Source organism: Schistocerca gregaria, chromosome 1, assembly GCF_023897955.1.
Source record: "Schistocerca gregaria isolate iqSchGreg1 chromosome 1, iqSchGreg1.2, whole genome shotgun sequence".
NCBI lineage: Eukaryota > Metazoa > Arthropoda > Insecta > Orthoptera > Acrididae > Schistocerca > Schistocerca gregaria.
The window spans coordinates 465,630,822-465,775,000 of NC_064920.1; the positions used below are offsets into that span (position 1 = coordinate 465,630,822).

General features: G+C 42.5%; 2 protein-coding genes across 3 annotated transcripts in view; both read right to left on the reverse strand.

The window, feature by feature from the left end:
- Positions 1-10,785: 10,785 nt before the first annotated feature.
- On the reverse strand, positions 10,786-73,008 carry LOC126352770 (CLIP domain-containing serine protease HP8-like). 2 transcript variants are annotated; one of them, XM_050002713.1, is made up of 8 exons: positions 72,881-73,008; positions 48,610-48,824; positions 48,185-48,492; positions 43,750-43,844; positions 31,360-31,465; positions 22,852-23,030; positions 21,336-21,437; positions 10,786-14,440 (listed from the first exon to the last, which is right to left on the reverse strand). In XM_050002713.1, the coding sequence occupies exons 1-8, from the start codon at positions 72,960-72,962 to the stop codon at positions 14,130-14,132; spliced, it is 1,398 nt and encodes a 465-aa protein (XP_049858670.1). In that variant the 5' UTR covers positions 72,963-73,008; the 3' UTR covers positions 10,786-14,129. The 2 variants fall into 2 exon arrangements, with proteins under 2 accessions (XP_049858670.1, XP_049858669.1); XM_050002712.1 differs by having other exon boundaries at positions 48,185-48,824.
- A 36,661-nt stretch (positions 73,009-109,669) lies between these two features.
- The window catches only part of LOC126352796 (CLIP domain-containing serine protease HP8-like), a 54,665-nt gene continuing 20,155 nt past the window's right edge, over positions 109,670-144,179 (reverse strand). The window contains exons 3-7 of the mRNA XM_050002714.1: positions 128,600-128,697; positions 124,766-124,868; positions 120,123-120,313; positions 115,743-115,844; positions 109,670-110,950 (exon numbers count right to left, since the gene is read on the reverse strand). Of these exons, the coding sequence (XP_049858671.1) occupies positions 110,640-110,950; positions 115,743-115,844; positions 120,123-120,313; positions 124,766-124,868; positions 128,600-128,697 (805 nt within the window). The 3' untranslated portion in view covers positions 109,670-110,639. The remainder of the gene's footprint in view (positions 110,951-115,742; positions 115,845-120,122; positions 120,314-124,765; positions 124,869-128,599; positions 128,698-144,179) is intronic.

The window sequence follows — 144,179 nt, forward strand, 5'->3', positions numbered from 1 at the left end:
ATGGAAATGTAATGCCTGTCATCGCCAATTGACCGAACTACGTCAGTTAGTGGCTACTTAGTCGGTAATTGGCATAGCGCTTCTGGAAACACGGTTTACAGCAGCACACCTCCCTACTGTACTAATCGCGTGTTCGAGAGAACGCGCAGTGGAATCTGTACCCTCATGCACTCTAATATTTTCAGTGAGCAGGTGCCCTTACCAACGTACTAGAAGCCGTGGTCGTTAGTGTCTACCTGTCAGTTTGGATGACAATACGTAATACGTCTACCAGACGGACCTTTCCTTTATCACGAGCTGTTCGATTTGTTCGCACAGCTCCCTGCCCCATTCCTCTTACTTGGGAGACTTCAATGTCCACAATCCTCTGTGAGGCGGCGACACCATGTCTCACAGAGGCCGAGTACAACACCTCCTTTCAGAACAGGACGTCTGCCCACTCAACACTGGAGCTGGAATCCATTTCATTGTGTCCCACACAACGTTTTCCGCTATTGATCTCGCAGTCTGCAGCCCTAGTGTCTTATCCCTGATTCAGTGGCGTATCCATGGCGATCTTTGTGATAGAGATCATTTTCCTATTTTTCTCTCCCTCTCTACTCGCAGACATCTAGAACATGCTCCACGTTGGTCTCTTCGGAAAGCTGATTGGCAGGCTTTATCTTCTGCAGTTACTTTTCCAGCCAGTTGTGGGACGGACATCGACAAACTGGTACAGAATACTATTGATGCTATTACTTATGCTGCAGCAGCAACGATACCCTATTCCTTCGGCTCATCCCGCCGACCGCCAGTACCATGATGGTCTCAATATATAGCCACAGCTATCGGGTAACGCCGCGGGGCACTTCAACGGCACAAGCGCCATCCCTATATGGATATTTTAATGGCATTCAAGATACACTGGGCGAAAGAAAAGGTAGCAGGACTGTTGGGAGCAATGTGTCTCAACAACAATCTTACACCCTACTACCCCAAGTATGTACTAAAGTGTGTTGTGCATTTGCGGCCAGCCACCACCCACGACGGTTTCTGGCATCCTTTGAAATGGTAACATCTGCACTGATCCCATGGTACTTGAGAATGTTTTTCGGCACACTTCGCTAAAGTGCAATAATTACCTTCATCGTTTCCTGCTCACTAACATATATTGTCCCTTTTATTGAATGGGAGCTTCGTAGCGCTTTGGCAGAGGACCGCGTTACGGCCCCTGGACCCAACAAAATCCACAACCAAATGTTAAAACATCTTCATATGCAACTGCGTGAAATATAAACTCTGGCTTTTAATCGCATTTGGCGGTGGGGAGTAATTCCCTCTCAGCAACGGGAAGGTATTATTATTCCTGTCCTGAAACTTCGAAACGACCCACAAATTTTAACTACCTACCAATCTCTCTTGCGAATAGGCTACGTAAACTATTCAAACGAATGGTCAACCGCCGTCTTTGCTGGTGCCTTGAAGCCAGAGAGCATATGTCATGATTCCAAAGCGGCTTTCTGGCTTTCCGTTTCACCACAGATCACCTGGTACACTTGGAATCGGCAGAGCGCAATGCCTTTGCGCATCAACATCATCTGATTGCTGTATTCTTTGACCTGCAGTAGGCATACGATACCACCTGCCGACATTACATCCTATCTACACATCATGAGTGGGGTTTCCAGGACAGTTTATTCTTTTTTTATCCAGAAATCCCTACTTTCAGATTTTGTCGGGTCCGAATTAGTTAATCTCTCAGTACCAAATGTGTACAGGGCATTGGAGTACCTGTGGGATCGGTTCTGAGTGTAATGCCGTTTGCTATCGCCGTCAATGGTATCATAACTGCAATGTACCCCACAATCTCTCAGTCTCTGTACATGGATTATCTTTGCCTATGCTATGCTTCTGTACCACTGAGGTAGTGAGATAGGTGCCTCTGCCAGGCACTTGAGTGTGATTTGCAGAGTATCCATGTAGATGTAAGGGTGAGAGCGTGTCGCAGGTCGGCCAGCAGGGCATACTCAACAAGAACATGCGCTATCGTCAATAGTCTACCGTAGCTGCAGTGAGGAGGATTCTCTTGACGCAGAAGGAGCTCGTCGGCGACTCTTGTGTGGCCGATGAGTAGTCGGCACAACACAGTGGTATCTTCCCGAGAAGCCTAGCGAGATGTATACCACACCTCAGTGGACCCTTTAAGCGCTCTCCACTTGTTTTGGGCCGTAGTAGCCTGCCATTCCAATTCTCAGAGTCACAAAATATTGCATCTAAGTTGTAATCTTAAGTCTATGCCCCGTATCCCGACGACAAGTTGATCTCCTGTAGTTGTATCTTTAGCTAAACGGTCGGGAAGTTAATTACCTTGAATGGCTATGTGGCTCAGTATCCAGATGAAGGCACTGTCTTTCCAGCCAGTAGGTCCTGGATGTTTATGTCCAAAGATTTTTGGGATAGGACAGTGTAATCTTACGCACCCACACATCACCAGTAGTTTTTCAGTATCTTCAAAATAATTGCTTTGTTTCACACACTTCCAGAGGAGTAAGATGTACAAATAACTTTTTCCACTTATCTTCATTTCTCGTTGTTGGCTGCAGTTCGTCAGATCTAGGGGTACAATCTTAAGGCTGACTATTTTTTATTATGTATCACACTGACTTTACACAGTCCGCTTCCATAAAACAGAAATTTACGTTGTTATTTCCAAACATTAAAGCACGTCCGATTCCATCAGATGCATGCCCAGTACCCTTACTCATTCTGCGGTACTAACAATATTCCTGAGAGTTTAGCCGGCCGCTGTGGCCGAGCGGTTCTAGGCGTTTCAGTTCGGAACCGCGCTGCCTCGGGAGCGTGGATGTGTATCATGTCTTAGGTTAGTTAGGTTTAAGTAGTTCTAAGTTCTAGGGGACTGATGACCTAAGATGTTAAGTCCCACAGTGCTTAGAGCCATTTGAACCATTTGAACCAGAGACTTTACACAACAAAAGTGTTTACAAACCTTCTTGAGAAAAGAAAAATGTTGACCAAGTTATATCATTATTTTGTAAATGACTCCAGAAATAAATTTAATAGTTAACACCAGATTGCGTAATTAATAATAGGAATTTTTAAGAGTGCCAGGTATTTCAAATATTTCTAAAAGAAGAATAACTTTAGTTACACATACGGAGTTAGTACATATCCATTATAAGAATTTAATTTTTTTATGCTTTTTAGCTTGTAATATAATACATCATATACAAAATCATATGAAATTCTTTTAGTGAAACAGCGGAGATAATGTACACCTATTTAAGATTCGAAAATATTCCTGGTATCGGATATTTCTATTGAAGAAAGGTAATGTTAGAGGAGGATGTCCCATTACAGCAGGGTTATGCCTTCTAAGTAACTCGTGGAAACGCTACAGATCAGGAAGTTGGTCGTCGCCTCGGATTTGAATTACTGTAGAGCCCGAGAGATGACAACCAATTCCGTAGTGGGTAGTCTGCGGGCACTTGTCACAGAGTGCTTCTCGTGTCTCCTTACAGGTGCAAAAGCGAAACAGACTCTGTTATTGACTTTCGGTTCACCTGTGAGTATGCTTACTACGTTAAAATAATCGTGAAGGACTCAATGAAGTAGGTGTCAGAGAAGGGTAGGATCAGCATCCTTCTTGGGGCCAGAAAAGTGGTCCTTCTGTGTCACAGGGCAGGTTAAAGCTCACGGGGAGTGTCCAGGGGGAACTATAGGAACGTAGAGTAACGGACGGTGTTGGAGGTCCTTCAGCAGAGTATCAGTCGGGATCCCAGCTAGTCTTCCCAGTTTTGGGCGATGCACAAACAATGTGAACCGCTCGTCGTGGAACAGAGTTGAGTGACATGAGTGGGTAGGCACCTGACAAATAGGCACTTTCGAGAAGGTGCTATCGCCTAACCCAAAGTGGTGGGATACTAGCTGTCAACACGGAAGGCCCCCATTGCCAATTGCACGCCATTGTGGTGAACAGGGTCCAGCAGGCTCAGTACGGGCGATACTGCCGACGCATAGGCAACTAATCCACAGTCCATGTGCGGTAAAATCATCACTTTGTGATCTCAGGAGAACTGTGCTGTTTGCGTCCCACGAAGGGTGGCTAAGAAAACTGAAAGCATTGAGCTTCTCTGTGCCACTTGCGTTGAGCCGGTGGACATGCGGCAGCCAGGTTAGCTTGTGATCAAATAAAATACCTAAGCATTCGAAAGTTTCAACGACTTGAAATCAGTTTTTAGTTAATAACTTAGACATACACAAATCCCCGAAACAGGAAAAAACTGATGCTGAAGCCATAAAAAGTGTACTATGGATCAATGGAAGAACGTGATTTGGTAGGATTGCTGTTGCACACTGTTTCCAACTTCTTGCCGAATTTACATCCCAAGAGTGAAACATGATGGGGATTTTGTGATGAATTGGGGAGCCATATCGTTGTATTCCATGGGCGCCATGGTTGCTCTGAAAGGTCGCATTACTGCCAAGAATCGTGTGACCCTTTTGGCTCATCGCGTCTATCCCACGGTAGTCCAATATTTGTTCCGCAATAGCGAAGCTGTGTTCCAAGGCAGTAGAGTCCTTATCCGCGCAGCTCGCATTGTCCAGGACTGGTTTAGTTAGCACGAGGATGAATTAACGTTTGTCTGCTGTCCATCAGTCACCAGATCCCAATATTATTCTGCATGTTTACTAAAGTTTCAGAGAAGGATTCGTGACTGCTAATAAGCTCTATCATAGTTACCTGAACTAGCATTATTTTTCAGGATGAAAGGTGTACGATTTCCTTGAAAACCATACCGCAGCTGTATTTATCCATTTCGAAACGGCTGAAAGTTGTCTTCAATGCCAACTGTTTTCCTTCACCAATCAAGCAAGGTAAAAATTTGTGTTTGTGGGGATTCCACATTTTTATCACCACCCCCTCCCGCCCCCATGTCTAGCGCTCCATTTCGTGCTGTCTAGATATAATGACGAAGCGCACAGTTTTGAAATATGGCCAAAGAGCTGGTTCAGATTCCGACACCATAATCCCAAGAAAGGAGCACGCTTAAAGTGACCTCGTGATGAAGCTGTTTCATTTAAAGAGTATACAGAAAAAAGTATCCAGTAGAAGCTCCACAGAAAAGCTAAGAGTCAGCCTCATCAGAGAGGATTTGTGCAACTGATACAAGTCCTAAAACGTAGTACATGGTTTTAGCCATAAATTAGACTTGTTAAACGAACCTTGAAACTTAACCGCCCCGTTTTATGACTTTTAAATTACCTTCTGCCTCATCCTTCTTGATAAATATTAGCTGCTTTAAACAGTTAATAATGATTCAACACAATACTAGGGACTGAACGTTTTCCATAATTCCCATTTATTGTTTTAGGCACACAAAGACCTGTTTTCTACTTAGTAACTTTGACATATGACGCAGGTCAACAGCTTACATAGGGTATAAGCAGGCCAGCAAAATTTGATTTATGGCTGTTCACAACTAAAGAGATGTTGAAATAACATACTTTTGACTATATTTATCTTCATGATTAAACATGTCGACCAATGAACTGAAATTCTGGCTGATAGAATCGCAGACACACTAAAATAGTAGTTTCGTCTCTCGAACGCTAGTTCCTGACTGACATAGAAGTTTGCGAATTGAATGACGGATAATAGCCCATTCCTTCTTTAATGCGTGAAGCGTGTTTAAGAATCACAAGGGCTAAATACTTGTATTACAAAAGGTTAAAATATGAAGTTTTTACGTTTTAGATACCAACATAGAAGACTGAAACACTATAGGCATGTATATTTACATTAGGCACAGACGTTGTGGTTAACAATTGTTATTTGTACTGTAAATTAGTACAAATAATAATTCTGTTTTTTGAAGGGAAAGTTTTTGCCTGCCAAGAATTTTCTGGAAACCTAAATTTAATTACTTAAATATTTCGCAAATTATTACATTATTCAAGGAAAATTATACTTTGAGATAGGAAAAATCAGGGCTACTAAATCATACACTGACTAAGGGAAGAATTACGCTTTAAGGTTCGAATACTGTAGAATAGTATTATTGTGAATGTGAATAATTTTTTAAACATACAATTTTCAGAAAAGGTAAAACGTCCTTTGGAAAGATGGGAATAACGGATTTTAAACAAATTAGGTACATCCTAAAATAAACTGTTATTAGCTCTTGTGAATATTGTTGTGCGCGATAGTTACCTGACTGTAACATTGTGAATATTTATTAGACTGAAATATTCCAATATAAAATAATTGTAACTTTATCATCGGTAGTCTAAAACGTATATTGTATACTATCACGCCTCGCAAAAGATGGAGTAATAAGAATTTAACATTGTTATGTAGTCATGATATTATGCCTTACGTGTGGACAATTGTGACAAAAAAATGTCAATTTAAGGAGTGATATTATATCTACATACTTATGAACTATCACTTATAATACTTTCTATGTTTCGGTGCAACTTATTTATGTCTGGAAGAAGCTGCCGTATATTATCTTCCCTCATCAGTCAATAGCGGCACAAGGCGTTTCGATGTAGTTATGGTACATGTGAACTACGAATCTGTACATTGACGGGTCGCTAAATTCCATTTGCAGGAAACGAACTGTCAGTAGTCATATTACTGGCATATAACCGCGTCGTTTTAGCCCACTTACGAAAGGAAATAGAACAATTCTCTGAAACTACTGCCCGTACGACTACATGTAACACGTTTTGCTCATCTCTAACGTCGACGGGTCCCTGGCGCGAAAATAGTTGTTAGGATGAAACGTTAAGAGAGATTCCGTACAAGCTGTAACAGGATGTAAGGACATCCTGAATTCCATCACAGAAGTCACCCACAGTAAAACAGAAAGTCTGTTAAAAGCACCGACTGAAATGCCTGTTGCACGCCGGAAAAAAAGGTTCTGAAAAGTACAGTTCACACCCAAAGCAAAATGGAACTTCCACGCTGCCTTAGTGCAGCCTTGACCTCAGAAATTCGAGAAGTGTAATAAATGAGGTTTGTTCCACACACTAACGTTCTATGTATCTCCTGGTGTAAATTAACGTGGTAGGAGCTTTTCTCTAATTGCTGAGATGTCAGATGTGCAGCGAACAGTCACGTCGTGTTTCCTTCATGGTAGACAGGAGTCACATCTGAGATACGTTGCACGCATCTGCCTCATGCGGGGAGTCTGCGAAGCCAGCTGTCTGGTACTCCATTTCTCAATACTGTTACCGCAGATTGTCGTGAATGTGTCACCTATCCATAAGTTGCTTTACAAGAGAAATATTACACAACCTGTAGTGCCAGAGAGTCTCTGCAGTAAGTAATCCATTTATTCTGTATCGTAGTATTGTGTAGAATGCAAGGAAATCGATCCTCCAGTTTTCGTATTTCTGAGTAATATACGTGTGTCTTCCTCAGTGAGTGTGCTATAGCTATGAACGTTACACAGGACGATAACACGGAGTACTTAAAAGATCATTAGTTGGACCTTCCCCGTACCCGCCGAAAATACGACGACTGTTTCCTGAGTTTGTCTTACGAGAGTGCAAGCTGGTACATCAGATAATCGGAACGAAAGCTGCAGTTATTACTGGAAAACGGAACGTGCATGAATCTCGAATCTGTTACCTAACTTGTATTGATACGTACACCAAGGCTTACTGCAAAACGGTTACACAACAATGCGGCAGCTATGACCATTTTAATGTACTGTGTGTTGATATTGGTGTGAATGTAATGGCGTGTTACTGGCAGAAAAAGTTAACAAAGAGTGAATATGAAGAATAGTCCAATAATCCTTCATCAATTCCGAGCGAGATAGAGCAGTAGTTAGCACACTGCTATCGCATTTGCAAGGACGACGGTTCAAACCAGCGTCCGGCCATCCAGAAGTAGGTTCCCCATGATTTTCCTAAATCACTCCAGGCAAATGCTGGGATGGTTTCTTTGAAAAGGTACTGCCGATTTCCTTCCCCATTCTTGACACAGTCCGGGCTTTTGCTCTGTGCTACGGTCGCAGGTTCGAATCCTGCCTCGGACATGGAAGTGTGTGATGTCCTTAGGTTAGCTAAGTTTAAGTAGTTCTACGTTATAGGGGACTGATGACCACAGATGTTTAGCCCCATAGTGCTCAGAGCCATTTGAACCATCTTTTGCTCCGTCTTTAATGACTTCGATGTCGATAGGACGTGAAACCCAATCTTTCTTCCTTCTTCCTTCGTCAATGAATTCCCTGTAAAGAACGCTGATTCTACAACCCACCACAAACGTGCATTTTTATCTATAGTCTTCTTTACAGATGGTCTTGGCATTTGTTTTAATTTGAATTGTCTTTCGTTCAGGATCAATGTTTGGGTTGCAAATCTTTCATGATCATTTTATTGCTCCTGATTTCTTCCGACAATTAGAATAAGATACCAACGCTTGGTCAGAAATGAAGTGCTTCATTTACTTGTAATTTACCTCCGGACATCAACTAACGAATATGGTTCACGCACAATAATGGCCCATCAAATTTTAAACGTTTGGTGATTTTTGATAACCAGTTTCCTAATCGATATTTATCGAGGAGAATTCCTGCATAGCCTGCCCTAACTATTTCAGATTTTAATACATTGGATTTTTACTAGTGAGGTCATTAAAATCATTGGTGTATTAGCTTGTTTACCAAATATCGATGTTCTAAAAGAGTGTATCTAAAACTCATTTCATCAAATAAGATGCACTCCAGGAATTTTCATTACCGGTCGGCAAAGCGTGTAATATAGACTCAGGGCGAGCCTCAAAGGAGGAGTAAGTCACTTCCAGCAATTTTTTTGAACGTATGTTGGTGAATTATCAGAAACCTTTACGACTCACTAAGGAACGATTTTCGAACCTAAGTTCATATGGACTTTTTATTCTGTTGTGGTTCAGAAACACATTCCATACATTTACGGACATCAATTTTTAAACACATTGTATAATTATCCTGATGAAGGTCACGTGAAGTATTGGTCACAATGCTGATTCAACATTTTACAATAAGACACAATCTACAAATCAGATGAAATTTGCTTAAACTGACTTCGATATATCCATGTATTAATATTTTTGTGAGTCGATCATATTGTGAGAACCGTCATCATAACACAAACTGAATGTTGAAACTTCCTGGCCGATTAAAACTGTGTGCCCGACCGAGACTCGAACTCGGGACCTTTGCCTTTCGCGGGCAAGTGCTGTACCATCTGAGCTACCGAAGCACGACTCACGCCCGGTACTCACAGCTTTACTTCTGCCAGTACCTCGTCTCCTACCTTCCAAACTTTACAGAAGCTCTCCTGCGAACCAGCGCACACTCCGCTGCGGAGTGAAAATCTCATTCTGGAAACATCCCCCACGCTGTGGCTAAGCCATGTCTCCGCAGTATCCTTTCTTGAAGGAGTGCTAGTTCTGCAAGGTTCGCAGGAGAGCTTCTGTAAAGTTTGGAAGGTAGGAGACGGATACTGGCAGAAGTAAAGCTGTGAGTACCGGGTGTGAGTCGTGCTTCGGTAGCTCAGATGGTCAGCCGGCACGGTAGCTCAGCGTGTTCGGTCAGAGGGTTACGTGCCTTCTGTAATAAAAAAAACTGAGTCAATCGATCAACAACGAACATAAATGGATGTCTTACGACGTCCGCCCCGAGCAGATGCAACGAACACATGCGAACAAAATGAGATTTAATAAAAAAACAAAAAAAAATGGTAGAGCACTTGCCCGCGTAAGGCAAAGGTCCCGAGTTCGAGTCTCGGTCGGGCACATAGTTTTAATCTGCCAGGAAGTTTCATATCAGCGCACACTCCGCTGCAGAGTGAAAATCTCATTCTGGAAACTGAATGTTGTACATCAAAAGTATCCATTGTAGGCGTCCATTTGATAGAGCTGCAAAAATCATACATACATGGGAAGATGATACTGACAGACTACCTCTGCTAAAATATTGCCAACACCTCTTTGACGGAGTCCAGGATTGTTTACACATATCAAGTAGTATAGTATTGACAATGAACAGAGGTGTACTTAGGGTTAACTACGAAAGTCACCAAGTCCACTGTATGTTCAGTTTATATTTTCGTTCTCCGTTAGTGTTTCCTTCGCCGTAACTTCTCTTCGGACTGTAGTGAGCGTTCATACTATCGGCAGGGAAAATCGTGTTCTAGTCGCAAACCCCCACATTGTAATCCAGACGGAAGACCGTGATGCAACGATCATGCGGTATCACAGGCTTCCCCAGCCTGTCCACCGATTATACCTCACGGTCCATCGCTTGCACTTTTTCCTTTCCCATCTCTCAGCCGAAAGTCAAGGATACTGCCGACGTTGGAGCTGTCGTCGATGCTGACGCTGAAGGTCTCTATGTCGTAGTAGTAACCATAGTTGCTGCCGAAGCCTGCACCGCCGTTTGAGAGTCCTCTGTTGAAGCTGTCGTTACGTACCCAGCTCACCTTTGTGTTGGCATCCTCTCTCTCGAACACTGCTCTAAGTCTAATTTCTGTCACATTCATGTATTTTCCACTGCTGACGATTTTTAAAATCGGTGCCCCCACTCAACCACGAATTGCTACTTGTAACTTTAAGATGAATAGAATTTATACGACACTGCAGTGTCGATGTTGTTAAGAAGGACATTGCGATGTTCCTTCAGACGTGCATGCATGTTACTTGTCACGATAATGGCTATTGTGCAATGGCATTATCGGACAGATGGTTTATTGGGTATCCTATACTAATTTATCACTCAGTAAATGTAAATATTTGTGGCAGAATGAAGGGCTTTATTGCTAATATGTTTATGAATGCAGTTTGTAAAAATTACCAACATATGAATCTGAAAACATGAACTGTAAACCAGTATGAATAAAACATTAATAGAAAAACTTACAGGCTGCTGAGTACTTCAATATTATATCAGAATAGTCACATATTTCAAAATCCGTATTTACTGCAAGTATGTTTGACAACTTGAGAAGTTTTATTTTCACCTCACATGTGCTGATAATTTCTCTAGAATCAGAAGACCCATCAGGCAGTAATAAATGTTAACTGCGACTATGTACATACATTAGTTGTCGAAGCCTGCAGTGTCTACGTGGCACTGGCTTTCAGGCGACTGAGTTCCTTGTCCTTTAAGAACAATGGTGATACTTGGCAAAAAAATCCTTGACCCCAGAACAATAAAGATGGAAAAAATGTTACACTGCTACTACACTAGAATCTAGTTAACTGCTCCACCTTTTATTCACAGGCAGTCATAATTTATAGGTTACACACTAGTTGGAGCTCCAGTGGTACTTTACATAAGAGATTAACTACGTTACATAAGAAATTAACTAGAAAACATCCTTTTTATACACTACTACAATCGTAAATTTTACGTGGATTGGGATATAAAGTCAAAATCAGCCGTTACCAGGCATTCCTTCGACTATGAGGTTTTATATGAACTTGAGCAGTGAAAGAAGATATATTTACAAATGACTACTTATGAATTATGAGTAACAAAAATACAGTATACAGGGTGTTACAAAAAGGTACGGCCAAACTTCCAGGAAACATTCCTCACACACAAATAAAGAAAATATATTCTTTGGACATGTGTCCGGAAACGCTTAATTTCCATGTTAGAGCTCATTTTAGTTTTGTCAGTCTGTACTGTACTTCCTCGATTCACCGCCAGTTGGCCCAATTGAAGGAAGGTAATGTTGACTTCGGTGCTTGTGTTGTCATGTGACTCATTGCTCTACAGTACTAGCATCAAGCACATCAGTACGTAGCATCAACAGGTTAGTGTTCATCACGAACGTGGTTTTGCAGTCAGTGCAATGTTTACAAATGCGGAGTTGGTAGATGCCCATTTGATGTGTGGATTAGCACGGGGAAATAGCCGTGGCGCGGTACGTTTGCATCGAGACAGATGTCCAGAACGAAGGTGTCCCGACAGGAAGACGTTCGAAGCAATTGATTGGCGTCTTAGGGAGCACGGAACATTTCAGCCTATGACTCGCGACTGAGGAAGACCTAGAACGACGAGGACACCTGCAATGGACGAGGCATTTCTTCTTGCAGTTGACCATAACCCTAATGTCAGCGTCAGAGAAGTTGCTGCTGTACAAGGTAACGTTGACCACGTCTCTGTATGGAGAGTGCTACGGGAGAACCAGTTGTTTCCGTACCATGCACAGCGTGTGCAGGTACTATCAGCAGAAGATTGGCCTCCACGGGTACACTTCTGCGAATGGTTCATCCAACAATGTGTCAATCCTCATTTCAGTGCAAATGTTCTCTTTACGGATGAGGCTTCATTCCAACGTGATCAAATTGTAACTTTTCACAATCAACATGTGTGGGCTGACGAGAATCCGCGCGCAATTGTGCAATCACGTCATCAACACAGATTTTCTGTGAACGTTTGGGCAGGCATTGTTGGTGATGTCTTGATTGGGCCGCATGTTCTTCCACCTACGCTCAATGGAGCAAGTTTTCATGATTTCATACGGGATTCTCTACCTGTGCTGCTAGAATATGTGCCTTTACAAGTACGGCACAACATGTGGTTCATGCACGATGGATCTCCTGCACATTTCAGTCGAAGTGTTCGTACGCCTCCCAACAACAGATTCGGTGACCGATTGATTGGTAGAGGCGGACCAATTCCATGGGCTCCGCGCTCTCCTGACCTCTACCCTCTTGACTTTTATTTATAGGGGCATTTGAAAACTCTTGTCTACGCAACCCCGGTACCAAATGTAGAGACTCTTCTTGCTCGTATTGTGGACGGCTGTGATTCGATACGCCATTCTCCAGGACTGCATCAGCACATCAGGGATTCCATGCGACGGAGGGTGGATGCATGTATCCTCGCTAACGGAGGACATTTTGAACATTTCCTGTAACAAAGTGTTTGAAGTCACGCTGGTACGTTCTGTTGCTGTGTGTTTCCATTCCATGATTAATGTGATTTGAAGAGAAGTAATAAAATGAGCTCTAACATGGAAAGTAAGCGTTTTTGGACACATGTCCACATAACATATTTTCTTTATTTGTGTGTGAGGAATGTTTCCTCAAAGTTTGGTCGCACCTTTTTGTAACACCCTGTATAAATTACGATAGGGATTAGTGCCGCGATGTACAAGGGCAACGAAGTAGATTACAGTTGGTAAAGTTCTTTGAAAGCACAGCATGGTTTTAACGTTCAAAATTACTTTGCCTCATTGAGAACGCATCCACACATGCCACCACCAAACAGTATCACAGGAAATAAGAGAATGTATATTCTGGCAAGGACCCAAAAAGTGGTGTAGCCTAAATTATTAATAAAGTATCGCAAATAAACACCTTTTCTGAGGTCATGAGCTACAAAAATATGATAAAAGCAATCCAGTCTTTGGTGATGTCAAACCTGAGTCTGAACAACTAGATCAAATTAAATTCTTGAAACTGGAAACTGGAGGCAGAAGAAACAAGGACAACTTAGCTGTATTACTGAATAGAATAGTGTGTTGTGCCAGGTGATACAGGAATAATTTCGGCAGTACAGTATTCATTTACATTGAAGCACTTGTTCCTCTAGATTACTGCTTTCAAGCTCTGGCGTCTGAGTTGGCACTAAAACACCTGTTTTGGAGTTATCAGAAATTTAACAAATTTTACTTTTCACACAATGGATTTCATAAAAAGTTACAGATAAACCTCTCTGTCATAATCATCATCTCAGCCCACCCAACACATGTAGATCACATAGCAAATGTATTTCATTTTTCTTCCTTTAGTGGTAATTTGTTGTAAATGTTGTGTATTGTAGGCAAAAATCTACAGAAAAGAAAAGTTTAAGAATGAAATTAGATATAACGATACCAATGAGAGGAAATTTAATAATGGAGCTACGAATTTCTTAAAGGAAATGGTGAGAAACAGCACGACAGCAGATCATACTTTGAGTTAACATCTCTTCATTTGCAATATCGCTGAGGCGAACATTAGTATCTTATGAGTTGATATACTCTTCTGTACGCATCCACTCAAACGATGCACATGACGGCAGGCCAGCAAGATGTGTTGTATGGTATGATGTGGTGTGGTGTGTGACGTGTGTGTGACGTTAAGGTCTAATGTTGTCAAGTATCCAGGTGAGGAAGGACGAGACACGGGTGTAGACAGTGGGAGTGTCCACTTTGTTGCACACTATGGGGCCAAACGAGACAACGCCGATGAGGAAACCCCTGGCCGGTTGGCCCTCGAAGGCCATGAGTGGGCTGCCACTTCTGCCGTAGCAGGAGTTGTTGCCTTCCTTGCTGCCGGCGCATATGTGAGATGGCATGATGTGCCTGTTCCAGCGTGAGTACCTCTGTTGGCAAGTCTGCTCGTCCACCACCGGTTGCTGTATATACAGCTTCACTGGGGTGTTGTAACCTGTAAACCAACATGTACTTTTTAACCAAAACATGGACATATAAGAGATTTCCTTGAGACACTGAAACGTCTTTTGATAAATCAACACGAATTTAAATAATCACTTATGCGAAACTCAGCTGGCCCTGTTCCCACACAATATCCTGTGAACCGTAGCTGAAGGGCAACAGGGATATACCATATTCCCGGAATTCCTGAAAGCATTTGATTCAGTGCACAACCTCACACCATTAAAGAACGTCCAAGCAAACAGAATTGGTTCCTAGATACGTGAGTGGCTCAGATACTTACATAATATAACCTAGCACAGGGTCCTGGCTGTGAATGTTCGTTAGAGACAAGGTTACTGTCAAGAGAGCCCAATGGAAATTGCGACAGGACCAGACTGAATAACACAATGAGCAGGTGTCTGGGGCTGTTCGCAGATAATGCTGTAGCATAAGGGAAAGTGTCGAGTGTCTGTCGGATGATTCAGGAAAAGTGAGACAGAATGTCTATTTGGTATCTCGAATTGTACCTGGTTCTAATTGTAGGAAGGATGTGAGTTAATGTGGATAAGTAAGAAAAACAAACCTGTAGTATCAGTGGTGTGCTGCTTAAAGCAGTTACGTCGATTAAATGTCTTGGCGTTGCAAAACGGTATGAAATAGAATAGGGACCTCACGTCAGTAGCAGGGATGGTGAATGGCCCTCTTTGCTTTACTGGGAAAATTAGATGAAAGCGTAACTGATCTACAAAGGAGACCGAGAATACAATATTTGTGTGACCTATTCTTGAGTATTGCTTGGGTGTTTGGTATCTTCATCAGGTCAAATTAAAGGAAACACATTCAAGCAATTCAGCGTTCTGCTAGATTTGTTACCAGGAGGTTCGATAAAGATGAGTTCCAGACATGCTCTGTGAACTCATATACCAATCCCTGGTGGGCAGACGATGTTCCTTTCACGAAGCACCATTGAGACAGTTTGGAGACCCGGCATTTGCGGCTGACTTCTGTTCTAGTCTACTGAAGTCCGTTTAGATTTCGAATATGGACCGCGAAGAGAAGATGAGAAATCATGGCTCATATGAAGGCACAGACAGTCGTTTCTCCATTGCTCCATTTGTGAAAGGAACAGGAAAGCTATCGACTACTAACGGTACAATATAACCTACGCCATGCACTTAACAATTACAGGCAACTGCCTAGTAACAGTACTGTGTAGTTTCCACTAAATAATCAGATGTGCTGTCACACAACCTTTCAAACATCCTTGCAAATTCTTAATAAGATTTCAGTTTGGTGTAAGGATTAGCAATTTGCTTTAAATGTACAGATAAATTAAATTGTGCGACTGAGGAAGCATGAAATGTATATCACTTCACAGTAATATCATTAGGTCACAACAACAACCAGTCATCTTAAAACTGGGTGTAACAGTTTGTGGGGACATGAAATGGAATGCAGAGGTTCAGTCAAAGGTAAAACATAGCCAACATCGGTTCACTGATAGGACACTGGAAAAATAAAATCGGTCTACAAAAGAAACTAGTTATAAATAACTAGCTCGACCCTTCTTCGATTACTGTTCAACAAAACTGGATCCACAGAAAATAGAACAGAGGATACTGGACGTATACAAAGAAGGGTAGCACGTAACGGGACAGGTCTGTTTGGCCTAGGCAGTGAGTATTGAGAATACCGAAAAACCTCAACTGGCAGGCGCTTGAAAATAAACAACTCTCTCGCTAAAGTTTGCTAACGTAGTTTCAAGAATCCGTATTAACTGAGAAACATGAGAATACGCTACAGACTCCTACGTACCGTTACCGTTGCACAGGAAAGGCAAGTTTAGCTCAACTACAGACCACACAGAGTTACGTAGCCAGTCATCCTTCCTGAGCTCCAACACAGATGGAGAGAGAGGAAACGTTAATTGGAGGTACAATGCAAAATACCTTTGTTATATGCTTTACAGTGGTTTCCGGAGTATAGATGCAGAGGCACACTTTAACGCTCCGTTCAGACGTCACTTAGTGTTCCGGCAACTCTCTGTTATACTACGCCTGAGAAATTAGTTGTCATTACACTCTTCTACTATCAACATTAATCTGCATTCGAAGGACGTGTTACAGTTTGAGTTGTGTCATTGGAAAGCTTGATTTAACATAGGACCGTGAATCAAAAACTGTAATATCCTTCTAAAAGTTGCTGTGGTCATGTGAGGAGCGAATATACAGACAGGGTGTAACGAAACGACACCAACCAACTTCGGCAGGTTGTAAAGGGTGTCTTGAGGAGTGCTTCGGGGATAAGAAACCATGCCTGGAGCGTCTAATGTCGCTAACAGGGATGAACACCTCGCGCTGTCCCACCTATTCTGCAGCTATTGTATGTTTGTGCCCTAACAGACCTAAACGGAACTTAAGATTTTGCCTTTGTGGGGATCCACAGCTTCCACAAGCTTACTAATCGTAAACATGGCCCGTAGCAGGCTGTAGTGCGATGTTTATTTAATCGTGCGGTTAGCTAATTTCGATTAAACGTCATTGTCAAGCACATTTGTAACATCTGTGTTTCAAGTCTTTTCAAATCACACTTAATTACAAGTAAGAAATAGTCATATTCCGTCATTTTACGAAAGGATCCGTACTACAGGGACAGCTTCTAACATCGTATTCAGAAGTTCTCTCTACGTACAACAACATGTTGTTGCACATAGAGCAAACTTCTGAATACGATGTTAAAATAAAGGGAAAATGGCTACTTCGTACTTGTAATTAAGACTGATTTGAAAATGACATGAAATATAAATATTACAATTGTGCTTGACAGTGACGCTTAGTCGAAATTAGCTTATCCCACGATTAAATGAACATCTCATTGCAGCCTACTATGGACCAAGTTTACGTTTACTTAATGGAATTCCTCACGATGAGACTGTCAGCATTGAAGTCGTCAGATTGGAACAACCGCGCCTACGCCCGCCACAGTACTGTAGAGCATAAGAATTCTCCTTCGTCGTCGAAAGGGACGTTTAGAAGTAGCCGTTGTCCCGTATGGTTTGGATGCTCTATGGCATCGTTAGATGACTTTCCGGACATGGGTCCCTGTCCTCAGTTTGTTCTCCAAGACAGCAGGAATCAGTCTTTAGGGAAATTTATATATCTTGCTGATTTTAATAATACAATAATAAAACGGAAGAAACTGGTTAGTAGTTCATTTTCTTTTATTTAGTCCTGAACTAATCAAATGTTCTTGCGACCCTTTGCATGCATGAAGAATACTTTCTCTTGAACAGCAGTAACGACATTGCATAAAACATACAGGGCGATGTTTAGCAAAAAGCTTAAGCTACGAACTACTTAGATTAATGTGTGTTACTTATAGCTATGTCACAAACGAGGTTTACCAGAAGCACAAGTGTTGGTCAATGGACCACAGTTCACTTCGCGCGATTTCTCACAGTTTTGTGAACAGAAAGTGCTCCAGCTCTTCCTCTCCTTTTAACGCCCCCACCCACGAGGCGGACTCTCACCGGCGGAACTTCAGTATGGGCGCCACCAGCGGACGCTGTTCCGCTCGCTACTCTCGCCGCAGCATCTGGCGACGCCAGTGGCCCACAACTATCGCTTTGCGCCGCGCGATCTTGTTTTTCTCAGGGCTTATGGCACCTGTGGGCGCTGCGAAGGAGGCGTGATCCAGGTACACATTGACTCTGTTATATACTTGATTGCAGGTCCCGCCACCACAACCAAAGTCGTCGGTGTCATTTGCCCCGTGATTCTGCTGCTTTTCTTCCCCCAGATTCATGGCCTTATGGGCCCATACGGCCTCCGTATGCATTTGTGTTATAGAAAGAGGATACCAGCCACCCATAGTAACATCCAGTCCCTTGCTTCCTATGGTACAAGACTCTCGACAAGGATACTTACATTCAATATCTCCTGTGATAGCCAAGCATTTCAACTAGGTCACGTCTTTTACCTATCTGAAACTCTACTGCCTTCACTACCTCCATCGCCTTTTACTATATTTTTTTCCCTGTTTCAGTCAATCGTTGCCTAATGCCCCGTCTCAAACCCTCAACAACCTTTGGTTATTTCAACTTATCCAGGTCCCATCACCTTAATTGTCTACCTTTTATCAATTTCTTTAGTTTTAATCTCCAATTCGTAAACAATAGATATTGTTCAGATACCACATCAGTCACTGCAAATGATGAACAGTTTAAAATGTGACTGCAAAATCTCTCTCTAATTAATCCGAAAACTTCCAGGTCTCCAGGTCCCTTCCACATATACAATCTTCATTCAGGATTCTTAAACCAAGTGTTAGTAACGACTAATTTATGCTCTGAGCTAAATCCTACCAGGTTGCTTACTCTTTCAACATATACCCCAGCCAGTTTCACCCACTCTTTTTCTTACTCTATTGTCGTAATTTTTGTATGACCCAGTTCTCACCTGACCTTAAGTCCTGTCCAATCTGTCACTGAACTTATGTAACTTCTGCTTACCTGTTTTCTTTTTCATATTTTCTAACTTACTTTCCTATTAGCTTACGGGATCTATAATTCCAAGCTCCGATCCTCAGAATTCCAGTTCTGTTTTTCCTGATGACTACATCCTCCTGAGTAGTCCGCACCTGGGGATCCAATAGGAGACTTTTTTTTCTCCTGAATATATTACCCAAGTGGATGCCATTATCATTCAATCATGTAGAGGAACTGAATGCTTCCAAAAAAAAATCTTTAGGCTGCAGTTTCTGCTTGCTTTCAGCCATTCACTGTACCAGCACAGAAAGACCATGTTGGCTGATTTTACGAAGAAACATCAATATAACATCAAGAGTGATGTCCGTGCAACTATTGGAAATGCTGCAGCTCCATTTTCAGCATCTATACATTTGTCTGGTCCCTCAGCGGGCAACTCTTAATTGTGGTTGCACTTTTGTTATCGCTGTTTGCTAGGCTGAGGTACACAAGACACCCACCACAGCAAGGTTCTTAGTTCATGCGGGTGCCCAATAATATGAAACAAGAAATAATGTATTAATGGAAGTTGAAATAGATTTATTACACTAACGCGGAAATTACTAAACAGTGTACGTAAGTTAGCTGAGTAGTACTGCAAAGGATTTTTTCCTGATAGGAAGGCAACAGAGTGCACTCAGCCTTGTAAAATGTAGTGGTTCTGGTTCAGAATTACTTGCTTTGGAGAGGTGTGTCAACCAAAACAATTTTCTCGACAGCCAGATAATGCTGATGGATAACAAAACAGTGTCACGAAATGTAAGAATTAAATTTCATCACTTGCACAGTCAGTCAACCTGCATGTGAGGTCATGAAATGCTTGAACTGCAATGTCCACAAATTGGTTAACGCGCACTCGGCCTGACAATTTAGGTTCGAATTATCTAATTGGATTTAGGCATTTCAGGATTTTATTGCAAAACAGTGTAAGTAGGAGCCATTCAAATCATATGGAGAGTACGTGTATAGCACCAAATTTAGTGCCTGACTAACGAAACACATGTAAATTGTGAACTAACCTAAACTCTCACTTCGCTTTGTACCTTTCATGTTATGGAAGGGAAGTTAAATCTAACAGCAGCCGGGAAAATGGTTTTCACTGCCTTCTACATATTCAGAATTCAGCTCTGGCCCTCATCCTCTGAAAATACACCACATAAATTTCTTTAAGGGCAGTTAATTCTTCTTGGTAACTCTTTTTACAGCATATAATCTCTTAAATAGATGTAATACTATCTATTAGAAAAGTTATTCTATCTGTGAAGAGCTATGATGTAATCATGCACAACGTTCAAAGAATGTATTAAAATTCTGAGCAAATAACCTTTCATATTATAACATGTATTGTTAATATCTGTGGAACACTTAACAAGAAAAATCAAAGATTAGATGTCCCTGTGTCACCACCAAGAAGTCTTTTTTGTCAAACACAGTGATGGTCATTATATAAGATTTCATTTCAAGATGGTTGCACACTTGCATTTGTCAAAATAAGATCAATAAAATCAATCATGAACTAAGTTGAATGGAGTACATTAAAAAGGAACATCACTGAATAACCAGAAGCTTTAAAAATACCATCACCATTGGAGTTCAAAATCTCATGAATTCTGATGATCCAGTTTTACTTCCCTGACCAGAAATCTCATACAAATAATTTTCTATTTACCCTATGCTGACAACAATGACTTATCAATATACTCATATTATATTGTCCAATTTACCCATAAAGATGGTGTGTGTATGAAACAGAGAGAAAGATGTTCTGAGCGGTTGAGAACCGTTTTAAAATTTGGAGCATTTGTTGCCAGTCTTCAGATTGGCGCCATACCGTACGTTTTGTTTTGTTATTATTTAAGTCAGTAAATAATGTCTGATCCAGATGAGTACCTAACCCAAAATAAGAGTGTCGAGGTTCACCAAGATGACGCTACACAATAATATTGTTTCGAGAATTAGATTTTCACTCTGCAGCGGAGTTTGCTTTGTTATGAAACTTCCTGGCAGATTAAAACTGCGTACCGGGCCGTGACCCAAACTCGGGACCTTTGCCTTTCGCGGGGAAGTGCTCTACCATCTGAGCTACCCAAGCACGACTCGCGCCCCGTCCTCATCACTTTACTACTGCCAGTACCTCGTCTCCTACCATCCAAACTTTACAGAAGCTCTCCTGGAGCACTGGCATAAGTAAAGCTGTGAGGACGGGGCGTGAATCGTGCTTGGGTACCTCAGATGGTGGAGTATTTGCCCGCGAAAGGCAAAGGTCCCGAGTTCGAGTCTCATTCCGGCACACAGTTTTAATCTGCCAGGAAGTTTCAATAATATTGTGCCTTTATTGAGAATACATTTTCCACAGCAATTGACAAATGGAGGCGCTTACCGTCTCTGGTGTCACCCCATCCAGCCACAACAAGATTCTTCCCAACGAATGTCGCCTGCCTCATCTCAGGAGCCACAGGCAAACAGATTGGTGTGATGAAAGCTGGAATTTTAAGAAATGTGTCTCTAAGAATATTAAATTAACAAAATTATTAGCAACTATTCCAGCTACAGACATTCTTATTGTATACAACAATTCTAAATTTTATCGATACTGTTTAATAACAACAGTTTTCAGGATACAAAAAATAACTGGCAATTTTTATACATTAGAAAATCAAAAAGAGGGAATACATAAGGTGAAAACGAAAGCTGCTGACACCTGGTGAATTATGGGCTTCCCAACCCGAGTTTGCCACTATAAGCAAAGATAATTGAATTCATAGGCAGCTTTGAGCAGAGGACATCAACGGCAAAGTTTTAAAAGTGTAAAAGAAAGAAAATTATTTACAATACTTCACCTCCATTGACTGATTTGGATTGGCAATAAAGTGCCTAGAAAGCATTTTAGGATGGTACAGCATACCTACTTACCCATTTGATGGAAACGCACAAAAAACCAAACTTAAACAACTCCATAAATTTGCAAGGCTGGGACAGATATATGGAAATACCGGGATAAATGCGTGTTCGACGGGTCCCATGATTACTCTGCAAGGTTGCGTTAACACGAAGGATTATCTGATTATTCTGACTGATTAGGTCCTCCCCATGGAGCACGTTTCTTCCCCGAAAATTATGCTGTGTTCCACGACGAAAGGGCTCCTGTTCACACAGCTCACATCGTCAAGGACTGGTTTTGTGAAACGTCACATGTGTCCTGGCCGCCTGAGTCATCAGCTCTCGGTATTATGGAGCCTTTGTGATACAGTTTAGACAGAGGGTTGCGTGATCTATATCCAGCTCTGGCTTCGTTGATATTGTTTTGCAGGAAGAACAGTGTAAGAGTCCTCGAAAACCACACAGGACCTGTATGTATCCATTCCAAGTAAACTGGAAGGTATTTCGAATGCCACCTGTTTTCCTACATCGAATGGGCGTGGCAATGTGGGGTATTTTTGGTATTTCTATATTTCTGTTCCATCCTCTGTATTTCGCAATACATACTGACATGTCAAAAAGCAAAATTTTATTCGTGTAACTGCTTGACATTTCTCTGGACAAAGTTTCATGCAGACTTCCTTACACTTCTAAGTCCATCTACAGTGTTAACAGTGGTTCATCGTCAATAGTTTGCTCAAATTATCAAAACACATTGTTTTGGTTACTATTGTACACAATGAGTTGCCTCAGACGTGCGTTTATGGGGTCAGTGAATGGAGCCGTCTCAATTTCAACTGGTGTGATAGTCATTTCAGGGTGTATCTCTTTCTGCAGCTAGTACTGGCAATGGGCTTGTGGGAAGCGTTTATGTCTGACACACTGTACCAGTCTGACACGGTACATTACACTCCTCTGTTCGGCAGTGCTACTACAGAGGCGTTGCGAGGACGAGCAGCCAGCAGCAAATCACTCACGCGAATAGGGAGCGTCGCGGTCGAGTCTGAGCAGCGCGATGTCGTTGGAGAGCTTAGGGGTGTACTCCGGGTGCGGAATGGACTGCTCGATTCCGAAGTCCTGTGCCGGAGGCACGCAGAAGTCGCCGTCGCAGTCCACGTCTGTGCGCTGGTCCCACTCGCCCAGCCGTACACTCACCCTGACATGAAAAAAAAAAAAAAAAACATTGGCCACTGCCATCATTCAGAGATAAATACTTTTTACCAGACATAGCAGAAGATAGCAAAACTCAGGACACTAAGCATGGAATTCGTTTACTGTTACCGCTGGTGCTTATGTACTACTTCTCGTGTCAAACTTACTATCTTACAGTCCTATATTGGAACAAATAAGCCCTCGGTCACAAATATTAAGTCAAAATTGACCTGGTTTCGACGCTACTATGAGCGTCGTCTTCAGAATTAGACTAACTGTACTAAAACATATTAGGTATATAGTACATTAATAAAATTAAAATTTGTATTGACCCGAAGAGATGCAGTACTTACAAGTCACATATTATAAAAGACTGAGTCTTGTTGCAACCCTTGTTCACAGTACGAGCAGTACTTAGCGGCTCGCCATCTCACAACTGACAATGACGTAGCCTTTCCGGCTTCGATCTTTTTTAATATGTGACTTGTAAGTACTGCATCTCTTAGCAGCTATGTTCAAAGTTTTATCTTACAGTCCTTTTGAAAGTTCTCTTTTCCGTTATGTATAGTATTCTAGTTAAAAAAATTATCAGTCATGAGTAAACTGAACTACTCACAAGGCAATTTTACATAACCTACTATATCTTTAGAAATGTCGCGTAATACTCTTTGCTTAGTTTGGTAATATATACATAAATAGGCAAAGCTCGATGATTATACTGGTTTCCGTCCCCAAGATATTTTTAAACGAAGTTCTGTAAGAAATGGTAGACATCTCTTCAGGCGCGCGGAATGGCCTCGCGGTCTAGGCGCCATGTCACGGAATTCGCGGCCCGTCTCGCCGGAGGTTTGAGTCCTCCCTCGGGCATGTGAGTGTGTGTGTGTGTGTGTGTGTGTGTGTGTGTGTGTGTGTGTGTGTGTGTTGTTCTTAGTGTACGTTAGTTTAACCCTCCGTTGCTCGTACGGATGACACTCGCCAACGATGTGACTTTCCCACTCCATTTTGTCTGACAGGGCTGGATTCAGGTCGCGCTATTTCCAGTATCTTTCTGTTAACTCTGCGGCTGTTAACTACAATCATTGTTGTCTTTCAGTTACGAAAGATACATTGTTTATGAAACATTATTATAGTTTGGAAGACACTTGTCATCCGCGTGAGCCTTGCTGTCACAATCTGAAACAAAGCAAGTCTGTATTGCTTTCTTGCTTGCTGCTTAGTGTTCTCTTTATTTCTAAATTGCTGAAGAAATTTCAAAGGCAAAAAACCTCGGTCAGAGTTTAGCAGAGATCCTAATTTATGGGTGGAATGGTTCAATGAGCTGAGTGATGAAGATGCTCATAGTGATAGCGCTGACTCAGAGACTGAGGATTGTGTTCATGAAAACGGTCATGATTCAGGAACAGGACAAGAAGTGTCAGAAAATGATGAATATGAATCACAGGAAGAAGTAATTCAAGGGCCGGCCGGAGTGGCTGTGCGGTTCTAGGCACTACAGTCTGGAACCGCGTGACCTCTACGGTCACAGGTCCTGCCTCGGGCATGGATGTGTGTGATGTCCTTAGGTTAGTTAGGTTTAAGTAGTTCTAAGTTCTAGGGGACTGATGACCAGAGCAGTTAAGTCCCATAGTGCTCAGAGCCATTTTTGAAGTAATTCAAGAGGATGCATTTGTTTAGAAAAAGATGAAATAACTAAACGGAGGAAAAATAAATATCCACCAGTGTTAGAAGTAGATCGAGTCATTTGCCTGGACCAAAAAATCAAGCTCGTATAAAAAAGATAGAAATAGAAATTTTGAATTTGTTCTTGGATGATAAGATAAGAAGCATTATCGGCAACATGCACTAATATATACATCAATTAAGTTCGTGGTAAATACTCTAGGGAAAGGGACGCTAAAGAAACAGATGCGATAAAGATCAGAGCTTTCATTGGTTTGTTATATCTAAGTGGATCTTTGAGATTTTCTAGGAAGAGTATATCGAAATTGTGGGATAACTCAAAGGGAAACGGACTTGAATCATGTTATTTATGCATAAGTGAAAACCGATTCAAGTTTCTGTTCAGATGTCCGTGGTTAAATAATATCCGTGGTAGAGGTGTTCGCAGAGACACTGACACGTTGGCTGCTATCAGATAAGTACTATTCACGAACAATTGCCAAAAATATTTGTCACCTAGTGAATTTCTTACTGCTGACGAACAGCATTTGGCATTTGGAGGAAACTTTCTGTTGAGGCAATATATTCCTAGCAAACCAGGAAAGTATGGGTTAAAGGTGTTTTCTTTGGTTGATGTAAAAACAGCTTACACTTTGAATTTAGAACCGTATGTCGGTAAGCAACAAGAGGGACCATGTAATACCAGTAATTCAGCTGAAGATATTGTTCTTTGAATGGTCAAATTCTTTCAAGCGTTAGAATATACACTCCTGGAAATTGAAATAAGAACACCGTGAATTCATTGTCCCAGAAAGGGGAAACTTTATTGACACATTCCTGGGGTCAGATACATCACATGATTACACTGACAGAACCACAGGCACATAGACACAGGCAACAAAGCATGCACAATATTGGCACTAGTACAGTGTATATCCACCTTTCGCAGCAATGCAGGCTGCTATTCTCCCATGGAGACGATCGTAGAGATGCTGGATGTAGTCCTGTGGAACGGCTTGCCATGCCATTTCCACCTGGCGCCTCAGTTGGACCAGCGTTCGTGCTGGACGTGCAGACCGCCTGAGACGACGCTTCATCCAGTCCCAAACATGCTCAATGGGGGACAGATCCGGAGATCTTGCTGGCCAGGGTAGTTGACTACACCTTCTACAGCACGTTGGGTGGCACGGGATACATGCGGACGTGCATTGTCCTGTTGGAACAGCAAGTTCCTTTGCCGGTCTAGGAATGGTAGAACGATAGGTTCGATGACGGTTTGGAGGTACCGTGCACTATTCAGTGTCCCCTCGACGATCACCAGAGGTAGGAGATCGTTCCCCACACCATTATGGCGAGTGTTGACCCTGTGTGCCTCGGTCGTATGCAGTCCTGATTGTGGCGCTCACCTGCACGGCGCCAAACACGCATACGACCATCATTGGCACCAAAGCAGAAGCGACTCTCATCGCTGAAGACGACACGTCTCCATTCGTCCCTCCATTCACGCCTGTCGCGACACCACTGGAGGCGGGCTGCACGATGTTGGGGCGTGAGCGGAAGACGGCCTAACGGTGTGCGGGACCGTAGCCCAGCTTCATGGAGACGGTTGCGAATGGTCCTCGCCGATACCCCAGGAGCAACAGTGTCCCTAATTTGCTAGGAAGTGGCGGTGCGGTCCCCTATGGCACTGCGTAGGATCCTACGGTCTTGGCGTGCATCCGTGAGTCGCTGCGGTCCTGTCCCAGGTCGACGGGCACGTGCACCTTCCGCCGACCACTGGCGACAACATCGATGTACTGTGGAGACCTCACGCTCCACGTGTTGAGCAATTCGGCGGTACGTCCACCCGACCTCCCGCATGCCCACTATACGCCCTCGCTCAAAGTCCGTCAACTGCACATACGGTTCACGTCCACGCTGTCGCGGCATGCTACCAGTGTTAAAGACTGCGATGGAGCTCCGTATGCCACGGCAAACTGGCTGACACTGACGGCGGCGGTGCACAAATGCTGCGCAGCTAGCGCCATTCGACGGCCAACACCGCGGTTCCTGGTGTGTCCGCTGTGCCGTACGTGTGATCATTGCTTGTACAGCCCTCTCGCAGTGTCCGGAGCAAGTATGGTGGGTCTGACACACCGGTGTCAATGTGTTCTTTTTTCCATTTCCAGGAGTGTATTATACTGTGTACAAATATTAAATGTATTATATTTATATTTACTAAAAAATTATAAAACCAGTCATAAGAGCGCTCAAAGAGTACAAACTGACCGCTTGCTTTGCGGATGACACCAGACATCCGCGCGAGTGATGATGTCACGAATTTTCGCGCGAGTAACGGAGGGATACGTAGTGTGTAAGTCTAGGGACATATGACCTCAGTAGTTTGGTCCCTTAGGAATTCACACACATGTGAACATTTGACATCTCTTTACAAAACGATACAAACTACAAGCTACTACTAATGTGTGTCTAAAGGGTTGGAACACAAAAATTTCAGAATTCCTTAAAGTGTGTCTCGCACTGGAAACGAATTTCTTAAGCTTTCGTCTTATTTACATGTCAACCTGTTAGTGAAATGAAATAATTGTCCGCGTTGTTAGCCGGCAGTCCTCACATGGGGAAGTTCGGCAGCTAAGTTACAAATCTTCTCAGTTGGCACCACAATGGGCAACTTGTGTGTCATTGATGACGAAATGATGAGCCGAACTAAACAATATCTAATCCACTAGCGCAGAAAATCTCCTACCCGGCTGGGAATCGAGCTCTGGCCCATTGTATGGCAGTCAGATCCACTGGCCACTTAGCTAAGAGGGTGGTATCACTGAACAAGATCTTGGGGTATTCTGATGAAGCTGTTTCAAGAATATCTGTATAGCTACCTGTGTCACCACTGGTTCATAAAGTTGGTTTTTTTTTCTAATGATGTTGTTGTTGTGGTCTTCAGTCCCGAGACTGGTTTGATGCAGCTCTCCATGCTACTCTATCCTGTGCAAGCTTCTTCATCTCCCAGTACCTACTCCAACCTACATCCTTCTGAATCTGCTTAGTGTATTCATCTCTTGGTCTCCCTCTACGATTTTTACCCTACACGCTGCACTCCAATGCTAAATTTGTGATCCCTTGATGCCTCAAAACATGTCCTACCAACCGCTCCCTTCTTTTTGTCAAGTTGTGCCACAAACTTCTCTTCTCCCCAATTCTATTCAATACCTCCTCATTAGTTATGTGATCTACCCACCTAATCTTCAGCATTCTTCTGTAGCACCAAATTTCGAAAGCTTCTATTCTCTTCTTGTCCAAGCTATTTATCGTCCATGTTTCACTTCCATACAAGGCTACACTCCATACAAATACTTTAAGAAACGACTTCCTGACACTTCAATCTATACTCGATGTTAACAAATTTCTCTTCTTCAGAATTCTTCCTTGCCATTGCCAGTCTACATTTTATATCCTCTCTACTTCGACCATCATCAGTTATTTTACTCCCCAAATAGCAAAACTCCTTTACTACTTTAAGTGTCTCATTTCCTAATCTAACACTCTCAGCATCACCCGATTTAACTTGGCTGCATTCCATTATCCTCGTTTTGCTTTTGTTGATGTTCATCTTATATCCTCCTTTCAAGACATTGTCCATTCCGTTCAACTGCTCTTCCAAGTCCTTTGCTGTCTCTGACAGAATTACAATGTCATCGGCGAACCTCAAAGTTTTTATTTCTTATCCATGAATTTTAATACCTACCCCGAATTTTTATTTTGTTTCCTTTACTGCTTGTTCAATATACAGATTGAATAACATCGGGGAGAGGCTACAACCCTGTCTCACTCCCTTCCCAACCACTGCTTCCCTTTCATGCCCCTCGACTCTTATAACTGCCATCTGGTTTCTGTACAAATTGTAAATAGCCTTACGCTCCCTGTATTTTATCCCTGCCACTTTCAGAATTTGAAAGAGAGTATTCCAGTTAACATTGTCAAAAGCTTTCTCTATGTCCACAAATGCTAGAAACGTAGGTTTGCCTTTTCTTAATCTAGCTTCTAAGATAAGTCGTAAGGTTAGTATTGCCTCACGTGTTCCAACATTTCTACGGAATCCAAACTGATCTTCCCCGAAGTCCGCATCTACCAGTTTTTCCATTCGTTTGTAAAGAATTCGTGTTAGTATTTTGCCGCGGTGACTTATCAAACTGATAGTTCGGTAATTTTCACATCTGTCAACACCTGCTTTCTTTGGGATTGGAATTATTATATTCTTTCTGAAGTCTGAGGGTATTTCGCCTGTCTCATACATCTTACTCACCAAATGGTTCTGTCATGACTGGCTCTCCCAACGCTGTCAGTAGTTCTAATGGAATGTTGTCTACTCCGGGGGCCTTGTTTCGACTCAGGTCTTTCAGTGTCCGGTCAAACTCTTCACGCAGTATCTTATCTCCCATTTCGTCTTCATCTACATCCTCTTCCATTTCCATAATATTGTCCCCAAGTTCATCGCCAATGTATAAACCCTCTATATACTCCTTCCACCTTTCCGCCTTCCCTTCTTTGCTTAGAACTGGGTTTCCATCTGAGCTCTTGATATTCATACATGTGGTTCTCTTCTCGCCAAAGGTCTCTTTAATTTTCCTGTAGGCAGTATCTATCTTACCCCTAGTGAGATAAGCCTCGTACTTACTAATTTAGGTATAAAATACACTCAAGTTTCGGATTAATATATCAGCAAGTTCTTTGTAAAAGACAGAAGCTGCTCTTATGGATCTAGTTCGGAGAACTTAAATAACAACAAATAAGTTTACAATGCATTATGGGATAAGTATACATGTTTCCTACGTAGGTGTTTCCAGCTGTGTTTTTTGGGCCATATAACACTCAACTTGCGCCTGCACGATGCCATGGATGAAAAATTTGGGAATTTGTGGTAAGTTGCTATGGGACCACACTGCTGAGGTCCTCGGTCCCTGGGCTTACACGCTGTTTGATCCAGCTTAAACTAACTTACGCTAAGGACAACACACACACCGGTGCCTGAGGGAGGACTCGAACCTCCGACGGGAGGCCGCGAAGCAACAACGCTTAAATGGTTTGCACGCTGTTACTAGTCAGACGCCCAGGCGCGCCACAACACTGTCTCACTGTAGACTAAAACAGCTCAGAATTACACTTGGACTGGCCAGACAGGCTGTGATGGAGGCTCCAACAGCAATCACCAGCAGATCACAACGACTCTGAAAATCCGAGAAGAACCTCTCATAGAAGATAAACATATTTTAAGAGATCCTTGACGTTACAAATATTTAGTAGGCTTGACGCACAACTTTATTAAGAACTGTACATTTAGTCATCTTACAGAAAGGAACACCCAGCCTGGTTTCGAGTGTATCTTACCACTAATTGGCATTTAAAGCGTTTCCAATTGACCAGCCATTTATTAAACCTATTACCATAGGCACTTGCAGGTTGATGCACAAGACAAAGCATTGGAAAATTCGAGAATAAGGGGCTGCCACTGCAAAATTTTTGCATATACAGTTTTACCCTCTCTAGCGGCATGTAGGAGACTATACAGGGTGAACATTAATAAATCGACAAATTGAACGGACGGATTGCTCACTGTAAATGGAGGAAAATGAAACGTATAAACAGAAATGGGCGAGGTGAGTGCAATGACAACGAATCGTCTTAGAATGCAATACAGAGCTTCATCGTATCAATGTCAGAACAGATGTTCAAATTGGCCTCCATAGAATGCAATAGTAGGGGTTTTGATGGAGGACACATAATCGTACTCTGGCTTACACCATAATGGCTGACAACTTGTCTGGAGCTTGTACTACAGTTCGTCTCAATATACTGTACAGCCCGGTCCTCCAAATGTCGTGTAAGTACAATTCGCCGATCCCTGCACGTTCATCTCTCTGAAAGGATCAGAGATTACACATACGACCAAAAAGGACTTGAAACGATGTGTGATGCAGTTGGCGTCTGTGAGAGTACTCGTTCTGGTATAGCTGTACTACCTCTCTTCCATTTCCATTTGCTTCACCATCTCGGCTTGTTCCCGACATGAATACCAGACCATTCCATGCTGAATCAATCACACAGTCTACAACACACGACGAACACGCGGTATGTGGTCAGTTGAACTTTAATTCGTCAGCTTCGTCTACCACGGCAACGATGCATTTCTGGTCACATGTTCACATGACCTTTTTTCCTCCATTTCCTGTCAGAAATCCGTCCTCGCAGTTTGCCGGTTTTATTAATCTGAAGGGGCTTTCATCGCCCTTTTGAGGAAGTATGGCGGCTACTTGAACCTCAACTAACTAGTCGGTGACCCTACACCCGACTGGTTAGTGATTGTTGATGGATTTGATTTTCACATAGGAATGATAAATTTCCAGCAGCTTCACAAGAAAATCGCTTCATTGCATAACCGTCATGTCCAGCCCTAGCATTAAAAGAGCATATAGCGTTTCAAGCAGTCAGAGAATCCTTATGGCATTCAGCATATGCCCCGCCTCTAAAAGAACTTTCGTACGACACGTAGTCAACGGCATCGTCACATCTAATGTTGCGACCCCACCAAGACTTCAAATGTTTCTCTCTCTTTGGTAAGCTTACGGACTCCCAATGACGCCCCACAGCTGGGAGTGAGAATAGCGAGGAGTACTCACAGCTTGTAGCGGTTGAGGTTCTTGTGGATGATGCACTGCGCCACGGTGAGCACGTAGCGCCTGGTGACGAGCGCGCCGTCGCACAGCAACACGGGGGGGCCGCCGTCTGAAAGTGCTCAGCCTCACAGCCAGTGACAACACTAAACAAGCACAACTTTTAGAAACTACGTCATTAGGAGACTGAAATCAGGACATGGCAGTTTGCTGTTTATGATGCAACCATTAGAGATAGCTTAGGGAGACTTGACACTGTAATTAATATACATTAATGTATAGCAGAAAGTCTGAAATTTTTCATTATGGCTATACACCAAAACTTGCCTTCTAGCTTTAGTCCTAAGTGGCTCAGTGCCCAGTTCATAATTACGAATCCAAAAGTCTCTAATTAGATCCTTAATCAGTTCTAAAAGTTTTATCTGTCACTTATCCTTCCTTTAACCTCAAGCTATGTTTGTTAATGTGAAATAATGCCGAGTTTCAGCGTTTTTAGGAGTCCATGTGGAATTTTCGTTCCTCTGTACCTGGTCGGTCAAGTCTGTTCGAAGCTCTGGAGGAAGACAACAGGATACTGCGGTGGTGGTGGTAAGTCCCTACGGGACTGCTGAGGTCATCAGTCCCTAGGCTTAACCGCTACTTAATCTAACTTAAACTATCTTACCCTAAGGACAACACGCACACCCATCCCCGAAGGACGACTCGAACCTCCGAAGGGGAGGAGCCGCTCGAACCGTGGCAAGGCGCCTGAGACCTCGAGGCTACCCCGCGTGCCACAGGACACTGCCTCCAATAGGACTGTCCCTAGTAAAACACTGTGGTTCTCAAACCATCCTACAGACTGATGACATTTCTTTTTTTACTGTTGCATTGTTTCATTACTTGCTCGGTTACAGCTAGTACTATTGAGAACAAAAATACTCTGCTTGGGAAAGGCAGTTAGAGGTGCACAGAATTACTCACGATCTCTGTAAGCTCAACTAATCCCATCTGGGAGAACGTAGTAGCAAAATCGGATCAAGATTGTATCTCACACTCTCTCTCATTAAAATCATTGCATTGAATATGGCTCCATTCTCATGCGAAAAGCGTATCACTAAAAAAAAGTATGTTCATGAAGCAATAACACTGCTCTGCCTGAGATTGAACTACTTTTATTGGTTAGCTACTGGTCTACATCTACATCTACATCCATACTCCGCAAGCCACCTGACGGTGTGTGGCGGAGCGTACTCTGAGTACCTCCATCGGTTCTCCCTTTTATTCCAGTCTCGTATTGTTCGTGGAAAGAAGGATTGTCGGTATGCTTCTGTGTGGGCTCTAATCTCTCTGATTTTATCCTCATGGTCTCTTCGCGAGATATACGTAGGAGGGAGCAATTTACTGCTTGACTCTTCGCTGAAGGTATGTTGAAATTTTCACAAAAGGTTCAAATGGCTCTGAGCACTATGGGACTCAACAGCTGTGGTCATTAGTCCCCTAGAACTTAGAACTACTTAAACCTAACTAACCTAAGGACATCACACACATCCATGCCCGAGGCAGGATTCGAACCTGCGACCGTAGCAGTGTCACGGTTCCGGACTGCGCGCCTACAACCGCGAGACCACCGCGGCCGGCAAACTTTAACAAAAGCCCGTACCGAGCTACTGAGCGTCTCTCCTGCAGTCGTCCACTGGAGTTTATCATCTCCGTAACGCTTTCGCGATCACTAAATGATGCTGTAACGAAGAGCACTGCTCTCCGTTGGATCCGCTCTATCTCTTCTATCAACCCTATCTGGTACGGATCCCACACTGCTGAGCAGTATTCAAGCAGTGGGCGAACAAGTGTACTGTAACCTACTTCCTTTGTTTTCGGATTGCATTTCCTTAGGATTCTTCCAATGAATCTCAGTCTGGCATCTGCTTTACCGACGATGAACTTTATATGATCATTCCATTTTAAATCACTGCAAATGCGTACTCCCAAATAATTTATGGAATTAACTGCTTCTAGTTGCTGACCTGCTATTTTGTAGCTAAATGATAAGGGCTCTATCTTTCTATGTATTCGCAGCACATTACACTTGTCTACATTGGGATTCAATTGTCATTCCCTGCACCATGCGTCAATTCGCTGAAGATCCTCCTGCATTACAGTACAATTTTTCATTGTTACAACCTCTCGATACACCACAGCATCATCTGCAAAAAACCTCAGTGAACTTCCGGTGTCATCCACCAGGTCATTTATGTATATTGTGAATAGCAACGGTCTTATGACACTCCCCTGCGGCACACCTGAAATCACTCTTACTTCGGAATACTTCTCTCCATTGAGAATGACATGCTGCGTTTTTTTATCTAGGAACTCCTCAATCCAATCACACAATTGGTCTGATAGTCCATATGCTCTTACTTTGTTCATTAAACGACTGTGGGGAACTTTATCGAACGTCTTGCGGAAGTCAAGAAACACGGCATCTACCTGTGAACCCGTGTCTATGGCCCTCTTGAGTCTCGTGGACGAATAGCGTGGACTTCATCTGACCAAGCTGTACTGAAATAAAACGACTGGAGTTGCTCATAGGCCAGCTCCCTGAACTCACATTCAGAAGGATGCTGGTTGAAATACCCGTCCAGCCATCCAGATTTAGCAAATGCTGGTATTGTTCCTCTGAAACGAGCGCAGGCTATTTCCTAGCACGCCCCAACTTAATCCGAGCTTGTGTTTGTGTCTGCTTACCTCGTTGTTGGCACAACGCCATACACAAATTATCTTTTTGTAGTGCAACAGAAAATGTGATGAGTACTACCGTAGTTCATTATCTTAGTGGGAGGGAAAATGGAGACGACGCAATGATTATGAGAGTGACAGCAGCCAAAGTAACATCAGTGACATGAATATCAAAATCAACGGAAGCTTTGTTCACATGTTGAGTGGCGGGAGAAATTCGACTGCTGCAGCAATCTTATCATTCTAGGAAAGTAATTATTTGTGAATTGAGATGTAGACCGAATCGTTGCTTATAAGAACTTCATGTGCATTCTGGTTTCGTTCTGCCACATCTCAAAGATGTAAAAGCAGTTCTTTATTATGAAATTCCTACGCTGAAAGTTATTAAGTTACATTGGTCTTGACTGAAGATAGGAAGCACAATAACTGGTGATGTCGTCATGCATTAATCTTTTACGACAGACGTAGTATAAATGTGTAACTATTGCCATGAATCAGTGAGCTGTTGGGATTTTAAACCGAAATTCGTACTCAACAAAGAAAACAAATTCTTGACTGGATGACTTTTCATAAAGTTTTATTTGTATGTTTTGTTTATAACCCATCAACCGTTATAGGTTTTAAAAAAATGTTGTGTACTAGTGTAAACAACATTCTATAGTTGCTTTCTACTTTCCGCAGGTTTAAAGTAGGATAGCGTTGGAACTCTCACGTTTCCTTGTCACGTTAAGACTGAATGATAAATGATGCTACTGACCACTTCCTCAGTGGTTATAGTAGGAGTTGTCTATTTTCAACGATGTTCTTTTATTTAATGTGCATCAGTTGGCTGAATACGCCGTGATGACCTTATGAAAAAGGCAAAGAAATTTACATCTGCTACCAGCATCAATAAGTTCCTGATGACGCAAATAGAGGAAATCGTATGAAGCTTCAGATTCCCTGGCCGGGGAGGCATGCCAGCCCCAGATCGAATACACTCAGAGGATTAACGACGAGAGTCAGTGTGCTCACCTGTCTGGATAGAATGTTTAGGTGGTTTCTCACATTCCACTAAGCGAATTCCAGGGTGGCACCCAAGTTCCGCCTAAGTTACACAAAACACAGACATTTCTTAAGATTTGCTCACTTTCACATGTATAATAAATACTACATGTAGATACGTGGAGTGCAAATAAGTATTGGAGAAAGGGGGATTCTGGAACACAATGCATTGTTGCCAATTTCATCCAAGATGACGGCGATGACGTCATCCAAGATGGCGTCGTGTAGACTTGGCAACAGCACATGACAATATCCAAGATGGTGGCCATGACATCACTCAAGATGGCAGACTTTGGATGGAAGTTTGAATTTTTGTGGGAAAGTGCCATGACCCCCTCACCCAGAAAAATGGCAGTAAGTTCAAATTCCTACGGGATAATGCAACACACCACAGTTATTTCTACTAAGCAAAGAAAATCGTGGGAACATAGCTCAAACGGCCTACCTCCACTAATGTAAGTCACCCGACTGCCACTTCCTCCTATGAACTGGCGCTAAGTTTGAATTTTGGTGGGAGGATACACAACTTGTGGTTTCGCTGCTAATCTAAGAAAATGGCGTAAAAGAAAGGACATTTTACTAACCTTAGTCACTCGACCGCCACCTCCTCCTAAGGATTCGTGGGAAAAAATTGACTTGGAGATAAGTCTTTCTTTAAACAATTTCATGCAGGTGCGTTCGCCATGAGGTCCAGAGCCCAACTCACTTAGTACATATCACCACCAGCAGCGGGCGCTCTCATCTGTAATGCAATCCAAGATGGCAGCAAACAGAGTGTTCACCACGAGGTATGGAATCCAACTGACTTAGTACACAGTTCCACCACCAGAGGGTGCTACCATGACATCAGGTGATGACGCAATTACCGTTATTGAAGATGGCGTCAAACAGTGTGTTTACAACAAGGTCTGGACCAAGTACACAGTACCACCAGCAGAGTGCATAACGTAATCCAAAATGGTGGGTGTAAATGCCGGGAAAATGACTTTTTTTGTGCTGGACGTAAGTTTTTATTTTGCAGGCTGTGTCTCCTCCATGAGATCTAGACTCCAACTGGCCTAGTACACAATACTGCCACCGGAGGGTACTGTCACCCATCTCCTGATGTAATCCAAGATGGTGGGAGGAAATGGAGGGAAAACGCCTCTGGACACAAGTCTTCATTTTGCGGGCAGTCTATCCACCACGAGATCTAGACTCCAAATGACCTAGTACACAGTACTTCCACCAGTTGGTGCTGTCAGCCCTCCTGTGATGTAATCCAAGATGGTGGTCTGTAGGGGGAAAATAGAGCCAAAATGTCTCAGCCTGTGTTGGGCTGCTGTATAGTGTAGGGAAGGACTGCACGTTATTTATTCTGGAACATTTTATTTAGGGATGGAGTACATTTATCACGCTGATACAAAACATTAGACCTCAGCTAGATGCTGATGATGACGAGATCAGATGGGAGTGAAGACTTATATACAGAGCACAGACACTCCAAGTTGGGCTGTGTGCGCATCTGGTCGATGCAGCTGACGTGGTAGGGTGGGCGCCCAGATGCTCCAGGGGGCGTGCTCAGCAGCGAGTCGCTGCCAGACGCAGGGGATACTTCTCTCTATTTCCAAGTATAAAAACATGGTTCTACCGACGACGCAGAACTGCAAGGTGCATACACGTCTGCTTCATACTCGAGACACCTTAAGGCAGCACTTGTCTTTACTGCTAATGACAGAATAGCACAGGCTGCTACCCACTAGCGTTTGTGATGGTCCATGTGTTATGTACTCACTTATGCATACCTGCCCCAGCTGGTTCACACCTCACCTCGCCGTTAAATGTCTGCAAGGCAACTCGCCATCTAAAATGTTGTCAATATTATTCTTACATCACATGGCTTTGTAAAAAATAACAGCCAAGTCGACGTCTCCCTGAGAGTATAGTGTACCAGAAATAGTTAACACTCGCTTTCTTGAAGTCTCAGCTTGTATGCACGAAACTTCTTACCCTGACAGAACCTGTTTACGAAAATAACGCCGAATACAGACTTCCTCGAGGACCTAACAAGATAGCTTTTCTGCTCTCAACATACGCAAATGATCTCACCGCTATGTAGAGGCTCCTATATCCCAGAACAAAGGATGTGAGTGAATCGAGCTTTATGATTGGCTCTTATCGAATTTACGCACTGAATTACTGACGCCGCCGGTATTGAACCACAATCCACCTTTTCTTCAGAGATAAAATTATTTTGCACAGGTCGCTAAATTGCATCAACAGTTAAACCCGCAAACTTGTCTACAGATCATCAAATACATACAAGACGTACAAGAATATTGGAAGCTACGAAGATATTTACCAGTGTAACTACAATTAAATATTACTATTGCTGCTACACTGTGACACTGATCACTGTACAGGTAATGTTTCGTATTGACAACTGTACTTCTGGAACGAATTTCAGTATCTATGGCACATATAATTTTACACTTGAAATTATTTTTCATATCCTCACGGTCATCTATGTGCTGCATCTATACATCCCTCATGATCGGACACACAGTCATCCTCTCTAGTCATGCCATAACAAACGATAGTAACTTTACAATGCAATATATACACATTTTACACAATGTAAGCCACAGTAACTTTACCATTCAAATATATACACAAACAGTGCAGTTACCTTTTATATCTGTACAGCAACCAAAAAAATTATGGTATGCATACACTCACACCAGCTATATGTCATGATGGTCCCCAGTCCTAGAGAAGCATCGTCAGCCTTTCCTTTCTTTCTACAGACGAGACTTTCAGCTGCAATAAACTATTTTGCACAGATCAATATTTCACCGACAACTAAACCTCGCAAAGTGCCATGGATATCGTCAAATACAGGAAGACTCTTACTCATTTACACTGGTGTCCCACCAAGAACAGAAGGTTGAATATTAGAGTGTGAAACCGATCTCAAACCCGACAATATATCACCACCTACCATGTCGATGTAATAAACTTGCAATTCACATCCTCCACCACACAAAATCGTCTCTTTTACATCATTTGTACATATACCGTGAAGGCGGACAGTATCGTATATATACTCCTCTCAGCACTTGGGCATCTACACCCGACAGATACCCATGGCACTTCAGAACTGTTCTACAAATTCGGAATCGTTCCCCCTCGGCACAGACTCGTTAATGTTTCTGATTCCTTGCTTGCTCGCCTTTCTACACACATCTCCAGACTCGGGGATTACAAGAACACACGTGTTTTCGCATGGTTCGCGATAATATTATAACAGTTTCGCGGTACTTCTCGATATCAAGCACTAGGCAGCATCCTACCGATCGCTAGCACACATAATTCCCAAGATACAAACTGGAAATTATTTCTCTACAAACCCCCAAACTTTTGCGAGGTGCAGTGTGCTGTAAACCACTGAGTAACTACAAAGAAATAGTGGAAACTTATTTCCACTCTCGAATACCGTTGTCGGTGATGTAACAGATGCAAAATCATCCCTATAATTTAGAAGCCAACTAAGGTCTTTCCCATGTCTAGAGAACAGGCAAACGTGTCTTCGACATGCTAGATGTACACACCACATTCGATCTTCCCTCAACTAAATAAAAGCGCGAAATGTGCAGAAGCAGTCAACCAAACAATTTACATGGGAGGGAATAATAGTCCAGCGCAAACGCACCTCCATACACAATCTTCTCAACTTTCCACTTGATCACAAAAGCCGCCCAACACATGCTAAGTATTAGTTCGCTATTCGGTTGTCTGCAGGACGTCAGAGTTAACTCACACATTCCTACAGTCCAACAGGCCTCTGCATTCAGACGGATGCTGCCGTTAACGGGGAACGTAAATCATTCCCACCACACGATATGCATACATGGAATCATTGTAGAAAACCAGTCACATATATCCTTTATCATTATACTTACAATTAAATGTCACGATCGCTTTCTCAATTGAACGGCATTCGACAATGAGCGAATTATCGGAAATACTCTCTGCTGTCAGCAGTGGCTCTGGAAATAGAAATATCACTACCTTTCTACTGACTTGACATACTCTTCCCTTCCAAGTCAAACCCATACCCTCCGTACGACTGGACATAGTCATTTCCTTTCCACAAACACATATTTTATAAAGCCTGATGCTCAAATGCGAACATATCACATATTCCCTACTACTACTAAGTATAATACTTCGTCAATAACTGATTGCCTGCGATACGAAATAATACTGACTGAAAATCAACGATGGGTGTGCATGACTCTTAGGTTTTTCTTGCAAGTCCTGCCACCATGTCCTAGAAAGAGAGACGTAATCAGTGAGATGTTAAAGAACAAACCGATCGCAGCGACTACTGCATGTTACTGTCACAAGCGGTCTTGGTTCTATAGGGGCACACAAGTATCCATGTTAAAAGCTATACCCAATTCACGAATTGAGGTACGACATTACCTCTGAAAGAGGTGTTTTTTTTCTGGACGAATACCGTGACGGTGATCATAGAAATGCGTATTACCAGACCACGATGCAACCTTGTGATAAAAGTACCACATTTTGAAAGTTGTTCAGCTGAGGAACGTGGTATGTAAGTGGTATTTGCCACTCCCTCAAGCCGATAATTCTATAGTATTTGTAACGCATTCTGTCTCGATACCATATCAGAGGTTCTGCGATATATCCACTGAGTTATAGGCGATGACTGATTGAGAAGGAACACAAACAGTAGTAGTAGATTACGTGCCGATTGAGGTCATAAGAAGAAAAATGTACACTAGCTTCTCAGATCTCTAGTGTTACGCTATCCAATAGAAATGATGTCATTGATTTGGAATCATGTCTCTCCATTCAAGCACATACCTGCATCAGATCACGCCCACAAGTGAATCATGTTTCTGGCACTCCCATATCTCGAAACGAGTCACCTTTCCTGGACCTAGCTGCTACAGTAAAATTCCAACATGGTTTTAGTCATCCCGTATGCATCTTGCAACTTCTTCCATTTCTACAGCTTCGCGCATGTGATCGTTCCAATTTAAGTCTGAATTGAGCAGAAGTAGAAGAAAGACATATCCACCACCTTCTGCAACCCGTGCAGAAACAGGACGACCTGAGTTAGGGCAACAGGAGTATGTTTCGACCATTTGGCAGAAATACGAACAATGTGGTACGTCCCCAAACCAGATACAAGTACTACAGATCCGCGTACATTCAAATCAATCAGCCAAACATGCTATCATCTTTATTCTCTACCTCAAACATAGATAAATTACAAACTATAAAACCTCATCCTATTTAGAAGTCACCTAGGCACCGATGCCGACGCAGTGACGCAAATCTGCGATGGGCCTCCAGAGTGGAGATGGACATTCTGCAATGTTTCCCAAAATAGCGTAGTATGCAGCCATCCAAGGATTCCTAACCGTTTACCTCGACTCTCAGCGAATTTACACCTCAAACTGCTGCTGCTACTGCCGCCTATTAAATATACAGGCACTGCAGAGGCCACTTTAAAGTTTGATCACCTATAGTCGAGGCAAATGATCGTATCCCACAGACTATACTAAGTCACAAGAGGTGCCCACGCCAAGCCTGGTTCAAACACTGTTTTCTAATACACTTTGTACAATGCCAAACATTTTGTTTTTCTATCACAACTTGGAGGCCAGTGTCAGGTTCTAAACTGACGTTAAGAAGTTCTGAGCCACAAATTTTCGCAGGAAACTAGACGTTGCATGGCGTAAATCATATACTTATGGAGGGTAGCAAAACACGCCACACATTGGTTGATTTTAAATAAAAGACAATTACAATATAAGCAAACTGGAAGAGTTTTACCGCATTGGCGTAGGTCTCCAAACTACGGTCCGAAGATGATTCACGAGCTCTACATTTAGACTTGTTTCTCACGCTGACGGAATAGCTGATGACTCTGCATTCCCTTTCGACTGAGTCCTCATACTGCTCTCATGTACACGCTCAGTGTTCCGGTGCTCTCCACCCCAGAAATTGCTGTCCATCCACCAAAACTTTTCCCCAACTCAGTCAATATCAGTTAATCATTATGTAGTAACCAGTGTACAGATGGGATGGGAAAGACACCATCAATGTACTCCAATAATAAGCACCACAGTTGACAGTGTGAACAGTTTTACTGTAACTTCAACACTGGCCAGTGATGTGACAGCATGTTTCCCCCATTTCAGTATCACAGCTAAACCACCTCTTCTCCACTTCTTGAGTATCAGTGCGAACATGGATAGATGACTGTGCAGTACATCCATTCAGAGTTAATTCTCGAACACATAAATCATCAAAGTATACCAGAATATTTCTATCACCTCGAGCGTAGTGTTTAATTTACGATCTATCTCTCTGTGTATGGGAGTCACAGAGCATTCTCGCTCTCTTAGGGTCAAATCAGTGAGTGAAAGACCCTCCTCACACTGTCATTGACCAACCTGCCATGCAACACCGTTAGCGAATTAATCTGCAACCGACCATAAAAAGACCGCTACACTCCACCTTTCATGAATGAATGGAGCTATCCAAGTTCTCACACATCTCGAGATGCATCCATGTCGAGGAGCTTAGCACTCCTTATCGATGTATAGTAACACATTTCAAAGTGCCATGGTGTAATAGCAGACAGTTAATAAGAACAAGAAATAATGATTTTTATAGGCAATTGAACTCCAGATGGATGGAGTTCGACGCATTTTTATGTAAATCAACCAAGCTATCAACTCTGAAGTACTGTTCTAGAGTCTACGATCGGTACCTGGAAGATATTGCTAAGAGAGGACATAAACACATGCAGTCCTAAGACTACAACGTTCTGCACTTAAAATGGGCAAATAATGTTAGGTCAGCTGAGTTTCCGACCTATCAGACGAATGGCATGTAGCGTTGTTAGTATTCCTTTGCGAGAAATATATTTCAAGCGCATGACATACGTCCTCCTTCGGAGTGTGCTTGCGTGTGTTGATTGAATTATTATGCGAACTGGTCTGTAGGTTGTGTTATGCATAACTTGGACAGTTTACGAGTACTGAGCATGTTTACATGTTACTGTGATGCATTATTTAGGATGAGTTTGCCAGTGTGTACTGAAATTATTTGGTTAATTTAGGAGTTGTTTGAGTGTATTGAGAGCGTTATTTAGTTTACAGGTGTGTGGGCTGTGTGACATGGCACCGAGCCCTTGAGGCCTAGTGTTTTGTATCAGTATGATAAACATACTCCATCCCTAAATAAAATTTTCCAGAATAAATAGCATGCAGTCCTTCCTTCCGCAATACAGCAGCCCAGCGCAGGCTGAGTCAGTTTGGTGCCCTTTTCCCCCTACAGACCACCATCTTGGATTACATCACAGGAGAGATGACAGCACCATCTGGTGGAAGTACTGTGTACTAGGTCAGTTGGAGTCTAGATCTCATGGTGGATAGACAACCTGCAAAATAAAAACTTACACCCAGCACAGGAAGAATCGTTTTCCCGAAATTTACCCCCAACCATCTTGGATTATGTCACAAAATGGAGGACAGTGCACTCTGCTGATGGTACTGTGTACTCGGTCCAGACCTCGTTGTGAACACACTGTATAATGCCTTCTTGGATAACAGTAATTGCATCATCACCTGATGTCATGGTAGCACCCTCTGGTGGTGGCACTGTGCACTAAGTCAGTTGGAGTCCGCACCTTGTGGTAACCACGCTGTTTGCTGAAATCTTGGATTATGCCACAGATGAGAAAGCTCTCTGATGGTGGTGATGTGTACTAAGTCAGCTGCACTCTGGACTTCATAGCAAACACTCCTGCATGAAATTGTTTAAATTATGACTTATCTCCAAGATCGTTTTTTCCACAAATCCTTAGGAGTAGGTGGCGGTCGGGCGACTGAGGTTAGTACAAATGTCCTCAATTTCATACCATTTTCTTAGATTAGCGGCAAAATCCCAAGTGGCCTATTTTCCCACCAAAATTCAAACTTGGCGCCAGTTCATAGGAGGAAGTGGGGCTCAGCTGACAGGTCAGTGAAGGTAGGCCCAGTGAGCTATCCTCTCACCATTTTATTTGCTTAGTAGAGATAACCATGGTGTGATGCATTATCCCGTTGGAATTTCAACTTACCGTCATTTTTCTGGGGGAGGCGGTCGCAGCACTTTCCCGCCAAAATTCAAACCTCCCGCCAAATTCCGTATCTTGAATCATGTCGTTGTTGTCATGCACTGTTGCCAAGACTACGTGACGCGATCTTGGATGACGTCATAGCCGCCATCTTGGATACATCTGGCAACAATGCAGAGTTTACCAGAATTCCCCTTGCCCCAATACTCACACATTGCGTCTCAAGGATAACGTGGCAGCAGTAGGAAGGGCATCCAGGAGCCGCTTAAACTAACCATGCCATACCTGTCAATAAGTATGACGACACTGTGCCGATTTAGGTCAAAAACACAAGAAAAAGAAGGAGTGAGAGAATTATATCTATGCATGTCATCGAGCTAAAGTATGTTTCCAGAAGATAAGAAATCGTTCACATTGCTTATATTAAGTAGGAACACGATAGGTTAGCAACAGTGAATATGAGTTGTATTAGAGTAAGACTTAGAACTTACCTAGCGAGTATAAGAGCAGTGCCAACCACGGGTACCTGTTGATGGGAGTCACACCATCCGTGATGCGGTCAGAATAGTCCCGTCCACATGTGCCCCTGCAATACATGAGTACGTCAGCACAAGAATGGAAAAGTATCTTCCTGTCAAATGTAAGTAATGATGATTTTTGTGACAATACATGTTATTCCTTGTCGAATGCATGGGGTAAGTTTAAAAAGTACATTTTGGTAGCCTGCAGAGTGTACATCAAATTCACTGTCCTGTTACCTTCGAAGAAAATCGCTCTCTTGTAAGCTGCTCTGATTACGCAGGTTTACTTTAACCTGTGTTACACATGTGCCTATACATGGAGATTTACTAGGGTCAAAATCGTGTTGAGAAAATGGTTTCTGATGAACGAAGAACGTGTACAAGTTTTGACGGTGGCGATAAACGTTCTTCAGCTCTCCTCAGACAAAATTTCATATATTGTTCTGGTGTATTTTCTCAGTAATGTGACGTAACGGGTACGTACTCTTTGGTTGCTCGTTATAGAGCAATTGTATTTTGTTTGATTTCATACCCTCCCTCGTTCCTCTCATTTATCTTTGTATCTGCATTCCACTGCAAATAAATTGGAAGGTATGTGCAACATGTTTGTCTGCGAGTTTTTGCACAACAGTAAGGAGGGGTAGGCTACAGAGTGGTGCAGCAATACCATCGCAGGAAAGCTTGACAGAAGCAGAAAATAGTAGCAAACAAATTATCACAAGAAACAGAGGATTTGCTTAACTTGCATTTTTCGAAGTGTATAAAGACTCACTACGAATAATACAGCAAGAAACAGAGGCACAGTGCCAAATAGGAGGTGTCTCTTTGTACCAAAGCACGAATGATAGTGCTGGCACCGCGACTGGAAGGCGCGGGTGCAGCACCCGTCATAAAGTGGCTCCGAGTGTAAGTGGGCTGAGCAGCCACCGCCTACCCTTCTCTACCATGGCGGTGGAGTGCAATTGTAGTCCAGAACTGCTGAAGCCATGGCTCAGCTGACATGAAGTGTCAGGTCTGCCAGATCCCACACGGCCACAATTCGCCTCTGACAGAAACTTTGTCGGTATACGCGTGTTGGGTACGTCTACTCTCAGTATGCGCTTCTGATGGTGAGAATAGAGGAAATCATTCGAAGATTTAGATATTGTTTACTACTAATCAAAGAGCTGGATAGACATGCATGTAAAAGTGCTACTTGCAGGCTGGAAGATATGCCAGCCACACTCTGAAACCGCTCAGTGGATTAACGAGTAGGGTCAAAGCGGTCACCAGTCTGGTTGTAGTTTTTAGGTGGCTTCTCACATCCCAATAGGTGAATACTAGGCTGGTATCCATGTTCCGCTTTTGTTACGCAAATCGCAGACTTCTTTTAAACTTTTTTAAACGTGACTTATTTGGAAACAATTATTTTCCATTCACTCAAGGTGTTTCTTGCTGACACAGTAATAATCACATTACTGTGCCCTGAAACTTACGTTCAGCAATGTCTTGGGCCACTATTTCAGGCAGCGTTAGTTTTACGTAACTACAGTGCACAGCAGTATGAGCAGTTACAATCATAAAGAGTTGGCCGATATGCACGTCATGTATGCGTTCACTGAATGCAATTGAAGGTCCCCAAAGCGAAACTGTTCTGAGCTGCTTCCGCAAGTGTGTTAACTGGCAGCTCTGCGAACTCACCAGCAACATTCTTCGCCCAGAAAAGGGGGGCCACATGACCTGTTGTGTCAGGTTGCGAACTCTGTGTAGGCCGTTGTTGAGGTGTCTGGGACATCTAGCATCGTCATCTATGTACATATATTCCATTAACAGACTCTTTGTTGATAATAATGGCTTATTTAGAAGAACGTGCAGTCCATTCAGTGGACAGTAGACGGAGAAAACCATGCACTTGGATAACTGCTCCTAAACCATTGTTCTAGTTGGCTGCTTGCGTTCCCATAAGGTTTCCAGCTGAACTGCAGAAACTGATAGATAAACCTACGTACTGAAGCAAATGCTTAAAGGTTTCCTAGTGAGATACTCTTTCTGTAGCTATTCCTCACAGTAGTTGAGAGCTTTTCATTGTAATGCTTCATTTAATCGTGTATTCTCAATTTTTTCGCGTTTTCTTACTTCTTTATTATTTCTTTACTTCTCTTGTTTGTAAATTGTCAAATCAGCATTCGGCAAACTATGTACTGACTCATTCCATGATCAGGTAGGTCGGGCTCACATCTACCCACAGAGCTTCACATACAAATAAACATAATACTTTCCCATCTCAAGGTTGTTTCATCACTTTCTGTTTTACGTTTTGGTGATTCTGCAGGGTGGTTACAATTAAACTTTCGCTACTTCATTTACCAAATGGGTATTTATTTTGTTTTAGTCTTATCTGTATAAAAGAACAGACAGAATGTTTCACATGAATAAAACACACAATATTTTAACATAATTTCAAATGTGTTAGTAATAACTAAATACTACGCTGTTCAAGGAGGATAAATCTACATAGAAAGTCTGCATTGAAAGAGAATATAATAGTATCTAAAAAAAAGTCTACGTTCCACCGTTTGACTACCTGGTGCACAGATATCTCTTCATCCAGAATGCAGAAGACACTTGCTGCTGGCCTTTTATACTACACAGCATTGGTGGAGCACACATTTTGCAATTTATAATTCAAGACTGCACTACCATATAAGACTAGACTACATGACACTTCACTGCACAACCTAATACTACACTACTGTACTTGCTATCATAACCAATATCTCATTTGTGTGATTGGTTAGATCCTGCATGCTGAGGTGCAGCTCAGGATTCACAAAGGCTGCGCAGGTCTACAGACTGGGAGATGACTGGCATGGTCTCGGGAAATCCTTGCCGCTCCTCTGTGAGGCTCCCTTAATTGAGGAAGGTTGCGGTAGGTGATTACTGTGCCATGACATAGCTCGTGATAGTGAAGTACGACCTCTTCTTGGTTGTATCTTTGCTATGCAGGATCGAATTTCGTAAGTTGATATTTTACCTGTAAGCGATGTCAGTTTATGCCACAGTTCCTCATTCATTTTATAGACTGCTGTCCCACGAGATGCGTTACGGTCCTGGTCTGTACCACCTTGCCTAATGGCACATTCCAGATGATGTGATCCGGCATGCTGATTGCTCCACATTCACAAGTGTGAGTGATGAGTTGTCACGTTTTTAGTAATTAGCTGGGATATGGGCCATATCCCAACTGGCCAGAAGGAAATACGTCAGTCTTCTTCTTTCTTTTGTATTAGGAAGGAACTGGTATGTTTTGCTCTGTGTTTGTGCCCTGTCCCACATTTCTTGCCATTCTCTATCAATACATGACTTTGTTTCTTACTCGCTACATATTTTGTGCCCAGTATCTCTTTTACCTTATCATATTTGCCCTTTTCTGAGACAAAATTGTGCACGTCTCAAGTGGGTACCCAGCTGTTTTGGAATGATGTCCAGATTGTGCACTGCAGGATTTATGTTTTTAGTGGTATTAGTCATGACTTGCCATTAGGCGATGTATGGATGAAACGCAAGTATTAAGGCGTGCTGCAATTGCAAACAGTCAACAAGGATCAGATCAAGATTAGCAGTGCTTTACTTATAAGACTATTTTATAAAAACAGAGCCACTGGTCCTGCTTCTTGTGAGTGTCGCTGGTGTTGAAGAATGTGATTTGGAAGTTCGAATTAACTGGCAATTTGAGAACTGCTCTAGGTAAACGCCAACGACCAGTAACGCCACAAGCGGTCACAGAATTTACTGCTGCCATGCCTGAGAATGCTGGACTGTGATATTCTAGCTGTCCACGGGCTGTGTCGTGACAGCTGAACATTTCACGATCGACTGCTCGAAAAGTGCTGAAAAAATTGTGAAATGGAAACTCTAGTGTAACTTCCGGCACTTTTTGATGCAGAAAGTCGTCACATTGGCCAACGTTTGTGACATGTAACGTAAAGATAATATGCAATTGACAAATGTTACCCTCTCATATGTAAATTTCCACGGTTTAGTCATGATTGCTCTTGCACATGTACTTACTAATGTTCTCATGGTGATTCATTGTCCTACGAACACTAGTTTTTCATGGCGGGTCGCTCAAATAGCGGGAGTTTAATTACAACCACTCATCGCATTAAAGGCTTTTTCATTATTCTGAAGGTATTATCACAGAAACAATGGTAAATGTGGCAAGAGACAAAATAAATCGTATGTACACTACTTCTCTAATGATCCACCAGACGCTCTAGGTCAATTAAATGAAAGCACACAGAAAGTATGGCTGAAAAACGTATGAAATTTGGTCGACGGTGGTATGATTCGTGTTGTATCCAATAATAACTGGCTATTTGGAGGAAAGCAAGAGCAGACATGGGAAAGAGACGGCTCCACTCACATGGGCAGGAGCCGCAGGTTGGGGTGCTGCAGCAGGTCCTGTGGCCTGATGGGCGCAGCTGGCTTTGGCTGCTGTCCTTGGCCTGCCTGCGGCTGCTCCTCTGGCTGCGCCTGTTGCTCTGGCTGTGGCTGCGGCTTGGGTTCTGCGTGTGGCCCAGCTGGCTTTGGCTGCTGTCCTTGGCCTGTCTGCGGCTGCTCCTCTGGCTGCGCCTGTTGCTCTGGCTGTGGCTGCGGCTTGGGTTCTGCGTGTGGCCCAGCTGCCTTTGGCTGCTGTCCTTGGCCTGTCTGCGGCTGCTCCTCTGGCTGCGCCTGTTGCTCTGGCTGTGGCTGCGGCTTGGGTTCTGCGTGTGGCCCAGCTGCCTTTGGCTGCTGTCCTTGGTCTGTCTTCGGCTGCTCCTCTGGCTGCGCCTGTTGCTCTGGCTGCGCCTGTTGCTCTGGCTGTGGCTGCGGCTTGGGTTCTGCGTGTAGCTGCAGCTGCCTCGGTGGCGACCCACAGCACACGTGGATCAAGTGGCCATCCGTCCTGCCGCAGACGAGGCCCCGCATCAACTCTGCGACGTCTGCGGGGCGCCTTTCGTGATGCAGCAGCTCCACTAGCCAGCCACACTCCGCCACCCGCACACACGGCGACTCGCACTGCTCTGAGAACACACGAAACGCCGTGGCTTCACCGCTCTCATAATGAGTCCATCTTTTAATTATGGAATCATTTTCTTGTAGCCCCAATCAGAAAAAAAAAATACACACAATCTTCAAACTGTAGAAATGTGCGTAGATGGGGAGAGAGAGAGAGAGAGAGAGAGAGAGAGAGAGAGAGAGAGAGAGAGAGAGAGAGAGAGAGAGAGAGAGAAGGGGGGAGGGAGGGAGGGAGGGAGAGTGAGGAAGAGAAGAGGAGCAGTAGAGACATGTTTTCCAACTATGAGATAAATATCGAATCTGGTTCTTATGCTGACTAACCTGACGTTTCAGGAAATGTCTCAAGGGAGTCAAACAAAACTTACGACATTGAAACTTCCTGGCAGATTAAAACTGTGTGCCGGACCGAGATTTGAACGACATGAGAGTGAAAATCTCATTCTGAAAACATCCCCCAGGCTGTGGCTATCCCCATGACTCTGTAATATCCTTCTTTTCAGGAGTGCTTGTTCTGCAAGGTTCGCAGGAGAGCTTCTGTAATGTTTGGAAGGTAGGAGGCGAGGTACTGGCAGAAGTAAAGCCCTGAGGAGGGGCCGTGAGTCGTGCTTCGGTAGCTCAGGTGGTAGAGCACCTGCCAGTGAAAGGAAAGGTCCCGAGTTCGAGTCTCGGTCGGTCACACAGTTTTAATCTGCCAGGAAGTTTCATATCAGCGCACACTCCGCTGCAGAGTGAAAATCTCATTCTGAAAGCTTACGACATTGTTCACAAAATAAAACTGTCATGAAAGTTTTGAGTTCCCATATAAACATAAGATGGTACACACTGCTCGGTCACAATCTATCTCCATAAGTGAAGATTAACTATCGTTTCACACCGTTCTCCTCTCATATTTCGTTGCAAAAAGATTCCTGTTTGTCACCCACACTCTGAATGAACCTGAAATTACTCTCGAGTAGCAGAATTGTTTTCTCATCAAGTAATATCAAATCTCTCCAATAACTTAACTATGCACAAGTACATTCTTCTGATGGTGGGGCAGTTTCATATTAGAAAACGAAAACTTGACTGCGAAATTTCTCCGTTATTTATCTAAGCTACAAGCGACATTCCGACTACCACGACAGCTTAAGGTAACACTCAGGTACCAAGATTATGAGCATATAACATTATATATATATATATATATATATATATATATATATAAACTCTTTAAACAGATTTGATGAGACGTTATTCGGTCACACCTTAACATATGTCCTAGCACCTTGTTCCTTCTTTTTGTCAATGTTTCCATATATTCCTTACCTTGCCGTTTCGGCAGAAAACTTCATTACTTGTCTTATCAGTCAACCTGATTTTCAACGTTCTTCTGTAGCACCACATCTCAAACGCTTCGATTCTCTTCTGTTCCGGTTTTCCCACCGTCCATGTCCCACTACCATACAATTCAGTGCTCCAAACATACATTGCCAAATATTTCTTCCTCAAATTAACGCTTGCGTTCGACACTAGTAAGCTCATCTTGACGAGAAATGATCTCTTTGCCAGTGTTACTCAGCTTTTTTATGTCCGTTCTCCGTCCATTGTGGGTTATCTTGATGTCTAGGTAACAGATCCTTATCTTCGTCTACCTCTTAACTCCCATTTCTGATAAGTTTCTGGCCGTTTTCATTTCTGCTAATTCTCTTTACTCTCGACTCTCTTTGATTCACTCTCAGTCTACGTACTGTACTCACTAAATCTTCATTCCATTCAACACCTCCTGTACCTCCTGTTCTACTTCTTCAGTTTCACTGGGAATATCAATGCCATCAGTGAACCTTATCGATATCCTTTCACCTTGAATTTTTATCCCACTCTTGAACCTTCCTTATGTTTCTGCCAAGCTTCTTCGATATACAGACCTGACAGTAGAGGCAGATGACTAAATCGCTATCCTACACGCTCTTTAATTCGAGCACTTCGTTCTTGGTCTTCCAGGCTTGTTGTTCCGTCTTGGTTCTTGTACGTATTGTATATAACCTGTCTTTCCCTGTAGCTTATCCGTATTTTTCTCAGAATTTCCTAAATCATGAACCTTTTTACATTGTCGAACTCTTTTCCAAGTCGAGAAATCCTCAGAATATGTCTTGATTTTTCTTTAGATTTGCTTCCGTTATCAAACTCAACGTCAGAATTGCTTCTTTAGTGCCTTTACTTTTCCTAAAGCCAAACTGATCGTCATCTAACACATCCTCAAGTTTCTCCTCCAATTTTCTGTATATTATTCTTGAAGGAACTTGGACGCATGCGCTGTTACGCTGGCTGACTGTGCGACAATTCACGCACTTATCGGCTCTTCCTATCTTCGGAATTGTGTGCATGATGGTTTTCAAAAAGTCTGATACGTTGCGAGTCTCATATATTTTACACGCCACCATGAATTTTTTTTTTCTTTTTCCCTCGAAGATTTTACAAAATCGGATGGAATGTTATCAACTGTTTTACCCTTACTTGATCTTAAGTCGTTCAAGCTCTTTTAAATTCTGACTAATACTGGATCACCAGTCTCTTCCCTGTTGACTTCTGTTTCTCCCTCCACAACATCGTCAGGCAAGTCCCCCCCCGCCCCACCCTTCATAGAGGACTTCATTTCACTCTTTCCAAATATCTGCTCTCTCCTATGCATTTAACAGCAGAATTCCCACTGCACACTTAATGTTACCGCTCTTGCTTTTAATTTCACAAAAAGTTATTTTGACTTTTTTATATCCCTGCACCTTCTATTTATTTCATTCCTAACTGACTTGAATTTCTGTACTACAGAATTTCCCTGAACATTTTTGTGCTTCCTTATTTCGTCCATCAATTGGCGTAATTCTTCTGTTACGCATAGTTTTTTCACAGTACCTTGCACCTATGGTTTTCTTTCCTGCTCCTGTGGTTTTCCTTCTTATATATGCCCATTCCTCTTCACCTGAAATGGCTACCGAGCTATTCATTATCACAGTATCTATAGCCTCAGAGATCTTCAACCGTATCTCTCAATTACTTAGTACTTATGTATCCCACTTCTATGCAAATTTATTCTTCCTGACTAGCCCCTTAAACTTCACTCTATTCTTCATCTTCACTGAATGGCGTTCTGAGTCTATATCTGCTCTTGGGTACGCCATACAGTCCAGTATGTGATTTCGGAATCTCTAGCTGACAATGATGTAATCTCACTAAAATATTCCCCGATTTGCCAGCCTTTTCCAAGTATACCTCCTCCTCTTAATGATATGTAGGAAACCATTAAAACTAATTTCAAAACTATAAATACTGTGACAGACATGTGAGATACTACAACGTATAAAGCAAAAATAATCTATCACCGAAAGCAGAACACATTGCATGACATTTTCTACTTAGTAGTTTTGATCTTCTCAAGCATACTAGAGTCCGAGGTTGATAGTAGAACTGGCGAGCAGATGACTTGGTGAAGTCCAGGGCTGCCTCTGAACGTATTAAGAGCAATTATTTCAGTAATTTAATTTAGAATCACCTTAGTCACATTATAATATACTGACGAATGGGTTAAATCGGCAATCATCAAGTTATTCACGAAAAAGTCGTTTTAGCTTGATGTGGCCAAAGTCAGTGATGCAGCATCTGCAACACTAAAAGCCTGTTTTGTGGAAGAAGTACTAGCTGCCACTCCAGTTGGCTTACTTATCGATCCACACTTAAAAAATTTGTCCTTCCATATCACAGGCACACATTACAGATTAGAATTCCACTGTTCAGTCACAAAGTTTTGATTTATTTATTAAAATATCCTGTATAATTAAAAAACTACAAATCCATATTGGAACTAGCTTTAAGTTTCAGTCAGAAGTAATAATTGTGCACCTTCACTAACTTCGCATTTTGAAGCTCTTGTTTACTAAATTAGACTTTTTTCCTTGTTTAGGACGATACAACCATTTCTAAAAGTTGCCTACTCCAAAATCGTTGCAACAACAGTACCGGTACACGTATTCCATTGTCAGTGATATTAGAACGATTTTCGCAAATGACTCAGACATTTTTGGACTAGGGTATATCACCTCCAACCGATTCATTTACCCTTCTCCATCACCACTGAAACTCTGTGTTGTGTACATAGTTCCACGTGGTCAGCGCGTACACAACTTTCCCACTAGAGTGCGCACCACTAAGCACAACAGCGAAGGTGCAGCGCTCATCCGTTTCCGCACTACGAGATGGCGCTGTCTTAGACACGGACCAAATTCTGCTTCCGCCGATCCGCGTATTAATATGTCACGCAGCCAATGAGATTGCTGCTAACGTAGAACATTTTCTCCTCACGGATCACACTCGCGCAGTGATACCTGAATGCACGAGATATTATGAGAAGTGTACAGACCTCTGATTAGTCAGTCTGCATTAGTCTGCGTTAGTCTGCATTTGTCTGTACCAGTCTATAGTCAAGTTTCAGTCTGCGCCTAATAAGATTACCATATTCCTGTACATAGCCATGAAGATAAATGTATAGACACTTTGTCAAGTATCAGAGATGTGTGAGAATAAGATTAACGTACCAAGACCAAAGGAACTTCAGATTGTCAATTGTAAATAGCGTCCAGAATCAAGTAAGGTTTATGATTTTTATTATTTTAATAACTGTGTGTGAAAATTAATCAAGTTCTGTTTAAAGTTGGTCACCATCAATCTGATACTCTAAGCGTGCAAGTGGCATTTCTATCGTCTCACCTAACGGCAGAAGATAAACACGCCACAATAAGACCACGAGACATATTGCTGACACTCGCCTACTTTGTTAGAGCGACAAGTCAAATAATCTGATGGTGTGTGTACTGAAGGTCTTACAGTACGCACACCACACTCTGTAAACTCACTTTGGACAAAAAATTTACAGCACTTTGTCAAACAAACCACTTCCATTGTAGGTGTAATGCAGTTTTGAGTAGAAAACACTTCAAACGGGAGGCCTGCGAATGCTTTTAGCACAGCCTTACAGTTTGTCAGCAGATATTTACAAGTTAATACTACGTTGCTGCTACTTCAGACAAATAAGAATAATTTAACGCTTTGTCAACTGTAACCTTGCAAGTACAAGGTGCTGTTTGTGTTCCGGCTTTATCTGCTGTGTGTTCATCAGCCTTTCTTTTCGAGTCCACATTCAACCACCAATTCCGGTTTTCTCTAGAAGAACTTATTCTTTCTGCGGCATCATTTTACAGACATTTAGTATGCTCTAGCCACCGTTTAGTTTCACTGGCTTGGATACGACTACGAACTATGCGACTTCACATTATTAGTTTTATGGGAATGTGTATGTAGCAAGTAGGAAACCACGTCGCGTGATTCTGCTATCCCTCACAAAACCTTCCATACCATCGTCATTACATATAATACTATATGTACTCACAATATTTACTCACACCCCACACCCCCACCCCATAAACCATGGACCTTGCTGTTGGTGAGAAGCGGCTGCATGTCTCAGCAATGTAGATAGCTGTACCGTATGTTCAGTCACAACGGAGGGGTAACAAACGTGAGATTCCTTAAGAGGGCCAGCAGCCTTTTCAGTAGTAGCAGGGGCAACGGCCTTGATGATTGACTTATCTGGCCTTGTAACATCAACCAAAATTGCCTTGCTGTGGTGGTACTGCAATGGATGAAAGCAAGGGGAAACTACAGCCATAATTTTTCCCAAGGGCATGCAGCTCTACTGTACAATTAAGTGATGGCATCCTCTTGGGTAAAATGTTCTGGAGGTAAAATAGTCCTCCATTTGGATCTCCAAGCGGGGACTGTTGAGGAGGATATCGTGATCAGAGAAAACTAAACTGGCGTTCTATGGATCGAGAGTGTGGAATGTCAGATCCCTTAATCGGGCGGGTAGGTTAGTAAATTTAAAATATGTAATGGATAGGTTAACGCTAGATATAGTGGGAGTTAGTTAATTTCGGTGGCAAGAGGAACAGGACTTATCGTCAGATGAATACAGGAGTATAAATAGAAAATCAAATAGACTTAATGCATGAGTAGGTTTAATAATGAGTAAGCGAATAAGAAGGCGGATAAGCTCCTATGAAGAGCATAGTGAACACATTATTGTAGCCAAGGTAGACACGAAGCACACAATCACCACAGTAGTACAAGTTTATTGGCGACTAGCTCTGCAGATGACGAAGAGATTGAAGAAATGTATGATGAGATAATAGAAATTATTGAGATAGTTAAAGGAGACGCAAATTCAATAGTCATAGTAGGTGAACATCGACTGGGGGAAAAGAACGAAAGAGGAAGCAGCCTGGTAGAATTTTGATCAGAGTATAATTTAACCATAGCTAATACTTGGTTTAAGAATCATGAAAGAAGATTGTACATGTGGAAGAGACCCGGAGACACTGGAAGTTTTCAGACTGATTTCACAATAAGACAGAGATTCAGGAACCAGATTTTAAATAGCATGATATTTACAGGACTAGATGTGGACTCTGATCAAAATTTATTGGTTAGGGGAACTAGATTAAAATTGAAGAAACTACAAAATTCCAGGTATTTAAGGAAAGCATCAGTGGGATCATTAGGGAACTATTGAGAAGAACGGGGGAAACGAATACGGTAGGAGAAGAATGGGTGCTTTGAGAAATGAAATAGTGAAGGCAGCAGAAGATCAAGTAGGTAAAAAGACGAAGGCTGGTAGAAATCTCTGGGTAACAAAATAGATATTGAATTTTACTGATGAAAGGAGGAAACACAAAAATGTAGTCAATGAAGCAGGAGAAATGGAATGCAAACGCCTAAGAAATGAGATTGATGATAAGAATAAAATGAATAAACATGAAAGAAGATAAATGTAAGGATTTAGACGCATATATCAATAATGGAAAGATAGATACCTTCTACAGGAAGATTAATGAGACCTTTGGAGAAAAGAACCCAGATGGTAAACCAGTCCTAAGCAAAGAAGGCAAATCAGAAAGGTGGAGGGAGTAATAGAGAGCCTATACAAGGGAGATGTAGTTGGGGCAGTATTATGGAAATAAAAGAAGACGTAGATGAAGATAAGATAGGAGATAGGATACTGCTTGAAGAACCTGACAGGGCGCTGAAAGACGTAAGTCGAAACAAGTCAGTGGGAATATATTACGTTCCGTTAACATTACTGATAGCCTTGGGACAGCCAGCCATGACAAAACTCTTCCATCTCGTAAGAAAGATGTAAGAGACAGGCGAAATACCTTCATACTTCAAGAAGAATATAATAATTCCAATTCCAAAGAAAGCTTGTGCTGACAGGTGTGAAAATTACGGAATTATCAGTTTAATAACTGACGGTTGCAAATTACTAACACAAATTTTATACAGAAGAATGGAAAAATTGGTAAGAGCTGACCTCGGGGAAGATCAGTTTGGATTCCAGAGAAGTGTAGGAACAAGCAAGGCAATAGTGATTACTACTTCCCACAGAAGACAGGTTAAGGAAGAGCTAATCTAAGTGTATAGCATTTGTAGATTTAGAGAACGCTTTTTACAATGTTGACTAGAATACTTTCTTTCAAATTCTAAAGGCGGCAGGGGTAAAATACACGGAGCGAAAGACGATTTAAAAGTTTTATAAAAACCTGATGGCAGTTACTAGAGGCGAGGGGCATGAAACGGAAGCAGTGGTTGATAAGGGAGTGAAAAAGTGCTGTAGCCTAACCCAGAAATTATTCAATCTGTGTATAGAGCAAACAATAAAGGAAAGAAAAGAATGTTTGTATTACGAATTAAAGTCCAGAGACAAAAAATAAAAACTTCGAGGTTTGCCGATGACATTACAATTCTGTCAGAGACAGCAAAGGACTTGGAAGAGCAGTTGAATGGAATGGACAGTTTCTTTTTTTTTAAGCTTTAAACATGGCTGCGTTGTCAGCGACCGTCACAAGGTAAAATAAAAACAATTGCAGCCCTCGGACGCGAAAAAGAAATATTTTTGACGTAGGTTTCGGCCACTTCTAAGAGTGCTTTGATCAGAATTAAAACATGTAAAACTGGCATGTCAGGTATAAAACAATTATGAAGCCATAACGCTGTAGTCACAGAATAACAAAACAGAGCACACACAGGCAGGCCACCAAGACCTGCATCACATGTCGAGCTGCGGTAGCATCAGACTAAGGCGCCCGCATTAGTGTTTGCGACAGGTGAACGTTATACCAAAAGTGCCATCTAGAAGCTGCAAATACAAACCGGTTCCTTAACATTCCAAATATAGGCAGGTGAAATGTGTAATACACGAAGCAAGAGGAAATATTTTATCTGACAGCAGCACACATGGTAACAATTTGTCTACATAAGAGCTTAGAAGTACAGTTTAAAGGCTGGAAAACGGCGTTACGGAATTACAAAAGGAGCTGAATAGCTCAGCGAATGGAAAAATGGTATAACATGAAACGTAGTTAATATACACCATTTAGTGAAGAAACAGTTATAAATCGACTTAGAAGAAATATTTCTGTAGCTGCTCATTAAGAATGAAACTATGATTTCTATAAAGATGTTTAAAATTTTCCAAGTCTTCAAAAACATCTAATCTACACCCTTCCTTCTCAGTGTGCAAATTGTTGATATCGTGAACAGCTTTAGGCGCGTGACCTGTAATTAGAAGGTATTCAGCAAAAGACGAATTTTGGGTATTGGTACCATTTTTCCTTAAAAGATGTTTTTTATACCTGACTGTAAAGGCACGTCCTTTTTGTCCTGTGTAGTAAGAAGAGCAGGTATCGCAAAGAATCTAATAGACACCATAATTTTTCAAAGGCGAATGGGTTGATTTTAAATTATGAACAAAAATTTTTTTCAAGCTATTATTGGCTGAAAAGGCGACATTGGAGTTGTATTTATTATGAAGAAGGAGTTGGATTTGATAGGAGATAGTCCCCAAGAAAGGAATAAAAAAAATTCTTCTTTGGGCTGGACTCAATGATCGAGTATAGTAACTCTTTTTACAGTTTTCTTTTTAAGGATATTATCCAATATGGCAGCTTCGTATTCATCGCTAACTGCTATCGTTTTAATTATATTATTTCCTTCCACGAATTTTTCTTCCGAGAATGGAATAGAAGAGTGAAAGAAAGCGTTATTATGAAATTGTAGGTGCACAGAAGATGAAGGTACGATGTGATCGGTATATGTTCATTTACGAAAAACATTAAATGTGAGTTTATTTTGTTCCACTGTTAGCGTCAAATCAAGAAAATTCAATTGGCGGACCTCGTTTTCAAGTTTGCTGGTGAAGGATGTTTTATCGCGAAGTTCATTGAAGAGACTGAAAATACGGTCAATGCCGTCAACAGGTCCTTTGTAGATGACTTACAATATCATAGACATATCTGTAATAGGAGAGAATGCCTAGCGCTGACATTAATTATCCATTTTTACGAGGGCTATGCTGAAAGTTCTTAGCAGAATGTGTGAAAAAAATTTATTTGCAAAAAAACGTTTACAACTTTTCAAAATACTCTCCATTAGCATGTATATATTTTTCAATTCTCTGAAACCATTTAGAAAATGTGTCTGTGCAAGCTTCTTTTGGGATGTCACTTAGTGCACTTTCGTACGCTGCAATGGCCTCTTCATCCTCGAATTTTTTCCTTAGTCTTGGGAACAGAAAGAAGTCACAGGGGGCCAGGTTAGGTGAATAGGGGGGATGGGGTAACACTCGCACTTTTTCCTTTTCCAGAAGGTCCATCGTTCTGGCAGCCCTGTGCGCAGATGCATTGTCGTGAGGCAGCAGAAGGTGTCCACTCTTGGGCTTTGGATGCAGTGACTTCCATGTGGCAATGACTTTTGGAAGACAATCGTTCACGTACCATTCAGCATTGACTGTACTACGTTTATTCAAGGTCACAGAGGTGAGACAACACGATGTTTGTGAAAAAGGTTGCCACCATCTTTTTTTCCTGAGCTCCGACTTCGTCGAACGTTTATGGGTGGTTCCTCCCCTGAAAAGCACCACACAGAAGACTGTCTCTTCGTTTCAGGGTCATAATGTTAGACGCACGTTCATCACCTGTGACGATATTGTAGGTGTCTTGGGATTTCCATCCACTGAATTTTTCGAGCATGAAACGACACCAGTCCACTCTCGCCTCCTTTTGGCTTTCTGTCAGGGAATGTGGCACCCAACGGGCACACCTCTTAGTGAGGTCTAAGTGACTACGAACGATTGTCATTTTCCCCACAGCATCAATGTTTTCAGGAGTCACAGCTGTTGCTGGCCGACCGGGACGAGGTTCATCTTCAATTGACTGCTGACACCTCGAAAACTCGCGAAACAAATTTCCAACTGTGGCCCTAGAAAGGGAAGCTGCACCAGAAACACACAGCAAAGAAGAATGACATTTTCGGCACTTAAACCCTTTTTATAATAGTAAAAAATCATGGCGCGAAAGTCGCGGCGGGGCAGCTCCATCCTGCACCGTCTCTGACTCGGCACTGTCAGTGCTTCTTACCGCTAGCCAGGGGCTGCGCGCGTACGTCCCAAGGTCGAAAAACATGGCTCTTTCGAATGAAACAACGCCATTGTCCTTCGACTTACGGTTTACGGGCCGCTAAAAACTTTCGGCATAGCCCTTGTATACAATTAAGACCAGTTTTTAGGTCGACAAGCATATTTACTATTACATTTTTGTCTGCCAAGTTGGGCATGACATTGTACTTTAGGCCTTTTACGAGTAAGGCAGTTTCATTATTGTGAAAGTAATGATAGTTTTATTTAAAATTCTTTAGTAAAATACATGGCTGCTTCTCTCAAAAGTACTCAGAGGACATTTACAGCACAATACAGAGAAAAAAGTTTAGTAAGTTTCTTTTCGTGCTTACGCAACATACCTTGTTTACAAATTTCTAAGTGCTCAGTAACCTGTATCCAGAAATCGTCAGCATTAAAATTATAATTAATATGGAAGATATTTGTGAGCTCTAATTAGAGATAATATACCTCTTTTTTAGCGTAAAGCTTTTTAATACGATCGTAAATGAGATTTTTAACTACATGTCTAAAAAACTTGGGATCTTTTTTACAATTTGCGAAATTAATATAGGCTTTCATATAAATAGGGACTAGCCCACTTTTATCACAATCATTATGAAACTGAATTGACATACCTGTACTTCGTAGTTTCTTCTTTAGATCTCTATATTTAGAAGCAGCTTTTGATGCTTGGGCAAGCAAAAATCTTAAAAGGTCTTGAAAGGAGGATATAAGATAAACATCAACAAAAGGAAAACAAAGATAATGAAATGTAGTCGAATTCAATCACATGATGCTTAGGGAGTTAGATTAGAAAATGAGACACTTAAAGCAGTAGGTAAGTTTTGCTATTTGGGCAGCAAAATAACTGATGATAGTCGATGTAGGGAGGATATAAAATGGAGAGTGGCAATGGCACGCAAAGCATTTCTGAAGAAGAGAAACTTGTCAATATCGAATACAGATTTAAGTGTTTGGAAATATTTTCTGAAAGTACTTGTCTTGAGTGTAGCCATCTATGAAAATGAACAACTTAAATGAAAAGAGAGTAGAAGCTTTCGCAATGTGGTTGCTACAGAGAAATGTTAAAGATAAGATATGTTATTACGTAACTAATGAGGAGGTAATGAACAGAATAGGGGAGAAAAGAAATTTGGGGCAGAACCTGACTAGAAGAAGGGATCAGTTGGTAAGACACAATCTGACACATCAAGGGATCACCAATTTAGCACTAGAGGGATGCGTGGGGTGGGGGGCGGGGGGTAAAAATCATAGAGGGAGAGCAAGAGATGAATGCAGTAAACAGATTAGGAATGATGTAGATTGCAGTAATTACTCTGAGATGTAGAGACTTTTACAGGATAGAGCAGCATGGACAGCTGAATCAAACCAGTCTTTGGACTGAAGACCGCAAAATCCATGACAACAACAACATTTACTCGTAGTCCCCTGCAACTTGGGTCCGTGGTATCATGGGGTCTGCATCGCCAGTGGAGGATTTTATGCATGAACTGACCTCTTAATTATGTCCCATAAATGTTCGATGGGATTCATGTCCAGTGATATGGATGGACAAATCACTCGCTCTAACTGTCCAGAATGTTCTTCAAACAAACTGGGAACAATTATGGGTCGCTGACAAGACATTGTTGTTTGGAAACGTGAAGTCCATGAGTGGCTCCAAATGGTCTCCAAGCAGCCGAACATAAACATTTACAGTCAATGAATGACTCAGTTGGACCAAAGGACACAGTCCATTCAATGTAAACATAGTGCGTAATAGATGCACCACCATCTTGCAAAGTGCCTTATTGACAACTTGACTCCATGGGGTCTGCGTCGCACTCGAACCCTACTGTCAGTTCATACCGTCTTAACGGTCTCATCTAACCAGGCTACGGTTTTTCCGTCGTCTACGGTTCATCCGATATGGTCACGAGCCCACAAGAGGCCCTGCTGGCGATGTTCCAGTGTTAGCGAAGGCACTCGCGTCGGTTGTCTGCTGCCAGAGACCATTATCACCCAATTTCGCCACACTGTACTAACGGATACGTTCGTCGTACGTCGCACATTGATTTCTGCATTTATTTTACGGAATGCTGCTTGTCTGTTGGCACTGACAATTCTACACAAACGCTGCTGCTTTCGGTTGTTACGTGAAAGCCTTCGACCACATGCCTGAAATTTGGTATTCTCGTCACACGGACACTGTGGATCGCGGCAAATCGACTTCCCAACGATTTCCGAAATGGAATTTCCCATGCGTCTAGCTCCAACTGCCATTCCGCGTTCAGAGTCTGTTAATGCCCGCCGCGCCATTATCATGTCGGAAACCATTTCATATTAATCGCTTGAGTAGAAATCACAGCTTCGCCAATACACTGCTCTTTTATAGCTTGTGTATGCGATACTACCGCCATCTGAAAATGGGCTATATCATGACTTTTGTCATCTCATTGTAATTTCCATCAGACACGTTCCGCTTTTCGCTAGAGAAAGTATCAGTATCATGAAATTTCGTTACGCTAGTAAACAATATCCTATGACTATTTCCACACGGTGTATAAAATATAATCATTAACTTTTCCAGTAAGAATCAGTTAGTTTGGCTTGTTAAATCGAGAGAAAGTTATATTTCTAGCCAAGATTTTTCTGTAACTCTTGAGCTTCTGTGTTCTGCAGTAACTACTTACTAGTGTCTATCGAGCTAATAGCAAACCTCACTGCTTTTTATCTCGACTGTGCTTTGCGTATACAGAGCAACGTGAATTTTTTTAAATAACAGCTTGTATGGCTCTCATTTACGATTGCCACCGTTTGCAGTTCCTTTAGTCTGTGTTGTGGCCGTCTGTGCTGTGGTGCAAGAGGGGAACAGAATGAGGAGTCATTATTGCGCGCGCCCTCTTCTGAAGCTATCTTCACAGATCTCAGCTTCAGCACAATAGCTGGTGCTTTTCTTACATATTTTGGGCACTTACACTGTGGACCTGTATAATATAATAACACTGTGTCACGCAGAATTAGATTCAGTTATACATGGATCCACGATAAATGAGAAACTAACACCTTCTTCTCTACAGAAACGTCAGGTTATTTCAGTTGTTGTAAATGACACAGTTAGAAAAGAGACAAGAATTATACTATATGGGTGTTTCCTACCTAACGATAGCTATTGTGATAAGTTAGATCCGACGCGTATCCAAACTACTTAAGCAGACTTACCACTGACACATTTACCACGAAACCCCACTGCGTTTTTTGCCGAAGTTTCGCTAATTTCCGAACAAAGACGCTTCGGCCGCCCTGATACTAGCCTGCCATGTAAGTGTGAAATACACTAACGTTCAGAAGAACAGAACACCGTGACCGACTACAAATATGATGTTCATATTCACAGGACATGTAAACTGAAGAGCCAAAGAAAACTGGTACACTTGCCTAATACCGTGTAAGCAGAAGTGCCGCAACACGACGAGTCTAGTAATGTCTGAAGTACTGCTGGAGGAAGGTGATACCAGGAATCCGTAAGAGTACGATGGGGAGGAGATCTCTTGTGAACAGCCAGTTGCAAGGAATCCCAGATATGATCAATAATGTTCATGTCTGGGGAGTTTGGCGGCTAGCGGAAATGTTTAAACTCAGAAGAGTGTTCGTGGAACCACTCTGTAGCCTTATACACCTCGATGCCATCACGCATGGAAGACGTTGTCAGGGCCCATGGCGGACCTTGTGCAATAGGACACATACTGAACCGAGTCGACTGAAATGCTAATCATTTCTGTAGCACACACTAATCTACATATTCTCTGAATGTGAACTTTCCACTCCAGCCGTTCAAGGTGTTCTGTTTTCTCCTGAACATGAGTGTATGTATCAATTAACTAGCTTTCAAAGGTACATAACTTCAGCAGATTATCTCGTCTGCTGGATAAATAAGCATTTCAAGCATAATAAGGTTACTGGTTGCTGTTTCCTGTACAGTTGTATCATCACTAGAGATTTTTCCCATTTTCCGTAAAGTATACCTTACATCGCGACCGTTTCGAGGATAAACGGAGACAATCCCATACACAAAAATGCAGGTTTCCAAACTGTTATATTAAGCACGCAGCTCCTTCCCATTTTACTCTGTGCAGGGCAACGAAAATAATAAAGCAATCACTTTGAAAGATGATATCAAAGCTGCATAAAGCTTATCTCTGGGTAAAAATTTCGTAGTGGACCCCCTTGCATTTTTCGCGTTCAAGCACGATAATTGTACATAACATGCTCCAAAATACGCTAAGACATATCCACTATCAAACGTAAGTTTTTTGGATTTGTGTTGTAGTTTCAGTTTGACGATGAATTTCTTTCAAATATGACGAAGTGCAGTAGTACGGCGTCTAACCCAACCTAGACATTCAGCTGCGCAACAATCAGCCTTTCATCACAACCAGGATCTCTAACGGGAGAAACCCCGTATCTGCCCAGCAGGATCTGTGTCATGTGTGTCACGCTTTGAGAGGAAAAAGGTCATTTTATTTTGGCTCCCAAAGCAAGGAAGTTTACGACGAATGCGTTCAGATGCACTAGCAGACAATACATGCGTTAGTCCTAACTAAATGTTACAGTTTTAAATATGTTTATCCATCCATTAACATATGTTACTACTGCTGCTAATGTTTCAAGGTTAGCGTTATTTCGAACTGTTCTTGTCAGCGGGCAATGAGATGACGTGACTCCCTTGAGAGAGAATGGTTCAAATGGTTCGGAGCACTATGGGATTTAACTTCTGAGGTCATCAGTCCCCTAGAACTTAGAACGACTTAAACCTAATTAACTTAAGGACGTCACACACATCCATGCCCGAGGCAGGATTAGAACCTGCGACCGTAGCGGTCGCGCGGTTCTAGACTGAAGCGCCAAGAACCGCTCGGCCACTCTGGCAGGCTCCTTGAGAGAGACTCACATCCCGGATATAAGAGCGACAGACGTAAGGGTACGCGATGAGCACGGTCTGTAAACACTAAAAATGTCACAGCTCCGAACGGAAAACGAGAAGCAAAATATTTCGGGTAACGAAACGTCAAGGGAGAAGTACCGAGCTCAAGTCGCGCCTCGGGCGCTGCTGTGCGTTGCCGGTGTGCCTTTTACTCTGTGAGGCTAGGTGACTAGTTTTTTGCGTGTGTATGCTGCTGCAGAATAATTAATTTATATTCTTTAGATTCGAGCCTTGATTTAAAGACTTTACATCTGTACAATGAACGTGAGAAAAAAGTGAAAGGTGTGTCAGATAATGCAATTCGCTGCTGTCCTGTTTTCATTTCGTATAAATTTTTCGTATTCTGTCTGTTGTTTCCTTCTCGTGCCTCAGCGGTGAAATCATGATGTCTGCTTTGCTATCCACTATATTCCCTCTCAGGTCAACGATATGGAGGGGGTGAAGTAGATTAGTGTTTAACGTCCTGTCGACAACGAGGTCATTAGAGACGGGACGAAAATTCTGATTAGGGAAGGATGAGAAGGGAAACGGCCGCATACTGTCAAAGGAACGCTTCCGGCATTTGCCTGAAGTGATTTAGGGAAATCACGGAAAACCTAAATTAGGATGAGCGGGCGAGGGTTACAACGGACGTCTTCCCGAGTGGGAGTCCAGTTTGTTAACCACTGCACCACCTCGCCCGCTTTCTGATGTCAAGGCGATGATTCTAGTATAGAACATACCTTAGTTTGTTGCCATGTCACTTTTTTCACATCCACTTGTCTTCTGATTTCTACTAAAGAGGAAGCGACACCAGTAACCCTACCAGTTAATCAGACCTACAGTTTACCGTGGGTCACAATGTATTGCGTTGAATCCATTCTGAGATGGCACTCGTCGTGTCCCTTTTGGTTACTGCCTTTATTTCAGCAGTCACTTGTTGTTGTTTGTGGACGCCTCCCCGTACTTTCACCTTATGACAACTACTTTCCACGGTATCTTTCACCTTTCGTGCGATTGTCGGCTATCAGTATCGCGCTCCGTATGATAGTCGTCTTCAGTCTTTTCCGAATTTCTTGTGATTGCAGTATTGTTTACAAATACTAACAGGAAGCCGAATTTCGTTTCTGATTCAAGGTGGGTGGGTGGTTGGTTTGAGGACTAAACGGCGAGGTCATTGGTCCCATCGGATTGGAGAAAGATGTGGAAGGGGCCGTCGTGGTATTTGCCTGAAGCGATTTAAGGAAATCACGGGAAACCTAAAACCGGATGGCCGCTCGAGGGATTGAACCATCTTTTTCCCGAATGCGAGTCTAGTGTGCTAACCATTCCGCTTCTTCTATAGGTGTCAATTATGTAATTATTTGTATACCACAGCATAGCTCCATGTGCAACAATTTCCTCAAATTTTAATTTTTTTTCACCTCTATAAGCAGTTATAAGAGTTGAGGGACATGAAAGGGAAGCAGTGGTTGGGAAGGGAGTGAGACAGGGTTGTAGCCTCTCACCGGCGTTATTCAATCTGTATATTGAGCAAGCAGTAAAGGAAACAAAAGAAAAATTCGGAGTAGGTGTTAAAATCCATGGAGAAGAAATAAAAACTTTGAGGTTCGCCGATGACATTGTAATTCTGTTAGAGACAAAAGGACTTGGAAGAGCAGTTGAACGGAATGGACAGTGTCTTGAAAGGAGGATATAAGATGAACATCAACAAAAGCAAAACGAGGATAATGGCATGTAGTCGAATTAAGTCGGGTGATGCTGAGGGAATTAGATTAGGAAATGAGGCACTTCAAGTAGTACAGGAGTTTTGCTATTTGGGGAGCAAAATAACTGATGAGGGTCGAAGTGGAGAAGATATGAAAAGTTGACTAGCAATGGCAAGGAAAGCGTTTCTGAAGAAGAGAAATTTGTTAACATCGAGTATAGATTTAAGCGTCAGGAAGTCGTTTCTGAAAGTATTTGTATGGAGTGTAGCCATGTATGGAAGTGAAACATTGACGATTAATAGTTTGGACAAGAAGGGAATAGAAGCTTTCGAAATGTGGTGCAACAGAAGAATGCTGAAGATTAGTTGGGTAGATCACATAACTAATGAGGAGGCATTGAATAGAATTGGCGAGCAGAGAAGTTTGTGGCACAACTTGACAAGAAGAAGGAACCGGTTGGTAGGACATGGTCTGAGGCCTCGAGGGATCACAAATTCAGCACTGGAGGGCAGCGTGGAGGGTAAAAATCGTAGAGAGAGCCCAAGAGATGAATACACTAAGCAGATACAGAAGGATGTAGGTTGGAGTAAGTACTGGGAGATCAAGAAACTTGCACAGGATAGAGTAGCATGGAGAGCTGCATCAAACCAGTCTCAGGACTGAAGACCACAACAACAACAATTCACCTGTAAACAAGAATCAAGTGATAAAAGAAGATCTCAATCTTCCTTTTGCGTCCAGAGAATTAACAACGTTGATGTTTCTCTAAGTGCTTGGCTCAGTAGTTTCGGAAAAAGAAATGCAAACGACGTAGTTTCTGGACAGATCTCTTGTACATGGTACAAACGTAAGATGGCCAGACAAAGTTACTCGTGTCGACCAAGATTCGAGAAAATTACGGAAACCTACGCAAAAGCATCGTTACAGCCCTGCTGATACATTTTCTTGAAGTACCACACAAAAATACTACAATAACTTAAAATCATTTCACAGATATTGATGGACAAGGATGCACTGACAGACGATCTATATCGTTATAAAAATTAACATGTTAACATGGTTGCACTAATTTGTGTGTTATTAGTTACTGGGTAAACATATGCTAACGTAGGCCTACTATAATATATTTTTCAAATAACTTCCGGGAATTCAGTCAGGTAACACCTTCAGCGACCGCCGATATTTCGGCGGGAGAACACCCCGCCATTTTCAAGGCAAAATGGCAGGGTGTTCTCCCGCCGAAATATCGGCGGTCGCTGAAAGTGTTACCTGGCTGAATTCCCGGAAGTTATTTGAAATTTGTATACGCCATGAGAAACTCAGGTCTTACTATAATATATGTCTTCAGCATTTCCCATTCTCGCACGAACTCAACCACTATCTTTTGAAATGCCTTTCAACATGTAAATATACATGAAGACGTTCGGCACGTTAGAACTAGAATGTATAATTCTTTCGCATCTTAACACACACGGTGACAAACTGAAGTAAGAAAAGAAACGCTTAGTAATTACAGAAGTAAATGAAGCTGCCATAAGCAAGACTTTGCACATCAGTAAGCTAAGATATTAAATTCTGATAGGAAAACTGTAACTAAATAGTCCTGGCGAGTCGCCCAAATCTCACTGTATGTAATATGTGCTCTTACTTTGACGTAAGCAAACATACTGGTGTGACGTACCACTGCAGGCTGCGAGTCCAAGGCAGTTTAAACGTGGGACTAGTGGCATGTCCTTTCAAGGCCAATTTTCCAGCTTTCGTCTTGATCCTGATACGTATTCAAGAACAAATTACTTTTACCTGCTCTTTACCGTATAATAATATAAGGTCAGGAGGAACTTGCAGCGCAATGAATGCATGTGACATCATTGCGAACAATCTCCCGCTGTCTTTTTATGTCGCCTGTAAGGATCTTAACCCGTTGCCATAGTGGTTAAATACGTTCTGATCGATTTATCAGAACATTTATGCACATCGGATGAACACTGCATTCAGAGACTGTGTAGCAGAGCAATTGAGAACAGCACATCGTTTTGTCGCCTGTCCCGTAAACGTTTACTGGAAACTACTTACCATATCCGGCCGCGGAGAAAACTGTTACGCATGCACTGACGTCTGTCGTTAGCTCTGGTAACGTGCACTACTGTTTCCAGCACGTTCTGACCAAAGACTCTGCACTCCGCTTTACGAGCACTTGCTGCTTTAATTACTGGCGCCGACGAACTAACACACTGAAATTATCTAAATTTCTAATACGTTGTTGCTTTCACTTCATTCGAAGGTTCGAGATGCCGGGAAAAAGTTACTTAGCAGAAAATAGCATTACGTGATTTGCCAGTCATCTACCCACCAAACAGGTGCCTTAGATTTAAACAAAAAGTAAATATTTCTAAGGGCTTCTTACATATCCTGAATGAGGCTCAAACGTAGTTCTGAAAAATCAGATAGGAAATCCCACGGACACATTTAAAGGTCATACGTGGGGTTCAAACTTTGTAGCGTCAATTACTCATCTGTGGTTATTTTGTGTAGTTAGACAACCTGTTTCATCATAACTCAGAACTTTGCACTCGTTTCTGAATTGTCAAGCGCTATCACATCGCGCCCTAGATGGAAAAGGTAGCAGAAGGAATGAATACATCATGCTAAAAACTCATCAAGCATTTGTCTGGATGTTTCACGAAACGCAAATTGCCCGATGTCTCCGCGCCATTAATACGTTCGGATAGTATAAGAACATCGTTCCGACACCATTTTCCTCTTTCATAACCAACAGGAAATATTTTTCGATATTGAACAACATTTTGTGAAATAATGTCACACTTAAAGAGACTTCACGTTAATAGACGAAAACTAATTCCAGCTTTTTGAATTAGGAATTGGCAGTTTTCGCATGGGATTTTGGATTGGCATTATTTAGGAAACATTTTTGAAATTATTTGTGCACTTTGGTTGATTTGCCAAATTCATCATCTATCAGCTTTCAGGTGGCAGCATATGTAGTCTTCTCCTTTCATTTTATTTCAGTATCAGCCTTCTTAAGGGTAAAACGTAAATGATTCCACGAGTGTCCCTAAGACCATTAATGTGGCAGACAGCCATCATTCAAACCGACTAGAGGCGAGAGATGCGTTCCCGATAAACTGCATCTTTTCTTGCTTCTCCTAAGCACAACGAATCTTTATCTGTACCCTACTACTCCCTGTTGGATAATTCCTTCTGCCACAAACTTTCACTTTCTACATTGATAAACGCATTTGTAGGTACTGCTGCAGAACGTATTTATTGACTAAATGCATCAATAACTCTTTGGATGACATAATTTAATTTATACACGAACAACTTCATTTTCCCCCTTCTTTCTTTGTTCATTCGGGAAACTAACGTACAGTAACTTTTTGTTGGTATTTCATCCGTTTACATTCGAACTGAATATTGCACAAAGAAAGTTTGCGCCTTTCTTTGGCTCAAACTGCACTATGCCTAACACGCACAACGCTTTCAGTATTCATTTCAAAGGACTTCGAGTAAGAAACTTTACGTAGAATGATCAAGCTTGTTATTACCTGATACCTTTCCGTATAATTTTAGATCAGGGAATGGCTATTTCACTGATCGAAACCAGGAATCGATGTATCCTTCTCTCCGATCTTGGCAAACAAACCGTTTCCTGCAGAAGACTACAGCACTATATTTAAAGATTGGAGGCCATCTTTAATCACACTCCTTTAGTCTTGTTTAGGAAACTTTTCATTTGCTAAGATAGGAAAGAAGGATACATCGATTACTAGTTTACACCAGTGAAACAGCCATTTCCAGGTCCGCATTTTTACACAATGTGTTGGCCAACATTCGTTATACAAAGAACAGACGAAATTAATCGTTTCATAATTATTGCAGGAGCATATACGACATAGTATAAAGCAGTGTCTACTTCGACTACTTAAGTAAGACGCTTTGTCGCGTTCCTGTTTACAATTCGTAACTGTGAGGGAAATTCAAATAAAATTTATGAACATATTCCACAGCCATTAGTAAAAAATTATGTACGAAAAGAATAGTAGAACAGCACGTACTTTAAAAGTTGTAGTTACGAAATTTTCGAATTAGACACGCTATGCAGCACTTCATTGTGCAGTATAACAGAAACACCACAAAGATATGACGCGGCAACTTAAAGCACCATCTTGCCTGGTGACAGAACTGGATAAAGGTATCCACTTGACAGCAATAAGCAGACTGACCGATATTGTGTATCAACACTTTTGATTCACTGAAGCTGCCATCAGGTGGCTGTTGAGTGAAAATGTAGTACTTTTACAGAATGATAAAAAAAATTGTAGTACTTAAAAACGGATGTAGAGTATATTGCAATGCTTTATAGGTAAAATATGATAGCTGTACAGATAGAAAGAGCCAATGGATGGCGCAGGTGATAAAAATTGACGTACAAATAGCGCGATGCATCGGACTACACGTAAATGGAAGACACTACGTGAAACAGTAGAATGCCTGAAAACGTTAAACTGAACTATTCGTACAATTCAACTTTATAAATTTCAGTTTTAGTTTATCATGGACGGTCGCCAGGCAAGGAGCAGACGGTCGACATAGTGGCGGTACAAATTACGCAACAGAAACTTATACTGGTGATGTTCAGGCTACCGGAAAGCAAGTTCGGTTACTGGCTACACTTACATGCATGCAAGAGTTTCATTCGAAATAACAGCCAAAAATACGAAACTGAAAATTACTATTGTAACGTGATAAATATGTCCAAGGCAATTAGAAATGTTATAAAAATAACTAAACAAGTGTGAAGGCACAAGTACCGTAAGTACAGTGATAAATACGTCCAAGGTGGTTACAAATCTTATAAAAATAACTACAGAAATAAGTACGAAGGCACACGTACCATAATCATATACAGTGATGCACAATGACTAGGTAAAGAGAACTGTAAGTACAAGCTATCATACAACCAACGTAAGTGAAAAATATGTAGGCAGTGCAACTCTGTATCATGTTACATGTAGGATGTATGTACTTATGTAACAATATGGCAGCCACCAGATCTAGGTACAATATTTTATAAATGTAATAATACAGCATTTCCAATTCATAAAACGACACGATTATAACTTATATTTGCAAAAGAAATGTTACAGTTAACTAATACATTGTCATTATGTTGGATGTAGAACATAATGTCAACCACGTGTTGACTATAGAATTTAATAACAATCCCATAAGAAAATGGTAGGAACATAGGGAATGGAGGCAGATATGATTACACCATTATAATGCCATACATTATAGAAAAAAAATTTAGTTTGTACAAAAGGTACAAGTCTAAGTAATTCTAACAGAGAGTGGAGAAAGTTTTTAAGAGAAAAGCACATAAATGTCCTGTCTGAAAAACGTAAAAAGGCTATATAATATAAATGTTAAGTACTATTCCAATCTCTTGCGTTTTAGTAAAAATGTGGGACATTATAGCGTCCTGTCTTGAAGCTGAATGTCAAATTTTAGTTTTCTTATGAAGTATATGCTACGTAGTCCTATGTCTGCATAATTAGCTTTCTATCAAAGCATATTATGTGTGGTCTGCTTAATTATATTAATGCCACTATTCAGAATGTAGCACTGACATACATTTAAGAGTAGCCAATAACGGATATGCTTATAAGTACTCTGAACGTTAATCAAAATTATCTTCTGTCGTATAATTTGTACCATCACTATGCCGACTGTCTGCTGCATGTATAGCGAGCATACATGATAAGCTACAATTGAAATTTGTAAAGGTGCATTGTATTTCAATTTCATATTTTCAAACATTGTACTGTTTCACGTGGTGGCTGCCATTTACGTATAGTCCGACGCATAGCACTGTTTGAATGTCAGTACTTAGCACCCACAACATCCATTGGCTCTAATTGTACAATTTTCATAGTGCACGTATAAAAACATTGTAATATCCCCTACATCTATTTCTGACTACTGCGCATATTTTATTTTTCTGTAAAAGTATAGTATTTTTAATTAACCGCCACCTGACGGCACCTCCAGTGAATCAAAGGTCGTTTACACAATTTCGTTCGATCTGCTTTTGACTTTAGCTGGATATCTTCATCCGATATTGTCAGCAGACAAATGGCTCGTCATGTTCGCACATCATATCAATATGTTGATATGTCATACTGCATAATATATTGTAACTACATTTTTTGAAGTACGTGCTAGCTTAAAAACCTTTTGTACATACTTTTTTACTGATTACTGTGGATTCTTTCCATAAATTTTACTAGAATTTATCTTGCAATTTGAAACTGTAAACTTGATAGTGACAAAGCGTCTAGCTTCAGTTGCGATCTTGGCAAACAAAAAGTTTTCGTAAAGAAATGTACAACACTACAGCAAGGTTTTACGAAGAGCTGGCTATTAAATTTGGGGGATAACTCGAGAGAACCAATCACGGCGGTACTGTGTAGCTATTTCCTATGTACTCTTAGGCCCTACGTCATATTAAGGTAGGAAAATGATTATTATATTCTCAGAATCATGCTGTCCCATCAATAACTTTGATGTAGTGTGCAAATTTCAAGCATCGTACATGTCGTAGTCATAGGTATTACAACACACACATTGGTTTCGGCTGCTAGGCCTTGGACACGATATCAGAAACTTGGACACTTTTGTCACAGTTCCCACATTCTTGTCTAAGGTTCGCTAAAACAAAATTAGAATTTCATGAAGCACTTTAAAAATAGCTTTTAGATTACACTGGGCATGAGTAAAGGGGAGCGTAGTTTCGAGCTGTTAACGAGGGCGGCGGCACTGTGAACTAGATTACGGTAGTGTACTCACGGGCACTTGCTGTTGTCGTGAAAGCAACCAGGATGGCGACTGCGCATGCGCGGTAGGCGAGTGGTGCTCCTCGTCTGGACATGGCTGCACTGCGGGGTCTGGAGACGCACTGGCGGCCCACGGCTGAGCGCCCCGTTATATATGAGCGACAATCGCAGCCCACTGACACACACACCACGAGCCACCTCTGCCCGCTATTCCGGCGGCAAACCAGTAAATAGTTCGTGGGGCTCCAAGGCAGGCTAGCATCAGGGTTAATCTCACGCGACGCACTGCCTGCCTGGTAGATGCGGTAGGTCACAGCTCTGACAAGCGCACTGGCTAAAACATTAGTCACTCACAGGAGAGGTTGTGCTCTCGCTTTGATAATGACCTCGATTAGGCGGCTAAGAGAGTCCAGAAGTCTCTTCATGCACGTCGTACCTAGCTGAAACCGATCAGTGGCAGTTAGACCTCTTAGAGCTACCAAACTGTGAGCACGTCGACCGCTACGTTTCACCCTCTATTACAAATGGTCCAGTTATTTAATATGGGCGATTTAGCGAGTCAGCAGTGTTGCGATACATGGCCTGCTTGTTCATCAAGCAAGAAACATACGTGTGCAGTCCTAGGAATACTGTTGTCATCTTGGAAGACAGAAGCTTCCACAACAAAAGCATCATAAAGAAGTAGAGGAAAGGGGTTCACTTTGTCCCCAAGAACAGATAAACGTCCTGGTTATTATTCATGGTAACCTGAATGAATGGGCCCAGGTCATGGTACGACAAACACCCTAAAAAAATCGCAGTACAAATTCTGCTATGAACTACACGGCCACTCGTGGCAGATTAAACTCCTCTTTCAGCCGCCGTTGACACGACACCTTGCTTCATTTCAGAAGAGGTGAACTCACAGTTCATCGGACCTCTCTGCATTCCCCTACCAGTTGTTCAAGTTCTGAGTAATTACATCAGTTGAATAGGTGCATCTTTATGTGTCGCTGTGGGAAATGCGTTTTTCCAAAGTTAGTTGGCTGGTTGGTTGGTTTGGAGTGAAAGGAGCTGAATTGCAAGGTCATCAGGCCCTTTTTCCCAAGCTACTCGCTTCTAAATGTCCATTCCAGTGATTGGTCGTAAATTTGTTGAAATTAAGTAACAGCAGCAATATTCGCACTTGATACCAACTGTTACTGACAAGGCGTGAGAGAGCATACAGATGTAAAAATTAGCAATTGTGTTTTTTAATTGGCAAATAATGCATCAGACGCAGTGCAACCGGCGTCAACAATAAAGTTTCATGCGATCAATCGCGCCGGAAATCAGCACAGCGAAGACTCTCGAACATTTTGCCACCGAAGAGGCTTCCAGAACAGGAAGACACCGAAGAAAAATGACAATAAAGTTGCCTTCAGTTGTCTACTTGTATATAAATCGAATCTCTCTTTATAGATATCTCTCTCTCTTATTGATCGCTCTCTCGAATGATTTTGTACTTCAAAGATATCTTCAAGGTGTGTAAAGCATTTATCTGTGTAAAAGTATCGTCAATAGATGAATAATCGTTATTGTTTACCAATGTTTTATTTATCTTGCGCGCCAAATTTTCTATGGTTCAGCTAGAAGAACTGCAAGACTGCCGACATATCGTTCGCTGGCTGCTGCCGAACATCATTCATATTCAAATTAGTAGCAGCCACTCGTGCGTCCCTCAGATCTGCTAAGCCGATCTGTAAAGGCAGTTTCCGGGCAGCGCTTCTGTGCATATCACGTAATATTAATGATCGGCGTATGGCCAACAAACGATGTACGCCGTCAGTCCACTCCACGGTATCAAAGCAGAATAGACAATATCTTTAAATATTTATTTTCTCTTTCTTATTGGTAAATTTACCTGTGACGTGTTATAATTTAAAATTACCATCTTTCCTTTTTTGCTTGGTTACTTCTTTTGATTAACGGCACTCCAGTTAATTATCTCCTATCAAAACGTATTTTTCAATCACAACTACAGAGCACCACACAAAAAATAGAGAAAACTTTCTTTTTTGAAAATAATTATTCATCCTCATTCGGCCGCCGGTGACATGACAGTTTGCTTCATTTCAGAAGAGGCAAAATCACAATTCATCGGACCTCTCTGCATTCCTCTACCAGTTGTTCAACTTCTGAGCTGTTTGGTCAGTTAGATGCAGCTTTATGTGCCGCACTGGGAAACGTATTTTCCGAAGTTATTTGGTTGGTTTCCCGTGAAAGGGACTGCACTGGAATGTCATCAGTCCCTTTTTCCCGAAGTACCAGCTTCCAAATGCTCATTGCATGCATTTCCCTTCGCAATGGTTGCTCGGAAACTTGTTTAAATTCACTAACAGCAGCAACAGTCGCATTCAGTACCAACTGTTACTGACAAGGCGTGACAGACGTCTCCAGTTCCTACGGGTTAGGTTCTTTCTATAACCACTGTTCTTACTCCATGTTTCACATACACGGGACAGTCCGTGGTCATACACCAACAAATCGGGCAACTACATCTCGGTGTGGCACTGAGTCGGTCCAGATACGATGGCTCCTTTCAGCCATTCTGCCACCTGTTTCCACCGTGCTGGTCTTGTAGGCCTACAAGCGACTGACACACTTCATTGCAGCCACGGACTTTAGCAGTGAGGTGCCACATGATTGCCTGTCACCCACCCATTCTACTCTATCTAAAGCGCTGTTTTGAGGGGATGACTAATTTAGTGTTTGATGAGACTACCTGGGTGAACGGCGAAACTATGTTCACTAAATGAATTTTTATAATATGTCACGCAGCGGCTATTGGCAATGTGTGACACGTGCCGTATGTGGCATTCTGTCGCTGGTGGCATACAGAACGTCGACACGCTGTATGATGCTCTCGAAAGGACACACATTAAGCGAATCGGGTTCTCATACTAAACACTAGGTGGCCTTTGATCATCCACCCCCCCCCCCCCCCCCCCTGTAGGATAAGCACCCTCTCCAGCTTAGCAAAGGCACATATATGGTAGCAGTACTGAGGCGCGTGCACTATGATTGAATTCTCCGAAGTGAAGCAAGTGATCAGGTTCGTCCTCGTGTTATCCGTGGCATCTGAGTGGAAACACAGACAGGACACCGCCGTTCACTGAACGAACCGAAATTTCACCGACAACATTTCTGAGATTGTTCAGGGACGTTTACAGAGTGTTTTGATTTAGGGGTATCTGGTCTTTCTTTGTTGGTTACTGTTGGGGATATATGAACAAACACCTTCCAGCGTGCGCAGTGGCGCACAAGATATGATGTGCAGAGAGTATTAGACTCAGTGGAATATACATGTTCCGTGTTTTTTGATGGGCAACGTAATATATTTGCTTAGCCAAATGTATTAATATGTATTGTGCGAATAAGGCAAAAGTTTATTCTGTCCCGTAAATAGTTGTTACTTGTTATTTAGCTGCGCTAATCTGCATAAACTACAACAGGTTATGGGGCGAGCTACTGCATCACAGCGAGATAATAAGCTTTAAGGTGTGCGGAAGTTCGTTCAAAGTTGGATTGTGTACGCTATACAAAGAAGAAAAATAACTGTAAAATAAGTACAACACAGATACCGCAAATAGAGCGGCTTGTAGGGCGCGAAAATTACGCGACATGGAAATTTGCCGTTGAGACGTATTTGCACTTGGATGACTTACGGGACGTCACAAACGGTAAGTTGGAACATACGGAATCAAAATTTGCTACTAAGGATCGGAAGGCGAAGTCAAAACTAATCCTTTTGATTGATCCAGTGAATTATGTTCACTTAGAAAAGGCTACGTCAGCAAAAGAGGTATGGGACAAAAGGAAAAACGCATTTGAAGATGGTGATTTAACCAGAAAATTAGAATTACTCCGTGAGCTTATAACCACAAGACTGAATAAGTGTAAAAGCGTGGATGAATATGTGAATAAAACAATTTCCATCTCCAGTAGTCTGAGGATACTGGTTTTGAAATTGCGGATGAATGGACGGAACTTTATTGTTAGCTGGACTACCAGAGAAATATTCGCCAATGATTATGGGTTTGGAAAGTTCGGAATACCCATTACAGCGGATAGTGTTAAAGTAAATATTCTACAGGACGTGAAGAATGAACCAGATTCTAATGCTTCAGAAAAGGAAACAGCGTCGGCTTTCTACTCTAAGCCAATGAGATGTTTCAGATGCCAGAAAATTGGACATATCGCTTCACATTGCAACGAAAAGTTAAGTATAAAAGAGCATGTTAATTCTAGTAGTCCTAAGAGGAAGACTACCCATAAAGGTAAGGCATTTTCTGTTTTTTACTATTTTAATGGAGCGAGTGACGATCATGCAGAATGGTTCCTAGATTCGGGAGCATCTGTGCACATTACCAAAGCTCCGTCAGGCTTGTATGATTTCAGTTGAGGACTGACATTGGAATTTCCACAGTTGGGGGATCTAAGTTAAGTTGTGAACTCGCAGGAAAAGTGGATTATAATTTGCTTGTGAATGGGGAAAAGGAATTTGTTACTGCTCGTAATGTACATTGTGTAAAGAATATTGCAACTAATTTGTTGTCAGTAAGCGAAATAGTAAAGGAGGGTAACACAGTTATCTTCAATATAGAGGGAGCCAAAGTGATAGACTCTTGTGGTGATATTGTAGCTAGTGCAAGTAATGTGAAAGGTATTTACAAAGTGAATACAGTACAAAATACTGATGAAAGAGGAAATCACTCTCTTTATACAGCATAATGTTTGTTGTGGCATAGGAGACTTACTTGGACATTTGAATAGGAAAAGTATGACTTTACTGAAGATTATGGCAACTGGAATGGAAAATTATGCAATGAATAATGTCCAATGTGAGGCGTGTTTGCAAGGGAAGTAGGCTAGATTCCCATTTAAATCGAGTCAGAGCAGATCTACCGAAGTCTTGCAACTCATACGCTCAAATCTCTGTGGACCTATGGAGAAAAAATCCTTAGGAGGTAGCTTCTATTTCCTGACTTTGATAGATGATTTTTCTAGATACATGTATGTTTATTTTATAAGTAGCAAGGATCAAGTAAATGACGTATTTGTTTTTTGTTGCAAAATGGTCAAAAGACAGACTCGGAAGAAAATTAAAATTATTAGATCAGACAATGGATCAGAATATGTAAACTGACGGTTTAAGGAACAGTTGAATGGAATGGGTATTAGGCACCAGACTACCATTCGCTACAGTCCTTCTCAGCACGGAGTTGCAGAACGAGCCAACAGAACCATTGTAGAAAAGGCAAGACGTATGTTAAGCGATGCTGAGCTACATAGGTGTTTTTGGGCAGAGGCTGTGTCAACAGATCACCTACCAAAATTGTGAGACACAAGACACCTTAGGAAGTATGGGCTGAGAAGAAACCGGATCTAAAGCACTTAAAAGTCTTTGGATGTGAAGTCATGGTTTAGATTCCAAAACCATTAAGAGGAAAATGGGGCGCAAAATCTCAAAAATATATTTTTGTTGGCTACTGTGAGGATTCAAAAGGCTACAGATTTTATAATCCTGTAAATAAGATGATAATAAGTAGTAAAGATGTAGTTTTTTCGAGGATTATAAGACCTAAAATAAAGGAAAGTAGTCAAAATAATACAGTAATGCAACCACGCATGATGTTGATAGTACTGAAACAGAGATGGAAACTGAAACAGAGGAACACGAGAATAAAGAGGAAGCTGATGTGCTACTCGAGAAACAAATTGAGGAAGAAGATTCAACAGAGGAAGTTAGTTTAAGGCGATCTTCATGTATAGAGAAACCAAAACAATATCCAGAATATGAACTGTATACTGCCCAAACAATCAACAATGAAACAATCACATTTTATGAAGCTTTAGTAAGTTGAAATGCTCAAGATTGGCCAAAGGCTATCGAAAAGGAGCTGCAATCTTTTGTGGATAATGATACATATGAATGCGTTGACATGCCTGAAAATAAAAAGCCACTAAGAACAAGATGGGCGTTTAACATTAAAAATCCTTAGAGTGCAGTACCAAAATTCAAAGCTAGATTGGTAGTTAAAGGATGTTCCCAGAAAGAAGAAATAGATTACAATAAAATTTTCTCACCAATGGTGAAGTATTCATCATGAAGATACCTTTTGGCTCTTTCAGTAAGGGAAGAGTTATTAATTCATCAAATTGATGTGAAAACAGCCTTCCTGAATGGAAGGCTGGAAGAGGAAATGTATGTGATTCCACCTGATGAAGTTAGGCGACCTTATCAAGGGAAAAGGAGAATTTTGCGTTTGAAGAAAGGCATATTTGGATTAAAGAAAAGTGGACATTGCTGGAATAAATGTTTGCATAAAACTTTAGTAAAATCTGGCATGTTACAGTCAAAGCAGATCCAAGTATATATCATAAAAGGGGCAATGAAGACATTGCAATCATGGCCATATGGATGGCTGATTTATTTTTATTTTAACCAACAGCGAAAGCCAGATGACTTTTTTAAAAAAACAGTTACGGTCAGAATTTAATATGCATGATTTAGGGGAAATTAATCAATACTTTTGGCATGAAGATTCTAAGGAGTGCCAACAGAGAAAAATTATGGATTGATCAATCTCTGTGCATAAGAAAAATCTTAGAAAAGTTCAATATGGAAAATTGTAAACCTATTTCTACTTCTATGGAAAATAATGCAAAACTGCTAATAACTGATGATGACAAGAAATGTAAGGAAAGTGTGTCATATTCGGAAGCTGTAGGATGTCTACTGTACTTAGCAGAGGCTTACAGACCAGACAATGCATTTGCCACAAATGCAGTAAGCAAGTTCTGCAGTGATCCGAGAGAAAAGCACTGGAGGGCAGTAAAGAGAATATTCAGATATTTAAATGGAACTGCTGATTATAAGTTAAAATATTCTTAACTGGAAATGTAAATTTGGAAGGATACAGCGACGGAAACTGGGGAAATGAGCTGGACATTTATCTGCGTTAATCTGCGTAAACTACAACAGTTACAGAATAATAAAGCGCTTATGGTTTATTTTGTGACTCCAATTAACTTTGTTTCTGTGGAAATACTTTAACAACGGCGAGAAAATCCATAGCTTGCAATCAGGAAAAATCCATAATCGGAGTAACGCAAGAACCCTCAGATAAAACGTGCCGCCCGCGGGATTAGCTGAGCGGTCTGGGCGCTGCAGGCATGGGCTGTGCGGCTTGTTCCGGCGGAGGTTCGAGTCCTCCCTTGGGCATGGGTGTGTGTGTTTGTCCTTAGGATAATTTCGGTTAAGTAGTGTGTAAGCGTAGGGACTGTTGACCTTAGAAGTTAAGTCCCATAAGATTTCACATACATTTGAACATAAAACGTGCCGTATACTTCCATCACAGTGTCTTCAGTTTGCTCTGTCAGTGTGCAATACTGCGCACTGAACCCATACATGAGGCTAGGTCTCCATCATCAAACCTATCCATACTGCTGTGTGTCACTGTTAACGTAAAACTAACACCGCGGGGAACACAAACACCTTGAAGAAGGCGAGTGGTGGTGTGTGAAGCTCGACTGCGCACACTATACCGAGCGAGCGCTGGAGCACTGTGCGGGAATGGAACCAGTTTGTTTCCATACAAGACATACAGCGCATACCGTCGACATCTGCGCAAGTGCAGATACAAATGAGAACAAGAAATCAAAATGCAATTACTCTGTAACTAGTCACTGGAGGCCAGCGGTACCTTATAACAATGTGTGTAAATTGAATGTGCTGTTCAGGTTCCACCTGTATTCCAATGGTTACAGACTGCTCGTGCGACAATGTGGTTTTTCTTTTTGATTCCTGTAACTTTGAGCATCGTGCTTGTAGTCTGTGCCTGCTCTTCGGCAATGATACGAGGCTGCATTTGACTTCGTCTGTCATTTGGCCACTTATTTCCAACATCTCTCTCAGGGAGAGGATAGTCTCCACCCGAAATACATGTTTCGCAAGGCCAAACAGCGTCCACGGTTTTCAGGTTACAACAGTGCGTGGAAAATCCGTTCTTGTCGCAACACACCAAGGTTTCAACGAGAATTAGTTGCTCGCTACTTATCTATCCTACTACTGATTTCTACTGGGTTTATTGTTCCACAGACTATTCAAAGCTGTTAATATTCGTAACTCGTTCGATTACACAACTATCTAACTTAACGGCAGGTTATGACGTCCAGGGCTCATTATCTTCTCTATCTCCGTGGTGGGTTATACCTCATACGAACAAAATTAGATTGGCGATGCTGTCTAAAACGCTAGTGGCCGGACCATCGTTGCCGCTGCGCGGGGTAGCCGTGCGGTCTCGGCGCTTTGCTACGGTTCGTGCGGCTTCTACCTTCGGAGGTTCGAGTCCTCCCACGAGAATGTGTGTGTGAGTGTGTGTGTGTGTGTGTGTGTGTGTGTGTGTGTGTGTGTGTGTGTGTGTGTGAATTCGTAAGGCACCAACTGCTGAGGTTACAAACCACTTAAACTTACTTATGCTGTTATGTTAAGAACAACACACACACCCATGCCCGAGGGGGACTCGAACCTCCGGGGGAGGGGCTGCGCAATCCGTGACATGGCGCCTCAAACTACGCGGCAACTCCGTGCGGCCATGGGTGTGTGTGTTTTGTCCTTAGCGTAAGTTAGTTTAAGTTAGATTAAGTAGTGTGTAAGCTTAGGGACCGATGACCTCAGCAGTTTGGTCCAACAGAACTTACCACAAATTTTCAATTTACACCGTTGTCCTGAAAAGGCAGTATCACCTGAGGACATAAGGTCCATTACGTCCCATCTTCGCTGCCCTTCGAAAGTTTTCACAAACATTTTCCCAGCGTTATTCACAGGTGTTGCGACTGTTAGTAACAAATTGCCAGTATGATAATCCATAGCCGTGTTTGTGCAGGACCAATGACATTTGGTTGGAATCGAACTTACGATACAAACCCAAGGAAAGTCTTTGGGATGGAAGAAGTGTGCACCACACTGATCTTAAATTAAAGCACAATTCCACACGAAAATGGCTTCTGTTTTCAATAATTGCAGCATTGCCATTGACTGGCAATTTTTACTCAGTTCTTGCCAGAGAAATTCAAAACAGAAGAGGCCCAGATTTGGGGCAGAAGCAGTTGAGAGAGCGATGAGACTAAAGCGGAACAGAAGAAGCCGTGTTGACGTACCGCATCTGTTGAGATCATTGTAGACGGAGGACAAGTTTGGAATGTGGAAGTATAGGGAGGGAATTCAGCTACGTTCTTTCTAAGGGAACATCCGGGCGTTTATCAATAGCGGGATAGGGAAAATTACAGAAAGCAGTTCCATTTTCTCTATTCAGCATGCGCAGAAGCTCACTATGGTTTCATCTGTAAACGATGACGCTGTTCCTCTTTTCTTCTTTCTATAGCGCTGTGTGTTATTAAATCGTCTTCCTTACTGGATTTAGCCTAGCACTCGGTTCGAGTATATCATGGAAATTTTGTGACCTCAGTGCCGACTAAGATGCAGACAACTATCCCAGTCGCAAACTTGTGAAAACAGTCGGCAGTGGGCAAAGTGTTCAATGGTTGAGACTCAGTATGGACACGCCAGATTGAACACCAGTTAGCAGTAAACTATAGAACGACGCTACAGAGCCTTCTTTGACTTCACTGACTACTATAATTCCCACAAAGCTGTGGCACATGTTGAGTAGTGTTATTTTTCACACAATTATCCCCCTCCCCCCTTCTCCACCTCCTGATTTGAAATGGAGAATCACTCCACCAGCTCCTAAGAAAGTTGAATGACCCAGCCATGCCGAACAGCAAGGGATGCATGTTTAGAACTCGGCGTCCCAGGGACAACGAATATTTAAGGAACCCACGGGAAATATAAATCTGGATGATATAGACGAGCTTGACTCTTACTGTTCTCTAGCACTGTACAGAGGAGCTGGACAAAAATGTGGAAAAACTGCGAGAAAATCATGGTTGAACAGATGTCCAGCAGCTAGACAAGCTTGCTATTCGTACTATTATATTTGACCACGAACGATGTGTGTGCAGTATTCTCAAACCGTAGCAAGTGTCAGTTCGTGTTCAGAACAGCGTTCTGTGTAGTTGTGTGTGGTTATATCGGATCTAAATGAATTAGAACGTGGCCACTTGTTGGTGCTCGTATGTTGGATGCTTCCGTAACCAAGGTAGCTGGAGTGGTGTTTCCAGAGGCACAGTATCGAAGATTTATATCGCATTCAGGAAAAGCGGAAATACTTCATCCACTTAGTCACAACGTGCACGAAATTCTATGTTGATTGAAGGAGGGGGGGGGGGGGGGGGGGCAGGAAATTGCAGAGCGAGCTGTAACCACTAAATTATCCATCAGTGATGCAAATACCTGTAACATGAAAACGTGGTGCTAGAACCATAAAACTTGGACTATGGAGCAATGTGAGAATGTCATTTGCTCAGACGAATCTTGCTTCACAATGATTCCATTCTGTATGAGATTATTTCAGTGAACAATTGCTCGATGTTGTTGGCTGATGTTTGCCTGTTACATCGAATTCGTTTGCAAACTTTAACAACCGAGTGAGGTGTGCTTCCACCACCAAGCGTGTGGTTACAAGTTTCTTTCTTAATAGTTCGTTCATGTGTGTGAAATCTTATGAGACTTAACTGCTAAGGTCATCAGTCCCTAAGCTTACTCACTCCTTATCCTAGATTATCCTAAGGACACACACACACCCATGCCCGAGGAAGGACTCGACCCTCCGCCGGGACCAGCCGTACAGTCCATGACTACAGCGGCTCGGACCGCTCGGCTAATCACTCGCGGCACTTCGTTCATAATGATAAGCTAGCGGTGGCAGACGGGTTGCACATATTCATTTCCAAGAAATGAGCGAACTTACGCAAACCTTGTGCGGCCTCTGTTTCTTTAGAAAATTTGAAAAAATATACGCAGAAGTCCCACGGAGAGGCCACAAGTCAGCGTCACTACAAAGGACTTGCGCTGCATTACACGAATCGTAAAATGAAACACTGTTACTTTTGAGGCTCACCTTGGTACTCAACTTTCCTATTTTATCCCTCATACACGGATCTCCTTCTGTCTCGACCCTGTCTGATGATTATCAGCCGCTTTAAACATTCAATTGTGATTCAATACAACCTGCCAAGTTTACTTTTCAAATCATCCGCTTTTATGGTTTTAAACACAGGACGATAAGTTTTGAATTAGTAACTGAGACACACGAGCACAGGTCAGCAGTTAACATAGGTTCTAAGCAGCCTGACTCAATTTCATTCACAATCGAACAAGTTTTTAAATATTATCCTTCTGACTGTAATTATCTTCCTGACTTAACATTGTGTCAAGTGAACTGAGATTCTGAATGCCACGGAAGCAGAGACGTTGACATAGTAACTTATTTTTCAGCGCCACTTACCGATTGAAAGAAGTTTGCGACCAGAATGATGGGTGAATTTTGCTCGTTGTGTGCTTGACTCCAATTTTTAAGAACCGCATGGCGCAAACATTTCAAATTGTTAAAATATAAAAGATATTACGTTTCTGATATTAACATAAAAGACTGGAAACTTATAGAATATAGATCCTCATTACTCACGGACGCTTTTGTGGCCAACAAGTTGTCGAATGCCCTTTAAATTAGCACAGATAATAGTTCTATTTCATGAAGCAAAAGTTCTTGCGCGAGCTTGATATTTTCTGACATCTTCAATTTGTGTGGTCCTGTCGTCCGCAATTGCTTATAACATAACGATATCGTATGTATAGGTTACAAACAGTTCTGCCAGTTTGCTTCTCTATCTTATATAAATAACTGGAAATTCTACTTACATGTTTCGTGGATGTTATTCTACATGTTGTGTGTGTTTCCTTTGTTCTTCTTATTATGCTTACCATTTGAAAATTTTGAAACTTCCTGTCAGATTAAAACTGTGTGCCGGACCGAGACTCGAACTCGGGACCTTTGCTTTTCGCGGGCAAGTGCTCTACCGACTGAGCTACCCAAGCACGACTCAACCCCCCCCCCCCCCCCCATCCTCACAGCTTTAATTCCGCCAGTACCTCTTCTCCTACCTTCCAAACTTCACAGAAGCTCTCCTGCGAACCAGGAGAACGCACACTCCGCTGCAGAGTGAAAGTCTCATTCTCAATAAAGGAATGTGTTTGTGACTTTGAATGTTGCTGACCTTGCGTTTTTAATCGCTCAGTCGTCCACTTCACAGCTACCTGTGCTGCTCCTCGCGTCGCGCTTCTTATTATTTAATTTAAACTAACGCGTATGACTGAGTGTCAGTGGCAACCGTCGCGTGACGATTAAGCACAACACAGCTAGTGCGGCCCTCACTACAGACACATAAGCGAGTGAGAAGCGAGAAAAGCTACCATAACGCACAACTACTGTGTGCGTCCCAGGCGTAGTTGAAATAAATTTGGTGCCTAGTATGAGTAATTCAGTCGGATTATATTAAATAACAGGAAAAATACTACGATACTCGATCTGAAGACATTACGTAAGTGAATGTAATTTACCCTTACATGAACGGCCTTACCGACACAGGCTAGCTGACGCTCCACTGGCATGATTTCCTTTCTTTCCGTATTGAGCAGTGCAAGCATTAATATGCTGTTCCTCCTGTTCCTATGAGGAAAAAAGAAAACATAAACCTTACCTATGTCAATCGGCATGAGGTGATGATAGCCTGTGTCAGCTGTGAGTGTGAAAATAATTTGCGCTGATCCGGAAATTGTCTTGCAGGAGCGGGATGCCAGCGTCTTCGTGCAGCAGACGAGTGGAGCACACGAGTGGAGCCGTCATTCGGAAGACGCAGAGCGGTTTTCAGGGCTCGTTTCTGGACCCTTTGCAGCCTTGCTCACTCCAGCACAAGTCGAGTTAGTGTTGCGTGCAGTGCGACACCATAGTGTGGTAGCAGCGTGGGCTGCGGGTTCAGCAGTGAGTATAAAGTGCGAAGACGGCCAGTGGCACCTCTGACGTCACGATTGTGAGGTGCCGAGGAGAGTCTTTGTTCTATGGTGACCCTTAGGTGCTCCGCTGTCCTGCTCCATCAGATGGGTGCTCCCTTGATTTTGACCGGCGGATGATCTGGCGGCAGCATTTTTCTGGAGAACATTACGCCTGGCTCTTCGCTGCGTTGAATGTCAGCTGCTACTTCGTCGACCACGTCCCTAAAATGTCGCACTCTAGCTGGAAATTACGTCTTATCGTGTGTACGTTCGTGCTGCGGGTAAAGAGCGCTGGATAATCGGCGTAAAGAGATAATCCAACGCGAGTTGCCCGCCGTACGCCGGCAGTGCACAGGGACTACAGCGACGGGCCAAGTACCGACGCCTGCTGTATTTCTGCGCATATCTATCGATCGAAGGAAGTACCATCGTCTGCTATCACATGCAAGGTTTGATCGGGTAGGTGCGATCTTAGAAGGACTCCATGGAACAATGGCAGCCCGAGTGCAAAAAGCTTGCGCACAAGGCACAAGAAGGTTGCCAAGCTTAATGGACGGCCTTGGACACTTTGAGGGGCACTGCCTTAACGTATTACCTTGTTTCCAGTGCTCTCGTCACAGGTTCTAGCAGTCGCAGGAACTGACGAGAGACCGAGTGGTCTGTACAAAAACCGAACTGCTACTAAGGAATGCCACCCTCCTAGGTGACGCGCTCCATCAGCCTTTTCCCGCGCAGCCTCTCGAAAGCTTTCGAGAGAGATGGCAGCGAGCTGACGAAGCGGTAGCTAGTTATGTGATTATAGCCAGTCTTTGGGATGGCCGCAATTTCAGCGTGTTTCCACGCTGAGGGGTAGGCTTCCGGCGGAAGGTTCTTCACTGGTAATTGACATACAAATTGTGCCAGATACTTACTACAATTAACTGTCATCGGCCTTTTAAAGGAATTGACTAACATTTAAACCTCGCTCTGGTGACACAACATAATCAAAAGTAAATTTAGATTACACAGAAGGCAATATCAAAGAAACGTTTAATCAATTTAGACGCAACCGGAACGGCCAACAAGGTGCCAAATATTCATTCTAATGCCCCAGAATTCCACTGCCGGAACACTTCCGCCAATGCGCAAAACATCCGCTGCGTTAGGCCGCAATCCATGTTTGAGATTGTCCCCCATTAGTTTACTTGCCAAGACATAGCCCGGCAGGGACAAAAAGCGGGCGCGGCAAAGTCACCGACGCGTTCCTTGCATACAACAGCACTGGCCACCCAAAACACTCGCCTGCTCCAATAGGCTCAAGGCTTTTCCAACTAACGACACAACGCTCCATGCTCACTTCCTACCCGCCACGGTCCCTCCTCCGATCCCTTACTGCTTGGAAACCGTCTCCCAACTTACGACGCACCGCAGAGACGCTCTCAGGCCAAGATGGCCGCACAACGGTACAGCCGACAATTGAGAGATCGAAGCAAGCCGCATGGCTCAACAAGCTGTGACGGTGCTGAAAGTTGGCCGTTCATATCTTTTTTTTGGGGGGGGGGGGGGGGAAGTTAGCTATTGATTCTGCTGTTGCGTGGGTGCAAATCTCTGAGTCTGTGGTATTATTATCGCGAGTAGTAGCGAGCGAGCAACTGTTGAGAGTGGTCGGACACAGCCTGGCGCGGAGAAAAGCCACGCGCTGGGAGAGGTCGCACCGTGCCCTGGCCGTGGTAGTGGCTCCAGAAGACGGTTTTCAATCAAGCGAGAATTTCTGGTAACTGGCCACTTTGTTGCACATAGATGCTGCTTGCTTGCGCACTGAAGGGGTTTTGTCAGATTTGTGTCTGCATACACTGAAAGTAATATTAGTATTTTTGTTGTGACCAGGTTTGTGATAATTGCTGAATAATTAACGTATTTGCTAATTACACTATCCAAGGGAACGAAAGGTTTGAGTAAAGATTGTCAGTGTGTGAATTGTCAGTTTTCAGAATGTAGTAAATTAATTTTATTTCTTTTCTTTCACTTTTTATGCCGCCTAATACTTCTTGAAAAAATGCAACTATCCCCTTTTTTCTTTTTTATAAAGTTGAATGATGGGGAGTAGTTCCATCTGTACTTGTGACCATGAATTGGACTCTGCATGGATCGCAGTATTTATTTTTAATTACTTCAGCATGTTGCTGGATACAGAATACTTATGCAGTTGCAGTGGCAGGACGAGGTAAGTCGTCTGTTGCGTGCAGGAACATTACAGTATAGCTGTTAGGAACTGTTACAGAATAATTTAAAAATTTTAGTCAGATACAAGAGAACTGATTTTATATGATTTACGGAAATGGAAATGAAGTCTCTTGCTGCCTGACAGAGCGTACGAAAACGATGCCGTACTAGGCAAGGTCCTAACGGAGGTGTTTGCTGTTGCCTTCGTCCGACCGTAATGGGGATGAATGATGATGATGAAGACGACACAACAACACCCAGTCATCTCGGGGCAGGTGAAAATCCCTGGCCCTGGCGGGAATCGAACCCGAGAGGCCGTGCTCAGGAATCGTGAACGCTACGGAAATACCACTAGCGGCGGACACATGTTTTATAGGAAGAGTATTTACTTTGGTTTTTTTCTCTCTATCACAGTACTGGAATGTCCAATAGTATGAAGTTCCAGGAAATGTTTGAATACTGACATCTTGGAAAAAGGGTTTTCATAATACAAGCTATACGGCTACATTTCAGATTTTATGATAATGACAATAAAGTTTCACTAGACAGCCTAGCAGTTGTTAGAAGTGAACTCTAGATGACGATAATATTGTTAGAGATAGAGTTTTACGTACACATTTCATTATGTCTGTTGTCATAATAATATTTTTGAAGTAAAACTTTCACAAGGCTAATAATAATAATAATAATAACTGACAGTAAAACTTCTAGTGTTTTAGGGTAGTCAGGCCACAGATATCTTGGCTGCCGTCCCAGAAGTCACTGACAGTACGCCGGCCGGAGTGCTCGAGCGCTTCTAGGCGCTTCAGTCTGGAACCGGGCGACAGCTACGATCGAAGATTCGAATCCTGCCTCGGGCATGGATGTGTGTGTCGTTCTTAGGTTAGTTAGGTTTAAGTAGTTCTAAGTTCTAGGGGACTGATTACGTCATATGCTAAGTCCCATAGTGCTCAGAGCCATTTGAACCATCACTGACAGTAAAACAGAAACTCTGTGATAAGTACCGTCCGAAATGATTGTTGCATAACTCAAAAACAGGTTCTGGAAAGTACAAATCAAACAGTAAGCAAACAGGCACGTCCACACTGTCTTACTGTAGCTATACCCTACGCATTTGCAAGGATTGTAAAGTTACTTCCAAGAAGTGCAATAAATGAAGTAACTTTCGCAAAGGTACTTTCTGTCTACCTGCTCTTGTCCATTAATGGCTAACGGCCTTGACACAATGGTAACACCGATTACCGTCAAATCACCAAAGCTGAGCGCTGTCGGACTTGGATTGTCGATCGCGCGGGTCTGCCGAGCGCTATTGGCAAGTGGGGTGCCAATTGAGGAGCTACTTGATTGAGAAGTAGTGGCTTCAGTCACGAAAACCGACAACAGCAGGTAGAGCGGTGTGTTGAGCACATGCTCCTCCACATCCGTATTCATTGCCGCCTATCGACTGAGCATGACACACCTGTAGGTCGGTACCATTGGACCTCTTGCTCTTCAGACAGAGTGCATTAACACGATAGGAGCCTTTCTGCTAGATGACAGAGTACATTAACACGATAGGAGCCTTTCTGCTAGTGCTGACGAATCAGACGTACAGCGAATGTTTGCAACGTGTTTCCCCCATGGCAACAACCGTCAGATCTAAAGTACATTGCACTTTACTGTCATCCAGGGAGTCTGCGAAGCCAGCCATCTTGTAGTATCTTTCTCAAATCTGTTACCGCAGACTCTCTAGAATGTTCCACTACTCCATACCTCGCTTTTGCAGAGTATTATTACACATCCGAAAATACGAGATAATTTCTGCAGTAAGTGGTACATTTATACTGTCATGTAATATTGTACAGAATGCAAAGAAAGGGATTCGCCAGTTCCCCTTAGTTCATCATCCAGCAGTTCCCATCATTCCAGATATAGTCACACTGTCTTCTTCTATGAGTGTTCCGCAGCATTGAACGCCACGCGTCATGATAACACAAGGTACTTAAAAAATAATTAGTTGGACCTTTCCAGCACGCTGCATAAACACGACGACTGTTTTCTCGAATACGGTGATGGATGTGAGTGACCAGTTTTCCTCCAAAGCGCTGGGCGAGTTCATTCGTTTGTGCAGGAGGGGAGGCCACTGAGTGTTTTCCGCCTTTCGGCTGGTCAGCGGTGACAGAATCGAGGCGTGCATCCTGCAGTCCTTCTCAAATTTTACAGGAACCGTCCCGGTAAAAAAAATTCATTTTTCCTTTAATTTACGCCAAAGTAGGACACTGCTCGAAATTCGGAAAAATGTCTAATGAAAAATAGAGGTCGCTATGATTTTGCGTTTGGTGCATATTACATAACATATTGTTGCGTATGAAATTTAGCTAACATACTGAATTTTTCTTTAGACGTTGATAGAGGTATCTACCTGTCACCAATCTTGAGAAAATTTATGTGATGTAGCATACTCATTTGCGGTCGCGCCCTGCCAGCGATAAAGACGTAATGGAATATTCGCAACGCACCTCATATTTCATAAATGGTTTCAATATCGAAATGAAATTTTGGCAAATAAATAGTATGCAAGGAAAAAACTTTTTTACCATATAGTTATTATGTAAAACTTCATTATCTACCGTGTTATACCAATATCTAAAGACTTTTTTGGTAAAGGAATATAACTTTTAAGGGCCATCTATAGCGGGTGAAGCGAGAAGAGCTATGGGTTTTGAGACGACATATGAGAAGGCATTAAGCCTACACGTCTTTTGGGACCGAGGATGTGCTTTCTCGTAAACTACTGACTTTACTCTTCCTCAGTTGCTCAGTTAATAAACTTAATAAACCAATGTCTCCGAGTTCTCTCACAGTTGTGTCTGCACAACATGTTAGTGAGGTGAGACACTGTAAATCCTGCTGTGTTTTGGCAAAAATGCAAATTCTGACACGGCAACCAGAGAAATGTGTAGGTTTTACCCAAAGTTCGCCACTCATGACACTTGTCTGAAATTTGCAAAAAGTTAACAAGCCAGACGAAAATAAATCGCGACATTTTTAGCGGAATTCCTTTTAGATAGTAAAGAAACCAGAGGTGACAGTAGATCTTTTTGAATAGTAACATGCAAGTTAATATTTACAAAAAAATGTGAGTGTAGGCTTGAGTTTAGAATGGCGCTTCCCGCCCAGCGACCGGCATTCCCTCTACAGCGCTCTGCGGCCCCACCAATGTCGCACTCCCCACACTCCACAGCCGACTGCGCTTCCGGCGGCCAGAGCATTTTGCGCTCAGTATAAATCCCAGCAGAAGAGAAATTCACGTTATTATCGGAATGTGGAAGGTGCATAAAGTGTCAGTATATTGCCAAACTGGGAGTGATACATAGACCGCATCTTACTGTAAAATGATTACGTAATAGTGCAATCACTATTGCAAGTGGCGTTCCTTGTAACATACAGAGTGTTTATAAATTGTATTCCACAAAGGTGGTGGTGCTTTACTTATAGGAAAACGTTAAAGAAAGTGAATATGAACATTTCTTCAAAAATACCGAAAATATTTCATTAAGTGGATTACAGAAGAAATTAGGGAGACTTACGTCAGTCAGAAATTATCATTTGAGTTCTAACAAAACTTTATTTGAAATTTAATTAATTTAAATTTTATACTAATTTTTCCCTGTAATAAATGAAATTTTTGCTCTAATGTGTGTTTTTCTGCAAAATTTTTTTTGAGGGACCATGTAAGAAGAATTTATTTTTGAACTAAAATTTTGTAAATAATTTTTTATTTTGTGATAAGTGACTATAACTTCCAATGTCAGTTTTTCTACATAAAAGAGCACCTACAAAACATATTTTTAAGTATTACCTAAGAATAAAACATTTCTTTAACAGGTAGTCTAATAGACTCTTTCGTAATATGTGTGTTTCTGTTTGAAGTACAACAGAAGTTTATTACAATGACATTACTAACATCTTTCAAAAATAACCAGTATGGTATTGCAGTTGTTGGCACATCTAATGGCTCATAGTTATACTATTAACTGAAAGCTCACAATTGTAATAGATACGTCAGTGAATCTTAAGTTCTGTGGACAGAAGCAAGTTTTTACACTGCTACCAAACCGGTATACTACTCAGTCTTCTTTTATTCCACCATGTCTCTCCACCACAACATAAATTCAGAATGAGTCAAAGATACAATTCTTGGCAGATGGCCCAGTCCACTACGTCAGCACTTCTCAAGAAGCGCCAGACAATCAGAGGGCTGCCATGCCCCCAGCCTGTCTACTTTTGCTATTGGTTTTACATAACTGCTTACATCAAATTCTGGTTTACTTGCACGAGCCAGACTTGTCTCTATTTATCTGCATGTCGCGGGACATGCTCCGCGCAGCACAGAGAACCCTCTGCACGGAGTCCATGTGCCTTTTTTTGAGGCATCAGCCTTCTCACTGCTTTGATGCGACCCGCCCCGACATTTTGTTGTGTGTCAATCTCTTCATCTCAGAGCATCACTTACAGTCAACGTTATTTGTTGAATATATTTCAATTATTTCGTTCCTCTACAGATTTTCCTTCTACATCTCCCTGAAGTGCCATGGTAGTTATTCCAGATGATTCAACGCGTGTACTGTCTTCTTTAATGTATTTTTATCGTTGCGTGGTAGGATAGCATTGTTACAACAGACATTACAACACAAACATAGTTCAGAAGTACCCATCACAGGTGCTCATATATATTAATTATACAAATCATGCACAGGTTTGAAGAAAGTAACGACAAACTACCTGTACCAAAATGTTGGCGCCGCCACTATGATGTAGTCTCGCATTGTGTATGCACAGAGTGGCCAACCCAACATTGTGGGAACGATCTTCAGACCATGCACTGCTGGACTTACGTTGTCGCTAGTGTCGGTGTCGTGACTTGCCACTAGCCTCTGGCGAAAAAGGGCTGCAACGCAAGCATCAGTGCCCATTACAGCCGCAAACAGTCAACACGAGTCTGAACAAGTTGAGCACAACTTTACTCATAAGGAACTTTTATCAAAACAAGAGCAATAGTGGCTCTGCTCTTTGTGGGTATCGACGCACTAAAGGAATACAAATAGGTCCTTTTCCACACTGGGCTTGAAGAACACGATTGGATAGTGCGAATTAACTAGTGCTTTGGGAATTTCTCCTGGAAGAGACCGACAGCCAATTGGTCACAGATTTTTGAAGAAATTACTATTGTCATGGATAAGAATACTGTAGGCAACGTGTGATCCTGAAGCAGTACACGAGCTGTGTCACAACAGCAGAACATTCCAGGGTCCACCGTTCGAACTAGCAATTGTGAAATTACGCAAATTGAGACACGTATAGCACGCGTGACGTGACACTACACTGCAGAGGGACGCACACGTTCCGTACATGTCACGCTGGTCCTGCGACGCGTACACACACTATCCCCATTACGGTCGGAGGAAGGCCACGGCAAACCACCTCCGCTGGGCCCCTGGCTAGTACGGCGGTGCGGGTCTCCCGCATCGTCCCTTACGCACCTCGGAGTATGGGACCTCATCATCACCACACAAGCTTCGCACGCGCCGACTGGCGACGCTCTGCGCTGACAGAAACCGAACCTTGTAATCTTTCTCAAACGATTTTACAGAAACTATTAAGTGAAAATACTTGATTCTTGGCTTACTTGTAACGTTATATGTCAGCTTCGTCTTAAGGCGTCCATCATCTCGTTAATGGTCATACTTATTGTGATGCACGCATTTTAGTAAGACACTACGAAAAAATTCAAAAAGTTCGCAATGAAAAATAGGGGTCGCTATGATTTTGCGTGATCGTTCCAACTTAGGACATTTGTAATTGTAATCCCGAAGTATTTAGTTGAATTTACAGCCTTCGTATTAGTGTGACTTACGGCGTAATCGAAATTTAGCGGATTTTTTTTAGTACTAACGTGAATAAATTCACACTTTCCTTTATTCAGGGTCAATTGCCACTTTTCGCACAATACAGATATCTTATCTAAATCATGTTACAATTTGTTTTGATGATCTGATGACTTTACAAGACGGTAAATGACAGCATCACCTGCAAATAATCTAAGAAGGCTACTAAGATTGTCTCCTAGGTCGTTAATGTAGATCAGGAACAATAGAGTGCCTACAGCACTTCCTTGGGGAACGCCGCATATTACTTCTGTCTTACTCAATTACTTTCCGTGTATTACTACGAAATGTGTGACCTTTCTGACAGGAAATCACGAATCCAGTCTCACAACTGTGGCGACACTCCCCGTAGCCACGTAGTTTGGTTCGAAGACATTTGTGAGGAAAGGTGTCGAAAACCTTCTGAAAATGTAAAAAAAAATGTAGTCAATTTGACATCCCCAGTCGATAGCACTGATTACGTCAAGAGTGTTAAGAGCTACTTGTGTTCCGCAATCTCTATATTTTCTGTATCCGTGCTATGTGTCAGTAAATGCCGGCCGCGGTGGTCTCGCGGTTCTAGGCGCGCAGTCCGGAACCGCGCGACCGCTACGGTCGCAGGTTCTAATCCTGCCTCAGGCATGGACGTGTGTGATGTCATTAGGTTAGCTAGGTTTAAGTAGTTCTAAGTTCTAGGGGACTGATGACCACAGCAGTTGAGTCCCATAGTGCTCAGAGCCATTTGAACCATTTTCTTTTTTCAGTAAATAGTTTTCATCGAGGTACTTCATAATGTTAGAATACAGTATATGTTCCAAAACCCTACTGCAAATCGACGTTAGTGATATGGGCCTGTAATTCAGTGGATTCTCTATTTCCCTTTTTGGGAATTGCTGTGACTTAAGAAACATTCCAGTCCTTAGGTACCGAACTTTCTGTGAACTAGCGGTTGTATATAACTGTTAAATATGGAGCTATATCATGTGCATACTCTGAAAGGAACCTGACTGGTATACCATCTGGACCTGAGCCTTGCCTTTATTACGTGATTTAAGCTGCTTTGCTACCCCGAGGATATCTACTTCCATGTTTCTCATCTTCGCACCGATCGCGGTGGCCGAGCGATTATCTGCGATCCAGTCCGGAACCGTGCGACTGCTACGGTCGCAGGTTCGAATCCTGTCTCGGACATGGATGTGTGTGATGTCCTTAGGTTGGATATGTTTAAGTGGTTCTAAGTTCTAGGGGACTGATGACCTCAGATGTTAAGTCCCATTGTGCTCAGAGCCATTTGAATCTCATCTTCGCAGTTGTTCTTGATCGGAATTCGGGAATATTTACTTCGTCTTCTTTGGTGAAGGAGTTTCGGAAAAATTCTGCTTTAGTGGCGCTGTCATCAGTGACTTCAACGTTGTTATCATGCAGCGAAGGTACTGATTGCGTCTTGCCACGGGTGTGCTTTACATACGACCAGAATCTCTTTGGGTTTTCAACAAATTCCGAGACAGAGTTTCGTTGTCGAAATTGTTAAAAGCATCTCGCATTGAAGCACGCTCTATATTTCGAACATCTGTAAAACATTGTCAATCTTCGGGAATTTGCGTTTTTTAAAATTTGGAATATCTTTTTCGTTACTTCTGCAACAGCGATCTGTCCCGTGTTGTGTACCATGGGGTATCAGTACCATCACTTATTAATTTATGTGGAATATATCTCCCAATTGTCGTCGATACTATCTCTTTGAAATCATTCCACATCTTTTCTACGCTTACTAGATTAGATCGCAGTGAGTGGAGACTGTCTCTTAAAAAGGCGTTAAGAGCATTTTTATCAGCTTTCTGAAACATATGTACTAAGCGTTTCATTTTGATGGTTGTGGGTGTTACGGTATTCAGGCCAGCAGCAACTGCCTTGTGGTCGCTAATCCCTGTATTCGTCATGATACTCCTTATTTGTCCATGATTATTTCTTGCTACGAGGTCAAGTATGCTTTCGCAATCATTTACGCATCGAGTAGGCTCATGACCTAATTGTTCAAAATAATTTTCTGAGAAACCATTCTGTACAATTTCGGATGACGCTTTATGCCTGCCGCCGGCTTTAAACGTATAATTTTTCCTGCATATCGACGGTAGATTGAAGTCGCCACCGACTATAATAGTATGAGTGGGGTATCTATTTGAGATGAGACTCAAATTTTCTTTGAACTGTTCAGCAACCATATCTTCCCTATCAGGGGGTCGGTAAAACGATCGAATTAATAGTTTAGTCCGATTGTCAAGTATATCCTCTACCCTTACTATTTGGCAGGAAGTATCTGCTTCAATTTCACTACGAGGCAAACTACTTCTGACAGCAATAAATACTCCACCACCAACTGTATTTAATCTATCGTTTCTGAATACTGTTAGATCGTTTGAAAAAAAATCGGTTGAACTTATTTTCGGCTTTAGCCAGCTTTCTGTACCTATAACTATTTGGGCTTCAGTGCTTCCTATTAGGGTTGGAGCTCTGGTTCTTTCCCAACACAGCTACGACAATTTAGAACTAAAATACCGAAATTTTCTACAACTACCTTACTGTGTTTCAGCTTCCCCCTTTCAGACGGACGCCCTTTCTGTGGTTTCCTGAGACCCTCTAACCTAAAAAGCAGCTCAGTCTCTTCCACACAGCCGCCGCTACCCGTGTAGCAGCTTCCTGTGTGTAGCTGCTTTAAAAAGTCTCCAACAGTCCAGTGCAATACTGTCGAGTTTACCTTTCATATTGGTTGTTTTTACCGTTTTAAAGACACTATGATCAGTTTTGAGTTACTGACTTAGATATATACCACAGGTCAGAAGCAGCCTGATAGATTCCAAGCAGCCTGCAATATTTCACAAGTGGCTATTCAAAACTAAACAGATGTCTCGTAACTAAACATTTCAACGAGTGAACTAAGATTCTGAGTGACTCGAAAGCAGACACACTGACATAGCAACTTTGGCTTTTGAGTGCTAGTTGCCAACTGACATATAGTAGAAGTTTACGAATTCAATAACTGGTGACAGCTGATTCCTAACATTTTACATGGCACCTATTTATGAACTGAACGGGGCGGATATTACAAAATGTTAAAATACGAAACTGCTACGTTTTAGAGGCAAATATAAAAAACTGAAAAAATATGTAATACGGATTTACGTCAGGCACAGACGCTGTTGTGTTTAACAAGTCCTTGAAAATTGGTACAAATAATAGATTTATTTTACGAGGGGAAATTTTTTCCGTGCACTTGCATCTACTAAAGCTTGCCAAGAATTTTTGGGAACTTAAAATTTCTAGTTTGAATATTTCGTAAATTAATATATTATTCCAAAAAATTATACGCTTTAGAAGTACGAAAAATCAGGACTACAAAACCTTAATACAAGATTTACGGGAGAATTTCATTTTATGGTTCAAATATTGTGGAAAACGATGATTTTCAACGTGAATAACTTTTGTATCAAACAATTTTCATAAAAATAACACATTGTTTACAAAGGCGTAAATAAGGACATTTAAACAAGATAGGTCTGTGCAAAAGCAAACAGTTAGTAGAGGTTCGAATTTGGAAGTGCTCATGCTATATATGACTCTAAAATCGCGAACATTTCTCTAAGTAACATTTTCCTTATACACTGATTATATCATTAGCATCAGGAATCTGAAACCTATACTGTTTACAGTGATGCTTCAATAAGTAAGAAGAAGTATGAATTTAGCAGTTTTATGTAATCATTGTATTGTCGCATGTGTGGAAAACATGTCATGAAACGGGAAAAAAAATGGTTAGAGCTGTGGGATTGTATCACGTGGAGCGACCCCACATAAATTTCTACCTGTTGTATGCCACTGGAGAGAGGAACAGGGAAATGCATCACCAAATCAACTTATTTTGGAATAATTGCTCGTATCTCTTGTACCCTCGTCAGTCAGTAGCACCACAAAATGTTTTGATGTCATTTAGTAACCCACATTCCCAGGGATATTAGAACGCAGTTTATCTACATGTGTGAATAACTCACATGCTTTTTTCATGTGTGCTGAATTTCTGTTTTGTGTCCGCAACCTCGGTCTAACAAGTTGATGAATTGTAGAGAAACGACAGATGTCTGCTTGCTTGTAGGTCCCTGTAGAATACGACGGGAAATATTAGCTTTTCATATGTCTTATATTATTGAACTGGGGACCTAGAAACGACGAAGTGGCTTCGTCGCCGCGGAAGCCCTCAGTGTCCACAGCTGAGACCAGTTATTGAATTCGTAAACTTCTACTATATGTCAGTTGGCAACTGTCGCTCAAAAGCCAAAGCTGCTATGTCAGTGTGTCTGCTTTCGAGTCACTCAGAATCTTAGTTCACTCGTTGCAAGGTTTAATTACGAAATATCTGTTTAGTTCTGAATAACCATCTGTCAAATATTGGACGCAGCTTGGAATCTATGTCAGCTGCTGACCTGTGGTATATATCTAAGTTACTAACTCAAAACTTATCATAGAGTCTTTAAACGGTAAAAACAAACGATCTGAAAGGTAAACTTTACAGTATTGTACTGGACCGTTGCTCACTTTTTAAAGTAGCTACACACAGGAAGCTGCTACACTGGTAGCGGCGGCTGTGTGGAAGGGACTGAGCTGCTTTTTAGGTTAGAGGGTCTCAGGAAACCACAGAAAGGGCGTCCGTATGAAAGGAGGAAGCTGAAACACAGTAAGGTAGTTGTAGAAAATTTCGGTATTTTAGTTCTAAATTGTCGTAGCTGTGTTGGGAAAGAACCAGAGCTCCAACCCTAATAGGAAGCACTAAAGCCCAAATAGTTATAGGTACAGAAAGCTGGCTAAAGCCGAAAATAAGTTCAACCTAATTTTTTTCAAACAATCTAACAGTATTCAGAAACGATAGATTAAATACAGTTGGTGGTGGAGTATTTATTGCTGTCAGAAGTAGTTTGCATCGTAGTGAAATTGAAGCAGATACTTCCTGCCAAATAGTAAGGGTAGAGGTTATACTTGACAGTCGGACTAAACTATTAATTCGATCGTTTTACCGACCCCCTGATAGGGAAGATATGGTTGCTGAACAGTTCAAAGAAAATTTGAGTCTCATGTCAAATAGACACACCACTCATACAATTACAGTCGGTGGCGACTTCAATCCACCCTCGATATGCTGGAACAATTATACGTTTAAAGCCGGCGGCAGGTATAAAGCGCCATACCAAATTGTACTGAATGGTTTCTCAGAAAATTATTTTGAACAATTAGGTCATGAGCCTACTCGAAGCGTAAATGATTGCGAAAGCATACTTGACCTCGTAGCAAGAAATAATCATGGACAAATAAGGAGTATCATGACGAATACAGGGATTAGCGACCACAAGGCAGTTGCTGCTGGCCTGAATACCGTAACACCCACAACCATCAAAATGAAACGCTTAGTACATATGTTGTAAAAAGTGGATAAAAATGCTCTTAACGCCTTTTTAAGAGACAGTCTCCACTCACTGCGATCTAATCTAGTAAGCGTAGAAAAGATGTGGAATTATTTCAAAGAGATAGTATCGACGGCAATTGGGAGATATATTCCACATAAATTAATAAGTGATGGTACTGATACCCCATGGTACACAACACGGGACAGATCGCTGTTGCAGAAGCAACGAAAAAGGTATCCCAAATTTTAAAAAACGCAAATTCCCGAAGATTGACAATGTTTTACAGATGTTCGAAATATAGAGCGTGCTTCAATGCGAGATGCTTTTAATAATTTCGACAACGAAACTCTGTCTCGGAATCTGGCGAAAACCCAAAGAGATTCTAGTCGTATATAATACACACCAGTGGCAAGGCCCAATCAATACCTTCGGTGCGTAATAACAAACGGTGAAGTCACAGATGACAGTGCTACCAAAGCAGAGTTTTTCCGAAACTCCTTCACCAAATAAGACGAAGTAAATATTCCCGAATCCCGATCAAGAACATCTGCGAAGTTGAGAAACATAGAAGTAGATATCCTCGGTGTAGCAAAACAGCTTAAATCACTTAATAAGGCTTCAGGTCCAGATGATATACCAGTCAGGTTCCTTTCAGAGTATGCAGATGCAAAAGCTCCATATGTAGCAGTTATATACAACCACTTGCTCACAGAAAGTTCCGTACCTAAGGACTGGAAAGTCGCTCAAGTCGCACCAATACCCAAAAAGGGAAATAAATGTAATCCTCTGAATTACAGGACAATATAACTAATATTGATTTGCATTACGGTTTTGGAACATATACTGGATGCTAACATTATGAAGTACCTCGATTTACTGACACATAGCACTGATTCAGGAAATATAGCTCTTGCGCATCACAACTAGCTCTTTATACTCATGAAGTAATGAGGGCTATCGACAGGGGATGTCAAATTGACTCCTTTTTTTTACGTTTTCAGAAGGCTTTCGACACCATTCCTCACAAGCGTCTTCTAACCAAACCGTGTGCCTATGGAAATCGCCTCAGTTGTGCGACTGGATTCGTGATTTCCTGTCAGAAAGTCACAGTTCGTACCAACAGATGGAAAGTCATTGAGTAAAACAGAAGTAATATCCGGTGTTCCCCAAGGAAGTGTTATAGGCCCTTTATTGTTCCTGATCTACATTAACTATATAGGAGACAATCTGAGTAGCCCTCTTAGATTATTTGCAGATGATGCTGTCATTTACCTTCTCGTGACGTCATCAATCACCAAAACAAATTGCAAAATGATTTAGATAAGATATCTGTGTGGTGGGAAAAGTGGCAGTTGACCCTGGATAAAGAAAAGTGTGTAGTTATTCACAAGTACTGAAAGATATCCGCAAAATTTCGATTACGCGGTAAGTCACACAAGTCTGAAGACCGTAAATTCAACTACATACTTAGGGATTACAATTACAATTATCCTAAGTTCGTATGATCACATAGAGAATGTTATGGTTAGAGCAAACCACAGACTGGGATTCATTGGCAGAAAAATCAAAAGGTGCAACAGGTCTACCAAAGAGACTGTTTACACTACACTTGTCCGCCCTAGTCTGGAGTGTTGCTGTGCGGTATGGGATGTGTATAAGGTGGGACCGACGGATGGTATTGAAAAAGTTCAAAGAAGGGTGGCTCGTTTTGTATTATCGCGAAATTGGGGAGATAGTGACACAGATATGATACGTGAATTGGATTGGCAATCATTAAAACAAAGGCGTTTTTTGCTGGACGGGATCTTCTAATGAAATTTTAATCACTAGTTTTCTCTTCCGATTACGAAAACATTCTGTTGGCACCCACCTACATAGGGGAAAATGATCATAACGATAAAATAAGAGAAATCAGGGCTTCCGCAGAAAAATTTAAGTGCCCGTTTTACCAGCGTGCGCTTCGTGAGTGGAACGGTAGAGAGACAGCTTGAAGGTGGTTCATTGAACCCCCTGCCAGGCACTTAATTGTGAATAGCAGAGGAATCACGTAGACGTAGATGATTCATCATGAATGTTGAGGAAGGAAGCTTTATGAGGTCTCTGTGATCTCGCTAACTTATTAGAGTTGTGGTTTTGCTATCTGAAAAAGCCAGATTTGACACACTATACCATTCACTGCGATTTCTAGAGAGCACGAGATGGTGCACTGGACATGCATGGTGGGGAATGGGGGAGACAGGGGACAAAAATATCGTGGAAACACTATGAACAGAATTCATTACCAAGCATAATACTGCGTAGTCTTTGAGGGAAAGATCGCATTTGTGGAGGGGGAAAATCTCTGATACAAATATCCTTTCTTTGTGGGCAAGAGGTTGGAAAGTTGGAAGCAGCTGTTAGCTTTAGAAAAACTCTCTTTGTGTAGTTTCAGTAGCCTGAGACTGCAGTCATGTGTGCGAGTTGCGTTTGCACGACTGTGTGTGTATGTGTGTGTGTGTTGTGTGTTGTGTGTGTGTGTATTTTTGGCGAAGGCCTTAACGGCTGAAAGCTATAATTGTAAGAGTCTTTTTGTTGTGCCTACCTGCGACTCAGCATCTCCTCTATATGGTGAGTAGTAACTTGGCTTCTTAAATATTGTTCCGAATTGATACTCTAGCTGTGCCACACCCTAGGATCAAGTTGTGTATCATGTTCATCGTTAGATATCTATGAGTACAGAAATTAGCTTATCCTCGTTTCACATTAGTTTGTTCCTTTTTGCCTCTCACAAGAGTGAGAAACACTGAGGTCCATAGTATGTGTTGTTCTTTGTTTTCATAAACTTGTAAATGTTTTAATCTATCTGTAAGGGTTGTGGAAAATGTACCAAAAAACAGAATGTGTCTTTTTTGTACAGTGATCCACAGTGAAGCTCAAGAAGCAATGTCTCAAGCCCCAGAACCTTAACAGTCGGCAGAGGAGTGAGCTGGAGGGAGAGAATATCTGAGGGGGGACTGATGTGCAGCACGAGGTTGCAGGCATTTCCTAAGTGGCCAAGCTGACATAATCCCTGGCCACAACATCTTTCGCTGTCAGTGAGAAGACATGGCAGACATGGGTGAGAGATCCGTTCACTGATATGCGTCATGCTAGACATTACAGCACCATAGCCAGCGATGGGGGAATGGGACTACGGAACTCCTGCGTTGTCTCTTGATGTCAGGTGGACAAGAAGGTTGTATCCCGCACGTCTGGGTGTAAGCCACCTGTAGTAGCTTACACACCTTGCCTGCCCATTCTCATTGGCCTGGGGCAGGGTGCGATGTACAGCCCATGAACCTGCTGGCGTCTGGTTCACAGAAGAGAGCTGAATTGACGCTAAGAATGTTCATGCAGTGGAACTGACTGAGTGACACCACACTACCCAATTCGTGTACACTGATAATAGTACACCACACTGGGAATTTACACATCATCATGCAGTGCAGATGACAGTAACGAATGTAGTAGTGGGAAACCTCTTCCACAATGTCTTGCTGTCAAAGAGCGACCTAATGGTCACCTGGCAAGTCTGAGCAGTTGAGAGCTGCATCGCTCCAGAACGACCTCCACTACAGGCTACACGTGATTGTGGGCGATCTCCAATTTCTTGTCCCTCTCTCGCCACATCCTTGATACAAGCCCACCCACCACGCTACACTCAAGACATTTTGTGAAGTATTCAGGTGGAACTTTCTTTATATTACAATCATTATGGTAGGCACTTGATTGGTGTGGCGACTAAAACACAACCCAGTTTCAGATCATATGTATATAAACACATATTTTCATTGCAACAAGACACTCATCATGTACTTCTTATCTCTTTCTATGTGTATGTAATTAACATTTGTATAAGCCATATGAGGTAGAAATACGATCAGTTCACTACTTTTTGCTGATAAACACTTTGATTATTCTGATAGGTCAATACATTTGTATCTTGGATATCTTTAACTCATTCACACTAGTAATTTGTTCGCAGCTACAGGATGTTTAATGAATACTGGTTTTTGGATTTTTTGTCTTGTAAAGTGTGCATTATTTTATCCATATAATATTTAAATGTCTCTTCTTTCTGCATATTATCAATACAATATACTGATATTCAATGTTTTTATCAATATAATGACCTTCGCTCTTATTATTATACGACATTAAAGATATCAACTCTATCATAGAACACACTCATTTTTGTGATAATCTACATGTCGGTGTACATCATCGTCTGTTCTCTTTGAGCCAGACTGTTTTCGATCAGGATGCATTTTTATGCAACACTGTTCTATTTTTACAATGTGTGTGTGTCTGGGGTTTGACGCTTCCTCTGCAAATGTTTCTCGAATCTATGAACATAATTGGACATTAGATCACGTTTAACTGATTAGACACTAAACACATGTTGTTCTGGGACATATGTTTGTGTGTGGTGGTTCCATCAGCCAGAGATACAATCAGACTGTGTGTTGTTCTCCTTTTTTATGTTTTGTCGACGTCTGTGATGTTTTCTTACTAGCACAAGTTGATGTCATGATTATTGTAATTGTTTATTTGTGCACATTAATTGTAAGGGCCTTTGTTCGATCTGACACACTGACTTCAAATATTTTGGGAAGCAGTCTGGTGGCCAGATCTCAGACTGTGTGTGGCAAGCTTAGCGAATAAGTGTGGTGTCCCAGACAATGACTCCGTGCTGTCTGTCTTAAGTGTAATGAATGGATAGAGGGTTTGCAGGTGTTAACCTCTGTTTCTGAATTGAATCCTTTGGTTCCTAAAGGCATGTTGTCAAAAGTTCAAGTTAGGTGTCAGTTTTTCTTGGTGTTTCTGTAGGTACATGATGAAAGACCCCGCAGACGCGGTAAATTTAAAATTTATTTAAAAAACTAAAATAGCAATAACGACAGAAGTTAGCACCGACCATAAGCGTCGACAAAGACAGTGATTATGAATGCGTGGTAAGGCACAGACAAATGAGCAAAAAACATCAGTTTACTCTCTTGTGTGTAGAAGGATGGTTAAAATGTATTACTCGAAGTATGACGTGCTACGAGTGTTTTGTATTACATGTGATTCTGAATAAGAGAAGACTTAATAATAATATTAAGTATTTTTATTGAAGTGAAGTGGTGCCAAGTTGCGAGAAGTTCCTTCATCTCGAAAGGCACTGGTGCCCTTGGAGTCGGCTCGCTGCATCTGCAACTTAAATGCAAGAGAGGAAGTCCACAGTTCTGTTTCGTAAGATTGACAGAAGCATAAGAGCTTTCAGAAGACGACAAATAAACTTAAAATATACATAGTGATGGACACACACAAAAAAGGAAGTGACTCAAGGTAAAGTGAATGAAGAATAGCACAAAAGGAAAAATGCAATTGTAGTAGCCATCAATTTTTTCCTTTTCAATTATATCGTCATTCATTTTTTATTATCATAATAATACATGTCGTACCATACCATACCCGTTTCTGAAATGAGGCACAAACGTCCTGCATAGAAATGTAGTACGATTGGGGGGGGGGAGGGGGAGGGGCTAGTGTGCAAAATGGTAGACCCTTTGGCCTCTTCATACACTTATTAAGGAACATCAAACCAGCCTATTTTACATTTCTAATATCTAAATTTGCATACAGGCAAATTAATGTTATTTCACCACCATACTCCATTACCATGCAAAGTGCTATGCACTGGTATGTACATAAATGGGAGTGGGATGCATTCAAATCATAATTCTGTTCGTTGTATGCAGGAGGCGAGCAGGGACATTTGGGCTGTGAGGTGACCAATTGCTCACAACTCATGTGGGGGGACATTGTTAACTGTGAATTGCGGACAGAGCACTGCCCCTTGGCTGTCAGCTTTCTCTTTTGATGTCTATGTCAGAGCCCAGAGCAACAGGCGCTCGCTATTATTACAATTGCTCACTAAGGCCGCATGTTTGGGGCAGGACCTCATCAGCTCGACGTCTAAGTTGTGCAATTGTTTGATACGTTTTAGAGAAATGATCGCTGAGCTCCAAGGGATGGCTGACAGAATGGCACCTCACATTGTTCAATGCATGGTTAATAAACACAGGGCAGAGGCATTTTCCAGAACGTCAACAAGTTGCCTGAAAATTCACTGCCTGTAAATTTTGATTCAATGGAAAATCAACTTCTGTCTAAGGCTACCACTGGGCAGGCCTACTGCTCTGTGCAGTTGTTATATTACATTCTTAGTACTGTGATTAGTATAAAGGGACCAAACTACAGGGTCATCAGTCCCTTTTTCCTCAAGCAAACAAGTCTCGAGGTGAAACAGTTGAAAACAAAGGAGTTGGGGAAGTAAAGGACATAAAACTGGAGGAGGAGCTCACCGAAACAGAAAATGAAAGAAGCAAACCAAAGGGAAAACGTACGCTAAAAGGAAAGATAGAGGAAAGTATTAAAATCATATAGCAGATCACTTGGTCTGGCTGATCACAAGGATAAATAGGATGATATAGCCACTCCGCAACATACTAAAATCGTCAGCCTAAAAGACAAGGCGAGAAGGACACACATAAGGAAAAAACGAACAACAAATAAAACAAAATGCAAAGCAAGCCCTCACAAAGGAGTGAAAGGGAGGGACGTTGGAGGCCTGCGAGAGAAGGCCAGGCATCCAACATGAGACGATATGATAAAAAAAAACTCACGAATAAAGAGTTAAAATAAAATGTCCATTGAGGCATTGTCGCCCAATACTGTAGGTAGAGGGTTGGAAAGGTTAAAAGTCTGCCACAGAGTAGCTAAAAGTGGGCTGTCCGACAAGAGGTGGATCACAGTTATACGTGAGCCACAGTGACATGGAGGTGAGTCCTCGTGACGGAGGAGGTGACCATGTGCTAGCCAAGTATGCCCAATGCAGAGCCATCAAAGGACAACAGAATCCGTGCGAGTGACTCACATGGATGACCGTCACACATTCGTTGTTTCCTTGATAATTTGGAGTTTGTTTGGGGTACTGAGGGTACACCATTCAGTATCCCAGATCGCAAAAACTTTGCAGCAGAAGACCGATTGGTGGCAGGCTGACCTCCAGAGTTGGTCTACCGGGAACCTGTTTGGCCAGGTTGTCAGCAAGTTCATTGCTCGGTATCCCGACATGTCCTGGGGTTCAAATGAAGGTCATTAACCATTCGCTGTTTCCGAGGGCATAAAGAGGTTCCTGGATAGTCCGTACCAAAGGATGTTGTGGGAAGCACTGGTCGAAAGCTTGTAGGCTGCTTAAGGAGTCACTACAGATGAAAAAGGACTAACTGGCTCAGGAGCAGATATGCTCAATAGCGCGATAGATGGCTACCAATTATGCAGTGAAAATACAGCAGTCATCTGACAAGGAGGGCTGTTCAGTATGGGCAACTTGAGTGTAAGCAAAGCCAACAAGACTGGCGCCATTGATCCATCTGTGTACACTATTTCTGAGCCCTCAAACTCACTGAGAAGAGAGAGAAATTGCCAGCGGAGGGCCTCAGATGGAATGAAGTCTTTTGAGCCTTGTGATAGGTCCAGCCGAAACCATGTCTGCGGCATGGACCATGGAAGAGTACGTAAGTGGGCCCACAGAAAAGATAGTAGAGGGGAAGTGTCGAGTTCAGTAAAAAGCCACCATTACCTACAAGTAATAAAAACCTTGAAACTCAAGATTTGGTGTTGAATAAATCTATTCAGTTAATGAATAAAATTATTCTAGTGAATTCCTCATTGCTGGAGGTATTACCAAGAAAACGTAAAGAAAAATTTGAAAACGTTTTAAAGAATAAACCAGGCTCTGAACCCTTATGTTAAATTGATAGCTTTGTTAATGGGACAGATGGACTTTTACCAGGAACAAGAAGTGCAAACATAGCACTCCAATTCAAATACTGCCCAGTTATCTCAGTTGATGTAGAATGGTCCTTTTCTGCCTATAAAAATGAGTTGAGTGACTGAGGACACAATCTTACTACCGACCATTTGGAACAGCGCTTGGCTGTTTATGTTTACAATAACAGGAAAAATAAAATATATTGTAAATGATGCTATGGTCCAATAGTATTAATTAAAAATAAATTCTGTTCAAAAAAATTCATGATTATATGTTGTTTTTTAAATAAAATGTTGCGGTGTTTTTGAGTATGCTTCTCTGTGTGCGATATATCACGAAATTGGTCCTGTACATATTGATTGTTTCACGGAGATACAGTCGCATAGCGTGTGCTTGTTACCGACAACAGTAGCAATGACGCAATAATTCTTTGCAAATTTTTAGAAAATAATCCCAGAAATACACCCTTCGTAACCTCTACCAGAAAGTATTCAGAAAATGATATCAGATTTCTAAATCTACCGATTTTTCGCGTGGCCAGCGCTCTTCCTCGTAACTGACATGCACAGGTTGGACTTTGAAATATAATTCACGCAGTAACTACCATGTTTTTTATTATTTGAGCTTGCATTTTTCATGCATACTTAAAGGTTTTTATGTTGCATGTAATCCGGTCTCTGTTAATAATCTTTCTAAAGAAACTGGAATGTTGCATGCGTTATGTGTTGGATTTTAATTGGGGTCAGCTGGCAAGATCTGTCCAAAACCTGTATGTCATCTCCAAAACGCATAAATATGTGGATTACTCTGTGGGGACAAGCAGTTTTCTTTCCAATTTTTCTATACCCTCAAGTTCATAAGAGTTGAAAATAACACACGAAGAGTGTAAACTGTAGTACAAAATGCAGCAAATGAAACAGACAATTTTATATTACTTCTTATAATAATATACGTAATGTAACTCCAGAACAACATTTACCAAACTTAACACAATTTTTCGTCAAACGGTACCAAATCCACTTTTATTTCTACAATGAAAGTTAAACAAATGAACATTAATACAGATACTTGTTGTAACGTCCCTCAACATCTGCCTAAATATAACAACAAAGCTACAAAATATATTCTGATGTTACTGTGGTTGTGAAAGTGTCTCCTCCTAAATTAGATATTATGGAATTGGTACCTTATGAAAATAAGCTTCTCACTTTTCTTCAAATATCCCCACAAGGAAAAATCGCAAGGGGTCATGTCTGGCGATCATGCTGTCCAAGAATATAGGGCAGAGTCCTGTGCGCCCTATAAAGCGTTGAGGCAGAGTGTCATTGAGAAACGGAGGTACCTTGTTGTGCCAGTGTCGTGGAGCTCGGAAAATGAAGTCAGCAGAGTCCTCTCGAAGTTGTGGAAAAAGAGCAGACTATCGTAGGCTCTGCTCAAACGTTTACTGAATTATTTCCATCAAGTCATCAGAAATTCGAGGTCGACCAACAACGAAAGTTTTTGGTTGCAGACGGATCAGTGCCAAAACGCCAACAAAAATCACAGTGGACCGAAATCACTGATTCAATCCTTGCAAACAGCAGCAACAAAACGCCTTTTGTTGAGCAGGTGTTACCTTACTTCCGACTCACTGCCGACTGAGAAGATGCATTGACTAACATCTAACGGCGATTTCTGAAACCCTACGCCAAGCCCATTGAAACAACGCTCATATTACGAAATTAGGGCACTCTTTTTGAAACGGCTTGTATTTTCACTGGATACTTCCAGTGCAACAGTAAGTATGCACAGTCAAAGTGGTGATTTCTCTGCAACTTTTGTTACAGGACGTGCCAGAAGGAAGGATCATTAGTCAGAAATATGACGGAAAGATCATTTGAAGCAAGATACCTCGCTTGACTATATGTCCGACTCCAAATGATTTCAGACCTAGAACACATTTAATGGGCTAGTGGCGTGCATGATGAGACGGAACTGCGTTTACTTTTTCATTTTTTGGGGGGTGGGGGGTGGGGGAAGGGGGGAATTCGTTTGCTGAACGCCTTGAGGACTTTCCTTTTGCCATGTGAACTACAATGTACTCCGACCATGACAAATCACTTTCATGTTCAAACAGATGTGTGAGGGAACAATTAAAGCACAATCAACTGGCCACCAGGATCGCCAGAACTTACACCATAAGATTTTTCATAATTATGTGGATAGATGAAGTCTCAGGTGCAAACTGTGTCCATATGAAGTTTATTGTTTCAAATGATCGTTTCTTCCTTGACACCCTGCACATGGTGCTATAAGGTACAAAACATACTAGGCATCAAAGCCTACATTGTACATACAGGTAACACTGGCTTTCGTGTGATCAAGTTTCCTTGTGCATTAGGAAGAACTGAAGTTCATGGCAAGAAATTCTTAATAATGAAACAAGAACTATATTAAAAATTTTATTTATAAATTATGAGTAACGAAGATAATAGTCTATAAATAATGATACAAGGACAACAAAATAAATTACAGTTGGTAAAATTCTCTTACTATACAGCATAGATTCACTGTTTGAGATCACTTTCTCTGTTTGAAAATGTCCGTGTCTGCAACGGCGAAACACTATCGTAGAAAAAGAGAACGGAATTTATGTTCTGGAATTGCAAAAATAAAATACAATAAAGTAAAAAACATATAAAAATGCAAAAATATATTAAGTGTTCCAAATAAATGTCTTTTCTGTGAAAACAAGCAACAAGAATATGATCAAAGCAATCCTGTTTCTGGTAAATAAACAATCTGAGTAAGAATATTTCGATCAAGTTTAATCGTTGGAAGTAGACTGTGAAAGGTATGAGAATGGAGGATAACTTAGCTTTGTTACTAAGTAGAATGGTATATTGTGTCAGATGATACACCAGTTGTTATTAGTATTACAGTTTCACATAAATTGAAATGGATCACATTCTTTTCAAGAATAACCCTTTCTAGTTCTGGTAATTTCAGTTGGCATTTATATTGCTTTACTACATTCTACTATTCACAGAATCGATTTTATTAAACATTACTGGACGTACTCGTCATCATAATCAGCACCTCTGTCCATTCCATGCATGTAGATCACGCAACACTAATGTATTTCATTTTCTCCATTAATGATAATTAGTTGTCAATTTTGTGTCTTTTGAACAGAAAAGATAGTGACGCGGGAAAAGTTAGTAATGATATTACAGTATCTTAAAAATGATTGTGCGGAATGGCATGAGAACAGATAAGGTGTAATATCGCTGATAGTCGTCGTATTAACGTGCATATTAGTATCTGAAATTTCATGTATTTCACCTGCAGGCACGCAGTCGAATAATGGACAGGTGATAGTGATATAGTGCGGTGCGGTGTATGATGTGTGCTTGACGTTAAGGCCGAATGGTGTCGAGTATCCAGGTGAGGAAGGACGAGACGCGGGTGTAGACGCCAGGGTAGCCCTCCATGCCGCACTCGCGGGGGCCGAACGACACGACGCCGACGAGGACGGCCCTGGGCGGACGGCCCTCGACGGCCATGAGCGGGCCGCCGCTGTCGCCGGAGCACGAGTCCTTGCCCTCCCTGCCGCCGGCGCACAGCTGCGACGGCACGATGCGCCGGTTCCAGCGCGAGTACCGCTGCTGGCACGTCTGCTCGTCCACCACCGGCACCCCGACGTACAGCTTCACTGGGCTGGAGTCGCCTGCGAACCCCAAACACGCGCTTTTTAACCAATAATCAGGCGTACAATAAATGTCCTAGAGACAGAAGGAGTCTTTTCACAAATCGGCATGGTTTCAGAGAGCACCATTCAGCTTGACCTTTTCTCACATAATATCCTGTGAACCACGAATGAAGGGGAACAAGGAGTTTCCAAACTGCTAGATTTCCAGAAAGCACTGGTACAGCGCCCCGCTGTAGACTATTAACGAAGATCGGAGCATACGAAGTAGGTTCCTCGATATGTGAATCGTTTGAAGACTTAAGAAAAAAAACACAGTACATTTTCCTGGAAGCTTGTGTTCGTCAGTAACAACGACACCTTCAAGATTGCCCCAGACAAATGCAACGGGACCAGCCTGACGGATAGAGTGAGCAGCAATCTGTGATCGTTCGCTGGTGACACTGCAGTGTAAAGTGTTGTTGTCTACTGACCGTTAGATTCTACAGCACGATTCTTTGGGTGTGACAGATGGCATATTGTTTTAAATCTACAAAAATGTAAGTTAATGTGGATGAGTAGGAAAATTAATCCTGTAATGTTCCACTACACTATTAGTGGAGTTTGCTTGGAAGTCACCTCACGTCATTTAAATACCTAAGTGTAATACTGCAAAGTGATATGAAATGAAACAAGCACATAACAACAGTAGCAGAGAAGACGAGTAGTCAATTTCCTTTATTGAGAGAATTTTCAGGAAGGAGATCGAGTATGGAACACTTGTGTGACCCATTGCTTGAGTGTTTCGGATTCTCAACAAGTCAGATTACAGGAAGACATCGAAATAACTGAGATGCATTCTGCTAGATTTGTAACTGCTAGGTTACATCACTATCACACAGAAGTGTTCTGTGATCTCAGTTGAGTCCCTGGAGGGAAGACTGCGTTCTTTGTGCAACATGCTATTTGAAAATTTAGAGTGCCCTCATTTACAAACAACGTTAGCATGATTTTATAGCCACCAAATACATTTTGCATTAACACTGTGAAAACTGGGTAAGAGAAATTACGGTTTGTAAGAAAACATACCGACAGCCTTATTCTCTCGCACCATTTGCGAGCGGAATAAAAAAGAGAATGACTATTAATTGTGCAAGATATCCTCCACGACGTACGACGTAATGGCATGGGGAGTATGTATATAGCTAGATGTAGATATGTGGCACCAGATACGCTACTTTCAGTATGTAGATGCAGATATGGGATTACAAAGCAAAACTGGGAGTGGAATAAGGCTCTCTTGGTGAAGAGGATGCAGAATGTTATCTCTGATGCTGAGTCATCGACAGATGTAGTCGTTAAGTTGAAGTGTGCTCTAGGAAGTGTGTTGGAAGCCTTGCCCCTCTTTTTTTCTCTTAATGACGTGGCAGATAATATCAGTAGTAAAATAAGACGTTTAGCAGATGACCTAAAATGAAATATTGTTTGGAAAACTCAGCACAAGTTTCCAGGCATTTGCTCTGCTTAAGGCTTTCGCCACACAGTAAAAATCAGAGATTCTCTAGTGTTGTATTGGATAGTTTTGTAGAAACTGCACAGTATTTCTACCAGATGACACATGAATATGACGAAAAGCGGCATCACAGAAATATCGTGCAGTTCCAACAACATTACCTAACACAATGGCTGAGAATGTTTCAAGCACTCTAGCAAGTTTTCATAATATTTTAATGAGGTGCAAAGATTATTATCTTACTTTAAATGTACAGAAATGTACAATTGTGCAATAGGTGAAATGCAAAATGTTAATATCTCTTCAGAATAATATCAGCCAGTCACGGAAAGACAAGGTCAGACAATTACAGTATGCACAGAGGCTTGTAAGCAATTTCTGTCCTCCAAACATTAATGGATAGGTAAGAAACATTAATATACGGAACATTGGGAAATACTCGCCGTGACACACTTTGCAGTTGTTTGCAGAGTATAGATGTAAAGTACACATTAAATACATTATTTGGAATGTAGTTACAGATGGCAAAAAGAAATGTACATTACAGAAGTAAGACGTGAAATACCTATAAAGCTTTGAAATCTGGCTGTGGACAGGAATGGAAGAAATTAAACAAGTAGAGAGATTACGGAAGTTTTCGAAAGAAAAAGGAACCAAAAGACTCCTGTAGTAAATCAGAAAAAAAACAGATGTAGTAACAGATGTGGTATACTGATAATTTAAAGAGAGCAATATTCCGAGAAGAACTACACAAAACTGCAAGGAACTGAAATTTGTACGAGACTAAGTTCATATGAAATCAGTCTTTTTAGGAGATTTATGGATCATGATGATCCTTAGTAGTACCACAAAATTATGTCAGAAACTGGTTAGCATATTTATTTGTCTTGTCTCCTGAACTATCAAATGATTTTGTGTTCATTTAGATGTATGAAGAACACTTCTTATTATGAGCAGCGGTAACAACATAGCATAAAACATACAGTGGTAACATTTAGGAAGCAACCTTCAGCCACAAAGTGATTAGAAAATCCATGTATTGCTTATAGTTTTGTCAGAAACAGCTAAGGACAGACAAACTAGTTTCTGCAGTATAAATCATGCCTAGGAGTCGAAGTATGAAATGAAATGCTCGTACATAGCCAAACCACAGCGTTGTTCTTTCTGACTGAGTGTGCACGGAACCTAAAATGGTAGTTTTACGATCTCCTTAGATATTTCAGTGGCATTTTGTGTCTTAGAACAAGCGATTCCAGGTAATAATGTGTACATTGAAGCACTAATTTACTCAGAGAATCTACCCGTTACATGAAAAGTAGTGGTTCTATGTGACATCTACATGTTATGTTGCGTAACATACAAGCACTTAGCTTCGCCGCCGTTGCAACAATTACCTAAACGTAAGATAGACAGAACAAATACAAGTAACTAAACGTAGAGATAAATATAAAAATCTTGGTGCACGAATAGCCCTTCATAAGAAAACATGCATGTTATCATATGTGCTTCACTTCCTTTATGACATTGCTTTGTTATGAAAACATTTTTCTAGAGCTTTGGTTTTACTGTCCAAGTGCCTTCAGAGCTAGTGAAAACAATTAATTAAGCGACAATGTCTGCCAAACATTATAAAATGAAAATGTTGTATTAATGAAAGCTGAAAAAATATATTAAGTGAGTATGCTAATTGGTAAACGGCGTTCATGAGTCAACTGAGTGGATACCAGAACCTAAATGGCAGACAGACGTTTGATTCTCAGTACTGCCAAGGATTTTTTTCTGATAACAGGACTAGAACAGAGTGCACTCAGCCTTGTTAGCGCGACTGAAGAGTCACGTTAATGAGATGTAATGGTCCTGGCTCAGAAAATTACCACGTGAGACCCGTGTTAACGAAAAGAATTCCCTCAATAACGTTGAAGTAACGCCATAGATACGTAGATAACACTGCATTCTGGCAGCAACGCTTAAGTATATATTAAAATTTTGGAAGTTTGCGGTAAGTTCCTCGGTCCCTAGGCATACACACTACTTAATCTAACTTAAACCAATTCACGCTAAGGACAACACACACACCCATGCCTGAGGGAGGACTCCGAGCCCTCCGGCGGAGTCAGCCGCGCGAACCGTGGCTACCGCGGGCGGCAAGTACATATTAAATTTCATCATTTTACGCAGTAGATCTGTATGTCAGGTCATGAAATGGTTATACTGACACGTACAAAAATTGGTGAATGTGCGCAGATCTTGACAATTGAATATCAGGTCTCCTAATTGGCCTTACAGATTTCCACTACCTTATAACAGTCTAAGCACAAACTATTCACATCACATGAAGAGTAATTAAACAGCACCAAATGCAGAGAACAACAGACATATAGAATGTGAACAAACTGAATCTCTTACTTTAGGTTGTATCTTTCATGTTATGGAAGAGAGAAAAAATGCAACAGCAAGTGGAGAAATGGTCTTCACTGATTTTTACATAATTTAGTTTTAGTTCAGAATAAATCTCTAATTGTCAAGCGCTGAAAATGTCAGAGAATACAAATAATATTAAAGACAGATCAAATCTTCATGTGACTCATTTTACGCCGTATAAATTACTAATCAGATGTAATATTGCGTATAAGAAGACTTATCCTAACAGTAAAGAGCTGCCATGTAACCATGCCCTACTTTCAAAGAATATAAGAAACTTTTCGACAAAAGGCATGTTCTAGATCAAAGTTATTATATTAAATTATCTATGGAACATATACTTAATAAGAATTGTGACGGATTAGTTTTCATTAATTCACAACCCACAAGTCTATTAGCATCATAAACACAATGATTTTCATTAGATAAGAAAGCTCTTCAAGCTGACTGCACACTTGGAATTTTCAAACTAGGAGAGTGTCAGTTATTAACAAGAAGCTTTAAAAATACTACTATCATTGCACTTAAAATTCTCTTCATGAATTTAGAGAACTGAGCTTTACTCATCTGACTAGAAAAACGTACTCGTTGCCGTATCTCGACAACTGTAATTTGGCGATGTTTTATGAGGTCCGCTTTACTCTTAATTGTGGTATCCGTGGGAAAATGAGGAAAGGAAGATATTCAGCGAAGTTGACAATCGTTGTTGCTAATCTTGAAATCCACAATGGTACATGTTCTTTCGTTACTGTTTCAGTCAAGGAACAATACTTTATAGTTATGGTTATCTTAGCCACCCCAAAATAACAATGTCAAGGTTAAGAAGAATATGTTACACAATGACATTGTTTCATTATTGACAATACATTTTCCACAGCAGTTCACACACAGAGAGCTTACCATATTCGGTTGTACCCCACCCAGCCACAACAAGATTCTTCCCGATGAACGTCGCCTGTCTCATCTCAGGAGTAACCGGCAAGCAGATTGGTCTGATGAAAGCTGGAATTTACAGAAGCGGGACTCTTTTATAATATCTAATATAACAAAATTTGCAATAAATTGTTATCAAATATAGCAGCTATTGACATCATTAACGTATACGATAACTCTAAGTAATGTCAATACTGCTTAGTAAAAAAAATATGTCAGGTCAAATGTTAAAAACATAAAAAAATTTAATGAGTGCACACTCAGAGGAACAACTATAAGCAAAAACTTGTGCCACAAAAAATAACTGCCTGTATTTACATGTTATAAAATCAAAAAGTACTTAAGATCGAAATAAAAGCCATTGAGACCTAGTGAAGGACAGGCGTCCAGTTCACAGCTCCACACCCTAAATAAAGAAGAAAAAGGGTACACACAACACAACGGATACCGCCACAAAATAACCAAGCACTGGGACATCCTTCACGCAACTTGTCTTCAAGGGAAGTATAATTTGAATTCATCCACGGTTGGTGACTGAGATTTTCGTTTTCTCCGTGTCTGGGTGGCCATGCGGCTGGTTGGGAAGGAACAGCACTCATATGTGGACTGTGATAGTGAGATGTTTTATTATTGTAAATGAAGAAGAACTCTCTTCACAGTCTTTCACCCAAGCTGATTGATTTGGAATGGCAACAAACAATCCAGAGATTTTTATGGCGGGAAGGTATCTCAGTTCATACATTTATGGAAACATACATTCTACTACGTTAAAAGTCCACAGGTTGACGCTTTATTTACACACATCAAAAAAGTTTTGCATCATACCGGTTCCAGAACTCCTGAACATAGGCGTTGACTGTGGATACTGTATCATAGACTCAGTCACTTTGATTGTTCAGAGATGTCACTAGACCCGCCCGAAGATGTAAACAACCATGCAACAGTAGCGCCTATTAGACGTAGAGAGTCCGACAGCCCATCAATTCCAGTCATTCCACCAGGAAGAACGTACACAGCTCATGTTGTTGCTCAACCATGCCTAGACGGTCAATACCGCGGTTCGGTCACGTCTGCAGTGTTACTTTGTGCCAGAAAGGGCTCTCATCTCAACAAGGGAAGTGTAAATCCGTCTCAGAGTAAACCAAAGCGATGTTGTTAGGACACGGAGGAGATACTGAGAGACAGAAACTGTCATGACATGCCTCATTCAGGCCACCCAAGGGCTACTACTGCAGTGGAACGCTACCTACGGATTATGGTTCGAAGGAACCCTGACAGCAACGCCAGCATGCTGGAAAAATTGGAAATTTGCAGTAAGGACTATGGGACCTAACTGCTGAGGTCATCAGTCCCTAGGCTTAAGCACTACTTAATCTAACTTAAACTAACTTACGCTAAGGACAACACACACACCCATGCCCGAGCGAGGAGCAGCGCGCGAGCAGCGACAAGACGCCTAAGACCACACGGCTACCCCGCACGGCCCACTATGTTGAATAATGTTTTTCGTGCGGGCACAGGACGTCGTGTTACGACTCAAACTGTGCGCAATAGGCTGCATGATGCGCAACTCCACACCGGACGTCCATGGCGAGGTCCATCTTTGCAACCACGAGACCATGCAGCGCGGTACAGAAGGGCCCAATAACACGCCGGAAGGACTGCTCAGGATTGGTATCACATTCTATTCACCGATGAGTCTCCCATATACCTTCAACTAGACAATCGTCGGAGACGTGTTTGGAGGCAACCCAGTCAGGCTGAAAGTCTTAGACACACTGTCCAGTGAGTGCAGGAAGGTTGAGGTCCCCTGCTGTTTTTGGGGTGACATGATGTGGGGCCGACGTAAGCCACTGGTGGTCATGGAAGGCGCCGTAACGGCTGTACAATACGTGAATGCCATCCTCCGACAGACAGTGCAACCATATTGGCAGCATATTGGCGAGGCATTCGTTTTCATGCACAACAATCTGCGTCGCCATCCTGCACGTCTTATGAATGACTTACTTCAGGATAACGACATCGCTCGACTAGAGTGACCAGCATGTTCTCCAGACATGAATCCTTTGGAACATGCCTGGGAGAGATTGAAAAGGGCTGTTTATGGACGACGGACCCACGAACCACTCTGAGGGAGTACGCCGAATCGCCGTTGAGGAGTGGGACCATCTGGGCAACAGTGCCTCGATGAACTTGTGGATACTATGCCATGACGAATACAGGCATGCATCAATGCAAGGCGGCGTGCTACTGGATATTGGAAGTACCAGTGTGTACAGTAATGTGGACCACCACCTTTGAAGGTCTCGCTGTACGGTAATACAAGATGCAATGTATGCTTTTTATGAGCAATAAAAAGAGTGGAAATGATGTTTATGCTGATCTCTTTTTCAATTTTTTGTACAGGTTCCGAAACTCTAGGATCCGAGTTGATGCAAAACCTTTTTTTTTTTTATATGTGTACATTTCTTCCTCAATACATAGTGACACAGAAACAAAACGTTATTCATATCAACGCCATCTTCTTTTGCAGGCTGAGCGTTTGTTGAGCAATTTGACTTTCAGCCAGCACTTTTCATAATAATCGATCACAAATAATGTGATCAAATAATAAAGATTACTCGTTTTGGTCCCCATTGCGAGCAATACAGGGTTATTCTAAAGGATGGACCCATTTTCCAAACTTCGTATTTATTCAAGCACAAATCCAGAATGAACAAGCTTTGTACCAATGAAAAGAGGAAGTTTAAAAGTTTTCTCATAATGTTTGATACCAATTTAATAAACTTAATAACTTGTAATTAATTAGTTTTTATAATTCTTTAATAATTAGAAATGTGATAAATGTTATAAATGTTCAAAGTGGCCAGCATTGGCTGCATGGCAAACATCGACGCAGTAATGAAACTCTTCCCACACACGCATAAGTGCATGTGCTGTTACTGAGTGCACGGCAGCAACGATCCGGTTCCGCAAATCGTTCAGTTTGGTTGTTAGAGGTAGGATGTAAACAGCTTCCTTCACATAACCCCATAAGAAATGGTCGCAGGGTGTGAGATCAGGAGACCTCTGTGCCCAGAAAAGCAGAGCAGGTCCTCAAGTGCCCTGCGATCGATCCAGCGCTGAGGAAGGGAGTCATTCAAATGTCCTCATACCTCACGGTGGCAATGGCGCGGAGCTCCATCCTATTGGAAAATGAAGTTCTGGGAATATTCCACTACTTGAAGGAACAGCCATTGATCCAACATGTAAGGGTACATGATTCCAGTTACAGTTCTTTCCGCAAAGAAAAATGGTCCATAAACCTTTGTACGGGATATAGCGCAGAAAACGTTGATCTTCGGTGGGTCAATTTCATGTTCCAATGGGTAACGTGGATTTTCCAAACCCCATATGCAAACATTGTGTCTGTTGACTTTTCCATTAAGATGAAAGTCGCTTCATCGCTAACAATTACATGCTGTACAAACGCGTCATCCTCTATCTTTGTTTGCACAAAACCACAAAATGCGAGACGCTTCTCTTCGTCATTTTGGTTGAGAGCCTGCACAAGATGTAATCGGTAGGGCTTGTACAGTAAACGTCGCCTCATAACTTTTCATACAGTTCGCTGGTGTTCTCGAGTCGATCTATTGGTGGACTTACTGGAACTGCGCACAAAACTTCCTTGAATCCGTCGGACGTCATCATCTGAAACACGCGGTCGGCCAGTGCTTTTTTCTTTGCGCACCCTCCCAGTCTGTTTAAACTGCTTAAACCTACGGCTTTTGCTTTTGTGAGTCAGTAGTTGCATACCGAATTTGGAACGAAATATCCGCTGCACTGCATTTTGCAATTAATTTTTCGCAAACCGAAGAACGCAGAAACCCTTGTGCTCCACAGTCGCCATCTGACTCACAACTAACACTGAAACGGAACGACGGCCCTATTGGCGTGCGAACTCTACCGACCGCTTCTGAAACCATCACCGCCCACCCACCGCCACCCGCCCAAAGCTTTGAAACTTCCTCTTTTCATTGGTATAAAGCTTGTTCATTTTGTCTTTGTACTTGAATACATACGAATTTTAGAAAATGGGTCCATCATTTAGAATAACCCTGCACGTTATTTGAGATGTAAATTCACAATCCCTATTTATGGAGCAGCCTCAAGTTAATCAGGTATGATAGTTACTTCAGTGTGCATCTGTTTTTGCAGCAGGTACTGGCAATATGCATGGGACCGCTATTGTATTGGATATACTGTGCCATGCTGGTATGAAACATGGCACTGTACTCGTAAGTTGTGCTTGTCAGTGCAGCTACCGAGGTGTTGCGAGGAGGGGCAGTGGGGATGCAGGACACTCACAGTTGTCGGGTGCGTCGCGGTCGAGCCTGAGCAGCGCGATGTCGTTGGCGACGTTGGCGCTGGCCTGCGGCCTGTACTGCGGGTGCGGCGTCGCCTCCTCGATGCCGTAGTCCTCTGGCGGCGGCGCGCACATCTCGCCGTCGCAGTCCACGTCCGTGCGCTGGTCCCACTCGCCCAGCCGCACCCTCACCCTGACGGCAAAAGAACACGTTGGTCACCGCCATCGTTCAGATCAAAGCACTCAGTATAAAGCTCCTGACTTTTGCTACCTTTCTGCTGCATATCAAAATAGCTCGCTCTTACCGCTGGCGTCTGTATCTTTATTATTTCTTAAAACAAACTTTTCACCCTGCAGTGTTTTCTTTTTAGGGATCCATCCCTAATGGTTAGCACCCTGGACTCGGGAGAACGACGGTTCAATCCCGTCTCCGGCCATCCTGATTTAGGTTTTCCGTGATTTCCCTAAGTAGTTTCAGGCAAATTCCGGGATGGTTCCTTTGAAAGGGCACGGCCGATTTCCTTCCCCATCCTTCCCTCACCCGAGCTTGCGCTCCGTCTCTAATGACCTCGTTGTCGACGGGACGTTAAACACTAATCTCCTCCTCCTCCTCCATCCATCCCTAAGTCGGTAAAAGTGGAACCTTATCACATCACTTTGTTGTCCACGTGTCTGCCTGTTGTGTACATAGTTCCGCGTAGTCAGCCCACACACAACTTTCCCACTAGATCGGGCCCCGTTAAGCACAACAGCGCAGGCGCAGCGCTCGTCCGTCTCCGCACTACGAGATGGCGCTGCATTAGAGACGAACCAAATTCTGCTTCCGCCGATCCGCGTATTAATATGTAACGCAGCCATGAGATTGCTGCTAACGTAGAACCTTTTCTCCTCGCGGATCACACTCGAGCAGTGAGACCTGAACGTGCGAGGTATTGTAGCGAGTGTACAGACCTCCGATTAGTCAGTCTGTATTTGTCTGTACCAGTCTGCATTAATCTGTACCGGTCTATAGTCAAGTTTCAGTCTGCACCTAAGAAGATTATCATATTTCTGTACATAGCCATGAAGATAAATGTATAGACACTTTCTCACGTATCAGCGATATGTGAGAATAAGATTAACGTACCAAGACCAAAGGAACTTCCGATTGTCAATTGTAAATAGCCTCCAGAATCAAGTTAAGTAAGGTTTATGATTTTTATTATTTTAATAACTGTGTGAAAATTAATCAAGTTCTGAAACTTCCTGGCAGATTAAAACTGTGTGCCCGACCGAGACTCGAACTCGGGACCTTTGCCTTTCGCGGGCAAGTGCTCTACCATCTGAGCTACCGAAGCACGACTCACGCCCGGTACTCACAGCTTTACTTCTGCCAGTATCCGTCTCCTACCTTCCAAACTTTACAGAAGCTCTCCTGCGAAACTTGCAGAACTAGCACTCCTGAAAGAAAGGATATTGCGGAGACATGGCTTAGCCACAGCCTGGGGGATGTTTCCAGAATGAGACGGATACTGGCAGAAGTAAAGCTGTGAGTACCGGGCGTGAGTCGTGCTTCGGTAGCTCAGATGGTAGAGCACTTGCCCGCGAAAGGTAAAGGTCCCGAGTTCGAGTCTCGGTCGGGCACACAGTTTTAATCTGCCAGGAAGTTTCATATCAGCGCACACTCCACTGCAGAGTGAAAATCTCATTCTGGAAACATCCCCCAGGCTGTGGCTAAGCCATGTCTCCGCAATATCCTTTCTTTCAGGAGTGGTAGTTCTGCAAGTTTCGCAGGAGAGCTTCTGTAAAGTTTGGAAGGTAGGAGACGGATACTGGCAGAAGTAAAGCTGTGAGTACCGGGCGTCAGTCGTGCTTCGGTAGCTCAGATGGTAGAGCACTTGCCCGCGAAAGGCAAAGGTCCCGAGTTCGAGTCTCGGTCGGGCATTCAGTTTTAATCTGCCAGGAAGTTTCATATCAGCGCACACTCCGCTGCAGAGTGAAAATCTCATTCTGGAAACATCCCCCAGGCTGTGGCTAAGCCATGTCTCCGCAATATCCTTTCTTTCAGGAGTGCTAGTTCTGCAAGTTTCGCAGGAGAGCTTCTGTAAAGTTTGGAAGGTAGGAGACGGATACTGGCAGAAGTAAAGCTGTGAGTACCGGGCGTGAGTCGTGCTTCGGTAGCTCAGATGGTAGAGCACTTTCCCGCGAAAGGCAAAGGTCCCGAGTTCGAGTCTCGGTCGGGCACACAGTTTTAATCTGCCAGGAAGTTTCATATCAGCGCACACTCCGCTGCAGAGTGAAAATCTCATTCTGTAATCAAGTTCTGTTTAAAGTTGGTCACCGTCAATCTGCTACTTTAAGTGTGCAAGTGGTATTTCTATCCTCTGACCTCAAGGCAGAAGATAAACACGCCACAATAAGACCACGAGACATATTGCTGACCTTCGCCTACTTCGTTAGAGCGACAAGTCAAATAATCTGATGGTGTGTGTACGGAAGGTCTTACAGTACGCACACCACACTGCCCTTCTGTAAATACACATTATCCTCAGGAACGGTTACAGGAATAAAACTGAAATTTACATCTAGTATTAATGTCTACAGTTCTTTGGTGGTGTAAAAAATTTAAACTTCTACGTCAATACAATGAAAAGAAAAGGACATATGTGTCACATATGACACTCGCAAACTCACTTTTCAGAACATATAAAGGAACTGTTGGCATAGAGAAGTAAGTTTGCATGGAACCATCAGAGCACAAGTCCTACTTGTAATTGAACAATTTTTTTTATACATACTGTTCTGCTTAAGTTACACATGAGAATTTGATCTGCTGACATGGCAATTTTTATAAAACCTCTGATTTATTTAGCAATGTCACGTAATAACTCCGAATACTTCGGTAATAGATACATAGATACTCAAAGCTATATGGCTACACTGGTCTCCATTCTCTATAATATTTGTTCATACAGTTCTAAGACAGAAATATGTACTACAACATTTCTTTACAAATAGGCACAATTTTCATGCTACTAGTAATACATGCATAAATTGTTGCAACACGAATATTGCAGCTTTCATTATAATATTTCTCGTGTAACACAGGCATTTGTTAACTTTCAGGGTCATTTACACGTTTACACGTTGATATATTAGTGGCATCTCTGAATAAAACCTTTGATAATATTTAATCATTTCTCTACAGCAATAAACATATAATTCATCAAACTCTTGTGTTCTCGGGAAGTTGTTTCAAGAGTGTATCGATAGCTGCCTCTAGCACTGGTGGTGCACAGAGTTGCTTTCTATCACGATTTCTTGATGTATGACAGTCTCAAATTTCAGATTTATGTATATTCAAGTTAAATGTAGACGACGCAAGACGCTCTTATCGAACCAGTTCAATAGATCATAAATAGTAATAAATAAGGTTACAATTTATTATTATCAAATTTTAGTATACTTGTTCTGTAAGTAGGTTTTTCTACCCATGCTTTTTGGACTATAACATGAAACTTTCCATTGCACGATGCCAAGGGTATGAAACAACACACAATAGCTGTAGAATGGTTTGCGCACTATCAGCAGTCAGGAACCCTGGGCTGCCACGAGACTGGCATCTGACTGTCGACTGAAACAACTGTAGGCCTCATACTGGCGGGCTTACTTATCGAGTGGCCAGAGCAGTCCAGACAGAATGTGGTGGAGGGTCCACCAGCAAATGGCAACAGCTCGGATTTGAAGATGGTCATCTCACAGAAGATGAGCAGCTTTTTACAGGTCCCTGGTGTTACGAATATTTAGTAAGCCTAACCCACAAATTTATCAACACGATGTTTTATGAATTCAGTAAGTACAACCAGGTTACGAACAAGTATATCTTACCATCAAACGGCATTTCAAGCACTTTCAGTTGACCAGCCATTTCTGATATCCCAGTATCATAGTCTCGACTACCATACGCACGTACTGGTGTTGAGCAGCGTGTGGGAAAAATCAAAAATAATTTGCTACTACTGACAGATTTTTGCGTTTATGACTTTACTCTCTTCAGCTACGTGTGATAGACTATGTAGCTTCCAAATTTATGTGAAGGGGCTTTCTTCTCTTACGTTGGGGGAATTATGGCGGCTCCCTGGTCCTAAATTCACTTGTTGGTGACCCTGAATCTGACTGATTAATGCTTATTGTTGGATTCATATTTATGTGAAGGGGTTTCCTTCGCTTATGTGGGGGAATTATGACGGCTCCATGTCCCTAAATTCACTTGTTGGTGACTCTGAATCTGGTTGAATAATGCTTATTGTTGGATTTGTGTTTGTCATTTAGAAAACAGAGCAATGATAAATTGCCAAGTATTTCACCTGGATTCCTCTCCATTGTGTTGCCCTCATGTCCAGTCCTTCCACTAGAAGAACACACAGGACTTCAAGCAGTCAGATCATCCTTATGGTGCTCAGCAGCCTTAAGCTGACCTTCCACACAATGGATAGTTACTCATAGTCTGCCTACGTCATCGCATCTAATAGAACAGATCCTACAAGTCGTCCAAGGTCGCTCTCTCTCTCTCTCTCTCTCTCTCTCTCTCTCTCTCTCTCTCTCCCTCTCCCTCTTCCGATCACAAGACGCTGCTAGCAGCGACAATGGAGAGAGGTGTACTCACAGCCTGTAGGAGCCGAGCTTCCTGCCGTTGACGCAGTGCGAGGCGGTCAGCACGTAGCGGCTGGTGATCAGCGAGCCACCACATAGGAACGCCACCGGTCCGCCTGCAAAAGAGAAGCCTCACAGTACTACACCAGCAAAACACCTAGAAAATATTTCACTACAACATTTAAATCTACTTTTTCAGTCTCATGTAAAACCAGACGTTGGCTCCTTGCCTTATTTTACCGAAGACCGACACTGCTGGTATTAATGTCTTCATCACGTACGTAAGAAACAACAATCAGAGGAGTTCCGAAAAACGTTTTCCCCTTTAGTGGGATAATTACTAGTAAAGCCCATAGTGGGCAAGAGAGCAGTCATTCTCTCAATCAAATGTTACAGGGAAAACAGCTAAAATGGCGGGAGCATATGACAGCGACAATGTAGCACCTTCTGAACAAAGGATGTCGTAGACCAGTGACACTGACTAAATTCATAAAACATTTGTAGAAGCTGGCAATAAATGTTTAGAGATACATATAATATATACATATAATAACACAGGATAGAGTAGCATGGAGAGCTGCATCAAACCAGTCTCAAGACTGAAGACCACAACAACAACAACATAATTATTATTACGAGTAATGGTCATTCGGAATCTAGGATAAGTGTGAACGTTACGACAAACAGCCGTGCCTAACACAGTAAAATCAGCTATCGCTGGTGGACATGGAAGGCGCCATGCTGTCCTCCAACAGATAGTGCGACCATATTGGCAGCATATTGGCGAGGCTTTCGTCTTGTCGGACGACGGTTCACGCCGCCATCCTGCGTATATTGTGAATGACTTCCTTCAGGATAACGACATCGCCAGCATGTTCTCCAGACATGAACTCTATTGAAGATGGCTGGGACAGACTGAAAAAAAGAGCGGCTTATGGACGACATGACCCACCAACGACTCTGAGGGATCCACGCAGAATCGCTGCCGAGGAGTGGGACAATCTGGACCAACAGTGCCTCGATGAACTTGAGGACAGTACGCCACGACAAATACATTCACTAATCAATGCAAGATGACTTGCTGCTGGGAATTAGATGTACCACTGTGTGCAGCAATTTGAACCATCACAACTGAAGGTTTCGCTGTGCGATGGTACAACATGGAATGTGTGGTTTTCATGAGCAATAATAAGAGCGGAAATGATCTTTATATTGATCTCTATTTCAATTTTCTGTACAGCTTCTAGAACTCTCGGAACCAACGTGATGCAAAACTTTTCATCCATCCGCCAATGCCTCCCATCCAGCCTCCCAAAAAATAGTTCTAATGGCTCTGAGCACTGTGGGACTCAACTACTGACGTCATTAGTCCCATAGGAGTTAGACCTATTTAAACCCAACTAACCTAAGGACATCACACACATCAATTCCCGAGGCAGGATTCGAACCTGCGACCGTAGCGGTCGCGCGGTTCCAGACTGTAGCGCCTAGAAACGCTTGGCAACGCCGGCCGGCTCCAGCCGCCCCTCCGCCCATCATTCCCCATCTGCTCGCAAATGTTAGGACGAGTGAGAGCATCTCCACAGAAGATGTCATTCCGCCGTCAAGGCTCGTACATGTACTTATTTAGGTGTATGGTCTCCGTACTTTCCAACACATCAGGAATATTCGCTATTTCCGAATACATTTCGTTAAATCTGTATTTGTCAATATGGATTAGTGGCTGTTGGGACCTGAAACAGGAGATCTTAGTCACCAACGCAACGGAATTCATGATCACGAACTCAAACTCAACTACCCGTTTGGATCAATTTTGATAATATTTTGGTTTATGTTACACAGGGTGGTCCATTGATCGTGACTGGGCCACAGCCTGGAAGATGTTTCTAGAATGAGATTTTCACTCTGCAGCGGAGTGTGCGCTGATATGAAACTTCCTGGCAGATTAAAACTGTGTGCAGGACCGAGCCATGTCTCCACAATATCCTTTGTTCCAAGAGTGCTAGTTCTGCAAGGTTCGCAGGAGAGCTTCTGTAAAGTTTGGAAGGTAGGAGACGAGGTACTGGCAGAAGTAAAGCTGTGAGAACGGGGCGTGAGTCGTGCTTGGGTAGCTCAGTCGATAGAGCACTTGCCCGCGAAAGGCAAAGGTCCCGAATTCGAGTCTCGATCCGGCACACAGTTTTAATCTGCCAGGAAGTTTCTTTCAGCACCTGATTGAACGTATGCCTGCGAGAGTGGAACATGTCATCAAGGCTAAGGGTGAGCCAACACCATTTTGAAGTGCAGCATTACCGATGTAAGGTGCTACGAACTGGTAAGTCATTTTCAGCCAGGTGTCTAGATACTTTTGATCACATAGTGTATACGGAAGACCAGTATTATTTTTTTCTAACTTTTTCAACCAACGATATTGAGTACAACTAAAAAATACTTCTCCTGTATAATTTTGTAGACGTCTTTTGTTGAGTTTTGTTAAAACGATCCTCAGTTTCGGGTGTATACACTATTTCAAATAAACTGTCAGAGCAAATAACTGCCAACTGCTTATAGATTCCTTGTGCTATGCGCAAGTTCAAAGTAAGAGAGCAATGGAGCTCTCATTGCTTCCTTTTCAAGATAAGATAGAATGGTAACTAAAGCTTCCGAACACCTCCTCCGTCATCTTTGCAGATACCGGCTATTTTGAATGATGTTATTGTATTGAGTGTGTAACCTTTGACCGAATACGTCGCGGTAACCTCATTCACAAGTTAAAGAAGTTCATATCTGCTACGAGTATTGATTAGCTTCTGATGAGAACGTAGGAAGCCATCAAAAGCCTCCATTATTATTTAAAATTCATCAGAGAATTTTAACAAAATATGTCACAGGCATAAACAACGTCTCCAGAACATGAGAAAACGTTCACCTTCGTAATTGTAAGTAGAAAAGAAATAGTAACTGGCAGCAATAAGGAATAGAGGGTACGGCCCTTAAATCCGGACAAATTAAACTTTTTCTTAAAAGCAAATTTATCAAAACAAAGTGGGAATTAAAATGAAAATCATTTTACGTTAAGTAGTGGTATCTTTTAAGAGTAACATTACTTGATGTAACCCCCTTCAGCCGCAATGGCCACCTGCAATCGTGTCCTGAAGCAATCGCAAGAAAATAGCGCTGTCCATATTCACAAATGCTGCTTCGATAGCGGTGCGTAAAGATGCATCTTATTTGGTAATTCTTTCGACTACGCTCAAACATAGTAGTCGAGGAGATAGAAATCTGGGCTATTCGGGGGCCAGAACTCCTTTAACCAGAAGATGTCAACGTCAACTGAGAGCCAGTTTTGGACTAAATGGTTCGTATGAGCGGGCGCGCACCGTTCTGTTGAAAGACATGTTGTCTCCCCGAGGCCACAGTTATCATCCAAGGTTTCACGACATTCGTCAAAACTTGCATATAAACTTCTTTTGTGGCAGTTTGTCCCCTTTGAAAGAAATGTGGTGGCATGATATCACCCTCACTGGACACAACATCTAGGATGTGAATCCCAAACTTATCCGAAGCATTGTATTTGGCCACAATGTTGTAAACAGTTGATCTTGGATATCCGAAGAATCGAGATATTACAGGAGGCGAACGCCCAGCGCGAAGGCTTTCGATAATCGCAGCTCTTCGGTTGTACTCCGGACTTGCCCGCAACATCTCGACCATTTGGAGCTTCTGACTGTTTGCTATGGCTTTCAAGAACGCCAATGGCGATCTCCGGCGGAACTGTGATATGACGGAAAATTCAGATTGAAATTTGTCCGGATTCGAGCACCGCACCCTGTATATGAGGCGAATAATGGTGGGGTGTGGAACTCACCGTTCGAGTAGCCGAGCAGCGCCATCCAGGGGTACTGGTTGACGGCAGTGACGTTGCCGCGGGTGATGCGGTCTGAGTCGTCCTGTCCGCACGTGTCCCTGCAACACACAAGGGCGCCGTCCAAGGAACGGAAATGGGCTTTCCCGTCAGAGGCAAGTAACGGGGCCTCTAGTGCCACACACAGTCTTCCATTTTTGAATTTCACAGTCACGTTGCGTACCTTCACGAATTTAGAAACTAACAGGTAAGTACAAATGACATTGGACAGATTCTGAAATATCTTTCAAAACTTTTAAAATAAAGAGGAACTAAACTAATAGAAATTTTTGTGTAAGTCTGCAGGCTTTCGTAGTCGCTGATATTTAAGTTAGAATCTACTGGGTTGTTACGCCGCGTCTTATTTCTGTGAGGGATCGACGTTTCGACGCCTCTGCTGGGATGTTCTTCAGGACCTTTTGGTGTCCACGAAGGCCGAGTACTCACTACCTGTAGAATATTTTACGTATGAGGGCCGGCCCGGTAGCTGAGTGGTGCCGGCACGGTAGCTCAGCGTGTTCGATCAGAGGATTAGCTGCAATCTGTGATTAAAAAAAACTGAGTTAATCGATCAAAAACGAACTTAAACAGGTGTCTTACCCCGTCCGCCCCGAGCAGATTCAACGAACAAAAGCGAACAGAATCAGATTTTTAAAAAAAGTGCTCAGCGCGACAGAATGTCAGTCCTAAGGACTCTACGCTCAGGGACTGGGTGATGTGTTGTCCTAATCATCACTATTTCATCCCCATCGACGCGCAAGTCGCCAGAGTGGCGTCAAATCGAAAGTCTTGCACCCGGCGACTGTTTTACCCGACGGGAGCCCAAGTCACACTTCTTTTTTAACCTATGAGGATGTTCCATCTTCAGTGGACACCACAGCATCCTATAGAAATTCCCAGCAGAGGGGTCGAAATATCGATAATTCGAAGAAATATGGCGCGACCTAACCTTTACAAGATTTTAACTTCAAGAACTTTCTTATCTGTCGAATGAATCACCTGTGTCACTAATGTTTACCTGATCCATGATTCATGGTAGACAGTCGCAGGATGCCTGTTTAACAACTTCCATGGGCCACAATAATTTTATTTTCAATATTCGATACAGTTATTGACCGAAATTAAAAATTTGGAAGTCTCTCATAATCTACTCATTAACAGGTATAATCTTACGTTACTGGTTAGAAGACACTTAGCACTGTGTACATCTGCCCCATGAAACAGAGACACTGTCGACGTCGGGTGGCTTGCATACGTCAACGATACATATAGCCGAACCATGGGCGCAATCACAACGGGAGAAGTATCTGTGGAGAGGTCAAACAAACATGTGATTGTAAACTTTGCAGCATGTGGAGGGACAACAGTGTGGATGATTAACTGGCCTAGCCTTCCAACATCCAACCTGGCCTTTCTGTACTGGTACTGCGAACAGCTCAAAGCAGCAGAAAACAACAGCCGTTACTTTCGTGAGGACATGCAACTCCATTGAATGGTTAAATGTTAGCATCTCATAGGTAAAATACTCCAGAAGTAAAATAGTTTTCCATTCGGACCTGCAGGTGATACGCTATGCATTCGAGTGTGGAATGTTAGATAACTTAATCTGGTAGCTAAGCTAGAGATTTCATACACGGAAATGGATAGATTGGGGTTGGATATAGTTCGACGTTAGTGGTGGCAGGATGGACATAACTACAGTTGTAAAATCAAATAGGGGTAATACAGGAGCAGATCAAACACTGACTGAGACAAGCTACAACGAACAGCGTAGTGAACGCATTATTGCAGCCAAGATAGACACGAAGCCCACATCTAGCACAGAAGCGCAAGTTTATATGCCAGCTAGCTCCGCAGGTGACGAAGAGTTCAGGAAATGTATGATGAGATAAAAGTAATTATTCAAACAGTTAGGTGCACTAAAATCTAAGTGTGATCGGGGACCAGAATTCGATAGCATGGAAAAGAAGAGAAGGAAAAATAGTAAGTGACTATGGACTGGAGGAAAGGAACGAAAGAGGAAGCCTCCTGATAGAATTTTGCACAGAGCATAATTTAATCATCCCTAAGAATCATGAAACGAGGTTATATAGCTAGAAAAAACCTAGAGACTTCAGAAGCATTCAGATTGATTATACACTCCTGGAAATTGAAATAAGAACACCGTGAATTCATTGTCCCAGGAAGGGGAAACTTTATTGAGACATTCCTGGGGTCAGGTACATCACATGATCACACTGACAGAACCACAGGCACATAGACACAGGCAACAGAGCATGCACAATGTCGGCACTAGTACAGTGTATATCCACCTCTCGCAGCAATGCAGGCTGCTATTCTCCCATGGAGACGATCGTAGAGATGCTGGATGTAGTCCTGTGGAATGGATTGCCATGCCATTTCCACCTGGCGCCTCAGTTGGACCAGCGTTCGTGCTGGACGTGCAGACCGCGTGAGACGACGCTTCATCCAGTCCCAAACATGCTCAATGGAGGAAAGATCCGGAGATCTTGCTGGCCAGGGTAGTTGACTTACACCTTCTAGAGCACGTTCGGTGGCACAGGATACATGCGGACGTGCATTGTCCTGTTGGAACAGCAAGTTCCCTTGCCGGTCTAGGAATGGTAGAACGATGGGTTCGATGACGGTTTGGATGTACCGTGCACTATTCAGTGTCCCCTCGACGATCACCAGAGGTGTACGGCCAGTGTAGGAGATCGCTCCCCACACCATGATGCCGGGTGTTGGCCCTGTGTGCCTCAGTCGTATGCAGTCCTGATTGTGACGCTCACCTGCACGGCGCCAAACACGCATACGACCATCATTGGCACCAAGGCAGAAGCGACTCTCATCGCTGAAGACGACACGTCTCCATTCGTCCCTCCATTCACGCCTGTCGCGACACCACTGGAGGCGGGCTGCACGATGTTGGGGCGTGAGCGGAAGACGGCCTAACGGTGTGCGGGACCGTAGCCCAGCTTCATGGAGATGGTTGCGAATGGTCCTCGCCGATACCCCAGGAGCAACAGTGTCCCTAATTTGCTGGGAAGTGGCGGTGCGGTCCCCTACGGCACTGCGTAGGATCCTACGGTCTTGGCGTGCATCCGTGCGTCGCTGCGGTCCGGTCCCAGGTCGACGGGCACGTGCACCTTCCGCCGACCACTGGCGACAACATCGATGTACTGTGGAGACCTCACGCCCCACGTGTTGAGCAATTTGGCGGTACGTCCACCTGGCCTCCCGCATGCCCACTATACGCCCTCGCTCAAAGTCCGTCAACTGCACATACGGTTCACGTCCACGCTGTCTCGGCATGCTACCAGTGTTAAAGACTGCGATGGAGCTCCGTATGCCACGGCAAACTGGCTGACACTGACGGCGGCGGTGCACAAATGCTGCGCAGCTAGCGCCATTCGACGGTCAACACCGCGGTTCCTGGTGTGTCCGCTGTGCCGTGCGTGTGATCATTGCTTGTACAGCCCTCTCGCAGTGTCTGGAGCAAGTATGGTGGGTCTGACACACCGGTGTCAATGTGTTCTTTTTTCCATTTCCAGGAGTGTAGAATAATAAGGCAGAGATTTTGGAACCAGATTTTGAACCGTATTACATTTCCGGGGGCAAATGTGAACTCTGACCGCAATTTATTGGTTATGAACTGTAGATTAAAACTGAAGAAATTGGGAAAAGACAGGAAATTAAGGGGATACCTATATATATTGAAAGAACTAGAGACTGTTGAGATGGGGAGCATTAGGAAATGGTAGACTAGAACAGTGGAAAGTAATACAGTAGATGACGAATTAGTAGCTTTAATACATGAAATAGTGCAGGCAGCAGAGGATCAAATAGGTAAAAAGTCTATGCCTAGTAGAAATCCTTGGGTATCGCAGGAGATATTGAATTTAACCGATCAAAAGAGAAAATATGAAAATTCAGCAAATGAATATCAACAGGTGGGATGGAAAACGAGTTCTAAGCACAAAAGAGAAAGCTGAAAGGTGGAAGGAATATATAGAGGATCTATACAAGAAAAATGAACTTGAAGGCAATATTATTTAAATTGAAGAAAACGTAAATGAAGATGAGGTGGGAGATGTGATACTGGGAGGAGAATCTGACAGACCACTGAAAGACCTAAGTCGAAACAAGGCCCTTAGGGTAGACGACATTCCGTCATAACAACTGAGACAGGAGACAGCCAGCCTTAACTTAACTATTCCATTTGCTGTACAAGATTTGAGACAGAGTAGAAATACCTTCAGACTTCAGTAACAATGTAATGACTCTAATTACAAAGAAAGGAAGTGCTAAGTCAGTGGTTATTACCGAACAATCCATTTAATAAATCATATTTGCCAAATACTGTCATTAATTATTTACAGAAAAATGGACATGTGATTGAAGCCGACGTCGGTGAAGATGAGTTTGAGTTCCGGATCAATGATGAAAGAGGTGAAGCAATACCGTCCCTACGACGTATCTTTGAAGACAATTTAAGGAAATGTAAACCTACGTTTATCCATTTGTAGATTTGCAGAAAGCTTTTGAGATTGTTGATTGGAAAACTCTCTTTAGTTTTCTGAAGCTAACAGGGATAAAACACGAAGGGCAAAGGTTATTTACAGCTCGTAAAGAAAGCAGACAGCAGTTTTAAGTCGGAGGGCAAGAAAGAGAAGCAGTAGTTGAGAAGGGAGTGAGACTGGGTTGTAGCGTATCCCCAGGTGTTATCAGTCTGTACATTGAGAAAGCTGGGAATAGGAAATTTGAGAAGGGTATTAAAGTTCAGTGAGCAGAAATTAAAACGTTTTCGGTTTGCCGATGACGCTGTAATTTGGTTAGGAACAGCAGTTGAACGGAATGGATAATGTCTTGAAAGGAAGATATACGATGAAAATTAATAAAAGCAAAACAAGGGTCTAATTTTATCAGCCGACACTGAAGGACTTAAATTATGAAATGTAACACTAAAAATAGCAGATGGATTTTGCTATTCGGATATCAAAATAACTAATGATGTTCAAAATAGAGAGTAGCCTGTATGAAATGTACAATGGCAATTGTAAGAAAAGCGTTTCTGAAGCAGAGTAATTTGCCTTTATCGAATATGAATTTAAGTGTTAGGAAGTCTGTGCTGAAGGCATTTGCCTTGAGTGCAACCTTGTACGGAAATGAAACATGGATGACAGGAACATAAGAAGAGAACAGATGCTTTTTAAATGTCGTGCTAAGGAAGAATGCTGGAGACTGGATGGATAAACCACGTAAGTAAAGAAGAGGTATTGAGTGAAACTGAGGATAAAAGGAATTTGTGACTTAATTTGACTGAAATGTGGGATCGGCTGACAGGACACATTCTGAGACAACAAGGAATCACAAATTTAGTATTGTGTTGGTGGGTACAACTTCTAGGGGAAGAGTAAGAAACGAGTACAGTGAGAGGATTTAGGTTGCAGTGGTTCGCGAGTTACCAGTAGTTGTAGAAATGAGAGAGAAGAAAGACTAATTGAGTTTTGAAATAAATTTCAGTGACTAATAGCGAATACTCTGTTCAAGAATCTCAAGAGGAAGAGGTACACTTGGAAAAGTACCGGAGATACGGGAAGGTTCCACTTAGATAACGTCATTGTCAGGCAGATGTTGGATTCTAAGGTGTACCCAGGAGCAGAAATGGACTCCACAATTTAGTAGTGATGAAGATTAGACTGAAGTTTAAGAGACTAGTCAAGAAGAAACAATGCACAAAGACGTAGAATACGAAAGTAGTAAGGAACGAAGAGACACACTTGAAGTTCTCTGAGCTCACAGATACTGCGATAACGAATAGCTCAGTAGACCGTTCCATTGATGAGCCATGGGCATCTCTAAAAATGACTAGCACTGAATTTGGTACAAGGAAGGAAACTGCGAACAAACGTTGGGTAACAGAGGAAATGTATCAACTGATCGACGAAAGAAACAAGAACAAAAATGTTCTGGGAAATTCAAGAATACAGAAATACAAGTCACTTACGAATGAAGTAAATAGGAAATGTTGGGAAACAAAGGCAAAATGGCTGCATGAAAATGGTGAAGATGTCTAAAAATAAATGATTGGAGGAAGAACAAACTTAGCAAACAGGAAAGTCAAAGCAATCCTCTGTGAAAGCAGAGCTGTTACATTAAGAATACAATGGAAAATCTGTTAAATGAAGAGGAGATAGTGGATAGGTGGAAAGAGGACACTGAAAGTCTCTAATAGTCAGAGGACTTGTCTAATGACGTAATAGGAGAAGAAACTAGAGTAGACAGTGAATTTAAAGCGGATCTAGTATTAGAATCAGAGTTTAGAAGTGTTTTGAATGACTTAAGATCAAATATGGCAGTGGGACAGATAACATTTCATCGGAATTCTAAAATCACTGGAGGAAGCAGCAACAAAACCACAAATCACGGTGGTCCCCATTTTTATTACATATTCGTGTAGTACTTAAAGAAATATGAATGTTATAGTTGGACCACGTTTTTCCTTTGTGATAGATGGCAACGTATTAGTCACATACATACACTCCTGGAAATGGAAAAAAGAACACATTGACACCGGAGTGTCAGACCCACCATACTTGCTCCAGACACTGCGAGGGGGCTGTACAAGCAATGATCACACGCACGGCACAGCGGACACACCAGGAACCGCGGTGTTGGCCGTCGAATGGCGCTAGCTGCGCAGCATTTGTGCACCGCCGCCGTCAGTGTCAGCCAGTTTGCCGTGGCATACGGAGCTCCATCGCAGTCTTTAACACTGGTAGCATGCCGCGACAGCGTGGACGCGAACCGTATGTGCAGTTGACGGACTTTGAGCGAGGGCGTATAGTGGGCATGCGGGAGGCCAGGTGGACGTACCGCCGAATTGCTCAACACGTGGGGCGTGAGGTCTCCACAGTACATCGATGTTGTCGCCAGTGGTCGGCGGAAGGTGCACGTGCCCGTCGACCTGGGACCGGACCGCAGCGACGTACGGATGCACGCCAAGACCGTAGGATCCTACGCAGTGCCGTAGGGGACCGCACCGCCACTTCCCAGCAAATTAGGGACACTGTTGCTCCTGGGGTATCGGCGAGGACCATTCGCAACCGTCTCCATGAAGCTGGGATACGGTCCCGCACACCGTTAGGCCGTCTTCCGCTCACGCCCCAACATCGTGCAGCCCGCCTCCAGTGGTGTCGCGACAGGTATGAATGGAGGGACGAATGGAGACGTGTCGTCTTCAGCGATGAGAGTCGCTTCTGCCTTGGTGCCAATGATGGTCGTATGCGTGTTTGGCGCCGTGCAGGTGAGCGCCACAATCAGGACTGCATACGACCGAGGCACACAGGGCCAACACCCGGCATCATGGTGTGGGGAGCGATCTCCTACACTGGCCGTACACCTCTGGTGATCGTCGAGGGGACACTGAATAGTGCACGGTACATCCAAACCGTCATCGAACCCATCGTTCTACCATTCCTAGACCGGCAAGGGAACTTGCTGTTCCAACAGAACAATGCACGTTCGCATGTATCCCGTGCCACCGAACGTGCTCTAGAAGGTGTAAGTCAACTACCCTGGCCAGCAAGATCTCCGGATCTGTCCCCCATTGAGCATGTTTGGGACTGGATGAAGCGTCGTCTCACGCGGTCTGCACGTCCAGCACGAACGCTGGTCCAACTGAGGCGCCAGGTGGAAATGGCATGGCAAGCCGTTCCACAGGATTACATCCAGCATCTATACGATCGTCTCCATGGGCGAATAGCAGCCTGCATTGCTGCGAAAGGTGGATATACACTGTACTAGTGCCGACATTGTGCATGCTCTGTTGCCTGTGTCTATGTGCCTGTGGTTCTGTCAGTGTGATCATGTGATGTTTCTGACCCCAGGAATGTGTCAATAAAGTTGCCCCTTCCTGGGCCAAGAATTCACGGTGATCTTATTTTAATTTCCAGGAGTGTATAAGTACGCGGTATCACGTAACATTTCGCCAGTGCGGACGGTATTTGCTTCGTGATACATTACCCGTGTTAAAATGGACCGTTTACCAATTGCGGAAAAGGTCGATATCTTGTCGATGTATGGCTATTGTGATCAAAACGCTCAACGGGCGTGTGCTATGTATGCTGCTCGGTATCCTGGACGACATCATCCAGGTGTCCGGACCGTTCGCCGGATAGTTACGTTATTTAAGAAAACAGGAAGTGTTCAGCCACATGTGAAACGTCAACCACGACGTGCAACAAATGATGATGCCCACGTAGGTGTTTTAGCTGCTGTCGCGGATAATCAGCACATCAGTGACAGAATTGCGCGAGAATCGGGAATCTCAAAAACGTCGGTGCTGAGAATCCTACATCAACATCGGTTGCACCCATACCATGTTTCTATGCACCAGGAATTGCATGGCGACGACTCTGATCGTCGTGTACAGCTCTGCCACTGGGCACAAGAGAGATTACAGGACGATGACATATGTTTTCACGCGTTCTATTTAGTGACGAAGCGTCATTCACCAACAGCGGTAACGTAAACCGGCATAATACGCACTATTGGGCAACGGAAAATCCACGATGTCTGCGACTAGCGGAACATCAGCGACCTTGGTGGGTTAATGTATGGTGCGCCATTATGGGACGAAGGATAATTGGCCCTCATTTTATCGATGGCAATCTAAATGGTGCAATTTATGCTGATTTCCTACGTACTGTTCTACTGATGTTACTACAAGATGTTTCACTGCATGACAGAATGGCGGTGTACTTCCAACATGATGTTTGTCCGACACATAGCTCGCGTGCGATTGAAGCGGTATTGAACAGCATATTGCATGACAGGTGGATTGGTCGTCGAAGCACCATACCATAGTCCGCACGTTCACCAGATCTGATGTCCCCGGATTTCTTTCTGTGGGGATAGTTGAAGGATATTTACTATCGTGATCCACAAACAACGCCTGACAACATGCGTCAGCGCATTGTCAGTGCATGTGCGAACATTACGGAAGGCGAACTTCTCGCTGTTGAGAGGAACGTCGTTACACGTATTGCCAAATGCATTGAAGTTCACTAACATCATTTTGAGCATTTATTGCATTAATGAGGTATTTACAGGTAATAACCCTGTAACAGCATGCGTTCTCAGAAATGATAAGTTCACAAAGGTACATGTATCACATTGTAACAACCGAAATAAAATGTTCAAACGTACCTAAGTTCTGTATTTTAATTTAAAAAAACCTATCCGTACCAACAGTTCGTCTAAAATTGAGAGCCATATGTTTGTGACTATTACAGCGCTATCTGTCACAAAGCAAAAAAAGTGGTCCAACTAAAACATTCATATTTCTTTACGTACTACACAAATATTTAATAAAAAATGGGGGTTCTTATTTGAAAAAACGTAGTTGATATCCGTTTGACCTATGGCAGCGCGATCTAACGGGCCAACGATAGCTCCATCTGGTTTCCCTCTTCAAGCTGAACAAGTTTCGTTCTTAGTAATTTTTTCGTTTGACGCTTATTTCGTGAGATATTTTGCCCGGTCACGATCAGTGAACCACCCTGCATAAGAAGGGTAAAAGAATGGACCTGCAAAATTACAGACCAATATCCATAACTTCTGTTTGGTGCAGAAACCTTGAACATATTCTCAATTTCAATATAAACGATTTTCCCGAGTTCGAAATCCTTTTCTCCACGAATAAGAACAGTTTTACGAAGCATCGCCCATGCGAAACTCAGATTGCCCTTTTATCACATGATATACTGCGAACTACGTATGATGGGCAACATACATATTCCATATTTCTAGATTTCCGGAAAGCATTTGACTCGGTGCGTCATTGCAGGCTTTTACGAAGATACGAGCATATGGAATAAGTTCGCAGATATTTGAGTAGCTCGAAGAGTTCTTAAGTGATAGAAACCGATATGTTGTCCTCTAGGGTGTGTGTTCATCTGAGAAAAGAGTATCGTCAGGAGTGACCCAGGGAAGTGTGATAGGACCGCTGTTGATCTCTATATACATAAATGATTTGGCGGACAGGGTGGGTAGCAAACTGATGCTGATGATGCAGTGGTAGGGCGTCGAAGTTGAGTGACTATAGGGAGATATACGAAGACTTAGACAAAATTCTAGTTGCAATGATGAGTGGCAGCTGGTCCTAAATGTGGAAGATCAAAGCTGTAATGTTCGGATACAGTATAACTAGTGTCCTGCTTGACACAGTCATGTCGTTTAAATATCTGGGCGGAAAGTTGCACAGCGATATAAGGTGGAACGAGCATGTGAGAACCGTGGTAGGGAAGGCTTCGACCTCGGTTTATTGGGAGAATTTTAGAAAGGAGATCGCTTATAGGACGTTGGTGCGGCGTATTCTTGAATACTGCTCGAGTGTTTGAGATCCGTACCAGGTTGAATTGTAGGAAGACATCGAAGCAATTTAGAGGCAGACTGCTAGATTTGTTACCGGTAGGTTTTAACAACACGTAATTGTCACGGAGTTACTTCGGGAACACAAATGGGAATCCCGGTAGGGAAGGCGACGCTCTTTTCGAGAAACACTACTGAGAAAATTTAGGGAACCAGTACTAGAAGCTGACTGCCGAACGATTCTACTGCCGTCAATACACATCGCGCGTAAGGACCACGATGATAAGACACAAGACATTAGAGCTCATACGGAGGACTATAGACAATCATTTTTCTCTCGCTCTGTTTGCGAGTGGGACAGGAATGAAAATGACTAGTAATGGAACATGGTACCCTCCGCCACGCACCGTACAGTCCCTTGCGGAGTATCTGTGTAGAACTAATGAGAGGTAGAAGAAATGAGAAGAGTGAGAAACTTATCTGAGTCAGAGATAAAGAAGCAGATGTGATTAAGGAAGTGTGCTTTCCAGGCAGCAAAACAACCCATCACACACAGACGATATAAACAGCAGAGTACCACTGGAGAAGAGAGGTTCACTGGTATCAAACATTGGCCTTAATCTGACAATGTACGTTTGAAGCACAGCACTGCATGGTGGGGAAACCTGGACTGTGGGAAAACTGGAACACAAGAGAATCGAAGAATTTGAGATGTGGTGCTGCAGAAGAATGTTGGAAATTAGGTTTACTTATAAGGTAAGGAATGAGGAGGTTCTCCGCAGAATGGGCGACGAAAATAACATTTGGAAAGCAGGGGCACGATGATAGGACGTCTCTCATGATATCAGGAGACGATTTCCATGGCACTAGAGGAAGCTGTAGAGGGCAGAATCTGGAGAGGAATTGTAAGACAGAGATTGGAATAGATCCAGCAAATAATTGAGGACATGGGGTGCAACTGCTACTCTGAGATGAAATGGTTGACACAGGAGAGGAATTAGTGGCGGGCGGCATGAAACCAGTCAGAAGACTGATGACTGAAAAAATCTGATTCGGAGATGAAGTCGCTGGCACATAGCATAGAGAGCTGCTTCAGGCGAGTGTCTGGATGGAAGATAACAACAACAACTGTGCATTAGTGGCTGGATGCCCCTCCAGTCGCCACAACGTGTTCGCCCCCCCCCCCCTCCCCCCACTTGCCCCGGGAAGGAATGTATGTACCCAGGCTGCCTATGTTATTCATGTGGAGGAGTGTCAAAGCTTTCAAAATGTTTTCGAACAGTGCAACTGAGGCATGACTAGTTGGATACGGGAGGCTGCCTATAAACCACATCCAGGCTCTCCTACACACCAACCCTCATCCTTAATCTGCCAGGAGGAGTCGAGCCAGGGCTGGCGCAGCTCCCCATATGGGAAACGGCTTTTCAACACGCACAGCTATCCTGAAGGGTGAGTAACATAACGAGTAAACCACTACTTATATGCATGTCTTAAAGAGACGCTGTTGACGATCCACGGCTGTACGAAATACTTCGAAATTTATTCACCGATAGAATTCTTTGGCATCAGCTGTATTAGATATAGATTCACTACCTAATAGTGACACACACTGAGGTGACAAGACTCATGGGATACGCCCTAATATTTTGTAGGACCCCCATTGGCCCTGCGTAATGCAGGAAAACGGCGCGAGTGGACTCAACAAGCCATGGCAGAAATATCGAACCACGCTGCCTCTATAGCCGTCCATAACAGCGAAAGTGTTGGAGGTGCAGGGTTTTGTGCACGAATCGACGTCTCGATTATGTTCCATAAATGTTCGATGGGATTCTTGGTGAGCTATCTGGGTGGCCAAACCATTTGCTCGAATTCCAGAATGCTCTTCAACCAACCGAGAACATTTCTACCAGAATGACATGGCGCACTGTTATCCATAAAAATTCCATCGTTCCTTGCGAAAATGACTTCATGAACCGCTGCAACTGGTCTCCAAGTAGCCGAACATCCAGAGGACCCAGTCCATCCCATGTAAAGACAACCTGCACCATTATGGAGCCACCACCAACTGGCACTGTGCCTTGCTGAGAACTTAGGTCCATTGCTTCATGGGGTCTACGCCACTCTCGAACCCTACCATCAGCTATTACCAATCGAAATAGGAACTCATCAGACAATACTACGGTTTTCCAGTAGTCTAGGGTCCGACGGATATGGTCACAGGCCCAGGAGAGTCGCTGCAGGCGATGTCGTGCTGTTAGAGCAGGCATTCTCGTCGGTCGTCCGCTGTCATAGCCCAGTAACGCCAGATTTCGGCGCACTGTCCTAACGGATACGTTCGTCGTTCGTTCCACATTGATTTCTGCGGTTATTTTACAAACTGTTGCTTTCTGTTAGGACACACTTCTACGTAAACGCATCTGCTTTCGGTCGTTAAGTGAAGGCCATGAGGCCGGCCGGGATGGCCGAGCGGTTTTAGGCGCTACAATCTGGAACCGCGCGACCGCTACTATCGCAGGTTCGAATCCTGCCCCGGGAATGGATGCGTGTGATGTCCTTAGGTTAGTTATGTTTGAGTAGTTCTAAGTTCTAGGGGACTGATGACCTCAGAAGTTAATCCCACAGTGCTCAGAGCTATTTGAACCATTTTTGAACGCCATGAGCCACTGCGTTGTTCTTGTTGAGAGGTAATGCCGGAAATCTGGTGTTCTCGGCACATTCTGGACTCTGTGAATCGCGGTATATTAAATTCGCTAATGATTTGCGAAATGGAATGTCCCAAGAGTCTGACTCCAACTACGATTCCGCGTTCAAAATCTGTCATTTCCGTCATGCGGCCGCAATCATGGCGGAAACCTCAGGTGAATCACCTCAGTACAAATGACAGCTCTGCCGGTGCACTGCCGTTACATACTTTCTGTACGCGATACTACTGTCATCTGTACACGTGAATATCACTATCCCACGGGTTTTGTCACCTCAGTGTGTATAAGCACTTGTTTGATATATATGTATTCACATAATGTAAAGCACCACTCATACACACCAAAAATGTTTCGCCATATGGAAGGATGTATACAAAGATGCCGATATCACATCCCTACCATCGTCAAAGAATATATCTCTCAGAGATTTTTCGATATGTGCTGTGAAGTGACAGTAAAAATTTACAAAGTACAAAAGTTCCATTACTTACAGTTTATCTTAAATGAGAACTTATTACAGTTAAGATACACAAATAAAGCAGCCAGGTTGTTGCAAAGTGTAATTGCAATGAAATAACGTAAATATTGTGGTGTACAATCGCAGCAAAGTAAATGATGAGGGACAGATACGCACAAATAAATATTACGGCAGTGGACGTAACAAAGTTAAAAGTAATGTAAACTACAACAAAAATGTATTTTAACGTGAAGAAGTCGTCTTATGGTGAACCTGTTAATTTGAAACCTGTCACGGCCCTGTTTATGTAAATAAACGACGTTATAAAAGGTGGCCAGTTGCTGTTATCGCCTCTTCAAGAACCAACCTGTGTTTTGAACACAGCCACTGTCTCAAAATGTCAGTTTTTGGCAAAATAGCCTAGGTATAGATTTGCTACCCGATAGTGTCGTATAAACATTTATGCAGGGTCTACAATATAAAGATGTAGTCAGTGTGACATGTGAAAGTCGCGCTGTGTGCACGGATAGCAGAAGAAGTTTTGGCAACTACTTGGGATAAGCAGGAAACTTGGTTCGAGACCCTGTCCACCAAACATTTTTCACATGTCACTACTGGGTACTAAATCTACACTACTGGCCGTAATAATAGCCTTGATACGACTTGGCATTGAGTGAAACAGAGCTTGGGTGGCATGTACAGGTACAGCTGCCCATGCAGGTTCAGCACGATACCACAGGTCATCAAGAGTAGAGAGTGGCGTATTGTGACGACACAGTTGCTCGGTCACCATTGATTTTCAGTGGTGAGAGATCTGGAGAATGTGCTGGGCAGGGCAGCAGTCGAACATTTTCTGTATCCTGTAACGCCCGTACAGGACCTGCAACATGCGGTCGAGCATTATCCTGCTGAAATGTAGGGTTTCGCAGGTATCGAATGAAGGGTAGAGTCACAGGTCACAACACATCTGAAATGTAACGTCCACTGTTCAAAGTGCCGTCAATGCGAACAAGAGGTGACCGAGACGTGTAACCAACGGCACCCAGTACCATCACGCTGGGTGATACGCCAGTATGGAGAAGACGAATACACGCTTCCAATGTGCGTTCACCGCGATGTCGCCAAACACGTATGCGACCGTCATGATGCTGTAAACAGAACCTGGATTCATCCCAAAAAATGACGTTTTGCCATTCGTGCACCCAGGTTCGTCGTTGAGTACAACATCGCAGGCGCTCCTGTCTCTCATGCAGCGTGAAGTGTAACCGCAGCCATGGTCTCCGAGCTGATAGTCCATGCTGCTGCAAACGCCGTCGAACTGTTCGTGCAGATGGTTGTTGTCTCAGAGATCGAGAGGTTGCTGCACGTTCCGTTACAGCCATGCGGATAAGATGCTTGTCATCTCGACTGCTAGTGATACGAGGCCGTTGGGATGCAGCACGGCGTTCCGTATTACCCTCCTGAACCCACCGATTCCATATTCTCCATATTCTGCTAACAGTTATTGGATCTCGACCAACGCGAGCATCAATGTCGCGATACGATAAAGCGCAATCGCGATAGGCTACAATCCGACGTTTATCAAAGTCGGAAACGTGATGGTACGCATTTCTCCTTCTTACACGAGGCCTCACAACAACGTTTCACCAGGAAACGCCGGTCAACTGCTGTTTGTGTATGTGAAATCGGTTGGAAACTTTCCTCGTGTAAGCAAGTTGTCGGTGTCGCTACCGGCGCCAACCTTGTGTGAATGCTCTGAAAAGCTAATCATTTGCATATCACGGCATCTTCTTCCTGTCGGTTAAATTTCGAGTCCGTAGCACGTCATCTTCGTGGTGTAGCAATTTTAATGGCCAGTAGTGTATATGCTATACACCTGTAAACGAAAAGCATTCGGATTAAACCATTATTTATTTGTCTGTAACGAGCCAGCAGAAACCACTGGTACACCAAAATACACAGAAAAAATGAGTACACAAGCCCCGAATTTTATCGACGAAGTTGGGAT

Excerpts from the sequence above, each read along its gene's own strand:
- LOC126352770 (XM_050002712.1), bottom strand. The coding sequence starts at position 72,962 with ATGTCCAGACGAGGAGCACCACTCGCCTACCGCGCATGCGCAGTCGCC. Across the intron at positions 23,031-31,359 it reads AACCTCAACCGCTACAAGCT|GGTGAGTGTACGGCTGGGCG; the intron begins GTGAGTACTCCT and ends TTTTCATGTCAG. Across the intron at positions 14,441-21,335 it reads ATGGGGTGACACCAGAGACG|GTTACAACACCCCAGTGAAG; the intron begins GTAAGCGCCTCC and ends GTTGGTTTACAG.